Source organism: Acomys minous (genome assembly GCF_964271855.1).
Source record: "Acomys minous genome assembly, chromosome: 14".
NCBI lineage: Eukaryota > Metazoa > Chordata > Mammalia > Rodentia > Muridae > Acomys > Acomys minous.
This window is the reverse complement of record NC_140496.1, coordinates 105,919,275-106,029,459: the sequence shown is the minus strand read 5'-3', so window position 1 is coordinate 106,029,459 and position 110,185 is coordinate 105,919,275. Positions and strand designations below refer to the sequence as shown.

The window sequence follows — 110,185 nt, the reverse complement described above, 5'->3', positions numbered from 1 at the left end:
TGCCTTAAAATTAAACAAAGAAGCAATGCTTTAAAAGATAAAAACAAAAGATCAAACTAGGCTAGAGCCTCTTAGGGAAAAAAAGAAAAGGCCAGCCTGATGGTGCTCCTGGTGTTAGCTGAAGACAGCCTCCCATGTATAAGGCCAGAGTCCGTCCTGAGAGAGTGGCTGTTCCTCTTTTCTGGAATAAAAAGAGTAACCATTCAGCTTGTTTATTCCCCCCCTTCCTTCCTTTCTTTCTTTCTTTCTTTCTTTCTTTCTTTCTTTCTTCCTTTCTTTCTTCCTCTGTGTTCTTATTCAACTAGAAAGGTAGTTATTGTTTGCCGAAGGTTAACAATTTGCTCACAAAATGACAAAATGGAGCTGTCTTTTTTCAAGAAGCCAGGTTTTTTTATTCTGTGAAAGTCAGCTCCAAAGCGCAGTATCTGTCTCCTGGACTGATGCATCATTTGCGTCTATTCACCATGCTTCTGTTGATTTGTTGAGTTCAGTGACCATAAAAAGTATTTACAGGTGTTTCTTTGCTTTAAGATGTAGTGTTTCCTACTTAATGTCCAGCAGTAAGCCTAGAAACGAGTAATGCCAAAGTAAGATTAACTGAGTGGTTGTCAGCTGCTCCATGGCCTGCCATGACCAGAACTGTAAGTTATGTTTATAAGTCTTGTTGCTATTTTTAATATGAACATGGATTCAGAAATTAATTGGGCTGTAATTTTAAACTGGCTATAAGGATTAGGCTGATTTAAAAACCTGTAAAAATTTTAACTAGGAAGTATGCCTATAAGAAGTGAACGTTTATATAACCTGTGGTAAGTGGAAATATGAAATACTTTTCTCTTAATGATTCCAGCGTGTTTCTGTCTCCTTAACTGACCTCAGCAGTCTCTTCAGTGTAAAGACTGCTCTCCTTAGCTGTGTCAAAGTAAAACCGCAGGAGCCGACCACAGCCCTGGCCCGACAGGCACCGGAACACACACGTCTCAGTTCCCACCAAGTGAAGAAGTGATAGTATCTTAGTGATGTCGTGTTTTGTATGACATGAGGTCACAGATGCCTCTGCGGCCTGCCCTTTGACACGAGCCACATATGGAGGCAGAGCGAGAACAGATGACTCTCGGAGCACTGAAATCAGATGTAAACGCACCAACACCTTTATGTGCTGACCTGAAAATAAAGACAGCACTGTGATGGGTAAAGTCTAGAACCTGTGTTTTGGTTAAAATATCTCAGTGAATGAGGCCATCAGACAGAATGAGCAGATGAAGTGGATATGCATGCGCCCGTCCTTCATCAGCAGTGGCTTACCTCCCGGTGCTTGAGGATGACCCGGGACTCAGCGCACTGAGCTACTCACCCAGCTCCAGTTGTTTTTAAGGGGGGTGGTGGTGGTGGTGTGTGTGTTTAAGAGAGTCTGATGTGGCCCAGGCTGGTTTCCAACCCCGGATTCTATTGCCTCCGCCTCCCAAGTGCCAGGATCACAGGCACGCACTACCAGTCCCGGTTTATTTTTAACCTTGTGAAATATGTGGACTGACGCGTATTATTCAGTGATCAGGTCACATAGACACGCACTGAGTCTCCACTGTCAGAGATGCAGGGTAGAGGGATGGGTCCTAGATTGGCAAACAGGTCCAAGTTTCTGCTCTGGTGCCATTACCTGGCTTACCCTGTCATCTCTGTGTCCTCTAAGGCTCTCCACTCTTAACCACCTCACAGACCAGTTTCTCTGTGTATCCCGCCTGCCCTGGCACCTGCTCTGTGGACCAGCTGGCCTTGAACTCAGAGACTCACTCTCTCTGCCTCCCGGGTGCTGGGACTAAAGAGTGGGCCCATGTCACAGAAGCCACACCCCTCATGTCTGTCATGGCTACATCCATGGCAACGACCTTCGTGAGCACTTTTATCTGCGGTTGTCCCTGCTGTTTGCTCTGTGAGGCTGTGCCCTGCCTCCTTCATAAGCACCGTCTGGGTGCCATCCTCCCTGGGGCTCTGACACAGCGCAGGGAAGTTTTTCATCTCTTTAGTGTTTACCATTCATCTCTTCCCATTTGGCCCCATGTTTTTCTCTGCTACAGCTGTCTCTGATCTGCTGTAAGATTTTGGGTCCTCTTAGGCTCTTCGGCTTTTTGTACATCAAAACAACAAATACCTTACAGTAGCCTTCATTGTGTGGGCAAAGAAGAGCTGGGTACAGCAACAAAGAGCCCGCCTCCCTCACGGCACTTTGAATCCTTTACTTAAAAGCCATAGCAAAGTAACTGCCACATCCGGTATCACGCAGCACCCTGCCTCTGACCGGCACATTTATATATAGGAAGTTTCAGATCGTCGTCACTTGCTGTTGGAGGTGACGGCACAGCACCTGGACACAGCCATTTGGCCGTGTGCAGCAGTGGGGGTGCTGCTGGAGCCCTCAAGAGCCATGCAAAGGAGCAAGGCTCAGCACGTGGCAGGAGGCAAGTGATTGTCACAAGCCCCTGGCTTGGGTGACACTCAGCCTCCTGAGTGGCAGAGACTGCAGGCGCTTCCCACTGGCTGTTTAAGAAAGTGTCACACAGCTTAACAGCTTTAAACAGTGAACATTCTCACACGGCTTTGAGAGTTGGTGGCCCACAATAGCCACTAGGCTGCTGCTTCCTCGCAGTCTCTCCTGCGGCCTCAAGAAACTAAAGGCTTGCCTGGGCCTAACTGGTTTGCATGTCTTGCTCCCCGAAGGTTCTTGTGCTGGGAGCTTCTCTTGTGTGGCACTGTTGAGGTGATTGACAGAACGTTCAGATGCTGGAGCCTCATGGAGAGCAGTTGGGTTGTGTGGCTCTGCCCTCTGGACGGAGAAGTGCTGCCTGCAGGCATGGGCCATGAGAGCTCCTGTTTCTATAAACCATCCTGTGATACAGTGAGATCCTCACCGGCCTGTCAGTGCCATCCAAGCTCCCAGAATTAGGAGCCAAATAAGTTACCAAATAAGAAAGATGTTACCGCTGGGTGTGGTGGCACACGCCTTTAATCCCAGCACTCAGAAGGCAGAGGCAGGTGAATCACTGTGAGTTCGAGGCCAGCCTGGTCTACAAAGTGAGTCCAGGACAGCCAAGGCTACACAGAGAAACCCTGTCTCAAAAGGGGGGAAAAAAAGAAAGAAAAAAAGATGTTACCACATATCAAATGTCTGTGATAGCAACACAAACTAGTAAGAAGGCTCGGAGAGTTCCTGACTCGTCAGGCCTGTTGTCAGTAGGCCCCTGTCCATTGCTGGCTATAACTCCTTAGTGACCAGGCTCACAACACAGCTCCTTGGGAGTTTTAGAGCTTGGAAGTGGCAATGCTTGTGAGGAAGGCAGTGTTTGAGGCGGGGTGTACACATCCTCGTGTAGCACAGATGAGCCCGTGGTGCACATGTGCTCAGTGGTTGGAGGCCCTCAGGTGCTAGCCCTCACTTCCGCGTTGTTTGAGGCAGTCTCCTTACTCACAGGCTGGCCCACAGGTTCCAGCAATGTCGTCTTCCAGCAGGAGGGCACTGGGATAACAGACCCATGCCCTGCTGAGTTTGGCTTTTGTTGAGTTCTGGGGATTGGAAGTCAGGAGCTCAGGCTAACAGGCGAATGCTTGAGCATTGAGCATCTTCCCAGCCTTGGCAACGCCTAGACCTGGGATGCTGTTGCTTTTGCCGTACTGTGCTGGCTGTATGAACACCAAAATCCTAAGCTGAGCCTGAGAAGCAGCTTGTTTGGTAAAAGCACTTGCCACTCAAGTCTAACAAACTGAGAACCAATGATAAATAATCTTCCAAAATAAATTACACAAAAATAACATGGCAACTTTAGCTTAATTTTAGTTCAGTTTTATTTACTGAGACAAGGTCTCAATGTGTAGCCACGGCTGGCCTGGAATTCACTATATAGAGTTAGCTAATCTCACCCTCACAGAGATACATCTGCCTCTTCTCCCAGGTGTTGGGATTAATGTGGTATGTCACCACACCTGAACTACTTTCTTTTTTTTTTTTTTTTTTAAGATTTATTTATTGCCAGGCGTGGTGGCGCACGCCTTTAATCTCAGCACTTGGGAGTCAGAGGCAGGTGGATCGCTGTGAGTTCGAGGCCAGCCTTGTCTACAAAGAGAGTCCAGGACAGCCAAGGCTACACAGAGAGACCCGTCTCGCAAAACCAAAAAAAAAAAAAAAAAGATGTATTTATTATTATGTATACAGTATTTTGCCTGTATATATACCTGCACACCAGAAGAGGGCACCAGATCTCATTGTACATGGTTGTAATGAATCATCATGTGGCTACTGGGAATTGAACTCAGGACCTCTGGAAGAGCAACCAGTGCTTCCCTACCCACCCACCCCCACCCCAAAGACAGGGTCTCTCTGTGTAGCCTTGGCTGTCCTGGACTCGTGTTGTAGACCAGGCTGGCCTCGAATTCACCTGCCTCTGCCTCCCAAGTGGTGGGATTAAAGGCGTGCGCCACCACACCTGAGCCACTAATTTCAAGTGAGTAAATGTATATTCTTCGGCCAGTCTTTTGTTATGGCCATTGGTCCTCGCTATTCCAGGGAGCATTTGTTGCCTAAGCTACACTTTCCTTTCTGTCATCCGGAACTCATTATGTAGAGCAAGCTACAGATGTGTGACTGCCTCTGCCTCTCAGCTCACATGCTCCCTTATCCAGCATCCCTTGCTTGTCTGTTGTTTTTATTTTTGAAATTATATTTTAATTCTAACATTCTTCTTTCTCTATCCTCCCTACAACCCCTCCCATATGCCCCTCTCTACTCCTGCAAACGTGTGGCCTCTTTTTTCATCCAATTGTTATGGCATGCATGTATGTATTTGCATATTCCTATATATGTTCCTAAATATACGCTGTTGAGTATCTAACGTTGCTTGTGTGTGTTTTCAGGGTTCACTGTTCGGCACTAGATAACCAGTTGCATCCCTTACATTTAAAAGTGAACAATACAAAGAGCAGTGACTGGAGCTGCTCACTAGGTTTGTGTTTGTGCCCAGCAATTTACATTTGTGTTTTTTAGGCTTGATGGTTAGGTTTTAGAAGCTGTTAGCTTTACTAGTTCATTTCAAACCTTTAACTTTGTTTCTGTATTAATTGTGATGTTTGTCTAATCTGAAAGGAGGCTGGAGGTATAGATCAGTGGTGGAGCACTTACCCAGTACTCTTAGGCTCCCAGGTTTGAAATCCAGTGCCACAAAATACAACTAATACAGATTGAGAACAGAGCCAATAGACTCATGATCAATACAACAGGAATTCATATACATATTTGCAAATCTTGAGTTTCTAGTAGTCTCAGATTTAGATGTCAGAACTTAACACACCTTGATGTCTGCCAACTGTCGACTGCCAGAAGTATTGCCCACCAGGACATTTGTCCATTTTCTTAAGATTTACTTTATTTGCCGGGCGTGGTGGCGCACGCCTTTAATCCCAGCACTCGGGAGGCAGAGGCAGGCGGATCGCTGTGAGTTCGAGGCCAGCCTGGTCTACAAAGTGAGTCCAGGATGGCCAAGGCTACATAGAGAAATCCTGTCTTGAAAAAACAAAAAAAACAAAAAACAAAACAAAAAAAGATTTACTTTATTTATTATGTTTACAGTGTACACCTGCACAACAGAAGAGGGCACCAGATCTCATTATAGACGGCTGTGAGCCACCATGTGGTTGCTGGGAATTGAACTCAGGACCTCTGGAAGAGCAGCCAGTGCTCTTAACTTCTGAGCCATCTCTCCAGCCCCCATCTGTCCATTTTCTGAAAGCCAGAAACCTATCTTCATTTCTGGCAGGCAGTCTGTTCACAACAGCCTACCAGTTCTGGAACCATCCAGGCATTTCTCTTTCTCTCCGTCCACCAACCTGCATTACCGTTCAGCTTGGCTCTGCAGACCCCTCTTCAGCTGTCTCCTGCCTCCTCCCCCACGCACCTGTCTATTTACAACACTTGAGCCAACACAAATGTGCTGCAAACAGGTCATAGCATGCCACCACGCTGCTGGAGACCCACTGGTGGCCACCTATCTTAGAAGCATCTGGATGTGTGCCCTGCCCACCTCGGCTCCCGCTGACTCACCTTTCGTGTCCTGTGCCTCACCTACACAAGCCTCCCTGCTTTTCCCTTGTTAGATAGGATCCTTTCCCCCCCTCAGACAGCAGCTCTTCTCCAGAGAGTCACTTCTTAAATTCTTTGCATAGCTTGCTGCCTGCTGTGGAGAGGTGGCTCTCTTCATTCAGGTAAGCTGTGTGTGGGCGCTGGGTCCCCTGTGGTAGTAAGCAGTAGTAGATCTTTTAAGGCCTTTCAGGGAGGGACTGTTAGGGCTGAGGAGAGAGCTTGGTCAGAAAAGTGATTGCCTTACAATCGTGAGACCCCCAAGATGAACCCTCATTACCCCCACACATGAACATCAGGCATGGCAGTGCCCACTTGGAAACAGGAGGGTCCCTGGAACTTGCTGTCCAGCCGTCTAATTGGTGAATTTCAGACTAGATAGACTCAAAAAAGCAGATGGTCATGCCAAGCTGGGTGCCACACACCTGTAATCCCAGCACTGGGGAGGAAGAGGCAGGTGGATCTCTGTGAGTTCGAGGCCAGCCTAGTCTACAAAGTGAGTCCAGGACAGCCAAGGCTACACAGAAAAACTATGTCTTGAAAAACTAAAAAACTTTAAAAAAAAAAAAAAAAGATGCATGGTCTTCCTAAGCAAATAACAACTGATGTAGAGGAATTTTAGTCCAGCAACATGGCTGCTTTGGCAAGGGATCATGTCTAAAGGCCTAGGTGTGTGTGATCTGGCTGGAATATGCACCCTTAGTGCCTCAGGCAGGAATTTCACACACACCTTCAATCCCAAACAATGACATCTAATTGAGGGGCAGACAAAGTGATCAATCAGAGAAAAGATTTGACAGAGAACAGACAGGAAAGAGAAGGTACTTAGAATCAGTGGAGAGACAGTTGGGGGAGTTCATGGAGGCAGAACAGTAGAGCTTGGGAGGACAGGACAGTTGAGTGCAGTTCCACTGAATGCAATTAAGTTCAGTTCCTGGAGTTCAGAGGCAGATTTTCCAAGCACGGCAATTCAGTGAGAAGCCAAGAGAAGGCAGTTTGAATCAGTCAGCTTGGAGAGGAGTTTTCAGCCAGAACAGCTGAATTGATCCAGCCAGGCAGAATTCAGAAAGAGCTAGCTACAAAGGGTGAGCTTATTCAGCAGTAAATCTCAGAGAAAACATTGTAGGCCTAGGTTAGCAGACAGAGGCTGGAAGCTGAAGCCTTCAAGGTCGGGTTGTGCAGAAGATTAGATTGTTCAGAGACTAGACACTTCCAGGCCTAGGGATAGTTAGATAGAAATGCTCTGAGCTCAGCACAAGCCGTGTATTAGTAAAATTTGGGTATGGCTCTTATCCTCTCTTCTGAGGAAATAAAAATGATATTTACAACCTGAGGTGTTCTCTGACCTCCACATACACACACATACCAATACATACATGTATGCAGCAATACATACCAATACATATGCAAACAAAAAAGACTTGGGATCTAGAGAAGTCATTATCCGCACCCCCCCCCACACACACTCTGGTTCCCTGTCTCTCTGTGTGGTCTCTCCCACAGAATCTGTGCCAGTATACCACCTGACACAATGTCCATGTCAGACCCAAGCTGATTGAACCATCATGTTCTAGAATTGTGAGCGAGCCAGGCATGGTGGCAGCCACCTTTAATCTCAGCATTTGGGAGGCAGAGGCAGGTAGAATGATGTGAGTTCGAGGCCAGCCTGGTCTACAAAGTGACTCCAGGACAGCCAAGGCTACACAGAGAAACCCTGTCTCAGAAAAAACAAAACAAAACAAAACCACAACAATAAAATAGAATTAAGAGTGAAATAAACCACAAATACCTATGACGTTATGCAGCCTCAGATATTTTGTTAGAGTAACAGAAATATTAATACCCTCCCTCGTTTCCCTCAAAACTTCTCATATGAGCAGTAGCATCTGCAGTAGACATGGGGAGTGATGGGACGGGGCCTTCCCAGAGGACACAACATAACAGGAACACACAGCGACACAGCATCCAAATGGAGGGCCAACGGCTGAAAGTGCCTCATAGGGAGCTTGTGTGAGCCTGCTGAGAGGCCCATGGACTGACCAGGTGATGAGACTGAAGGGAGAAAGGGACAAGCTGGCTTCTCCAGACCACCTGTTGGGTTTCCCTTCCTCCTGACAGTGAGGCGTGAGATAGCAAACAGCTGTGTCCCAGAGCACAAGGCACCATCACTTGTGAGTCGTTCTGCCCAGTGGTGAAATCAGAAGTGGCTTATCTTTGTGCCTGGGTCGCCTACCTCGATGCCTCTGATTTTTCCTTTCCTTAGGGATTTCTGAGAGAAGGCCTACAGAAGGCCAGGCTCTCCTGAGACTCTCTGTAGGGAAGACTAGCTTTAGGACGCTGGTCTTGCCCTCACTCCTCAGTGCTGGGATGAGGCACCACACTGCCTAACTTGTTTCATCAATGCTAGGAGTTTTGTGTTTGTTTGTTTGCTTGCTTGCTTGCTTTGGTTTTGGTTTTGGTTCCAGCTGTCCTGGAACTAGCTCTGTAGAGTATGCTAGCCTCGACCTCACAGACGTCCTGCTGCCTCTGCCTCCCGAGTGCTGGGATTAAAGGCGTGCACCATGCCTGCCTCATTAATGCTGGTTTTTGGTGTGTGTGGAACTGGGGCGTGAGCCTGGGGCCTTGTTTATGTGACACGGACATGCTTACAGAGCTATATGCTCCCCAGTTCGGTTTGTTGTTTTTGATACAGTGAAGACCTGGGGGCCTTTCCTTATCCAAACAGGCCCCAGCTGGGCTTGCCTTTCACAGAGAAAAGTGGTCTGCCTGGCAGGCCTGTGCCTAACATTCACAACATGCTTTTGGATGGTGAGGAAGACCAGGGTTGGATTGCCTTCAGCTAAGGAAAGGTGAGCAGCCGGTAGAGCATAGAATCTTACCCAGCTACCCGAAGCGTCTTTTTTAGTTACCTCTCTTTAGAGTTAAAGAGGAGCAACAAACAGACGCAGTATTCTCAGTAGAAAAGGGGAAGCTGGCTAGAAGTCAGTGAGTTTTTATGGGCTACTAGGGCAGGTGAAGAATCCGAGGGAAGCGGGTCGGCAGGTTGCCAGGAGGGCAGTGTGTAGTGGCAGCCAGGGCCCCTCTGCTTTCTGGGTGACTCTCCACCCTTCTCCGAGAGCTGCGGCGGCGGTGGGGGTTGGGGACTGGCCTCCCGTCCTGGAACAGCTGCAGCGGGCGCTGGGCCCGTCTGGAATGCGGGAGCAGGCTGCGCACCAGGACTTTTATGGAAACTTGCTGCTGGCGCGCGGCGGCCAGAGGGCTCCGGGCGGCTGGAGCAGCGTGGGCAGCGCGCAGACCCGGACGCGCGGCGCGGAGCAGGAGGAGCGGCGGGGCGCCCCGGCGGCAGGCGGGTAGGAGGGCTGGGTTGGGCGGACGCGGCGGGGCTGCGGGCCCGCGGGGAGGACTGCTAGCCGCCCAGCTAGCCTCGTCTGCGGGTAGGTCCCTTGCCAAGCCCTGGTGCCTCTGCTTCACCCGCATCTGAACGGCTGAGTTTGGGGTAGAGTGTTTCCAGGGAGCCGAGTGTGTGTACACCCCTCCGCCGTGGACCCCCAGGGTCTGAGCAGGTGAGTTCACTGTGGCACCCAACACGTGCCCGCTGCGGACTCGGCCAGCAGCGGTTGCGATTTTAAAGAAATTGCTGATGAGTCCTGGTGGAGGCTGGGGAACAAGGGATTTAATAGCCTGCCGTTCCTGGTCTCCAAAAGTCGGAGCGAAGCCTTCGTATGAATAAATTGTGAGATGTTCAAATGCCGTCCCCCCCCCCAATACACACGTGCACATATACATGCCCGCACATATGTGTGTGAGTGAAAAATGATCAAGTTGAGAGATTACGTTATTACTTTGCGATATGCGTTTTATTTTTAAGGCTGCAATGTGGACAAGGAGTTGAGCGTAGATAATGTGGTAAAAATAGCATATGGCATGCCCTCGCAAAGTGACCTTTTCCCAAGGCAGAGAAAAGAAGCCCCACTAGGAAATCAGCTCTCTGACCAAAGCGACCTGAGCGGCATTCATCAGCCAAATTTTGTTAATGAGTTTATACAGCAACAGCCCATTGCGCGAGTCTCAGCAGAAGTATAATGAAACAAACTCAAGCTTTTAGACTATATTGGTCACACGATATTCAGGGAACTACATCAAATTTCCCCCAGTATCATTCTTTCATAGGTTGAACTGTGCTGGGGGAAAAAAAATCAAACTGCATGTGTCTGGTTTGTTTTTAAGGTGTTTGTATGGAGAAAATTTATAATTAACTGAAGGAAAGGTGTGGGGGGGGAGGGGTTTGGGGGTTGTAGTATAAACAGACTGTTTTTTTTTTTCTTTTCTGTAGTTAGTGCCACTGAGCTATTTCATATCCATCTATGTTGTCCACGCTAGCCTTGAACTCCTATATAGAGCAGGCAGGCAGGACTGTGAGCCTCCTGTCTGTCTGGTCCCCAGAGCAGTTGGAATCACAGGCCTTCACCCTCAGGCCCAGCTCGCAGCTCAGTATTCTGTCTCTTGCCTGATGCTGCTGAAGTATCATTTAAAGAGAAACACAGGACAGGTTTGCATTTTAACTGCAACAGTTGACTTGGAGAGCACAGTGCAAAAGCTGCAACAAAATTATTTTAAATCTCATTTTCCTTCTTGCAGCTTTTGATGCAATCCAGTTTTAATAGATTTCCAGTGATGCTAAGGAGCATTTTCTTCCTGCTTACCTTAAAATTAAATTTGTGCTATTTTAGACATTTTGACATGTAAGGCTGATCATTGTCAAAATGTATGTCATCTTGAGAAGACTATATTTAGCATCAGCCAGGGAATATATTATCTGGGTTTGAAAGGTACTTTGCCCTGAAATTTCACTTGAAGCTTTAGGCTGGGGCTTCATTTGTGAACAGCACAAAAACTGTGTGTGCCTTTGTAGAGAGTAACTGAAGATTTTGTTTGCTTGGAACCCAAGTGCCTGAAATGATAGGCTCCATTTGTAGGGAGAAAGCTCTATTATCTTCCAAAACCCTATACGAATAAAAAGCATTTAAAAACTATCACTTCCCAGGGTGTGGTGGCACACATCTTTAATCTCAGCACTCGGGAGGCAGAGGCAGGTGGATTGCTATGAGTTCAAGGCCAGCCTGGCCTACATAGGGAGTCCAGGACAGCCAGGGTTACACAGAGAAACTCTGTCTCGAAAAACCAAAATAATAAAATAAAAAACCTATCAGTTCTAGGTGCCTATGAGGATGAACAGAGTGGCTGGACTGGAACATGGCATACAAAGGCTCTTGGATGTCTTTCATTATATAGCCATATACAGAGCATCTTGATTTCCTTTATAATTTAGAGGAAAATGACTTGCCACACAGTAGACACATTTGAAGTTACTTTTTTAATTTAAATATTTACTGTAAAGTGTGGCTTATTCTATAGTATGGTATTTGTATGTGTGTGTGTTTTGACTCCATGTATGTGTGGGCACTCTGTGCATGCAGTACCCACACAGGCCAGGAGAGGGCATCAAAAGCCCTGAGCAAGTGCTCTTGACTGCTGAGCCATTGCTTCAGCCCTTTCAGTGTACATTTTGGTAATGATGGTGTCAGTATGGGCTGTACCTGGCTGCTACCTGGGACTGTGTGCTTTTTACAGTCTAGAATGGGTGGATTTAAACTGAGAAATCTCTTAACTATGCATCATAATTTGTATCATAAAACTGATACACGTTTGAAAACCATGAGGGAAGCTGAGTGTAGTGGCACAGGCCTTTTTTGATCCTAGCACACAGGTGGCCGAAGCAGGTGGATCTCTGTGAGTTTGAGGCCAGTGTATATAATAGACATTGCCTCAAGTTAACAAAAAATGGGAATGGGAGGAGAAAGTTAGCATTTGTGGGCTGACTGTCAGATGATTATGAATTGATAACTAAAATAAATGATTTTAACTGTGAAACTTAGAAGCATGGAGAATTTTTTAAAAAATGGTTTTTTGAGACAGGGTTTCTCTGTGTAGTCTTGGCTGTCTTGGACTCGCTTTGTAGACCAGGCTGGCCTCGAACTCACAGCAATCCACCTGCCTCTACCTCTGCCTCCTGAGTGTTAGGACTAAAGGCATGCGCCACCACACCCGGCTCTTTGGGGAGAGATTTTTGAAAAGGAAGCCTTTCCAGGACCTCCCATTCTTGTCCCATTTATTTTTAGGAGGGGTGAGTGTTGGCTGTTTTTGTTTTTTGCCTCTAGAGCTTGTCCATTGTCTCAGCTTTGTGGTCTTCACATAGTTATCTGAGAGAAGCACTCAGATTGGCCTGTAGGAATGTCTGGGGTAATTATCTTGATTAAGGATGCACGAGGGCCCAGCCCCTTGTAGGCAGCTTCATCCCTAGGCTGGTGGTCCAGGGCTCTAGAAGAAACCTAGGTGAGCATAAGCCCTCCTGTGATTCCTACCTAGACGGCCCACACCAGATGGGTAAGCCAAATTAACCCTTTCATTTCCAATTTGCTTGCAGTGAGAATGTTTTATCATAGTAACAGAATGAACCTAGAACCTCCAAGAAAAGTAATCACTATTCTACCTCCTGTCCCACTGGCTTCTTAGCCACCAATTCCAGTCCCCATCCGACTGTGCTCCTCAGTGAAGACTGTTTTCCATTTTAGATAGCGTGTGGAAGCCCAGACCTCTTGAGCAGTTACTCCTCTATTTCCTGAAATTCCTGCTTTCTGATTGTGGTTTGTTTTGGAGTATAAATCTACTCCACTTTATTTTCTGTTAAGTTAGGTGAGTGGTTGTCACTAGGCTCCTTTGGCAGTACTACCCACTTCTGATGTAGGCTGAGTGTGGACCTTGTAGTTGTCCTCTTACCTTTGCCATCTGCTTGCCTGCTCAGGTATGACATGAGCTTGTCCTGTGTTCTGAGGAACACAGCAGGTTGACTTACCAAGTCTCCAGTATGGTAAATACACTTTGAAAAGTATTATAACCATGAAAAGGCAGAATGTTATAAAGTTATTACAGAAGAATGCCAAAGTAGGCTGCAACTTAGCTTTTTTGGGTTTTTGAACATCTATTTCACAATATGTCCTAGTTTGCGTCATGTTGCTGTTAACTCAAGGGCCTGGAGTCTCCTGGAAAGAGTTTTAGTTCTTGGTCAGGATGGTCTGTGGATACGTCTGCTCCAGATTGTTTTAACTGACCTAGAAGGACCCAGGTTGAAGCTAGCGATACGCAGGAGAGTCGGAGATGCAGCAGTGAGCCGCGTTTCTTTAGGATTTCTACCTTCCTGCCCTGCTTGGGCTCTTGCTCTAATCTCTTTCCATGATGGTGAAGAAAATGTAAGCCAAGTACAGTCTCCTCCTGCTCACGTTGTTTTTGGTTAGTGTTGTATTGCAGCAAAAGGAGACCAGAGTGGTAAGACCTGGCTTCCGACTTTTGAGATGTGAAGTATGTGACAGGTTTTATAGTGTAGCTTTATTTTACTTTTTCTTTTAACAAATTAGTCTTGGCTGTATAGTCCTAACTGGCCTGTACTTGTGGTTCCTGCCTCAGGTTCTGAGTGCTGAGCTAGACATGCACCATCTCACCTGTTAGTAATTTTCATTAATTAAATATATGGTTATATTTAAGTTTTTTTTTTTTTTGAGACAGGGTAGCCTTGGCTGTCCTGGATTCGCTTTGTAGACCAGGCTGGCCTCGAACTCATAGTGATCCACCTGCCTTTGCCTCCCGAGTGCAGGGATTAAAGGCATGTGCCACCATGCCCGGCGGTTTCTCCTTTTAAATTTTAAGCCCTGTGTAGTCAATGCTAGCCTGGAGCTCATAGCAGTCTTCTGCCTCAGCTTGCCCAGTGCTGCAATTACAGACTTGCACTACCAATAGCTGACCAAGGGTACACTTTTTGTACAAGTGGTAAACATTTAGGCTTACATTTTATATTTATTTATTTAGGTTTTTGATACAGGGTTTCTCGGTGTAGCCTTGGCTGACCTGGACATGCCTTGTAAATTAGGCTGGCCTCAAACTCACAGATATCAACCTGCTTCTGTCTCCCAAGTGCTGGGATTACAGGGTGCACCACCACATCCAGCTACGCTTAAATTTTAAGCAGTTCAATACAATTTTGTTCTTTCTTTCAAAGAGTTAGGTTTTAACATTTATTTGAATATGCTTAATTTTGTGTGTGCATGTAAAACGTCCTTAAAATGTTGAGACAGGGCCGGAGAGATGGCTCAGTGGTTAAGAGCACTGTCTACTTTTCCAAAGGACCCAGGTTCAATTCCCAGCACCCACATGACAGCTTACAACTGTAACTCCAGTTCCAGGGGATCTGACACTCTCATACCAATGTACATAAAATAAATAACTTAAAAAGTTGAGAAAAAGCCATGCATGGTAGTAGACACTTGTGATCTTAACACTGGGAAGGTGAAGTTACAAGCTAGGCAGGCCTAATCTACAAAGTGAGGTCCAGGCCAGCCAGTGCTACAGCGAGATATGAGGGGTGGGGGTGAGGGGTGGCGAGAAGATTTGTCAGAGGCTGCCTGGGTCACATAGCAAAATCTTTTATCCATGCAATGAAAGGAGCAGGGGCCTAAGACAAAGAATTTGCTTGAATCCAGTGGAGGCTGCCACTGCCTGGACAGTTTTGCTCCCCTAGGTTATACAGAAGTACATCACCACGTGTGACGGACAGCTATGGTTTCAAATTCATTGTGTGCATTATCTGCTGTTCTGAAGTGCTTTGGCTGCATATCTAAAATGTGAAGGAAAGCAAAATAGGGAAAACCAAGAGGTAGCACACAGGTCTGATGACAAGAGTTACTATAGCTGGTGTAAGAGTAAAGCTAGGCGGAGGCTGGGGAGGTGGCGCCGAGGTTAAGAGCACACTGCTGCTGCCCCTCTATGGTGGCCAAAGACCTTGCAGCTTGCCTGTTCACACGCCAAACGTCACTTTAATACTGGAGTCAGAAAAGCTCGTGCTCCTAGATACAAACTCTTTTGGTATTCAGTTACTGGACATATAAATGAATTTAAGCCTGTAGTTTTTAGATCTGTCTAAATGTTGACTTTCTATAATGGGAAGTGACTTGATAGTTCTGTGACTGCCAAAAGGTGGCCTCAGAACCTGTACCGTACGGCTAAGAACACTACCCTTCTCCAACTAGGTGACCAGGGTAAGGTCATATTTTCTTTATGTGTTTCAATTAAAACATAGCATAGTAATTTGAGTGTAGAAGCAGATATAAGATGTTTTTCCCAGTCGGGCATGGCAGCACACGCCTTTAATTCTAGCACTCGGGAGGCAGAGGCAGGTGGATCACTGTGAGTTCGAGGACAGCCTGATCTACAAAGCAAGTTCAGGACAGCCAAGGTTACACAGAGAAACTCCAACTCGAAAAAAAACAAAACACAAAACAAAAGAATGTTTTTCTTATTAAGCCAAATATGGACTTTCAAACCTTATAAAACAATACCATGGTATCTTTATTTTGAAAAATAGTTATTTTCATGGTGCTTTATGGTGATAATGTTTGTGATTTTATTTAAGTGAACTAGTAAGTATATATTTGGTCATCGTATCTGTAGATAAATTTATATAAATAAAATTTATCTAGCACCTTCAAAAATGGGCCTGTACTGAGCCCTGAATCGCAGAACTTCACTTTTGACATCTATATTATTAATGCATTTCCTGATACGAAAAAAAGAGCCTGTGGCTGGAGAGATGGCTCCACACATAAAGATGTCCACTGCCATGGCTGGTGATCTGAGTCCCATCCCTGAGGTGCACTTGGGAGGAGAGAACCGACTGCTGATGCATGTGCTATGGCACAGGCATGCCCATACTCATACACAAACAATAAACCCTTTTTAATGAGAGCTTCGTATTTTTATAGTTGGTATACCTTGTCTAGACTTTTGAATCCTATGAGAGCAGATAGTTAATCCTGTTCGTCACTGTACAACAGCGCCATGAGACACCCTAACAGACCATAGAAAGATACTCAGCACACATCTCTGAATTTACATTTACTAGGTTTTTAAAGATTTGTATTATTTCATGTGTGTATGTTTTGCCTATACATGTATGCCTGTGCACCACCTGCACGCCTGTTGTCTGCAGAAATCAGGACAGGGTATTGAATTCTCTAGAACTGGAGTTAAAAGATGCTCCGAAGGCAGCCATGTGGGTGCTGGGAACTGAATCCAGGTCCTCTGCAGGTCAAACAGTCCACTTAACTGCTGGACAATTTCTCCAGCGCCCATGTTTATCGACTTTATATACTTTTTAAAAAATCATTATTAGTCGCAGTGGGGCATGCTCTACCATGTGTGTGGAGGCCAGAAGATGACTTTCTGGTGTTAGTTCTCTTTCCCCTAGGCACTATGCTGCCAGTGTCCGCAGGGACAGCCCTGCAGGGACAGAGAGGAAGGGGCTGCTGTAGAACCTTCACAAGAACAGGAGGAAGAGATTCACTCTTGAGACTCAGATCAAAAGAGCCCTTGCTGGGTGTTATTGTGGAGCTTTTAAAGTCTACCTTTACCAAGAATATATACTTAAAGTTCTTACTCTGATAATTCATAGTAGTTAAACATTTCACAGAAACTACATTAGAACAGTTGTCCTATAGCAGTGAAGGTACCTGTTTCATTGAATCTTGGCACCTAGTGAAAAGGATCTGGTAACCTGAAAATAGTTGCCAAGATTCTGGAGTAGACTGTTAAAATGGATACTGTCAATTGTATAGGACATACTTGAGTAGTGTGGATTTCTGGCAAGCACAGTTGTGTTTAACTAGGGAGAAGTTTCCCTGCAAAAGCAAACAAAATTCTTCCTGGTGGACTTAACTGTTGGCTGGCGATGTAAAGAAGCACAGAGTGAAAGATGGTAAAATAAGTCAGAGTATCATAATTACCTCACTATTGAGAAGTGACTACTGTACCTAAAGCTGTGATATTTAGAATTTGCAAACAGGTCTCCAAAAGTCTGACTTAAAATACTGTACAGGCAGTTTATAGTGAGAAAAGAAGCTGAGAGCTACAGGGATTACCAGGCAGTAAAGCATTTGCTGCACACTGTGAAGGCCTGAGTTTGGATCCCTATCACCCGCAAACCTGCAGCCCCAGCACTGGGGAAGGAGAAGCGCCCGGGTGCTGGAGTTGAAAGAGAGACTCTGTCACTATCTCTGAACACAGACACGCATGCATGTGAGTACACACGTGCTTACATGTGCCCCCTAACTCCCACAGAGACTAGAAATTGAATCAAAAACAGGGATCTTTGAGACTGGTAAGTTTTTGCATGAATGTTGTAAGGCTTTCTCTGATGAAATGTATTTCAATTACAGTTAGGAGGCAGCTCCAGAAAGCAACTGATGCCCTGTAACCTTGGCAGGGAGCATAAAGTGCAGAGTGCAGGACTAGGCACCTAACGGAATATGCTGCCTTCCACTTCTGTCAGGTAGCTGTGCCGAAGCCTTATGAAACTGTTCAGATAGAAAGTAGACTACCTGAAGACCTGGCTTCAAGGTATTTATTAAGAACAAGGCATAAGCCGGGTGTGGTGGCGTGCGCCTTTAATCCCAGCACTCAAGAGGCAGAGGCAGTTGGATTGCTGAGAGTTCGAGGACAACCTGGTCTACAGTGACTCCAGGACAGCCAGGGCTACACAGAGAGACCCTGTCTTGAAAACAAAACAAAACAAGAACAAGACGTATGGTCAGTGCCTGTCTACTCAGGGTTTCATTCCTCAGCATCTCGCAGAAAGCCTGGGATGGCAGATGCTTAACAAGTGCCGTGTAATGAGGGGAAGCCTTTGCTTCTGGACTATGACCGAATGGTGATTATCGTATGATGGGGATGGTGGCCATGCCTATAATCCCAACATTTAGGAGGCAGACTTGGAGATCCAAAGTTTCAGGCCAGCCTTAGTTACATAGTGAGACCTTGTTTCAAGTGCAAAACAAAACCCAACTCTTCCTCAAAACAGCAAAGACTACAGACATCTATAAGATATATGCACACGGAAAGTGAGCACACGGAAAACATGCTGTGCTATCAGAGAAACGCAACTGAAGATGAGATAGCATTCAGCACCACAGTAGCCACAACTCAGAATGCTGGCACCAAGTGAGGGGGAGGGGAGAACAACCTAAATTCTCCTTCATTGCTGCTGGCAGTGCAACAATTTGCACCACTTTGAGAGTCAGTTTGCTGTTTGACTATGACAAACACATTGTTTTTGTTTTGGTTTTTTTGAAGACAGGGTTTCTCTGTGTAGCCCTGCTGTCCTGGAATTCACTCTGTAGATCCGGCTGGCTCTAACTCAGAGATCCTCCTGCCTCTGCCTCCCATGTGCACTAATAAAAAGCACAAGCTATTACCACCCAGCTACTAAACACATTCTCACTATGTCATGACTCAGTATTTATCCTGAGGGATTTAAAGTTTTGTCCACTTAACAACCTTCATGTGGATGTTTAATACTGGTTTATTTACAACTGCCCAAGCAGGTGTTACCAAAATATTTTTCATTGGGTGAATGGATAAATATACAGTAGGATAAATATTCAGTAGGATGTGCACCACTCCCATCAGCTTGAAAGGGACAATTTTAAAGGCTATATTCATGAGCAAAGTGTGTTCGTATTTAAGAGTCATATTACAGGAAATAAAAAGGATGACTTTAAACGAAGTGTGGGAGCTGGGTGTGGTGGCACAAGCCTTTTATCCCCGCACTTGGGAGGCAGTGGCAGGAGGATCGTTTTGAGTTCGAGGCCAGCCTGGTCTACAAGTGAGTCCAGGGCAGCCAAGACTACACAGAGAAACCCTGTCTTGAAAAATCAAAAAACTAAAAAATTAGAAAATAAAAATAAAATAAAATAAAATAAAATAAAGGAAGTGTGGAAGCTACGTCAATCTGTCTGGTGCTTATAGAATAATCTACTGAATAAGAACACAGCACATACTTTTCAAGTGCCTCTGAGGGCTCATCAAGCTCCTCTGGGCTATACACTTTCTTGGACTTTCTAAACCATGCACCTTGTATTTTCTGTACCATGAATCCTAAAGGAAGTGAAGATTATCACATTTATTTGGACTTCTGAAAGAAGGCACATAATTTAAACTATGTATCTATATAAATATATTAAAAATTTTAATATAAAGTATATTTCTATATAAGTATACAAATTGTATGTTTATCTTATGTTGATAAAACATATCAAAGGGAAGGTCATTAAAATTCTTATACAATATTAACTCATTTGCTTACTATGTTGCCCTGGCTCTGTTCTGATCTCGCTTTGTAGACCAGGCTGGCCTCCAGCTCACAGCAATCTGCCTGCCTCTGCCTCCCAGTGCTGAGAATAGAGGTGTACATCACCACGCCCAGCTGGCCTGGAGCTTCCCATGTGGACCAGTCTGGCCTCAAATCCAAAGAGATAATCTTTGTCTCTGTTTTCCAACTGATAGAATTAAAGGTGTGCGCTGCCACACCCGGCAATATTATTATTATCTTACAGGTACAAAAATATACAAAACTTCAGCCCCAAATCACACAGAGCAAACATGAATGACGTTTCACAAAAGGCAGAGGTAAGTCTCAAAAGCTGTTTGTGTAGGTCTTGGCTGCGGTGGGGTGGGGGGACTTGGAAAGGGAGGAAGAGAGGAGCAATACATGGTTGACTAGAGGGTTGTGGGAAGGGTAATAGTTAAGTGCTTGTAATTGGTAATATCAGGATGAACAAAGAGAGAAGGTTCAGTTCTTGCAGTTTGGGCCAGTAACTTAGTCTGGGTTCTGGGAAGCTCTGCAGCAGTGAAGTGATAGGGGATAGCACCTTAGGTTGAATTTTACGTACACCAGCCTTAGAAATGATTCCTTCAATGTTTGTGTTTATGAGGCTTGGGCCTGTGGAGGTGATGGTTCATTTTTAGGACTCTCAGCATCTTCCAGCAACTGCAGTAAAAATCCTCTTAACATCCCCCACCCCTTTCTGCTTCTTGGCTGTAGTTACTGAGAAGTGAAAATCTCTGAAGCTGACACTCAAAGTGACAACTAAGAAACATGGCAGGGCCAGTGACATGTAGTAGATAACCATAGGAGAGAGATCTGCCACAGATCAGCAAGCAACTTGCCCTTGTCTTTAGGAGAAAGAATTTGGCATTCTGACACTCATTTACAGAAACTTCTTAAGGAAACAAACTTCTAAAAAAGATGAGAAGAATATGCATTTCTAGTTTTAGAATAGGGAAACCATTGCTTCAGTCTCTTATCAGATTTTCTTTTTTCCTTTTAGAGCCTAGTCTAGGCAGTTGGTGTAGTGACCCTGCATATTTTGATGGGGCTTTAAGAAGTAACACAGGGGCAGTGTAGCACAATACATGACTCACTTCTTGAGGTATTAAACTGACCTTCAGCTTTGCCTGCATTATCTAATATAACAGTGATAATGCTATTTATAATGCAAGCTTTATCTCAAAAACCTAACCATAGGCCTTGTTTTCAAATTCATATACTTCACTGAGATTGACCTTATTAATTTGTAAGGAAGTGATGTTAATTTGAGTCTTTAATAATAGGGTGGGAAAATAAAGTAGAGATTGTTTTTTATTAGAGTTCAGTATTTAAATTTTATGTTTTACCTGCCTTCGGCCTCAGTAGAAGGCTACTACTAATTGGGGTTTCATTTCTGAAGAATTTTAGTTTAATAACATTTCTGCAACTTCAACTTAAAAGTTTTAGAGAATATCTAATCAGGCAGTAAAGGTCCAAATATTTATATTGGTGTTTATAAGTATTTTAATAAATCTTATCTTTGCCTAATTTCTTCTTTTTAAACTTTCTTTTCTTTCCTTCTAATAAAGATTCTGCTTTCTTCATCTAAACCTGTCCCCAAATCCTATGTGCCAAAACTTGGCAAGGGTGATGTAAAGGATAAGTTTGAAGCCATGCAGAGGGCCAGGGAAGAAAGAAACCAAAGGCGGTCTAGAGACGAAAAGCAAAGAAGAAAAGAGCAATATATTAGAGAGAGAGAATGGAACAGGAGAAAGCAGGAGGTCATTTTATTTTATTTTATTGTGAAAATGTTTTCTTCATTTTAATGCATTAGTCATACTAACATTTCAGATACACTATAACTAAAGTAGCTTCCTGTATATGTGTAACCTAATTTAAGCTACATGCATACATTAGTGTTTCCTTATCTGCAGTTTTACTCTCCACGGGTTTCATTGACTGCACTCAATCATGGTCCGAAATATGAATTTCAGAAGTAAACAAAAGCTTTAAATAAACTTCATTGCAATATATTTTTATAATTATCCTTTTATAATTACTTGTTCTTAGTTTCCTACTGTGCCTAATGTATAAGTTAAACTTTATCAGAACTGGAAAACTTATGAAATATATTTTCCTTTTATAAACATAATTTTCATACAAGAAAGAACAGCATGCACAGGGCTCAGAATTATCCATGGCTATATCCTAGCAGGTTCTTGTGCAGTGGGGATGGTGAGGTGGTGGTGGCAGAGCTGCTCTAATATAATCCAGTCTAATTTGGGGACAGATGTTCACATTAACTTATTTCACCCCTAGATTAAAGAAATGCTTGCTTCTGATGATGAGGAAGAGATCTCTCCTAGAGTAGAAAAGGCTTATGTCCCAAAGCTAACAGGTAAGAACCTTGAGGGACAAATATAAATGAGATTGCAAGAAAAAGGAAATGTGGCCAAGTACCCATTTGTGTGTGTGTGTGTGTGTATTCTTAGGTACGGTTAAAGGTAAATTTGATGAAATGGAGAAACACAGACAGGAAGAACAAAGGAAGAGAACAGAAGAGGAAAGAAAACGCAGAATTGAGCAGGACCTGTTAGAAAAGAGGAAAATACAGCGTGAATTAGCTAAAAGAGCCGAGCAGGTAGGTGCTAAACGCTACACTGGTGTTTCTGTAACAGAACAAATGAGAACTATTTAATACAATATAAACTTATTAATAGCGACTAGCCTAAAAGCATTATCTTAAGGAAATATATTCAGTATCTCATGCTCAGTAGTATGGACAGAATGTGCCTATTTTGGGAATGATGAATGGCTTTTGCAATATGAGATCTTACCAATTGTTTCTACATTCCTTAACCTGACTGTACTTCTAACTTTTCTTGGTATCTTTGAGAATTTTATAAAGCTAATGACATTTTCATACATAAACTACTCATAATCACAAAGCACAATTATGGCTTTTTAATATTCATTAGTACCAGGTCAGGTAGTGGCATACTCCTTTAACCCCAGCAGAGGTAGGTGGATCTCTGTGAGTTCTAGGCTAGCCTGTCTACAGAGCGAGTTCTAGGATAGCCAACAATGTTACACAGAGAAGCCCTGTACTGAAAAAAAAGTTTATGTGTTTGCATGCATATGCATATGTACACCATCTGCATCAGTGCTCGCACAGGTCAGAAGAGGGCATTAAGTCCCCTGGACTTGGAGTTATAGACAGTTCTGAGTCATCATAGGAACCAAACCCAGGCCCTGTGCAAGAGCAGAGGTGCTCTTAACCACTGAGCCACTTCTCCAGTCTCTTAAAGCAATATTTTAAGTGCCTTAAATCAATATGCTATGTTCCTTCCGTCTTCTACTACTTTTCTAAAGAGAAAACTGATAATGAAAATAAAGCATATCCCATACCTGCATGCCCAAGAAACCCATTAACTTCAGTTTTGCAAATCTGTTCTGTGACAAAAATAGCTACTTGTTTGATGGCAAACAATGGTGTATGCCAGATTACCTGTTAAGAAGAAAGAGAATTTCAGACACTTTGGTCTGTACGTCTATCTGAAGGATGCCATCAGTGTTGACCCTTCCAGTCATTACAGATGACCACTCACAGCCAGGTGTGGTGGCCCGTGCCTGGAATCCCAGCACTTGGGAGACAGACACAGGTAGAACTCTGTGTTTGAGGCCAGCCTGGTCTACAAAACATATCCAAGACAGCCAAGGCTACACAGAGAAACTCTGTCTCAAAAAACCAGAAGAAAAAACAAAAACAAAAACAAAAAGAAAAAAAAAAACCAACAACAAAACAACCCAAGGTTTCGGGATGGGGAGATGGCTCAGAGGTTAAGAGCACTGACTGCTCTTCTAGAGGTCCTGAGTTCAATTCCCATGGTGGCTTACAACCATCTATAAAGTGATCTGATGCCCTCTTCTGGTGTGCAGATGTACATTCAGGCAGGACACTGTATACATAATAATAAATACATCTTAAAAATATGTAAAGTCTAATTTTAAAATATAAGTACATTTTCCATTTAAACTTAATGACTTAATGCAGTGCAATGTAACGTTTCTTTACAGTTTATTTGTACAAACGAGTAAGCAAGAGGAGTTCCTGAGCCCAGAATGGTTAATGTGATCACTGAGATAATTACCACTTCTAAGATTGCAGGATCTTATAAAGACTTAAAAAGGAAAATATCTTGTGCGTTAGATATTAGAATAAAAAATAAAATCTGTGGGGAAATCCTGTGAGTATATTATGTGGTTAGCCCTGAAGATATCCTGATAGACAAAATTACGTCCTTCCAGTTAGAGACACCAATGGTACTGGTTGTAGATGGGATCTTGAAAAGAGGCAAGGAAAGAAATCTGGGGAAGAAACAAATTTGCTTTATATAAAGAAAAAAGTAAAAAAAAAAAAAGGTTGAGAAACAGTTCTTTTTTTTTTTTTTAAAGATTTATTTATTTCATTTATTGCATATGAGTGCTTTATCTGCAGAAGAGGGTATCAGATTGCATTATAGATGGTTGTGAGCCACCATGTGGTTGCTGGGAATTGAACTCAGGACCTCTGGAAGAGCAGGCGGCGCTCTTAACCACTGAGCCATCTCCCAAGCCCCAAGAGAAACAGTTCTTAACAGTAACCTGTGACAATCAACACTAACTGAATTCTGAACATCAGTTCTCCACTATACTGGTAGCATAGCTCCCCTGAAATAAACTAATCATTTTTCATGTTTGTTGAAAAAATGCACAATTACTCTGTTGCTTTGTAATGGTTTAAAGTGAAGAAAAATAAAAGAAAGCAATGGCAACAGAAATATAAGCAGGCAACAGAAATATAAGCAAGCAAAATACAAAAAATAAAAGCCATAAAAGTCTTCTGGAAGTAACCTGGAAGAGTTTTAGGAAATAGAAACCAACCTAGTCAACTGTATCTCTTTCCTGTATTCTCAGTGTCTGGCTTCTTACAGCTTCTGGATCTTTTTATTGAAAAACTAATTTGATTGTTCATTAAAAACAATTTTATTAGAGAGCCATTCAAATTTTACTCAGTGTGATACAGCATTGGAAAAAAACCTTGACCATTTATATAGGAAGTCAGTATAAGAATTCTGTAACTAAAACAAACTATCCTAAAAAAATTAACCTTAATAGTATAAAATTACTCTGATAAAAAGTATCCATTATTAGCTGGGCATGGTGGCGCATGCCTTTAATCCCAGCACTTGGGAGGCAGAGGTGGGTGGATCTCTCTGAGTTCAAGGCCAGCCTGGTCTACAGAGCGAGTTCCAGGACAGTCAAGGCCACACAGAGAAACCCTGTCTCAAAAAACCAAAACCAAACCAAAACAAAACAAAAAACCCGAGACAAAGTATTTTAAACGTCATTGTCTTATTTTTGAGACATGGTCTCACCCTGCAGCCCCGTGAGGCCTGGGACCTGACACACAGGGAGGCTGACTTCAGACTCAACAGAGGTCATCCTGGCTACACTTCTACATCACAATACTTCTTACTTGTCCTTTGCTTATGCTTCCTTTTCTTGGAAATGGAGACACTGTGTTGTTAAAAATCACCTATTTTCTCTCAGCAGCTTGCTAAAAGTATCAGCCTGCTCATCAAGCTAACCCAATGTTTCTTCATCTTCAGAGAAATGAGCTTCAACTTGAAATGATGACCTTTCCCTAATTCAACGAGAAAGTGTTATAAGTACCAGAATTATCCATCCTACTAATCTAGCAGATATTTCTCCCATACTTTATTATTGTATCAGTGACATTTTGCCAGATATCTTTGATAAGAAATGACATCATAACCATTTGATTGCTTGTGATGGATTTTCCTTCTGCTTTCTCAGGGGCAGAGGATGGAGGGGCATTTTTGTGTATTTCAGTTTAAATTGCTGCTAAATTAATTGTTCCTTGTAAATTCACAGTCGAAATCTGAAATTTACCAGAAGCCACTGATAAATTCCTTTTCAGTTGTATGTTTAAAACCACCAAGCAGAAATTCAATCTAATGTAACGATATGAAATTCTCATTCAATAGATTGAGGACATAAACAATTCGGGAACAGAATCCGCATCAGAGGTAACAGACGTTTCCTTTAATGAAGCATTCACTGAAAATTACCTGATTCACAAAGAAAAACATGCAGAGGCTTTTATTCCACTATTGATGATAAATATAATATATTAAGAATGTTTTTAAAAGGCAAGAGTATACTTGACACTTTTGAACACTGTAGTGTTTAAAGAAAAGTATGCTTCTGCCTACATAGCTGGGTCATGAACACAGTCTGTGAGTCTGTTAGGGACACTCCAAGACCATGTATTTCCTGAACTCACATCTGACATTTTTAAAGGCAGTTTCCTTTTCATTATTTGTCTTCTGTTCTCAGAGTCCCTAAGAGCTTGCGTTCTGGTTTTCACACACTGTGTAGAGGGGTGTGTATTACCATCAAAGAAGGTCCAATAACCATAAAAGCATAGCCCATTTAATTAGCAAAGTTAAAAATCCAGCCAGCCAATTTGATGGTGTGCCTAAAATGCTAAAAATTGGAAAAATTTTAATCTAGGGGGATGTATTATAGTTTATCATCTTTATTTTTGAAAAAAGTAAAAGGTGACGATAAATTTGTAGTAAAAACCAATGTTAAGAGAATGCATTTTAGCCAGGTGTAGTGGTGCAGGGTTTTATTTCCAGCATTTGGGAGGCAGAGGCAGAGGCAGAGGCAGAGACAGAGGCAGGTGGATCTTTGTGAGCTCGAGGCCGGTCTGGTCTACGTAGCAAGTTCTAGGACAGCCAGAACTACATAGAGAGACCCTGTCTCAAAACAAAACAAAAAAAACAAACTCTAAGAATTTGTTTTCAACCTTAATAGATAAATGCTTTTACAGCTTTATCTATATTATGAATGTTAGTACATCACTTGGGTACTGAATAACTTGGACAGAGAAGCAAATTATGCTTAAGTTATCCACCATCAAATTGAAATATGCTCATATACATATTACCTTTGTACGATAATAGGCTGTCTAGAGTCAGGCAATGTTATTTAATCAGGTATATTAATTCTATTTTCCAAAACATAGAATGCTTCTTGAAACTGCCATCAATGGGTCTCAGTAAAATTCATTAATAATGCAGTGAGTTCAGAGAAAGATGTGTTTAATAGTAACTAGTTTAAAAATAAGGTTTTTTTTTTGTCCTTCATAGCCTTGACAGCAATGTAATTCACCACTTATGGAGGTGAAGTGCCCTACCACCTACATTTTCATTAAGAATATAGATGCTAATTATCTATCTTAAAAATAGGAAGGAGATGACTCACTACTTATAACAGTGGTACCTGCCAAATCATTCAAGATATCTGGAAAAATAAAGAATCCCGAGGACCCGGACAAAGAACAAAGGAATGAAGAGCTTAATCATGAAGGAGATGAAACAGGATACGAAGAGTGCCGATCTCTCAAAGAAGCCAAGTGTCTTTCATTTGTCATGGTAATTTTTACAGGAAAAATCTAAAGTTTAGTTAACATCAACTGCCCCCTGGGTAACAAGTTTGTTTTCACAGGATGATGAAACAGAGGCCAAAAAAGGATCACATTTTCCTGGAAAACTGAAATCAACGTTTGAAGAACTGGAGCGACAAAGACAAGCAACTCGCAAGAAGCAAGCCGAGGAGGAAGCTCGACGGCGCCTAGAGGAAGAGAGGCGTGCCTTTGAGGAAGCCAGGAGGCGCACGGCAAGTACACGGGGGGGGGGGGGGGGGGGGGGGGGGGGGGGGCCAGCCTTGCCCAACCGCCCCCCCTCAGCTCTGCGGGAGGCTTACTGCAAACTCAAAGCCAGTCTCTCTAAATGAGGATGCCTCACTTCATTGTTTTATCTTTCACAGTACTGAGTGGACCCAGAGCCTAGTGTACACTAAACATGTACTCTACCACTGACACTATTCAAGTCCCAAAGGCATGTTTTGAAACTGTATATATATTCGTATACTATATATACATATAACTAATCTGTCCATTCTTTGAGTTTGGGGTATGTTGTTCAATATGCTTTAAATTTTTAATATTGTATATTAATATAAACAGACTACTCAATGTGTCTGTTTTCTCTTCGTAAGTTAAGCTGTATATTTATAATGATATGGTTGTAGGGCATTTTAAAGTCAAATTACAAATTTCACTTGAGGAGCACATGTCTACAATTCCAGCTGCTTAGGAGGGTGAGGAAGAGCACACATTCAAGGCCTGGACTACAGAGTCAGTCAGAGTTAAAGGCCAGCCTGGGCAGCACTCACATGCTCGGTGATGGAACACTTACCTAGCATGCACAAACCTGAGGTTTAATCCCTACTAATATAAAAGAAAAAAGGAAGCACAGATTCCAGTCTCATTTTGAGGATTTACAATCGAGCAGTTATAATTTTTAAAGTTATCACCAACCTTCTTGACCAACTTTCATTAATGAAGATATGAAGATTAGGACTCAACATTTGAATTTTCTAGACATTTGTTTAAAATGTTAATTACTTTTGGCACACGCCTTTAATCCCAGGCATTTAAGAGGCAGAGGCAGGCAAGCAGGTCTCTGTGAATTCTATGCTAGCCTGGTCTGTATAGTAAGACTGTCTCAGCACTTGAGAGGCAGAGGCAGGTGGATTGCTGTTGAGTTTGAGATCAGCCTGGTCTACAAAGTAAGTTTACGACAGCCAAGAATACACAGAAAAACCCTGTCTCGAAAACAAAGGCTTGGCATAGCGGAGCACGCCTTTAATCCAAGCGCTAGGGAAGCAGAGGCAGGCAGATAGATCTGAGTTCAAAGCCAGCCTGGTCTATAGAATGAGTTTAGGACAGCCAGGGCTACACAGAGAAACACTGTCTTATAAAACAAAAACGTTATTTGCTTTTAAATAATATCTGTATACTTTAATATAACTAAGCAACCTAATAAAATATTAAGCGGTTTCAATTAGTATTTAGATGAGCAAATAAATTGTGAAATTAAATTTATAAATACCAGATGACAGTCTTTTATCTGATTAGTATAAGGAAAAAACCCACCTACTTCATAGGAAAAACCTTAAAAAATTTTGAGTCAGGCTGTTGCTATAGCTCTGGCTATTCTGGAACTATGTAAACTAGGCTGGCCTTGAACTCAAGAGATCTTCCCTGTCTCTGCCTCCCAAGTGCTGGGATTAAAGGCACAGACCACCACACCTGGCAAAAAAAATTGTCACACTTTTTATTGAGTCTATTTATTTGGTTTTTCGAGACAGGGTTTCTCTGTAACCCTGGCTGCCCTAGAACTCAAATTGATCCACCTGCCTCTACCTCCTGAGTGTTGGCATTAAAGGTGTGTGCCACCATGCCCAGCTGTGTGAGTCTGTTTTTATTTGTAACTTCTGCATATTTGATTATATTATCATATAGGACATTAAAAAGAATGAGGATTTGGCCAGGCATGGTGGCCTTTAATTCCAGCTCTTGGGAGGCAGAGGCAGTTGGATCTCAGTGAGTTCAAGACCAGCCAGATCTAAACAGTGAGTTCTAGGACAGCCAGGACTATTTTAGGGAGACCCTGTCTTAGAAAGTAATAAATAATTAAAAAACTGTACTGGGAGCTTCTACAGTTGCTAACTCTGCCCTTCTACTGATCTATCCCTGTGCTAGTGATTCTGAATCTTTAGTAATGAATAGTCTCTTTATTAGGTAAATGAAGAGGATGAAAGCCAAGATACAGAAACAGTTAAAGAGTACCGCCCTGGAAAACTCAAACTCAGTTTTGAGGAAATAGAAAGGCAAAGGAGACAAGATGAAAAAAGAAAAGCAGAGGAGGAGGCCAGAAGGAGAATAGAGGAGGAGAAGGCGGCATTTGCTGAAGCGCGGAGAAGCATGGTAAGACGGAATGATTAGCCTGAGAAGCACTCACTTCTGGTTATGAGCGCCATACCTGGCAGAAAAGGTTGGAAACTATCATTCTTGTCTGGAAAGGTGACCAGATCTGAGTATCAAGAACAAGGAAAGAGAGGGGCTGGAGAGACGGCTCAGAGGTTAAGAGCACTGGCTGCTCTTCCAGAGGTTTTGAATTCAATTCCCAGCAACCACATGGTGGCTCATAACCATCTATAATGTGATCTGATGCCCTCTTCTGGCCTGCAGGTGCACATGCAGACAGAGCACTGTATACATAGTAAATATTTAAAAAAAGAAAAAGAATATCCTCCTAGTTTCCTTCCATCCCTTTCTCTGCTGTCCTTTTTCTCCTTCATTCCTGCCATTTTAATCCCATCTATATTAGATGACTAAAGTCTTTTAATTGTAATTATTTAACTTCAAAATACCCATCATTCTTTCAACTTTCCATGCCATGTTTGTTTGTAGAATGGCGATCTGATCACCCAATTTGAAGCAATTTGACATATACAACACTGCATCCTTTTTATACTTTTAAATTTTCCTTTTTTACATTTTAACTGGCTTCTGATAAATACAATAGTATCTGTGCCTGCCTGGGTAATCTTTCAACACGTATAGCCAAGTGTCTGGTTTAATCATTTGCCCATACACTCAGATATGAAACTCAGGAACCTGAACCATATGCCTTCAGTTTCATTCATGCCTAGCTAGCTATAAACTCCATTTGCTTAACCCCCTGACTCACTCTGGCTTCTCCACACTGTAATCCGTATCACTGCTGCTATTCCTTGCCTGAGATGAAGTCCTGATTGGCGTACTTTCTGGCCTGAGTCCAGGAGAAATCCTTTCATTCTGTGTCCATGACTGCAACTCAGTTCTGATCAAAGATAGAAGTGGTTATTTCCAGGAGCCAGAAAAACAAAATTAAATTGTTTTTTCATGGTAAAATATATCTGACATCAACAGCTTACAAACAAAGTTTGTAAAAATTTTGAGATTGCTTGTATTCAGGACACGATAGTATAATAAAACTGTTATTGGGGACTGGGAAGATCACTCAGCAGGGTAAAGACACCACTAAGCCCGATGACTGATTTCAATCCTGGAAAACAGCATGGTAAGAAGAGAACTGACTCCTGAAAATTTTCTCCTGACCCCGCATTGTCCCCCTCCCCACCCGCACTAAACCAGACAGATAAACATTAGAAATTAAACCTTCTGCGCATTCCCAAGCTCCATTTAACCCTTTGAGAACTGTTAAGAAAGTTGTCAGCAGGAGGCTCAGAGAGGTAAGTAGCTTGCCCAAGGTCACAATCAAACTTATTCATATCCATTTACAAAATTATAAAAAGCAGTGTTATTCACATTTCTAATTTCTTAGAGCATATAAATAGGTCTCACTATACCACTTGCCTATAAATAATGTACAGCATTATTTGTAATCTTGGACATTGGAAATACTCTGAAGCTTGCCTTCTGGTTTTGGTACCTGGTATTTCTGTTGACTTTGGAAATTACTTTTCAATCAGTTCTTCACGTGTAAACCAAGGGTATTAATCCTATGCTATTTTATAAGGCTACAGAGTTAGCTAAATTTATGTATCTATAACCTGGCCTGGTAGTTCTAAAAGTATATCAACTATTCTTTCTTTCCTTCTTTGTTTTTCTTTAAGACAGGGTTTCTCTGTGTAGCCTTGGCTATCCTGGAGCTCACTTTGTAGACCAGGCTGGCCTTGAACTCAGTGAGATCCACCAGCCTCTGCCTTCCAAGTGTTAGATTACAGGCATGCACCACCATGCCATCCTTGAACTATTATTTCTTTAAAACATCTTGGCAACAAAACTTCTGGACAACACAATTATGGCCATTTTTTTCCCCTGATAAAAGACGATGATCCAGATGTAACTGATTAGGACTACACTTTAACCGAAATGTTCTACTTTTGTGACCAGAATTGGAGATTCACTTCAATCCAATAAAAATGTCAGTATTTTTAAAGAACATCAATTTCTAATTCAAGTGATTCATTGTGTACATAAAACGAGTATTTTTTTTTGTCCAAGAGAATAGATGTAGATGGTTACCATCTTCCATACCACAGATAACCTTACATTTCTTATAATGCCCCCTTATTCAGTGATTTGAGTTGTGAACGTTTATTACCTCTGAATTTTTAGATCAACACTTTTATTCAAGAAATCTGTAAATATTACCTTTTTAGTATGCACAATTGTGGGAAAAATTGAAATGTTTATTTTAAACAGGTATTAGATGATGATAGTTCCCCAGAGATGTACAAAACAGTCTCTCAAGAAACTCTAATGCCTGGAAAACTGGAAATTAATTTTGAAGAGCTATTAAAACAAAAAATGGAAGAAGAAAGACGACGAACAGAGGAAGAACGAAGGCATAAACTAGAAATGGAGAAACAGGAATTTGAGCAACTGAGACAAGAAATGGGAAAGGTAAGGTGTACTAATATCCACTTAAGAGATACACTGGGTATCTTGCTTCATGTGTTACTAAGTACATGAGGATATCAGACCTACTTTTATGACATGTATACTTAGTATAGGCTACCATAGGTGTGTGTGTCTGAGCTGGTAAGAGTGTAGCTCGGAATGTTGCCAGACACAAAACTGAAAACTCACTTTAAGGTCCTTTTAGTGATTTGCTGTCACTAAATTGTTTCTTTTGTGTGAGCCTTGAAGGTAATGGTGTCTTGACACAATGACAAAATAATGACAGTAAAGCTACTCTTCCAAAGGACTGAGATTCAATCCCCAGCACACACATGGTGGCTCACAACCATCTATTAATTCCAATTCTAGGGGATCTGATACCCTAGTTTGACCTATATAGGCCATGCATGTAGCATACACATATCACGCAGGCTAACCATTTATACATGTAAAACTATAAAATCTGTATTTTAAAAAAAAGTAGCCAATATTGTATTTAATTGTGGGTCCAAAGCACAACAGTTTTGAGGGTATCAATACAAGGCTTCCTTTATATGAAAGGTTTAAGTTCTTAATAAGGACATTTTTTTAAATACTTAAGATTTATTTTGTATATGGATGTCTTGCCTGTATGTATGTCTGGCATCATGAACAAGCAGTGTCAGTGGAGGCCAGAAGCTGAACCCAAATACTCTGAAAGATTAGCCAGTGGTCTTAACTATGAAGGCATCTCTCCAAGGCCAGAAGTAAAACTCTTCACAGTACATACAGGATTCCATCTGTCCTGTGGCTTCCAGGCACATACTTGGTTATTTTTTAACATCCACTGTAATTTGCTGATACTCAATATACAGAAATCTTAAACTTTTGAAGGAAGAAGAAGAAATTGAAACTTTTGGATTGAGTAGAGAATATGAAGAATTAATCAAATTAAGAAGAAGTGGCTCTATTCAAGCTAAAAATCTAAAAAGCAAGTTTGAAAAAATTGGACAGTTGTCTGAAAAAGAAATACAGAAAAAGATAGAAGAAGAGCGAGCAAAAAGGAGAGCAATTGACCTTGAAATTAAAGAACGAGAAGCAGAAAACTTCCATGAGGTACACTACTGTTCTATTTGTTATAACACTAAACTTAAAAATAAATCTTAGCATTTACAGTTTGTTATTGGTATATATGCAATAATCTAGAAACTAAATAGCAAAAGGCCAGGGAGGTGGGAATGGATAGGGTGTAGAATGGCGGGGAAAAAATGCAATGACAGCCAATAAAACCTAGAAATAAGCAAATTAGGGTAAGCGACAGGCCAGTTGTCCTAGGGACACAAGAGTGAGCAGGGGTGTGTCTGAAAGCCACCAATTGTGCTATACAGTATCTACTGCCATTATATTACAGTGGCCATAGTGCACCTGGGAGGTCTGGAGGGCTAAGGGATTTCAGCATCAAGTTAACAGGTATGGCTCTTTATCACTGACGATGACCACCACCACCATCACCACAGAAACCAGCTATTAACTGGAGAACACTAGTATTTACTGGTCATGTGATGGGTTAAATCTCAATTTTAAAAAATAAGTTAATTTCATGTACATTGATTATTTTGCCTGCATCTGCCTGTCTGGGGGAGACAGATCCTGTAGAATTGGAGTTAGTTGTGAGCTACCTTGTGGGGCTGGTGATTGAATCTGGGTCCTCCTCTGGAAGAGCAGCTAGCGCTCTTAACTCCTGAGCTATCTCTCCAGCCCTCAAAACTGAATTTTTAAACATCAGAGAAAGTAAAGTTCAACCTGCGTAATGACTGGAGAAAGGCAGGAAGAGCTCAAGGATAGTCTGGCTCCAGGAGACCATGTCTTAATGCCCTAATCTATCAAGCAAACAGCTCAGCCAGTATGTAGTTGCTCTTTTGTTAAAGGTAAGCATGTAAAATCTGTAAGAATAAAACAGGCATGTTTGATGTATGAGAGCGATCAGGATGTCAGCTGTTTCCAGTGAATGATGTAAGTCCCTTCTATCCACGTTGGGTCAAATATCATTCAGAACTTAGAAAAACAAAACAAAAACCTTTGGGGGTAGTTGCTGAAGAGATGGCTCAGTGGTTCAAAGTACTGTCTGCTCTTCCAGAGGTCCTGATTTCAATTCCGAGTAACCACATGGTGTGGCTCATAACCATCTATAATGAGATCTGGTGGTGTGCACGTTACATGCAGGCAGAACATTGTACATAATAAATCTTTAAAAACAAAACAAAAAATTTTAGGTAGTTTTACAACTTCCAAGGCTAGACTTCCCCTCCTGGAGGCAGAGGCAGATTTATGTATGATCTTTTATTTTTGGCTTTTCAAGACAGGGTTTCTGTGTAATAGCCCTGGCTGTCCTCAAATCTACAACAATTTACCTGCCTCTGCCTTCCAAGTGCTGGGACCAAAGGCACAAGCCACCACGCCCCAGATAATGCTAGCCTGGTATACAGTGAGATCTTGTCTTGGGTGGGGGCTAAGAATCAAGTGTATTCATAATTATTAAGACTCTAGATTTCAAGGTCCAGTTAGCCTGTGTAATAGGCTTCTGACCAGAGACTCCACTGCCCAGTTGGGGGTGGTGGTGGTGTACTACTTTAATTCCAGCCCTTCAGGGGCAAAGGCAGGTGATCTGAGCTTAGGGCCAGCCTGGGCCAGAGTTCTAGGACAGTTAAAGAGAATCCAATATCCACTCATGCAATACTTTATATCGCCTATTTATGCAGACATGCTAAAAGTCACATGTGAGGCCTCATGCATGCTAGACACTCTACCAATAAAGCCATGCTCTCAGCCTAACCTGAAATTTTTCTTTTTTTTTCAAGACAGGGTTTCTCTGTGTAGCCTTGGCTGACCTGGACTAACTTTGTAAACCAGGCCGGCCTTGAACTCACAGCGATCCGCCTGCCCCTGCCTCCTGAGTGCTGGGATTAAAGACGTGCCACCACGCCCGGCTCTAACCTGATTTCTTAATGCTCTACTGTGTCCCAAGAGTCACTGTCTTCTTTAGTATGCTGTTAGCAATATTATCAGCCCCCATGACACTCATTCCATTTTCAACATGACTTTACTTTCCAGAGCAGCCCAAAGGTTCTAGAAAAGACAACATCAATGTTTTAAATGTTTCTGTTAGGTCAGGAGCAATTCTTTTATTAGTCAAGCCCTGTTCTTCCTTTTGCTTTTCAATTTGGGCTTTCTGTGTAGCCCTGGCTGTCCTCAAACTCACAGATCTGTCTGCCTTTGTCTCCCAGGTGCTGGGACTAAAGGTATGCACCAACACCCAGCTAAACCTCTCACTTTCTAAATGCCGTTTTGAGGAAGATATGGGAAGTAATGAATTTGCACAAGGTTTTGTGCTACTATATATCCTAATAGGATTCAGTTAGAACAATAGTTGATGTACTGGCTTAAGTGCTCTCTCACATATTTGGAAAGATTTGTGGTATTGGGAGCAAACCACCATCAAAAGTACTAGGTCTCACAGCACAGGTTGGACTTGACTGCTCTCACTTCCACTTCTGGGGTGCTGGGATGACGTTAAGGTCCCTGTGCACACTAGGCAGACACACTACTAGCAAAGCTACATCTCTAGTCATAGAACGTGTTTTTCTATAACAATAAATCACAGCATTATTGGCAGGTCATCATTTGAAGGTAAATAAACAAAACACACACACACACTCTGCACCCATCAGGTAGGTACCTAATTATTTCATGTTCTGGATCTTCCTAAATATAACTGAGTAATCAAAGCATGTAAATGCCCATAAGCCAAGATTTTCTATAAAGGTAATTAATCTACAGCTTGTTTCACACATACACACAAACACACATCAAATCCCCCACAGTACTATGCAAACATAAATGGTGAGCTTTTTTCAGAGACTAACAGTTTATGGCCGTGGATGTAGTTCCGTTGGCAGTTATGTACCTAGTTTGGCTTTCTTGCAGGACACGGGTTCTCTTCCAGGCACCCACACAGCTCACAACCATCTGTAACTCCAGTTCCAAGAATGATACGCTTTCTCTAGCTTCCATCGACACTGCATACACAGGCTGCAGGCACAACAGTCCCACATACTTTGTTAATTCCACTATATCAAAGATTTAGTAATTTATCACTTAATTGGTCTCTTCCTAGACCCATATAGCTTTCAATAGTTTCAAAGTTCACCCTTGAAGACATTAACACACCATAGATAGTTCCCATATTCCAGATGCCTCTCCACTGCCTTATGTATCATTCCCTGTCACCTGACCATTATTTGCATGACTTCATTTCTAAAGTCTCCAGACGCAGCAGAATAGACAAACCTGAAGTATTTCTTAGCCATACTACTTAAGGAATGTTTCCTGGGCATGGTGGTGCATGGCACTTGGGAGGCAGGTGCAGGTGGATAAGTGAGCTTGAGGCCCACCTGGTCTATAAAGCCAGGGCTGTTATATGGAGAAACTGTGTGTCAAGAAACCAAATTTGTTTTTAAAGTTGTCACTATATGAAGGTGTGCATAAAAATGTCCAAGAACTTAAAAAAAAAAAAAAAAACCCCAATTTGCACTATTAAATGAAGTACTGAGTGAGTTGGGCACGGCAGGCTAGGAGTCTGTAAGACACCTTATCTCACTTTCCTGAATATCACAAAGCAAACCAACCACGTTAAATATTTTGTGCCTGTAAATTACTGAATTATTAACATATAAATTTTTGGCAAGCAACATTTCTTTCTTTCTTTTTTTTTTTTTTTTAAAGGAAGATGATGTTGATGTAAAGCCTGCAAAAAAAAGTGAATCTCCCTTTACTCACAAAGTGAACATGAAAGCCAGATTTGAACAAATGGCTAAAGCAAGAGAAGAAGAAGAACAAAGGAGAATTGAAGAGCAAAAGTTACTACGGATGCAGTTTGAACAGAAAGAAATCGACGCGGCATTACAGAAGGTATGCACCTACATAAACGGAGGTGGTGCTCTAAACAAGTTTGAGTTAAGCAATTAAGAAAGGTGTCGGGCTGGAGAGATGGCTCAGTGGTTAAGAGCACTGTCTGCTCTTCCAGAGGTTCTGAGTTCAATTCCCAGCAACCACATGGTGGCTCACAACCATCTGTATATGTAATACATGTTAAAAAAAAAAAAAGTTGTGTCACACAGAGTCACAGCTCTCAAGCCACTGGAATGGTTTAAATAATGGTATAGTAAGCATGCTCCCTCCTATGCACTAACCAACGAAACCCAGAGTATCATATACACTAGCCAAGTGTTCTAACAATCAGCTATATCCCTAACTTTATCTTTTATTAAAATGACAACTTGATAATGCACTTATCTTAATATAGAAAAGAGAAGACGAGGAGGAAGATGATGGCAGCATTGTTAATGGATCCACTACTGAAGATGAAGAGCAAACCAGATCAGGAGCGCCATGGTTCAAAAAGCCTCTAAGAAACACCTCAGTTGTAGACAGTGAGCCAGTCAGATTTACTGTTAAAGTAACAGGGGAGCCCAAGCCAGAAATTACATGGTGGTTTGAAGGAGAAATGCTGCAGGACGGAGAAGACTATCAATACATTGAAAGAGGCGAAACGTATTGCCTCTATTTACCAGAAACGTTCCCAGAAGATGGAGGAGAGTATATGTGTAAAGCAGTCAACAACAGAGGCTCTGCCGCAAGCACCTGTATTCTTACCATTGAAAGTAAGAATTAATTGGTGTTAGTCCTTTGTTTTATTAGGAAATAAGTAGGACAAAATATCATTCTTCCTTCTTCTCTTTTTTTAGTGGACGACTACTAGGCTTCCTTCTTTCCTTGGAACTCTCTCTACAACTCTGGAGGGGCCAAAAAGGAGACCAGAAGTGCCACTATATTATCTTAATACATTTCCCCAAATCTTCAAAATAGGAGCTCATCTAAAGAATGCCTTTCCTAATGCACATCAGGTTCATTACCATGCTGTACAAAGTCAACATGTAGTTAACAGGGAAGGGAAATGTTACTCATTCTGTTAGAACCTCAAACAAAAGCTTTGTATTCTTCATATTTATAGCTATTATGCTTAAAGTATACACTGTTTGCATGAATACAGAAATGAAAATAAAATTGGAACGGATCAGTTTTTCTCTGTAGTACATAATTGTAGAGTCCAACTCTTCCTCAAGTGGACATACTAACAAAAGGAGAAGGATTCTTTTCACGAGAAAGGAGGAACATGGAGAAGAAAAACACAAGTAGGATTTGAGAAACTACCTCTAAATTTGGCAGAAACCAATGCCTATGCAGTTTTCCAGTGTACTGAATAGTTGTGTATTTTTCAAATGTGCAGAATGACCACACTTAAACTTAAGTATGACCTGACCTGCTGAACAAATTGTTTAATTTTAATATGAACAAACTTGTTCAAGTATTTTCTTTAACATAGTTGAAGGTTTCAGGGCCTAAGAGGATTAGATTTAGAAAAAAATTTTTTTAAATCTAAAATTCTAGCTTTAAAAATAAGTCTGTAAATGACAAGTGTAGTATTGTCTCAGCACTTGGGAAGACAGAGGCAGTTAGGTGGATCTCTGAGTTCCAGGACAATCAGAACTACATAGCGAGGCCCTGTCTCATAACAACAAAAATCTGTAAATAATGAGCTATTATGTTCTAATAGTGGGTAGTAATTTGTGAAACCATAAGAAGGTTACTTGTGCATGAAAAGAAAAGTCCACTTCCTTACTTACATATCTACCCTTTTTAAAATTTAAAGAACTTATCATTAGAATTAAAAAGGCAAAACCACCAGTACTTTTCTCACAGTAAATCTTTAATGACAGGAGTAAAGAGGAAATGTTTTACTCAGTATACATATCAAAGACACAAAAGACAAAAGCACTCTCTTATAATAATAATCACTGTACATTTATTTTTTTAAGGAAACCGTAAGGAATACAAAATTACAACAAGCACGTGCCCTTTTACATACAATGTCATTAAAGAAAAACTCTAAACCAGTTTGTAAAGTATTCAATTTACCTCAAGTCCAAGCTGCATCTCCCTAAGACACTTCCCATCACAGTAGCCATTTTAAGCCAATCTTCTTTTAACACACGGGTAGTTTCTGTAGAGAACACTTTTCTCAGGACGAAAATGCATCGAGCATGCATAAGAAAATATATATATATTTGCAAATACATTGAGTTTCTTTAGGGTAATCACCGAAGAAAATAAAAACCATGGGATTTGCTCTTTAAAAGCACTTATTTAGAAATTCCTCAGTTAAAGTTATATTAAAAGTTGGTTGGCTGACTGACAGTCAATAACCAAACAAAGAGGGTTATTTTCAGTCAAATTATTTCTAAGTATTATGAAAATGCATTTTAAAGCCAGGCAGAATTCGCAGAACTAAAAATGAGATCATCTCCAGTGATCATCAGTTATTTCTACATCAATATTCTAGACTACATGTAACTATATTCAGGAAGAACTGTTTGTAATGGCAAAGTAGTCAAGTGAACAAAAACTTCGCTTGAGACCACTAACTACTCCTATCTAAACTCACTTTAATGAATTAACTACCAATATATTTAAGAATATACTTTACAACTAGTATCAAATTACTGGCTTTAATATTAAAAATTACTTATTACTAAAAAACAAAACAAAAAAAACCCCCAGAAGTATACGCATTTCTGAAACAAACATCAAAGCAAAGAATTCTACGTATCACTAAACTAACATGTATGTCATTTTAAAAATCTGTAAACTTTTCATTAAATGAGTTTACTTTCAATCGAAACCATTCAATTTTCTACCACCCTTAAAATCTGCTGCATTCAAATCAACTGGCTCACCTTTTCTGTTTTTCATTTACTTAAAGATTGGTACTATTTAAAATGCTTACAGTACCAGTGAAGGTAATGAAGTGAAAGCTCTCACAAGACAGTCCTCAGCATTTATAAGCATTCATCCAGATTTCCAAACACTAACTACAACCAATCAACACCTGACAGACTCTAAAGATGATTCACACTGACCTGACCCATCTCTCTCTCTCCCCCCCCACAACCCCCCTCCCCCCCTCTCTCCTTCTCTCTCTCTCTCTCTCTCACACACACACTGCTGCAATAACCATATAACTTAAACTTAACAGTTTATGGAACATTTAAGTGAATAGCACTTTAAAATGAAAAGTGATCAAGAGCAGGTACATTATACCCTATACCATATTATGTATGGGAATACATTTCATATTTCTCAATTATGATTTGCCAATTTTACCTTCTACATTGAGCCCTTCTATGGTCCATGCTCATCGGCTCACCAATGGCATACACTCAAAGGATTCCTCTTTATGGGTAACTATCTCAGGACCTGATTTTATGAGCTATGATTTGGTGCTTGCAGCATCTTCAGCACTGTGTGTGAAAATGAAGGCAGTATTTTTGAATATTTTTCTTTGTTGTAAGATAAGCAGGAGTTTTTAATAGGATCAGCACATTTTAGAAAATGAATAAAAACAAAACTGATAATGGTGCTGCTTTAAGACAATCATTTAACTCAAAATATGTACTAGTTAAAAACATCATTCCTAAAAACACAATCATTTTAAACTGGCAAAAAGTAAATGCAGCGTAAGTTATTAAAATATTATAAATCAGAAACTATTGGTTATGCAGATTATGAATTGTTATTTGTTATACAGTTAACATTTCACTGATGCACATGCCTTTTCTCAAAACTTACTGCCAGTATTCCTTACTCTTCCTTGTCAGCAAATACAAGTCATGAAAACAGAACTGTCTACGAAACTGACTCCAAACGTTCGTTCCTACTGAACTACTATACTTTAAAGCAATAATAATAAAGGAGGAAAAAGAACAAAATCAAAAAGCCCATAAGGTATGGAGGGCAAAGAAAATGTCCTATCATTTATACAAACAAGCTGTGAAGGCTGTTGAAATTTCTGACAAAATGATTCCTATATCTTAACTATTTAATTGTTTTTACTGCAACATTTCTATAACTTGGAGTGGGTGGGTAAATACAAAAAGATTTGGATGTTTTTTCAGTTATAGCAGCAATCTACTTGTTTTATTTTAGTGAAAAAAATTAAAATAAAAACCATTACCCAAAATTGCAAACTGTTGTTTGAACAACTTAACAGACTTTCCACTAGACTGGTAGCATGAATAACAAAATAACATTTGGGGAAGCAGTAGCAGATTGCTTTTGAGTACACAACCACAAAAATCTCACAGGGACAACATTAATGTACTGAAATATATATATATATATATGTCCTTAGGTTGTGCTTACCTGTTGCTTTTTGCAGCAGAACCTAAGGTGGAAGGTCTGGGAAGGCACTGTGAAGTATAAATAATTGCACTGTTTGCAATTAATAAAGATTTTAAACTTTAAACGAATCAAAATCAACAGCCTCCAATTTGTGAATTATGATACTGAATCCAACTATTTCCTTCAGTTTAGTTACTAAATGCACCACTTTCCTAGGTCATCTATGCAACATCATGCAAATACTGGAATTGTTCATGTCAATACCCTACACTTAGGATCTTAACACATAACTCCTGAACTATTAAACTTCAAGCTAGAACTATGTATCTAGATCTAAATAATAGTAAGGGAAGTCACTCTAAGTTACATAAACAAGCAAAAACATTTCAAAACACCCACAATGAGCTGTACTGTTTTTCTGCCCTATAATTGCAACATTTGCCCTCATACAAATGGTGCTCCCCATGGATGATAGAACTGACATATTTATGAAAAGGTGTTAAGTGCTACATTGCTTATAATTTGCAAACTGAACACCACCTCTGCCTTACACATTTAAATTTTTTCATATCACTATAAAAGTTATGCATATTTTACACTGAAAAACAGCATTTTAGGAGCACCAATAGTACTATTCAACTTTGTTAATGATCAATTTTCTTTAGCTATTAGCTAAAGCATATCAAAAATACTTACCCATTAAGCTCACTTTAAAAAAAAATACAGAACTATGTATATTATTCTATGTTAAGAGGCAGTTATCATTTCCAATGATATCAGCACTGTATTCCAACATAATATTCACACAAAATATACCAATTGCATTATGTGGAACATCGACAAAAAGATACTGTTGCAGTTCATCAATTTGTCATTCTGATGTACTTACAGTGCAATGCTCCTTGAAGGAACACAATCAAGGATGATACACAGCACAGTCCTCCTCACCCCTACAGAGCTAGTTCTATACTGGCTGGATCAAACCTGCACTTCAACAGACAATGGCAAGACAGACTGTATTTGCATGTAGTCTAATATTAATATGCAAAGAGCCAACAAATATGCAGAGTAAAACAATGGTTTTTCAACAAAATATCAGAACTTCAGCATGAATGTTAAAGAGTAATAAAATGATTCAAGTACACAAAAATTAATTTGATTCAATGGCTGGACTTGTGCATTTACAAGACAAAGCTTATCTATACTGCAAAAAGGAAAAGAAAAACAAAAAACAAAAAAAGGTTTGAACGGTTTCATACCCCAAATGTTTCAATGGCAGATGCAATGTAGCTATACTTTCACATTCTATTACTTTTCTATCCTAAATTTAGAAAGAAACACACTATTATATATATATACACATTGAAAGAGTTGTTTTACATGAAAAAACAAAAAGCTTCTTATAAACTACTCAAACCACTGCCTGAAAACTGTTCAAAATTAGTTATGCTGAAACAGTCTTGGAAATAAGAACAGGAAGGTTAACTGTTGTAGCAGCAGTACAGGTCTGAAAACAGTGCTCATGTATAAAAGGAAATTTCACTGTTAATGCAATGGAAGTATACTAAAGATCATTGTATACACATGCAGATTTTAATCAAACAGACGGGAAAAAAAAAATGAAGATATCAGGATTACTTGTGCTGAAATAGCCAAATACAACAGAAAAGATCCTCCAATCTATCACTATACTGCAAGGGGGAAAAAACATGCCAGTATTTAAAAACTCAGTAATTCATGGGGAAAGCTTATATATTTGTGTATATGTATCTTAATTTATCAATGCTAAGAAATTCTGAATCCTTTACCCACATATCCAACTTACCGACACAGGAGGTTTCATATCATTTATTGTAAAGCACAAAACAGGCATTTTAAAAGTGAAAGTATACATTGAAAAAGTACATTTATATCACAAAGCATCGACCACATAATAGTTGCAAATACATTTGCTGGAATGTGTACATCTACACTAAAGACTAAAAACAAACCAATTTTCATTTCTACACAGAAATATTAACCTCCTATCAGTAGTGATAGATATTTTGTACATTTTCAAAATAAAAAAAAAAGAGGGGGGGAAACACTACTTTAAACCAAAACCAAAATTAAGATCTTCATCAAGTCGTCTGCATCCATATATTTAACAAAGGTTTTTTTCCCCCACACAATGAAGCAAATACTGTATTGTCCACTTCTTATTATTGGGCCTGTGCAGAAGAGATACATAAGAGATACACAAAAAGTTAAAGAAAATCCTTTAAATGGAGCTAATTCAGGAGTGAATCCTTTAAGAAAGAAAAACTGGTTAATATAAATGATGGTGGCTTCTTGCATGATTTGCAAATCCCTGGGGGAAGAAAATTTATTTTTTAAAATCAAAGGCATTATAAAAATAGCACTCAGATGCCAGAAAGCATTATTAGAAAAACCAAATCCCCAAGCACACTAAAGCATCTCATTCTCATGTAATTATACTTTATCAAGTAAAAAGTAAAACATATTCCCATACAAACATGCAGAAAACAGTTGGAGTAGAAACAAAAACAAAGTAGCAAGTGTATTATACCTGAGGTGCTGGAGGATGCTGCGGCATTCCCTGGGGGCTTGTCTGGGCATAGTATGCTGCTTGCTGTCTATAATACTCAGCCCAGGCTGCACTATAATCTGGCTGACCACCTGGTGGAGCCCCAGTAGGAGCAGGAACTGCTTGACCTTCAGGAAAACAAAGGGACTTTATTGCCACAACTATAATTAAAATTCTCATAGAATCTCTTCTCTAGTAAGGACAATACCTTGCTTCTTGTAATATTCCTCCCAAGCCTTTGAATAATATTGTGTTTGCCCTTGTTGATCTAAAAACCCCTGCTAGATTTAATACAAAATTGTATCCACTCTAAGTATAGTTTGTAATGACAGGCATAGAGGGTCAATAGTTCCTCTGTTTATCTTGACACAGGGTTTCACTTAGCACTGGCAGGCTCAGAACTGTAATCCTCTTGCCAACTTCTCAAGTGCTGAGAAAATGTGTGTCTCACTGCCCCTTCAGTTACTTTTATCTTTAATATGCTTGAGAGAGAGAGAGAGAGAATAAAAAAGTGCAGTATACACACAAAGAAACAGAAAATATGCTTTTCTTTTCATCTCAATCACAAATTTTAGTCTTTTAGTTCAGCACACTACTAATAAAGACAAAATAACCCAAACACACATAGCTTTAAATAAAGGGGAAGATTCAGACATAATCTTTGACGAGGAAGGAAGGAAGGAAGGAGAGGAAACTATGTTCTGCTCCTTTTCTTAAACTCAGAAAAGGTCTCACTACCCAGCTTGGCTACCTGCCTCTGCCTCCTGAGCGCTGGCTCACTGTTCTTTCATCCATTTGGCTCATGTTACACTACTAGTCTTAAAATTCTCCCTCTCATGCACACCCTCCCCATACACACACTCATGTGAGCGCGATACCTAAGGCATGCATTGCTCATATCAGAGTACAGCTCCGCTAAAATCACCTGGCAGTTGACATAAGGATCAATCAATTAGCTCTAATGAGTGTTTTGCTTTGTTTCTGGGCAGAGTGACAAATCTTAGAATCTTAGAAACAAATCTTAGAATACTGAACAGATTTTGTAAACAAGTTAACTGCAAAAGACAATTTCTTGACTGGGACATTACAAGTTAAGAACAGAGGGTATTATTCAATACATCTGAGACAAAATGATCTGCAACTTACTTTGTAATGGCCCAAGCATAAGATAAAGAACATTTGGCTCAACACACTGGCCAACCTTGTGGCTGATGTACTATTTTTCTAACTTTTTGAAGGTTTTAAAATTTCCAAAGTGAAAAAACAAGCAAAGAAATGGGGCACATACAGCACATGTTGTATGTGACTATAGACACCAAGCTCTATAAGACACCTTTATATTATAGATTCAGAAAACTGCTTAGAGTAAAGGCCAGCTGTGTGAATAAAGCATTAAGCCTTAAAATGTATTGGCGGGGGAGGGGATGATACTTCTTTGGGTAGTGCAAAAACATTTCCAATATTATAAAAACTCTCATATTTCATAAATAACGTTCAAGTTTAACATAAGGACCCTAATAAAGCAGTATGACTTGGGCTAGAGAGATGGTTCAGAGGTTGAGAGCCTAGCTGCTCTTCCAAAGGTCCTGAAATCAATTTTCAGCAACCACATGGTAGCTCACAACCATCTATGATGAGATCTGGTGCTCTCTTCTGGCGTATAATGAGATACGTGCAGGCAGAACACTGTGTACAAATAAATAAAACTTTAAAAAAAAGAGATATGGCTCAAAGTAAGTTTTAGTATTTAGAAGATTCTCAAATACCAAAAATAGGGCTGTCCTGAACTTGCATTGTAGACCAGGCCGGCCTCAAACGCAGCAATCCTCCTGCCTCTGCCTCCCTCATGCTGGGATTAAAGGCGCACGCCACTATGCCTGGCTCAAAACCAGGATTCTTTTTGTTTGTTTTTTTCAAGACAGGGTCTTTCTGGGTAGCCTTGCCTGTCCTGGACTTGCTTTGTAGACCAGGTTGGCCTCGAATTCACAGCCACCCACCTGCCTCTGCCTCCCAAGTGCTGGTACTAAAGGTGTGCCACCACACCTTGCAAAAAAAAAAAAAACAAAAAAAAAAAAACAAAAAAAAAAAAAACAGGATTCTTAAACCATACACCATCCATTATAAACTGTACATGTGACAGCAAACCTGGTTATGCACAATGATTTAAGATACAGAAACAATCAGACAGGTAAAGCAGTCTTCAGTTTCAAAGTCTCTAAGAAAAATCCAAATTCCCAAACTTAAAAGTTGCCAATATTTGATATTCTAGAATGTCTAAAACAGTGGTTTTTAACCTGTGGGTTGTGACCCCTTTGGGAAGTGGCTGAACACCCTTTCATGAGGGTCACATATCAGAGATCCTGTACATCAGACATTTACATTAGGATTTTTTTTGTTTGTTTCTTTCAAGACAGGGTCTCTCTGTGTAGCCTTGGCTGTCCTGGACTCACTTTGTAGACCAGGCTGGCCTCGAACTCACAGAGATCTGCCTGGCTCTGCCTCCCAAGTCCTGGGATTAATGATTATGATTCTTAACAGCAGAAAACTTAGTTATGTAGTAGCAATGAAAATGATTTTATGGTTGGGGTCACCATAGCACGAGGAACTGTATTAAGGGGTCACAGCGTTAGAAAGTTCTGATGTTAAATGTGGCTTCATTGAGCTGGAAGCAGATCAACAATTCTGACTTACTGAGGACTTAGTTCCTACAGGTTGCACCTGTTCCCTTCTCTTTTCATCATATACGCCCGTGTTCCACTCCCTTAGTCCTGTATGTCTGTCACTAGTCCACACTGTAGCAGAGTACTGCCTAGCTTGTATATATATAGCTCAATATAAAGCATCAACACTTCTGTACCACAAGAGCCATCCTTACTGAACAGATCACCATGCTCAGTTATCTCTGGATAGACCTGTATTTGTTCCACAGCTGCTTCCCTAGGGTTCTAGGTATTAGATGACTTCAGAGTACCACATCACAACTCAACAGTATAAGGGCTTTCGAAACACACGGCTGTGCTCTATATGGCAAATATGGTCCACACACCATGTACATGTGTGTAGAAGTAAAAAGTGTGTGAAGTTGCCTTCGTCAACTTTAGGTCTTCAGTCTCTGTACCCACTGAGCCCCTCGCTGCTCTATAATGGCTCTTAAAAACACTGCCCAGGTTGGCTCCACTTATTTTCTTCCTAACAGGAATCACCACGGCTTTTACCCAGATGTTTAATTCTTTCCTGATCACATAAGTTTGTTATTCTACCTCCAGCCTCCACCATTCCCCACTCAGCTCTTCCTCGTGTCTACTAACAGTGGTTTGTTGGTGGTGGTGGATTTTGAAATTCGGGTTCCAAGTCTGTGTGGGTAAACAGGGCATGGCGGCACAGCCTGTAACGTCAGCCCTTGGGAAATGCAGTTAAGAAAGAAGTACAGGAGTCCAATATCACCCTCAGCTACACAATGGCTTCAACTGCAGCCTGAGTTATGAAGACTATCTCAAAAACCCAACCACCCATCAGCAAAACCCCAAAACTCTTCATTCACAAAAACACCAAAAAGGAAAACAAACTATCCAAAAAACAAAACACCCCCCCAATAGCTCTACTTGCTTAGTTTGTGAAGAGGTTATGTGCGGACAAGGACTACAGCCAAGGAACCAGGAAATCTGCCCAGACCACTTGGGAAAGTCAGTAAGAAAAATGACTTTGGAGATGAAAATTCACACATCCACACCAGGGACTAAACCTAGAGTCCATGTATGGCAGCCAAGCACATTGTCTCCTAATTTTCTTCTTCCCTCTTCCACTTAACACTCACTCTTACCTGTCTACCTCCTCAGTCCCTAGACTGAACCATTTTACTTTAAGGTCGCTTATTTGTAATTATCCTAACAAAAAAACTTTGAGGCAAATACTTTCAGAAGAAATTGCACTAGTTAAATATTTATGAAAAGAACTTTACAGGGAAAAAAATAATTTGGGTAACTATCATACAATTAAAAATAGTTATCACCCCTGTTTCCTTTTCAGTGCATGAGAATATTTAATATTAAACCAATGCATTTCCTGTCACTGGGGGTTAATTTCCTGCTTATTTTGCAGATGTTATCACACATAATTACTTTGTTTGGTACTCTAAAATTTAATTTTATATTCCATTTAGATCACTACACAAAAGTACAGTAATAATCAAAGCCATATATTATTTCCTAGTAATGCAATTTCTAATTTTAATTATTAACTTGACAATTATATTCCCTTGACATATAGGCACAATTTTAAGAATTTCTTGAAATGCCCTTAATATGACTTGAACTCCAATGAGTCTTAGAATGTCACTTTTTAAAATATTCTTTTCATTTGTTTACACAGGGTTTCTCTATATAACATTCCTGACTGTTCGAGAACTCGCTTTTTATACCAGGCTGGCCTTAAACTCTTAGGAGATCTGTCTGCCTCTGCCTTTTGAGTGCTAGGATTAAAGGCATGTACCACCACTGCCCAGCTTGCTTAATATTTTTCGCTTTAACAGTATAAAAACATATAGATTAGTTATCTGAAGTATTAAGAACAGAACAAATGTTTGGCTACCAAAATCTAACTTTCTAATGTATATTTACTAAATACTTAGGTTTAATTAATAAAATATAATGTATACTTAAAATATACAGCATACCCATTTTCTTGTAGTACTCTTCCCAAGCCTTTGTATAATCAACCTGACCAGCTGGAGCCGGAGCCTGCTGATCCCCTTTTTAAAAAACAACACAATAAAAATAATACGTAAGTTTTTGAAGGCAACATTTGCACTTTTCCTTCTGCACCATTATCATGGGATTAGCACTATCTAAGCAGACCTGAATACCACAGTGTACTTAATGTTGGGATACACAACAGTGGGTACCAAAGGAGTGGACAGAGAAACCTTTAAATGGGCTATTAAGTAAATGCACATAAAAGAAATATAGAACATGGGGTTTCTGACCATTTCTAGGTACAAAACCAGTTTTAAAAAGCTAAGAATAGCACTGAAGCACTAGATGGAATTAAATTAAAAAAAACCAAAACAGATATGCAGCCATGTGATTTTTAGTAGGTATGTGTGGAATGCATTTTATAAAGATAAAAGCTTTAGATTGTTTTATTTTGTGTATGAAGTGTTTTGTTCACATGCCCATCTGTGCTTGGCAGGTGTCTGGTGCCCACAAAGGTCAGACAGAAGAGGACATTGGGTCCCCTAGAACCAAATATAGTGTGAGCCATGTGGGTGCTGAGAACTGAACCTGGGTCTTTAGCAGGAACAAGTGCTACCAACTGCCAGGTCCAAAACATACTTTTTAGTTCTGGAAACCCTACTCTGGAAAGGATTATGACCAGTGACATTTACATAGCAATGAGTACACTTTAGTTTCTATCCTTGAAAATAAACCTGATGATTAGAGATGTTCAGATGACAAAGTATCCTACTGTGTTAGGTACTAAGGAAGCACCTGAAGAATGTCAGAAGGGCACCAGAGCCACCTTGAAGAAAATCCCAACCACGGAAAATCTAGGACAATATAATGGAAGGATTAAAAAAAGGAAAGCTATTCTTTGCAGTAAATTAACAGCTAACAGTTACTGTAATAGTACTTTACTAAGGTAGGGTTTATTATTACAGAATAAGTCAGAATTTTAATGAATAGGCTAGTGACATTATTCCAGTAACATGTACCAGAAAATACTAGGTAATTCCTTACAGCAAGTGGTGCAACCATACTACAAAAAAACCTGCAGGTAGCAGTATGACCATTCTAATGACCAGGGTTAGTAACTTCAGGGTACCTAGGCTGACATCTGTCTAACACCTGAGTTATGCTCTTCTTAACGACATAAAAGACTGAGAAACTGCTCTAGCTTGATGAGGCTTACAAGACCTAATGAAAGCCCTGGAACAACTGGCGCATCAAAGTAAGGGCTGTGTATAGGAATGTTCTATCAGTGGTGAGTAAGTGACCTAAAGTCCACAATGGTCATGTCTTTTGGAGTGAGTACAAAAGTATGCATTAAAGGTAACATGACTTCATGACTCCAAGTATAGTTTTCAGTAGTTCTTTTCCTAAGCAATAATAACACATACATATCAGGGCACTGGAGTAAATGGGGACAAAAGATTAACAGTATACCTTGGTATCTGGGTATCACTCTTCTGACTGTTTCTATTTCAAAATGACTTAGTTTGTTTACCCAAAGTCACAATTTAATCTTCAAAATCTAACCTAGTGATACCGTGTTTACATGTCACGCACAGGCCCTGGGAACAATTCCCCGGACTGAAAGTAAAATAAAGAAAAATTTGCTATGACATAGTAATGTTCTTCATATATAAATCCAAACACAAGCTCTGGCTATAAAGTAGAAAATAAAATCTTCAATTACCGTAGTTACCTTGTCCATTAGTTTGGGTTGTAGCTGGTGCACCTGCAGGAGCTGCAGGCGGGGGCTGGGCCTGCTGTTGGTAATAGTGAGCATAATAAGCAGCCCAAGCCGCTGAGTTTGGATCTGTTCCTGCCTTAGCTAGAATTAAAGAAAAAGAAAAACTTCAAGGTTTATACGTAAATTACAAAACCAACCTTTACCTTTCTGAGGATCCCTGACAATCAGATCAATAAATAACAACAACAAATGGAACCTTTGAAAATTTTCTAGTATTATCACTAAGCTTTTAGTTAAAAAAACTTCAGCTTCCGGTATGAAGTAATTTCCTAGATTACAGAACTAGTGAATGGTGGAACTGTAATATGACTATATGATTTTTTTTGGCTTCAAACCCTATGGACTGTCTCAGGCTAATCCCGTGTCGTTGCTTCTTCCCCTAAAAAGTTTAGCTGCAAAGTGCAACAACTCTATGTAGAAGACAGCTATGAGCTAACGTTCACCTTAAAATCATCTATCACTTTAAATTTTATTTCCAATTATGTGTATGTGTGTGTCTATAGAAATGTGAGTTACAGAAGAGGCCAGGAGGTGTTGGGTCTCTTGTGAAAGGAGTTAAAAGTAGTTGTGAGTACTTGGAACTGAATTTTCTTCCTCTGAAAGAGCTTTAAGTTCTTGGCTGGGTGGTGGTGGCGCGCGCACGCCTTTAATCCTCGCACTCGAGGAGGCAGAGGCAGGTGAATCCCTGTGAGTTTGAGGCCAGCCTGGTCTACAATGCGAGTCCAGGACAGCCAAGGCTACAGAAGTTCTAACTATTGAGCCATCTCTCTGGTACCCTTTCTTTTATTTTGAGACAGGGTTTCTCTCTGAACCTAGAGCTCACTGATTTGGTTAAAAGAGCTGGCCAATGAAACTTCAGGGACCTTCTTTGACACTGAGGTGACTAACAGGTATGTTTCTTTGCACCCAGCTTTTACAAGGTGGGAGGGATTAAACTCAGGTCTGCATGCTTGTCCCCAGCTCTGTGGTTTATCCCCTCTATCAACCCCATTTCTCTCTTTTTAGCATCTCCCAACACTCAAGTCCTAGTCAGAAGCTGTTGCTCTTTTCACAAGTCACCATGACTGCATTAAGTTCATCTTCTTAACCAAAAAAACTATGTGGGGATTTTCACTTGTAATTATCATGTACTGAGAACTTACTATTCTTCAACGCAGTATCAATTCACTTATTCATTTAAGGTAAGAAAACAGGGTTACAAAGGTAAACTCAATCTCACACAAACAACTAGTTATAGGACTGTAATCTATGTGATTCGGAAGCCTAACTGTTGACATCTATATAAGCCTTAATCTTCTCATAGTATTTCTTGAAAACACAGACAGTAAAATATTATGTACTTCAAAGCAAAGCCTAAGTGATGAGCCTGAGTCATTCACTTGTTGATAACCCTGAGCTCAGCCAATCTTTCGTTAGATGTCAAAGGCAGTGCAGGAAGGAAGCCATACTTACTGACCAGACCTTACACTGGTAACACCAATGCTGATCAAAATGTGAAAACACTGCATGAACTAAGCTACTCATATAAAACCTTTCACTTAACCTGCTAAACTTGATATATTTAATCATGTCACAGCATTTAGCTTATTAAAATGAAGGAAAAGATTCACTTTAAAAAGTCTTACAAAGAAAATTGCATCTGATGCTTCTTACACACCCTCCATGCCTGTTGCTGTTTGTCCTAGCAACGGACTCTTCTGCTAATGGACATAACCTCAACTTTCATTCTCAGATGCAACTTGTTTCTTTTGTCTCTCGGTTTGTTTGGTGGTTTGTGTGTGTGTGTGTGTGTGTGTGTGTGTGTGTGTGTGTGTGTGTGTGTGTGTTTTTAAAAGACAGGGCTGTCCTTGAACATACTGTATAGATCCTATAAATCAGGATATCCTCAAACTCAGAGATCTGCGTACTGAGCTGGGACTAAGGGTATTTGCCACCACCACTCAGCTCAAGTTGCTTGTAAAATGAATAGAAGTTTATTTACTGACTGAGTAAAATTCCTATGATCTGAACATAACATTAGGCCACATTAAAAAAATACCAAAACATTTAACAAATCCAGCAAAGCAGTTATAGTATACACCATACAGAAACGTACGACTCACATTGTGCTTTTAAACTTCTCTACTGAACCCTAAACTATAGAGGCTGCAAAGGGGAAGGCAAAGGGGGGAGGGGACAATAACATCAAACAAACCAACAAACAAAAATCCAATTATTTCTTTCTAAGTAAACTGTTTTGATCATGATGAAGGGGAAATAAAACCAATATGGGAAAATGTAATGAGAACATTATGCTACAAAAATATCCAGATTAGAAAAGCCAAAATGTATGTACTTTAGAGTTTTGGTATGCAACAGGGACCTAATTTTTACTAATAGTTTAACATATCTTAATATTTTAAATTATTATCAACAAGATAATTTATATCCTATTATTTAAGAACTAAGCAGTGTAACATGTTTTATGAATAAATATGGACTATTATGTATAAAGTCACAACACCGTATTAGACAATAAAAGACTATCAGTCTTACATTGCCGTAGAATTGCCAACACTCAAACAGATGACATGCAAACATACAATCAACAGATAATTTAAGATGTTAACAAGAAGCAGCAAACAATACAAACAACGTATTAACATCTTTTACCTGGGTCAGGAGGAGCCTGTTGCTGCCAGTGTGGATATGCATTTCCCCATCCCTGGGGAGCATATGGGGCTGGGGGACCACTGGAAAAAACAAATACCATTTACCAAAAGCCAGTTTTATTTATGTGTAGGTTTTGCCTATGCATGTATTGCATGTATGTATACGTGACCATATGTATGCCTGGTATTGTTGTCAAATACCCTGGAACCAGTTATGGGGGTTGTAAACCACCATATGGTGATGGGAACTGAACCCAGGCCCCTCTGCAACAGTAACACGTGCTTTTAACTGCTGAGTCATTTCTATAGTCCCCAAACCTAGGATTTTTAGGAAAAGTCCTAAACAAATGACATTTAGTACTTACTGAGGAGCTGGTCCAGGTGGTCCTGGATTGTAAGGTGCAGGGTTATATGGTCCCATTGGAGTTCCAGGCCCTGGAGGCCCAGGAGGCCCATGAGGACCTGGAACCCCATGTGGCCCATGGGGTACAGGTGGCCCTAAAGGATTTACTGGGCCCTGCAAAACAAAAAACAAAACAAAACAAAAAAGAAAGAAGACAAAAACCAAATAACAAAAGAACACACAAACCCATACAACACATACTCAAACAGTGTAATGGCTGAGCAACTCAAAGGCTGACAACTCTTTCATGTCTACTCTTAAGTAACAAATTTAAATTTACCTTCCTCTCCTTATGTTGCGAAAAATAAAATCTCAGATTATGACATGGGAAATCCATTAAAATCATCAGCGCTAGCCAACTCCCTTTAGCTTTTACTCTTCAGTGTTTATCATTCCTTATATGTTCTTTTACTTTGCAAATGTCAGACAATTGTTCTGATACTATATTCCTCAAATTGCACATGTCTAGGAACAATTAACATATTATTCTCAACCTAACAACTGTTATGTCCTAGGAATCCCATTTAGATAATTTAAACTATCTATTGTTAAGTTTACAAATAGTATGAATATATCCTTGACAGTTGATAACATATCAGAGTATTTTACACATCTTTATCACAACACTTTTTACCACTATTCTCTCTTATTTGGATAGGGTTTCACTGTAGCTTTTGCTGGCCCTGAACTCACTATGTAGACCAGGTTTGCCCCTGACTCCCAATCTGGCTTCATTTCCTTTTAGATAGGCCACCCTGCTAAACGTGCAAGGACCAATACATAAAAATGTTCTCAAACATTTTTTCTACAGTTAATAACTAGCATTAACATTCTGAACAAAATGCTTACAATTTTTAAAAAGTTATTTTATTGTAATCTTTTCCCCCCAGAGCTGAGTCCTGAATTCAGCACTTGCTAGCTAAGTACTCCAACATTCTGGCTACACCCTGAACAAGAGAGCTTAAGACCCCCTGGAGTCAGTCGCCAGCACTCTGGGAACTCACTTTGGGTCTTCTAAAAGAGAAGTGCTCTGAACTACTGAGCCATCTCTACAGATCCCTCCCCCAGGTGTTTGTTTTGTGTATGGATACGCACACGCTACAACTGCAGATCTGGAGGCTACTTTTGGTCGTCTCCTGTCACCGTAAGGACTCCAGGCCACACTCAAATCATCAGTTCTGGTTGCAAGCCAGTTTCCTTACACATTTAGGCAATGCAGCAAGCCAACAAAATGCCGAAACTATACTTGGTCATCAATTTTCTCGTTATCAAACAGACTAAGCTTTCAGGACCTCTCAAATCCCATTTATTCATTTATCCTTGCTTACTAAGCCAAACTTTTAACATATAGTTTTTCAATGATACAACAAGAAGCCCATATTTAGGTCTAGTAGGTTAAGAAAAAGCAAAGGTAGCTGGGAATGCTGGTGCACACTGTTAGTCCCAGCACTGAGAGAAAAGGGCAGGCAGATGCCTCTGAATTCAAAGCCAGCCTAGTATATATAATGAGACATTGTCTCAAAAACAAAACCACAACAAAAAAGAAAACCCAAAATGTGTTTATTCTCACCTACTAGCTTTGGTATTAACTTTTGGCACTGCTTAACTTGCAGTTTGTGAACAATTACTATTGCGCACACTATTAAAACTCATGTAATTTCTTAAGCTTCTGTGAAAATTTTCTAACACACTATAACAATCACTGCCTACTCCTAAGTCCCCCACTTTATGTCCTATTTAAATAACTTACAAAACCCAACTTGTGCACTCAGAAACAGGATTACAATTTAAAAGCCTTCTCTTATTTGTTTTCCATTGTAAAATTAATTTTCCCTTGTAAAAAAGTCAAAGCCAGGCAGTGGTGACACATACATTTATCATTTAATCCAAGTAATCCAGGAGGCAGAGATGAGCAGACCAGTTCCAGGCGAACATCAAGCTCATTAATTTAGCTACACAGAGAAAGACTGTTCTGAAGAAAAAACTAAGCCTCTATTTGTTGTACCACCAGAAAACTTTCCAAAATTGAGCATGTACCAAAATCACTTAGAATATCTTTGGTTTTAGGTTTTGCTTTGTTTGATATAGGATTTCTCTGTGTAGCCCTGGCTGTCCACCTGCCTCTGCTGGGATTAAAGGCATGTGCCACCACTGCCAGGTGCACTATCTTTGTAAAACAGACACTAAGGCTGAGCAGTGGTGGCTGATGCACTTTAATCCCAGCACTCACATTGGACTATTTACTTTCACTTCATTTCTGTGTATGGTGCATGTAAATTTAGTATGTTGCCTCCATGTGACTTGTAATGTGTCTCTCACTGATTAGTCCTCTATGGTCCAAGTGAACACCAAGCTTATTAATTTGGCTGGGTTAGGTGACCAGGAAGCTCCAGAGTTAAGACCATCAAACTAATCTACATTCCAGACCTGATGATTGGTACTCAGTCAAAAACCAGAAAATCTGAAGTTACTTCAGCGGAATGGGAGATATACACCTCAACTCACTCTTCTGACTGACCAGGGATGGGTAGCTTTGACGCTAATGAATACTGCATCCTGTAAGTAGCTGATGTCATCTCTTAGCTTAACCTTGTTCCTTCTACTTCTGGACACCGCTCCTATGTTGCTGCATATATACACCTGCAATTTCGTATTAGAAACTATACGTTTTCCCACGGTGTATCTGAACTACATTATACGACAAGTTTAGAGTCCTTACCCCGATCTTCTCCTCTATGAGTTGCCGAGCGTAGTCTATTTGCTGTGGAGTGCCCCGAATTGTAAATAACTTCATATTGGGGTCTGCGTTAGGTGGAGGGTTTCTCTGAAGTTCTATTCTTGCTCCAGACTGCTGGCTTATGCTTTTAATGGTTTCACCTCCTAAAATCACAAGACACTAAGTTCTCTAAGGCTCACAGAATGGAAGAAATACTATTTCCCCCCCTTTGGGTTTTCGAGACAGGGTCTCTCTGTGTAGCCTTGGCTGTCCTGGACTCACTTTGTAGACCAGGCTGGCCTCGAACTCACAGCGATCCACCTGCCTCTGCCTCCCCGGGTGCTGGGATTAAAGACGTGGGCCACCACGCCCAGGTCAGAAATCCTATTTTTTGAGACAAAGTTTCTCTGTTTAATAGCCTGTCCTCCAACTCTGAGGTCCACGCGCCTCCGCCTCCAGAGTACTGAGATGAAAGGTGTGCTCTGTCTTGCCCAGCAGAAACTCATACAAAATATATCCGTCTATTTAAATACACACTACACCCTAACGTGGGTCAGAACAGAAGAAATTTCAATAAACAGGTTTTTTAAGTAATAAAAATTAACTTAAATAAAAATTTGAATTAGGATCAAGTTTTGTTGCTTTAAATGATGAATTCTTGGTCTCCTTTCCCCAGTAACCGTCATAACAGAAACCTCATTTTTAACACACATTAAGACTGCTCATGTTCTAGTTGCTACAACACCCCTTCCTACTAAAATGCATCCAGAAATAAAAAATAAATGGGTACGGAGTTTACAGAAAGTGTTGAGAAAAATCAGTTTTGTCTAACAAAGAATTTGAAATACGTTGCCTTTTCCAATTATCAATCCAGTTTTCCCAGTTGGCACAATGAAATTAAATTCTTGCAGTCCACCAGGTGGTCCCATATTCCAGTTGCCTTGACCTCTGCCTCGCCCTCGCCCACCAGGCCCAGGTCCACCAGGGTTACCAGCCTAAGAAAGGAGAAAGGAAAACAAAACAAACAAACAAAAAACCAAACTCTGTAATAAAACTATTAGGGTTATTTCCCCATAACTTTCATATTTTTAGTGAAATTAAGAGACGACTTAAATGATAACAAAAACATTCAAGTAATAACTTCCGCCTTTAAAATACAGTGGGAGACAAGAGAGATGGCTCAGGGGGTGAAGGGACTTTGCACCAAAGCCCAGTGATCTGAATTTGATTCCTTGGACCCATAAATTGGAGAACAAACTTCAGAAATCTTCCTTTAGCCTCCACAGGCACAAATGCCAAGGCACATACACCCATAGAAATAAAATTTCAGAACCACTGGGGCAAATAAGGTAGAGCGCTTATGTAATTCTTCTACCCTAAGATGTTTACCTTAAAGCAACATTTGAAAATGTTTAGTCATTTTAACAGTTCAACAGATTCTGATATAACAGAGGGCCATTTTTCATTCAGACACAGTAAAAACGTTTTCAATGAAAGCAAACCAAAAATATTAATTTCCTATCAGACCTGAACACTTCGTAGAAGGTCTGTGATAATTTCTGCAGCATGTTGACATCTGTCTGGAGGTCCTGTTATCTGTGCTATGCGATCAGGTGTTGTTCCATCATCTACAAAGACACAATACAGTGAATTGCGACAAACCAATTATGCGTGTCAAGACTAACAGCTTTCAATTCTTAGGCTGAATTCTTAGGCTTACCTGGCTTAAACTGAATTCGAACACCAGCATCATTTTGTATTTTTTTTATCATTTCTCCATTTCTTCCTATTACAATGCCAACAGCAAATCTTGGAATTGGGACCTTAAGCAAGTAAAAGTATATTTAAATAGACATTCCTCAAAAACTCTTCATAAAATCATAAAGTAAATATAGTAAATAATCATGTTAAAGATTAAGATAAAAATACCTCAAGTAAGAAAGGGACATAACGTTAAGACATGTCCATCTAACCTAAAATAGGAAAACCACTACTCACTCCCAGATTAGCACACAGCCATTGCTGGTTCAGCACTCTTACTTACATCTATACCTTCATTTCCTCCTATTCTGGAGCCATACTCATTCCGCACTTCTCTGAAGCCACCTTGATCACGAATTAACTCTAATACCATTTCCTTGGCTTGCTAAAATAAAAAGTTACCCAATTCAGAGAAAAATTTCTCAAAATATTTTAATACTTAAGTCTACCCACCCAGCTTTATATATAAACGTCAAAGTGAGGCTTACCTGAACTTTGTATGGGTCACCCGTAATCCTAAGAGGTTTATCAGCACCAGTGTTTTGAGGCCCATCTTGAATCATAACCATTTTAACACCAGCCCGTTCCTATTAAAATTATGAAAATAATATGTTAATAATAATAATTTTAAAAAGTGGCTTCAAAAGACAGTTTTACTTATTTTTTTTTTAACAATATGCTAGTACCTGAAGCTGTTTAATAGTTTCTCCGCCCTTTCCAATGACTAGCCCTGCCTTGCTGGCCGGGATCATGATCTCCTGGACTGCATTCCCAGGTCCATCGCCGTGATGAAAGCCAGGGGCTGGTCTTCCCTTTTCAACAATCTGGTCCAGTAATCTTTTTGCTGATCTGTTAACAAATTAAAAATATGTAGCGTAATCAACCGTACGCAAAAATACAACCTAACATAGTCAAACAGTTTTATCTTCGTCATGTATCAATTATATCATATAGCAGTCGAATTTGGAAGCACTTCCATGCTGTGAAGCAGGAGAAAAAAAAGCCAAGCCTTTTTTAAAATATGAAAAATGGCAAGAATGAATGAAATGTCTCTAAACCAAATAAATATAGTAATTTAAAAATATTCCATCTACTGTGTCAAACGCTGCTGACTGGATAGTGTTATTAATCGCCTGTGACCTTCAAAAGAGAAATGCCAATAGTTTTTACAATCAAAGCTTGACTGGTATTGAGTTCAAAAGAAAACAGAACACAAGCAGCTGTAGGAAGTGCAGACCTTTTCTTCTAAGGTACTGTGTTAGGCGAAACCTATAAAACTTCCCAACTTGTGTATGTTAGCATATTTATTTAACAGTGTACATACTCTTAGAAATTATCAACAAAATACTGAAAACAAAATAAAGTTTAGTCATAGGAATGTCGTATTGTAGGAAGATGAACTGGGCAGATGAACATGGAAGATGTCTGGGCAGATGAACACAAAGAAGGTGCTATATTTCAGCATAAGATGAGATAAGTTCTCACAGCTTCTATGTGGTTGTACTGTCTTAAATCCATGTGCCAAATAAAATACTTTCTAAGACCCTTCCTTGGTTATAGTGTTTTAAGTAACTCAAGACAGTGAGAGTGGTGCTGGGCAGTGGTAGTGGTAGTAGCAGAGGCAGGCAGATCTGAGTTCGAGGCCGGCCTGGCCTACTGCTTGAGTTCCACGACACAATCAGGGCTACACAATGAAACCCCATCCCATAAAAGAAAAAAAGAGACTCAGCCATTTTAAAGATGATATACTATCAAAACCTTAGAGGAGAGTGGAAGAGAACAAACAGAAAAAGAGAAAAGCGAGAATATAGAAATCTTCATGACTATTTTGGTTATGCATTTTAAGTAACAATCAATGTATCTGTATGCAAGCCAATTCAGGTTTTATAATTTTCTGTTTGTCCATACACTCATGTAGGTGTATAGGCCAACTTTTGAAAGAGACAGGGTCTCTCAATGGCTTTGAAACCATCAAATAGTGTAGGCTGGCTGGCTGGCTACCACATCCCAAAATGCCTATTGCCTGTTTCCAACTTCTGAATGATGAGATTACAGACGACTACTACCATGCCAATTTTTTTTTTTTTAAAGTTTTGATTCTTAGGATCAAACTCAGATCTTCCCGTTTGGAAGGCAAATACCTGAATGCCTTAGTTCTTGGTTTTAGCAATTTTCATGTCTTAGGTGCAAATGAACTCTATTCAAGAAAGGCACAATATATTAACTTTAAAGTGAAAATGTCAAGGCAACCACCAGCAGAAGACAATAGTTCAGGAATAATGAAAACAAGTTTAGTCTTCACATTGTTACTATAAATAAACAACATTTTCAAACTTACTGGACAGATTCAGGTGTCCCAGTTAGCATACAAGACCTTTCAGGAAGGCCACCACTATCTACAATTAAATAAAAAGAAAAGTTTAGGTAAAAAATAGATTAAAAGTAGTATCAGATCTTTAGAAATTTAAAAACTCAAGTTTTCTAGCCACTGTCAAGACTCCAAGGGCTGGACAAATGGGAGGGGGAAAAAATAGCAAGAAATTCACACAGAAAAATAAAAGGATGTTACCAGGAGCTATCTGTATTTTGCATCCAGATTCCTGCTGTATGCGTGAGATCTGTTCACCTCCTCTGCCAATTACTAGGTAAGGGGGAAGAAGAGGATAAGTTATTATTTACCCTAAAATTTTAAAAGTATGGTTTGTGTTTTAAAAACAAAATTTAATGTTACTTACTAAATCCAACCATTCCATCTGGAACTTTGTATTCTTCTGTCATTACAGATCTGCTAAAAAATAACAGAAACATTTTCTTCAAGATAAAATAATGTGCAATTATACACAAAAGTTAATCTAATAAATCCAATTTTAATGTCTCCTAAAAATTCAACCTCAGGTTCTTAAATGAGGCAGCATGCATGAGCAAGATGGTAAACTAAACATCTGTGAAAGAGGTCAGAGTGTTTGAGGGAATGTCATTTAACATTTTACCCTATTTCTTGTAAAATGTATCAATGAGAAAAAATGTCTTTTCCCAAATTACCAACTTTTTACTTAAAATAGTACCATTTCCTCAATAGATAAATCATAATACAAAATGGTATGTGGACATTTTCACTATAAATTAACTTGGTTGCCTGTACATCAACTAAGACTTACAATGTAGTTTTTCAAAAGTTTTGACTATACCTTTGCTGCTGATGCATTGGAGGTAACTGTGCTCCAAAAGCTGTAAGAAATTTAAACAAAAACTCTTAAGTGCATGTCTACTTATTTAACTCAAGCATACCAAGTATTCCAAACTCTTTCTGACACATACATTGGAGGAAAAAACCAAAAACCAATTCAGACTACTAGCATACAAGACACATTTCTTTCAAGGGGCACATGCAGATTAAAAATTGGAGTAGTGCTCTCTTCTTACTCTTCTTGTCTGTCTCTCTGGGCTTCCCCTCCCCCTTTTCTTTTTACCCCTGGTCATTTAATAAACTTCATATAACCTAAAAAAACAAACAAAACCCCCCAAAACCGAACAGGAGTAGTTAACAATTATATACACAATTCAGCAATCAATGTTTATATACACATGGCCACAATTAAAAGAGAACCACTATTTTAAAGAGAAAGGTATACATCTAAAAGGAAGTTCTGACTAGACATTCTTAATATCCTTCCTGCTGGGTGTAACAAGGCACATCCTTAATCAAGCACAGGAGGAGACAAAAGCAGGTGGATCTCTGTGAGGTCAAAGTCAGTCACGACTACATAGTTGAGACCTTGGCTCAAAACAAAATTCCCCAAACCAAAATCCTACACCCACCTAAAAGCAGGAATAAAAGACTGCTCTTAATTGCAGAGACCCAGGGTTCAGTTCTCAGCACCCACAGTGACTTGCAACTACAAGAAGGTCTACCCTCAGCAATTCCCATGCCACCTTCTGATCTCTGCGGGCACCTGATGAACACAAGCGGTGCACATAAACTCACACAGATGTCACACACATCTACACACAAATAATTTTAAAAGTAGCCAAAAAAAAAAAAAAAAACCCCGTTAGCTTAAAATACTTACAGTCATTTTGTGGGGCAACTTTCTTAGCATCTGGTTGATCTGCAAAATTAAGTGTCTTTTATATTTTTGTCAATTAAAAACCAAGCTCCCTCCGCCAAGCAAGAATATCACTATTTATTAAAATACCTGATACCACTTGAACAAAAATTGCCACGATTCAACCTAGACTCAAAAATCTAAAAAACAAAACCAAAAACAGCTCCACAAAACCTACATTCTCTTGTGTTTAAACAGAGCACAGACACTTTAGTTTAGAACAATATAACAAAGTATTTGATGTCAATGCTGGAGAATACCATATGTTAACGGTATGCTAATGATGCTTCTTCCACTGCATGAACTGACAGGGAGAACATATAAAAACCTGACATGTCAAAAGATGAGTGTTCTGACAGTCACCATAAAGCAATATACCAAAAAGGAAAGCTCACATTACAAGACAGTTTCTACCTAAACTGTTGTATTTTTCCCAAATGAAACATTTCATTACCAAAAACAAAATCTCAAAGCAACCACATGATTGCCATCTTCAGATGAACAGAAGCATCCAACACTGTAGAACAGACAGCCTAAAGCTCAATTCATAATTATTCTCCCAATTCCAAGGCTTTGTGCTGTAAAAATTCAGGCACATAAACCAAGAGACAGTTGTGTCCTTTTAAGAATCCACTGGTTTATTTCACGTTTATATACTAAACACAGGTAATAAATAAAAATTCCTGCCTTTAAAAGGAGAGGGCATTCCCTCCCAGTGTGTTGTACTGCTCGGATTTGTCCAAGAGTCATCTACACATGAAATAAAAAGAATACATTACACACAACATCTGAAGCATCATTAGCTCATTTTTCTTGCATATTAAAAAGCTCACTTGCAAATATAAATGTACTTAAGGTAAAGGAAACTATGTCTTCCCAAAAAGGGCTATAAATACATTTCTGTATGTTCAGTCAGAATTCTTTAAAGGTCAAAAAGACAGCATCAAAATGCACACATTCATGACCACTGAAACAAAAACACACATGTACACGTGCAGGAGTGTCAATGTATTTTTAAAAACAGAAAGCACTATAAATCCGTGTCTTAATCCATGTTTAAAGTTAAATATAAAAAACAAAGCACTAAGATAATATAAAAGTGGGAAACCTGCAACAAACATACCATAACCTTTAAAGTAAATTAATGAAAGAGTATACCAAAGACTGGTCCATAATTGAGAAAACTCAGTGTTTCCTAAACAATTTATAACTTTGTTTTTAACATTAGCAAGAAGTCTGTGCAACTCAAACTAAACATAATCCTAAAATGGAAAAAAAAAAACTGTTTTCTATTATATTAATACTTTCTGATAGAGTCAAACTATACCTACCATTTCTAGGTCTGTCTTTTTCCCTTTTCTTCTGAGGAATATATATAGTAGTAGTATTTACTGAGATTAATAATATATAGTATATTTAAATAAATGATTTCAATAGACAAGACCAAAAAACTCAACAAATGAATACTGTGAAAGATAGTTATTATTTCTGGTTATAACTTACCTCCATCTTCTAAGGGTCTCTTTTGTCCCCCATAACCATAGTCATTTGAATTCAATGATGTACCAGCATCACCCCCAATTTTTGCTGCAATCTTAAAAAACAAAAACAAAAATCAGAAAGGATTTAACACTGTGTACTACTCAGCACTAAATTTCCTACAACAAAAGATACACTATCCTTAGCCAGGAGGCAGTGGTGTACACCTTTAATCCTAGCACTTGGGAGGCAGAGGCAGGCAGATCATCCCAGGACAGCCAAGGATACAAAGAGAAACTCTGTCTTGAAAAACCAAAACAAAGATAAACTATCCTTAAAAAAAAAAAAAAAAAATCAAGATTCACTTATTACAAAAAATTTAAGCTACCTTTAATACTTTAGAGAGCTACCAAATAAGAATGGTCTGGGCAACAACCAACAAACAAATAGAAAAATCAACAAAGTAATCAACAGGGCATCTCTCGGAGAAATACAACAAACTTTGAGAAAAATCTATATAATTTGTTACACTCCATCCTTCAAAGGATACATATAGGCTGCATGACAATTTTGAGATGCTAACATTATGCTGTTCAATAAGATAGTTAGCAGTCAAATCACCGGTGATTACTTGAAATATGGCTACTCAAAATTAACAGGCACCGGACACAAGAACAGGAGTAAAGCATTTCAAAGAAACTATTCAACACACACCAACACATAATGGGATATGCTGAGGCAAAGCACATAGTTTGTTCTGCCAGGAGGTGAACACCTTTAATCCCAGCAATCAGGAGGCAGAGGCAGGTGGATCTCTTCAGTTTGGTCTACAAAGCGATTTCCAGGGCAGCCAGGGCTGCATAGAGAAACACTGTCTCAAAAAGAACAAAACAAAGAAACAACACATGCAGTAATCTACAAAGCTCTAGTCTTAGCTAAAAAAGTCATTTTATATGAATTAAAAGCTGCATTTAACCTAAAAGCATGGCACAATAAACACCAGCTTTGTATTAAAAGTTGGGTGCAACGAATGGAAATCTACTGTATGTACGTTGGTATGAAAGAAAAGAAACTAATTACTTAAAAGGGCCAAACTTTTTAGTTTTTATACTCATTATCAAAAATTTGCCACAGCCCCAAGAGTTCTTTCCATCAACTTAAGTATGTCTCAAATGATCATGTTAAAAGTCAAAACCAAACTTCTGGTGACTGGAATTTCTGTAAAATTGATGTAGAACTAACTTTATTGTCTCAGTTTATTCTAACCAGAAAATTGAGGGAAGCTAAGGGTATATTCAAGGTCTCGGGGCCTTAAATCCACTATGGATCTCTGTTAAGTCAGTATGTGTCAGATCTCACACATCAACGATACCTCCCAGGGTTATTAGACTTTTCTCTTGATCTACAAATGAAAGTTCTCCATCACAGCCACCCCCCACAAAGTCTATAAAAAGGAATACAATGTAATTCCCCTGAGCCTACAAGTGGTGATCCAATTCCTAGCCAGCCAGCCATCATTTCCCCAATTAAAAGCCCATTTCATCTGTGGGTATCTAACTTTTCCTGAAAGTCTTCCTAACCACACCTGGAAACCAATCTTTTCCACTCTTTGACCTAAAAACGTAGCATTTATAAACGGTACCTTAGGAATTTAAGTGCTCTGTCTGGCACTGAAAGACATTGATGTTAAAAGGGAAGTAGTTAAGTACCAGAGAAGATGGCATCACCGAACTAATGGCTTAGATTGTGACTGCCTTGTACAGTTAGCTTTTTTACACACACCTGAACTCGGAGGAACATCCATGTGGCTCACTGAACCCCATTCCATGAATAAATAAAACTAGGTAATAATTATCACAATACATAATAATACTATATAATACATAAATATATAGTTATACATATGACATATAATTATTATTTTGGCATTTCGAGACAGGGTTTCTATGTGTAGCGCAGGCTGTCCTTGAACTCAGACATCTGCCTGTCTGACTCCCCAGTTGGGATTAAAGGCCTGTGCCACCATCCCCGGCCTAAATAAATAAATATATCCAGTATCTATGTACTAGATAGTCAAACAGGGTAGCTGAATAAAAGACTAGTAAAGCTCCCAGCACATGGCTTGCTAACACGGCAGATTTGCTAAACCTTGATTGCTTCAGTAATCTTTCAGCCCTGGGGGGGGGGGGAAGGAATCGAGATAAATTCTTAATATAGCCAAAACTGACTTCGATAACCATTCGTTCAACACTAGTATAAAATATCTAACAACTACAAAAGAGTGCCGTAAAGATTTATTTTAGCTTACGCACCAATTCCGTTAACACACTTTACAGAGACAAGGTCTCTCTTTGTCGTCACGGCTGGCCTCAAACTCAAAGAGATCTGCCTGCCTCTGCCTCTTGACCTCTGAGACTACAGTCCAGCACCACCCCCCGGGCAAGGCAACACGGCACATTTTTAAGCTACAAAGAAACCAAAGGCTACCTGAAGACATTAAAGCTCCGATCAAGAAAAATTCAAATAGAAGCAATTTTATTTTTTTCCAACCCTTCCATCTGCGAAAGCGGTGCCTTTCAGGGTAACAACAGTTAAGTCCCTCCGTAACACAAAGAGGTTGTAGGTTTCGACTAGGGAGAGGCAGATTCAAACGGCAAGATCGGGCAGAATGGGCCTGAGGCCATTTTGTGATGAGGAAAGGATTGGTGGAGCGGCACACAAATCCCGCCCCGGTCTGCCTTGTAAACGGGAAGGTGAATGTTACTTTAATTACAGCGAGGGTTGTTAGCTCGGCCGAGCGGGAAGCAGTGGAGACCGCTAAGACGACCCCTTCCCGGCCCCAGCCGTGGCCCAGAGCTCCCAGAACCTTCCATACTACTGTGCGAGGCGACAAGCACTTTGTGGAACGGAAACAGACTGGAGGGCAACGGGGCTAAGCGTCCTCGGCGGAGAGGCCGTGGCGCGGAAGTGGAAGTCCCGTGGCCGCGATTGGGGAGAGCGCGTGGGAAGCGGGACTGGGGGGGGGGGACGACACACGGGCTGGGGCTCCCCCGGGACAAGACGCCATCCGTCTCCTCGGGCCGCAGCCCGCAAGGCGAGCACGGGCGGCCGGGCCCACCCGGGCGGCCGGCGGCTCTCGGGAAGCGGCCGCGCGGTCCACGCTTACCTGCCGGGCTCTCTGCAGGGCATCTTTGAAAGCATCGTTAACCCCGCCGCCGCCGCCGCCGCCAGCTGAGCCGGACGAGGGCGGAGGCACTGTGGAGTAGTCGGCCATGCCCACGCTACAGCAGCCGCCGCCGGTCCCTCGCGGAAGTCCCCCTCTCAGCTAACTGCTAAGAAAGAAAGAAGATGGCGGCTGTCGAGGCTCTATCACATTCTTGCGCGACCATCGTGCCGTAAAGGGGCGGAGCCTAGCCGGCGGAAATCCCGCGACGTTTCAGAGAGCTAACGTGCGGCTGGGGGTGGTGGGGGAGAGGGATTGGGCCGGGCAACGAACATCGCGAGAGTCGACTAAGCGTCTGCGAGAGTAGGGTCTGTCTTGGCGCCGCCTCCTCCTCCTCCTCCTCCTCCCCGCGCCCCTGCGGGCTATTGTTCCCGTGGCGGGTGTCGCCGACCATGAGCTCCTGGCTTGTGGGGAAACTGGAAGGCAGAGGCCGTCCTCCCGTGTTTCCGTAGTGAGGGGCATGACGCCGCCGGGCGTGGACGTCCACGCCACAGTGTCGCGCGGGGGCCCGAGGGCTGCGCGGGGCGTCCGCGGCGACGCTGCGGAACCGTCGGCCGCCCCTCCCGGCGGGAGCTCAGCATGCTTGGCGGTGTGACTTGCGCACTGTCCGGTCACTCAGACCGCGGGGCCCTTAGTTCTCGAGCTGATTGCCTACCGGGTGTATATGTAAAAATAATGTGGGTGAGCGGACGGTGAAAATATGGCCGCCCTTTGTCCTTTAAAAACGTGAGTGTTGTTAAATTCAGTATTAGACACCTAGTGTTGTGCGTCTTTGGCCAGTCTTACTGTGTCCTTTACAGTGAGCATTGTGTTCTTGACCCAAATTGGCTTGACTTCGTTTTCCCCATCCCCCTGCTGGTAAGCAGATGAATGTAATCTGAGTTTTCATTTCTGGACTAGGTGATTTGGGGAGGCAGTTTCTAATATTTGGGGTATGTACCAATAACCACATTTCTTTAGACCGGTCCTGAGCATACCTTAGGCAATCCTACCTAATGCTAGTAATTACTAGGATGGATGGGGGTTCTTGAGCCCTGTTTATATTTAAGTGTGCCATAATGACACCATCGCCTCCAATTTAGCTAAGAAAGAATTAGGTAAAAAGGACTTTCTAACATACGGCATTACTCCCTCCCCCATCAGTCTAAGAAGCATTTTCCTTATTACCAGTCATAGAATGATAGAAATAGATGCTTCTGTCTTTCTGATAATCGGTAACTAAGGTGCCCACTAGTTCAAGACCCATTATAGATGCGCTAAGAGGTCACGTGCTTGCAGATACAAACACACTGTGATTTTCTTTAAACCGGCCCGTGCTTGGCCATTTTGTAGTTTAGCTCATCCGTTTTTCATGTTCATAGTTATCTCAGGATGTTCGTAGATTTGGAAAAACCCTAAAGGTATTGGGCTACAGATTTAATCAGCAGTTTGTAAGAACACTGTGGAAGCAGTTGCTAAAAGAGATTTCAGTCGAATTTTGAGAAACTTTGCCCAGCAAATAGCACTTATTCATCAGTAATTGATTTTTTTATTTTATTAGTTAGATTTGTATACCAATTAGATGTTCTGATTAGGATAATTCAGAGTAGTATTTACTCCCCTTTAACTTATTCCACATACACAATCGTTAAGCTTTCATTCCTAATTTTTTACAGCATTATATATACTGGAAACATGGGTATTCTAGACTGGAATACATTGGAATTATTGTAGACTAGGGTTTCTCAACCTCAATACTATTGAGATTTTGGACTGAAAAATTATTTGCTGTATACCTTGTATGTCCCAATATTTAGCAGCATCTTGTCCCCTACTTGTGCTCAAGGCCAGTCAGATCCCTTTCAAGCACCACCAATTGTGATCACTGAAAATCTCTTCAGATATGGGAAAGCTAAGTTGCTGCTCATTGAGAACCAATAGTTTCCTTAATTCCTGCCTGTCCCTGCCTTCTTTCTGGTCATCGGGAAGACCTTATTGGTCATATTGCCAGCGTATGCTCTAAGGTTCAATACCTGTTACCCTTGTGGCTTCCAGCCCTGGCCCAAGTTACCCATCACTGTAACGCAGACTAAAAGACAACACTTTAGTTTTGCTTCTTCTGCTTATGCTTCACTTAAATAAATAAATAAATAAATAAATAAATTAGGAAAGTGTGGGGCTGGAGAGATGGCTCAACAGTTCAGAGCACTAGGTGCTCTTTCGGGGGCCAGGCTTTAGTTCCTGCTTCTCACATGGCAGCTCACAACATCTATAAATTTCGTTCCAGGGAAACCAATATCCTCTTCCAACCCCAGTGGGCACCAAACATGCACATGGTACAAACACATACAAACAAAACTCTTGAACATGTAAAATAAAATAATCTTTCAAAAATTAAAATTTGTACAGAGATGTGTAATATAAGGACTCAGAAGTAACGACCCAGTGGGGGGGCATCCTCCAAGCACTGTATGTACTCTTAGCTACCTTTTGTAGCCCAAGCGTCTCTTCCGGGCTGCAGTGCAAGCTTGGAAACATATTTTCCCAGTTACACTTTAACCCCTCTTCCCTAGAAAATCTTCATGTACTTAGGTCTCCATACTTTTCTTCCTCTTACTGCACTCCAGCTATTTCTCCACTTTGCTAGCCAAGATTCCCCTGCCTCAGACTGTATTCTTGCTCTTTTCTTTGTCTGGACGTTTTTAGCCCTTGGCATGCGTGATTTGAATGCCTCATTCAGGCCTCACTATGATGACTCCCAGGCCATTCTGCAACCACTAACTTATTGCCGTGCTCTGTAGTATATATCTGTGTCCTGTGTTTATTATTTCCCTTAAATTTGCATATAAATTGGAAAGCGATGACTTTGTCTCCATTGTTATGAGTTCCTAGCACTGTGTTGACAGTCTAGTTATTTGTTGAGTAAATAAATGTTGAAAAACCCAAACTACATTTTAGTTCATTTTTTGATCTTGGGCGATGGGTGTCTCAGGTCTCTCATGTACATAATCATCATGACCCGCCTTGCCGCCCTCAGAAGAGGCGCTTCTGAGCTCTGCAGGGATCACACAGTACTGTGGCCTGGGAGTCAGCACTACCAAATATGTTCCTCTACCTGGTCTTCTCATGATCAGGAGCAATCATGGGTTATAGTACACTTTAAATGTTCAAATGGTCTTTGTTAAACTCAGGAGCCTTATAGATGGCTCATCATCAGGTAAGCGTTCTTGCTGCATTAGTCGGAGGACTTGAATTCAGATCCTCAAAACCCTCTAAGCTTGGGCATAGTCACTTCCCAGGCCCCTAACACTGTATCTGGGGGCGGCAGAGACAGGCTCATTAGGGCTCCCCGGCTCCCCAGTCCAGCTCTAGGTTGAGTGCCTGTCTCAAGGGACTGAGGCAGAGTGGTAGAGCACAGCACCTGATGTCTTGGCCTCCGCATTTACATACATGTGCAGAATTAAGTTTTAAAAGTTACCATGACTTTGGAACAAGGCAGAGAACAGTTTAATCAGTGTCGGAGACTGGAGGCGTTCATACAGAGAAGATAATTTGGGGTTTTTCTGTGTGGTTGTTTGAGACACAACCTCACTATGTTAGCTCTGGCTAGCTTAGAACTCAATATGTAGACCAGGCTAGCCTGAACTCAAGGGAATTCATCCTATGAAAGCTGTTTTCCTTGCCCCTTTAGCTCTGAACCACTGAGCCATTTTTGAGGTGAAGATGCTTAGAACTTTTTTCCCACCTATGTTGTAAATCTAAACCAGGACCTTCTGCTCAAGCACATAGTCTTATCACTCAGCTATATCCTGATAAGGTGTCAAAGTTTATAGTCTGTCAGAACTCTCACCAGCTTTGTGATTCAAACTAGAATAGTATTTCTTTTATTTCTTATTGCTAATACATTGGATATTTTCCAAATATTAATAAAATATATCTTTTTGATATTTTCAAACATTCTGATAACATTTGCTCAGTGTTACACAGATTTATTCAACATCTAGTATTTGAGCATTTTGGTTTTTTTTAATGTGCGCTGGTGTTTTGCATGCATGTCTGTGTGTGTGAGGGAGTCAGATCCCCTGGAACTGGAGTTACAATTGAGGGCTGCAGTGTGGGTAGTGGGAACTGAACCTGGGTCCCTGGGAAGAGCAGCCAGTGCTTTTACCCACTGATCCATCTTTCTATCCTTGAACGTTTGCTTCTTAAAGATGAGTTCTAGCTGTATTGCTAAGGAGGCAGAATATAAACAAATCTTTTATTTTTTTATCTGAACTTTCTAAGAAAATATCTTTTTTAAGTGCCATAAAGTTGAGTCCTAAAAAGAGCAGTTATACAGTTTGAGATTTTTGAAATTTGTAAGAGACCATATGTTTTTAAAAAAAGACTTTTCCAGAGGTTCCTGCCTTAATATTTAGATAACTATGGATTCACATATTCTATGTGTAGAACTCAAATCGTCTCGTTTTGTAATTAGGACCTCAACTTTTACTTTATAGCATTTTCTCCTGGAGCTAGATTCTTAGAAAACTGAATGTCTTTACCAGAGAAATCCTTAAGTAAAGATGGGTGGATATGAGATTAAGACTCACTTGGGAACTGGTTTGGTTTTCTATACAGGATTTCTTCGTGTAGCCTTGGCTGTGCTTGACTCGCCTTATAGACCGGGCTGGCCTCTGCCTCCCAAGAGCTGGGATTAAAGGCATGCACCACCAAACCCAGAGACATTTCCATTTCTATTTAGAGCTATGATAATTCTAGAATTTGTCCTCTGATCTTCTATGCTTTTTAAAATTGGTTTTATTAATTGATGGTTTCATTTCATTTTGAGAATGTATTTAAAGAGACGTGTACTTCAGAGGAAAATGGAATTAATGTTTTTACATAAAGCATCTGAAGTTGCTGTCTTCCTGTGATTTCTCATGGCCATTTCTTATGCCATTTTGTCTAGTTGTAGCAAGTGAGGATATAACTACTTCTCCTTCAGAGTCAAATGGTAGTATTTTATTTTATTAGTTTCAAGACAGGATCTTGTGTGACCCAGGTTGACCTTGAAGTTGACATTGACATGATGATTGACACCTGGTGCGGATGCAGGAATTCTATTTGTTTAGTCCCCTAAAAGAGCTGGGCATCGTGCTGGCGGTGGGCATGCCCAGTACACGGTAACAGTGCCCCCTTTTTGAAGTTACTTTTAGTCTAGAAATGTCAGTGAAATCATGAGTCACTTTGTCCACTCTCTATTTCCTTTCATCCAGGTATTTCCATCAGTCTAGTAGTAAAAGTCTGTAACTCGTGAGGCAGTGGATTGAAAGATTGGGATGGGAAAAGCCTAATGATCAGATAGATAGGTCATTCATCCAGCAAACACTTGACTCCTAGTGTGAATACCATCATGAGCGCTCATTGTTGTCATCTTTAACCCTAGTAAAGAGCTCAGCCCTGGACACGTCACTGAGCTGGCCCCAAACACTACACGCTAAAGCTCTGGCTCTTTTTTGTTTCTGATAGTATTCTCAACAGAGTATGAGCTTCTTAGGGCACTGTCTCTATAACAGTCAGTAGGGGCTTAGTAACAGAACTAGAACACACACACACACACACACATTGAACTTGACTTTCCCTTCAAATGTCATACTCGTACATTCTCTTTGATTAGTAATAGTTGTGCACACCTTCGTTCAGCCTAGAAACCAGCATCCCATAGCCTTCCTAACCTGCACATTTACCTGGTTGAAAAAGTATGCAGAATCTAAAGTTTCTCCTTTGTCTCTATATAATAAACATCTTACTTTAGGTTCTGCAGTTAATCATTTCTGTTCATTCAACAAAAGTTAATCAGTGTGTTAAGTCTGGTAGAGAAAGGCAGGAGGGGGGAAAGGGAGGGAGGGAGAGGGAGGGAGGGAGGGAGGTCCCTCTGGGACATTACAGCCTAGTGAAAAGGACACGCATTTGTGTAGGGTAATAAGTGAGAGCTGAGAGCTGGTGACATGTGTGGATGAGGAGCCTCAGCTCAGTCAGGTCCACAGCAGCACAACGCTCGGGCTGGGGCTCAAAGCAGAAGTTAAGCTCCGTGGAGAGTTTCTGGAGTAAAGGATGACACGTTTGTTTTATATATAACAAATAGGTCAAAGGCATACCGTTTGGTGCAGGGATTTCCACCACTGCTGTTGCTCAGAAACTTTTTTCCCTGATAATAGTTCATTGGTAGGGGCACATCATTAGACAGTTAACCTTCATTTCTTGCCAATTCTATATTTATGAATTTGCCTACTTAACAAAATTTATATTTATCACCAGATGAATTTTCAAGATGAGTGGGGTCATTGAAGATGCACACATGCAGAGTAGCAATGTGAATCTTATGCACCAGCTTCAAGCTGAACAGTAAGGCTTTGCATTCTTTTAAAATTTTCATTTACCTAATTTGTGTGTGTGAGTGCACATGCCAGAGGTAAAAATGTGCACTCTCTGTCTGAGGTAGGATCTCTTACAGAACCTGCAGCTTGCTGTTGCAGCTTCCCTGGCTCTCTCTGCTCCCACAGCACCGGATGAAGGTGCACACAGCCTGGCCGCTTTTGTCTGAGTGCTAGGCTCTGCGCTCAGAGCCTCACACTTGCACAGCACTTGAACCATTGCTCCGGCCTCGGGTCTTTTGTAGTCTCATTTTAGCTCTTTACTATAAGTCCTTTTAAGAGTTTATTTAGTATGACCTTTTTTTTTGCACTTTTGTTGATTTTTTTAAAAAGCAGTTTCATCATTGAATGAATCCCAAGCACAATGCTGAAATGCTTCTATCTCTAAGTATTAGCGGCTCTGATGTACCTGATGGAGAAAATGTGTGCTATGTAAGTTCATCAGGCGTGACTTACACTGCTTTTGGCTATGAGTTAATGTCAGTAAGTTAACAACATAAATAGCAGTCTTTCAGTAGGAATGCCTAGAAAAGAGAGGTTATGTGCTGAGGTGCTTGATGAAAATCTGACCAGACACTCGCAGCTCCCTGTATTTCCCTTAGGAGCAATGACTCAGAGTGTGGTAACTCAGCATCTGCCACAGCTGGAGAAATGAAATCTGGTTTTGGGGAAATGGCCAGTTAGTTATAGTCAGGATTCATGACTTAGGTGAAAATGATCAACTGACCAAAACTGTTTGATTGTGAAGCAGCCTTTCTCAGCCATTCACAGCACATACACTACCTTTTAAGAATAACTCAGCTTACCCCCAAGAATTCCTGTATTTATTGTATGTGCCCCCCCCCCCCCCCCCCCCCCGCCTCCAAGCAGGCATGGCCAGGTTGAGAGTCAGACTACAGATTTTATTTATACCATTAGCCAAGCAAAAGATGCTGACTTTTACTTTTTGAGGGTTTATAATATAAAATATATTTTAAAGGAATTGTGCAAAAAGCAGGCTTTTTTGGTTTTGTTTAAGTGCCTTTTAAAAATCCCTTCATGAGGAGTAACTTGTCGTGCAAGTCGTGAGAGTCAGCAAACATTTGCCATCACTGTCCAGTCATTGTTGGCCATCTGGTCCTGGCTGTAACTGCTCATTTCTACCACTCTCTGGTGGAAGGAATGGTAGGCAGTAGGTGCCTTATGTATTTACAGTGGAAACCTTTCATGGACCATGACTGCCTTCTATACTGTTTATCCTTCATGACGCAGACAATGACCTAATCCAGGGAGGTTAACAAAGACTACATGTTTAATTTTTTATTATGTTTGCTTGCACACTTTTGTGTGTGTCTTCGTGTGCATGTGCGTGTGCGTGTGCGTGTGCGTGTGTGTGTGTGTGTGTATGCCATGGCGTGAATATTGAAGGTCAGAGAACAGTTTTGTGGGAGTACTTTTTCTTCCTTCATCATGTGAGATCTGGAGATAGTTTGATAGCCAGCAGCTTTACCTATTAAACCAATCTTGTTGGCCCAATAAAGGCTATATTTTAAAAACATTTTCACCATTTATATTTCAATTATTTTTGATATCTTAATTTTTAAAATATGTGCCCTCTAAGCAAAAACAGTAGTTTGAGCTCATTGTATTTAGAATTAAGCAGCCAATAATCCAGTTTTATAGTGTTGGTGAGTACTATAGGATAGGTCTGCTCTTTTTGTTTGTTTGTTTTTGTTTTTGTTTTTTTCAAGACAGGGTTTCTCTGTGTAGCCTTGGCTGTCCTGACTTGCTCTGTAGCCCAGGCTGGCCTTGAACTCACAGAGCTCCTGCCTCTGCCTCCTGAGTGCTGGCACTGCAGATGCACCTCCACACCTGGCTGGTTTGCTCATTTTGATGAATATCATACTATTTGTTTTTGGTAGCTGTCAATAAATCTTTGAATTGTGGTTAAGTCTCCTTAGTAGCATCAGTTTGACTATGCCTGCATGGATTTAATGTGATTTGTAGTAAAATTTGGTTCAGATTTAAATTAAATCATTTCATAGCTGTGAATACTTAGCGAGCTAAACATCTTTCAGGACGGTCACTGTGCTGCACTATTGGCCAAGAGCTTAGTGTTCCTATGGCGTAGCCCCTCTCCTTACCTGCCTCTCCTTTTGTGATAAGTGTTTATTTCCTTGTACTATGCACTACTTGTCTTAGGAGGTACAACCCCCACCCAGACCCATTATTTTTGAGACAGGTTTCTCTGTATATCCCAGGCTGGCCTCGTACTCACAGAGATCTGCCTACCTCTGCCTCCTAAGTGTTAAGATTAAAGATGTGCTCCAACCAGTTAATGCCTTTTCTGCTTGTTCATGAGGAAAAGAAACTCTAGAAATGAAGAAAGTAAAACCACACCAGTTTGTTTCCTAGTGTTAATTTACTTTGAACATCTGCAAGTATTTCTTGCCAGAGCATGTGTATTACCTTAGTTTTGGCTTGGGTTTTTGTTTGTTTGTTTTGTTTTATTTAGTTTGTAATTTTGTCTCCCCTGACTCCACCTTTCCCCAAACTGACTGAACCCACGGCCAAGTACTCTACCACTGAGCTAAATCTTTGACCCAGGAGCATGTGTAAATACAGCAATTACCAGTACTGTAAATACTGGGTTTTAAAAAAAAGATTTGTTATTATTGTTATTATTATTTATTATGTACACCTGAAGGCCAGAAAAGGGCATCAGATCAGATGGTTGTGAGCCACTATATGGTTACTGGGAATTGAACTCAGGACCTCTGGAAGAACAGTCAGTGCTCTTAACCTCTGAGCCATCTCTCCAGCCCCTGAAAATAGATTGTTTATAGTCACCTAAGAGATTTTTCCAGATATGTATCTGAGGTGATGTGCGTGTGTGATACACCTAAGTTCAGCTGAAACCTGGTCATCGGGACTCACTAGGCCTGCACTGTCTGTTGCCACATGTTGATGGCAGCTGTCAGAAGAGATGCTGTGAAGTGTGGGTACACACTGATTTTAAAGGTTTAGTGTCCCCAAAGGCATGTAAAGTGTTTTGTTGATAATTTGTATGCTGATTACATGTCACAGTGATTTTTTGTTGTTTTTTAAGACAGGGTGTCTCTGTGTAGCCTTGACTGTCCTGGACTTTGTAGACCAGGTTGCCTTGAACTCACCTGCCTCTGCCTCCCCTAGTGCTGGGATTACAGGCATGTGCCACCTCGCCTTGCTCACAGTGATCTTTTAACATACAGCATTATAAGCACATATCAATACATTTAAAATAATCTAGAAATCCCAGTTTCTTCTGGCCACCTAAGTTGGTGTTGAAAATAAACATATACATATATGTATATATACATACATATATATGTATATAGCTTCAAAAATGATATAAAGTAATATAAAAATTTTTAAAGGACAATGAATATCTTCATCTATCACTCTCAACCTTATTTTAAAATATTTTATTAATTTATTCATTTAACATCTCAATGGTTATCCCATCCCTTGTATCCTCCATTCCTCCCTCCCTCCCGCTTTCCCCCTACTCCCCTCCCCTATGTCTGTGACTGAGGGGGCCTCCTCCCCCTGTATATGCTCATAGGGTATCAGGTCTCTTCTTGGTAGCCTGCTATCCTTCCTCTGAGTGCCACCAGGTCTCCCCATCCAGGGACGTGGTCAAATATGGTCACACACCAGAGTTTGTGTGAAAGTCAGACCCCACTCTCCACTCAACTGTGGAGAATGTCCTGTCCATTGGTTAGATCTGGGTAGGGGTTTGAAGTTTACTGCACGTATTGTCCTTGGCTGGTGCCATAGTTTGAGCAGGACCCCTGGGCCCAGCTCTGCCCATCATAATGTTGTACTTGTAGGTTTCTAAGACCCTCTGGATCCTTCTATTTCCTCATTCTCCCATGCTTCTCTCACCTAAAGTCCCAATAGGAAGTCCTCCCCTCTGGCCCACTTTCCTGGTAAGTGAATGCCCCTTGGGCTAGTATGCAGATATAAGTGAGTATATACCATTTGAGTCTTTCTGCTTCTGGGTGAAATCACTCATTATGATCATTTCTACTTCAATCCATTTGTCCACAAATCAGAAATTCCTTGTTTTTAATAGCTGAGTAGTATTCCCTAGTGTAAATGTACCACAGTTTCTTTATCCATTCTTCTAAAGAGGGACACTTAGGCTGTTTCCATGTTCTGGCTATTATGATTAAGGCTGCTTAGAACATAGTTGAGCATATGTCCTTGTTGTGTGGTGGAACATTTTCTGGGTATATTCCAAGGAGTGGAATAGCTGGGTCTTGAGGAAGCCCTATTCCCATTTTTCTGAGGAAGCGCCAGATAGATTTCCAAAGTGTCAACCTTATTTTTTTAAGACAAAGTCTTTCGCTGAACCTGGAGCTGTTTGTTTGTTTGTTTGTTTTCTCCAAAGACAGATTTAATAATAAGCTGTATGTATGTGGTCAGGTTATTCCTGCACCAGCTGGGGAGCAGAACAGACAGAATGAAACCCCACGGTCAGACTTGGTGAAAGTGATGTCAAAATTCTTGGCACTGATTAGTGTAGGCTCAGGTGCTGCTTAAACACTCAACCGTAGGATAGAATGGCGGCCAGGCTCGCCTCTTTTTCATCTTCCTCCTCCTCTCTTTCCCTCTTCTCTTTGTTCTTTTTAGGTTGGTTTTGTGTGTGTGTGTGTGTGTGTGTGTGTGTGTGTGTGTGTGTGTGTGAGAGACATTCTCATGTAGCCCAGGTTAGACTCAAACTCGGTGTGTATCTGAGATTGGCCTTGAACTCCTGATGGGGAGCTAGCTGCTTTTTAGGCAGACTGACCAGCAATCAATTGCCCAGAATCTGCTCTCTCTGGGGCCCCTCCCACATTCCTCAGCACTTACAGGTATCTACCATTTGGCTTTTATGAGGGTGCTGGGGATTGCTCAGTGCTTTCCCAATAGGATTCCTCCCCAGCCCCAGGAACACTATTTATAAAGTAGATCACAAGTTGCTAGAAAAGTATACTAGCTCCCTTTCTGTTTTGAAGTTCCTAGTAAACTTTTGGTGACTTCCTTTAACAGAGTAATAGAAGGGCTAATTGTTACTTGAAAACATTTAAATATTACAGTATGAATAAATTAGTTCTGTACTCCCCAAAAGAAAAATAATTAATTATATTCCTATTCAAGAAAGTTTTTGAAGCACAAAATATTTCTGGATAGTATTCCCTAATAACTCTAGTAAATTCTGTTTGTGTCTCTACATAGCTTGGCTGTCCTAGAACTCACTATGTAGACCATGCTGGCCTCAGACTCACAGAGTGCTGACATTAAAGCTGTGTGCCACTATACCTGAACTACTTTAGAAGTTTTTAATATGCTGCTTAATGCAGTTCTATTTATACCATATTTTTGTTGTCTTTTGTTTTTTGAGACAGTTTTTTTCTGTGTAACAACCTGGGCTGTTCTGGAACTCACTTTATAGAGCAAGCTGGCCTCTAGACTCACCTGCCTCCCAAGTATGGGGATTAAAGCATGCCCTGCTTAATTTTTGTTTTATGCAAATTAGTGCTTTGCCTGAATGTTGTATGCACACTATATGTGTGCAGTACCCACAGAGGTCAGAAGAGGGCGCTGGATCCCCTGGACCTGGAGTTACAGAGCTCCTCTACAAGAGCAGCAAGCGCCCTTAACCACTGAGCAATCTCTCTAGACCCTCATATCAAATTGTGTGCTCTTTCATATTGCAGTTGTCTCATAACCAACATAATAACAGTACTTTTAACAGTTTCATGTGCATGAATATTTTGCCTGCATGCATGTATACACACCACATGCATGTGAGCCCCTGGAACTGGAGATGCATAGTTATGAGCCACCATGTGGGCTTTGGACACCAAACTTGGGTCCTCTGAAAAAGCAAGTACTCTTAACTGCTGAGCCAATTTCTCCAGCCCAACTGAGTAGTGCTTTCGTGATTAATTTCACTTGCTTTGTACCAGACTTTATTGAACTTAAGTCAATTGTAGATGTAAAAAGCAAGCTTTTACATTCGCGGGGTCCAGGGACCCCGAGGTGGGACAGCAGCACCTGTGATGAAGAGGGTCCAAAGGTGTTTGCTCTAGGCCGACCTGGCCTAGGAGCTGGTTGCTTCTAGTGTTTGTCTCTGTGCTTTCCCTGGTAAGCTTCCAGGCTATTTGGGGCCACTGAACTTTCTTAACTCTTTTTTTTTTTTAATTAAAAATTTCACATATACATCTATATTATCACACCTACCTAAAACAAGCTGCATACAGCAAAAGAACCACAGAACATTCAGGAATTACATTCATGTTACACTCATAGTGTTTTGGCTATTTGTATCTGGCAACCTTGAGGAAAACATTTTCCTATCTCAGTGAGTCTAAAATTCTGAATGTAACTCAGTATCTATCATGTCTCATCTCTATCAACTTAAAACATCTATCTAGACCTAAAGGCATCTCAATCCCCAAACAACTAGGATCAATTATGACACTCAACTATTTGGTCTTCAACCCCATGAGAGACTTGAGAAGGAGTAAAATTAATTACTTGGGGTCCTGGAGAGATGGCTCAGAGGTTAAGAGCACTGACAGTTCTTCTAAAAGTTCTGAGTTCAATTTCCAGCAACTGCATGGTGGCTCATAACTATCTATACTGAGATCTGGTGCCCTCTTCTGGCATGTAGGCACTATTTACATAATTAATTAATTACCTGAGTAAACAGGAAGTACAGGTTAGCAGCTTCCTAATTTAATAAGAGGAAAAAATGACAGAGACAGTTTGTTGCCTGAACAGTCAGTGAATCAATCTCTCTCTCTGTCTCTCTCTCTGTCTCTCTCTCTCTCTCTCTCTCTCTCTCTCTCTCTCTCTCTCTCTCTCTCTCTCTCGTTTTTTGAGACAGGGTTTCTCTGTGTAACCTTGGCTGTCCTGCACTTGTTTTGTAGACCAGGCTGGCCTTGAACTCACAGAGATCTTCCTGCCTTTGCCACCATGTCTGGTGTGTGTGTGTACTTTTCTAAGTAAGAGTATACAAATGGCATGGCTGTCTTCTGGATTTCCCTCAATAACATGTTTAATCTTCCTAGTGTTACCCATATTTAAATACAGTGCATGGCAGCCCTATAAAGTTGATACTGACAGATAAGGAAGTGAAACGCAGAGTTTAGATCCCAGGCTGCACAGTGGGTGACTGGTTTACCAGAATTCTAACCCAGAAAGGCTTGACTCCAGAATGTGCTTTTAACAACTACTGTAAACCATGGTTTAAATGGTCCTTACTTAGTTCCGCCATGGTTTTCTTCCTTTTGTCTTTCCTTTTCCTTCCTTCTGTCCCCTGGGGATTAAACCCGGAGTCTTATGCATAGCTGACAAGTATTTTACCATACACTGAGAGGTAAACTTTCTCTTTTAAAAAATTTCCTTCTTTCTTCCTTTCTTCCTTCCTTCACTCCCTCCCTCTCTCCCTTCCCTCCTCCTCTTGCTCCTTTTTAAAATAAGCTATAACTTTGCCGTGTAGTCCAGGATGGCTTGTAGCTCACTCTATGCCCCAGGCATAGCATTAAACATCAACAGTAACTGTGCTGCCCCAGCCTGCCAAGTTCTAGAACTACAGTACACTGCTATACCTGACTGCCTTGGAAGATGTAGTGACCATTGGACATACGTAGATTTGAGCTTAGATATTCAGCTATCAGAATGAGTAGGAACACAGGATAAAAGAGGCTAAAATTGCTTATCCTGGGGTAGAAAGTGTAGGGGACTGGAGGTCATGATTTTCTGAACATGACCTGTTTAAAAACTAAGTATTGGTAGAAAAAGGTTTTAACAAGTGCATCAGTAAAATATTAATATGTTCTCAAGTGTTTGAGATTATCTTAGCTGATTGATTAATTAATTAGAGCCAGTGTCTTCTCTACAGCCCAGGCTGGCCTAAAATTTGCCATTCCCCTACTTCAGCCTTCTTAGTGACCTAATTTTAAAATTAATTTTTTTCTGAGTAGTCCTAGAAGTCAGCTCATGTCTCTGCTCTCCCAATAGACTGAGGATGGTTTGTGACTTAAGACAGGGTTTCCCTACATAGCCCAGGCTGGCTATGAACTCACTGTGTAGCTTAGGGCTGACCTTCAGCTGCCTCACTCTCTCTTGAGGGCTGGAAATTGTGGCATTAGCCATCCCAACAGCTAAGGTTTGCATTGTTATATAGGAATAAAAACAAAATTTAAAAAAAATGGAATCAGTTGAGTGACGTGTTATACTTCTAGGTGTCTGGAGTTTCAGTGCTGTCTTCTGTACAGATAAGTGTTATATAGTTATTAAAGCCTAATATCCCATGTAAGAAAGTTTGATTAAAGTGCCAAGAACAAAATAAATAACCTTAAATTTTTTAATTCATTCTGGCCCATGTGTCATTAAAATTAAGTGACATTTCATTTCTACATAGTATTATGCACGAAAGCGTTATTGCTGTTAATGTTGATAAGATAATCACATTTAAGCTTTTTTATATACTTGGAAAAATAAACTCATGGTCCTTGAGGCCTGGAACTACAGGCGTGAAACATTAGGCCTACCTACTTTTAATAAAAAAGAAGATAACTCTAGCTTCATGGTATCTTGCCAGTTAAATGCCAAGTCCTAATTTAATACTTGGACAAGAATACATTAGCCTTTAATTTTAAGGAGAAAATGAGTCAGTTACTAATTGCAGTTTCTCTTCATATCCTCTCCAGTATTTACAAACACGCCTGTATCAGCAAGCAGATGTTTATAATTGAGTGTGATGGTGTGTTCATTTTCAAAATAGCAATCTCATGGTGACTTTGGTGCTGACTTCTCCCAGGTTCTTTGGGTTTGAAAAAGAAGGATACTGATGATTGTTGATAACATGAGACCGGCTCCCTAAGCTGTGTGGCTGGAGGAGCACGGAAGAGGTGCCCAGCAGCAAGATGCTGTGGGGGGAGTTTGAGAGCCAGGAAGTCACAGGCTCCAAGTCTGCTCAATGAAGCCTTCAGAAGTGCCTCGCCATCAAAGTGTTGGCAAGCAGGGGGCCGGCCACATTGCTCTGAGTTGAGTACAGTCTTTTGGACATCGTCTTAGTAATCTATCTTTTCACTAACATGTCAAAATGGTGACTGGAGTACAGTGGTGGAAGGCTTGTCTAGTAGCTATGGCCAAGGCCTTGAGTTTCAGTACTCGCCTAGAAATGGAAACAGTTCTTAAGAAAACATTTTTAAAAAGGTTGAAAAACCATAAAGAGATAAAAGATGAGTTATTTACATTCAAAATATTTCTCATATGTCCAAGATACCTTTTATAAGAAAGCATAAAATGGTATGTAAATGTAAAAGTGATTTAAACTTTGTTAACAAAAAAATCATTACAGCAAATAGCAACAATTGTTTTTTAAAGGGATTAAAAGGAAATATACTAATATTTCTGATATACTAATAGTATCATGAATACTAAAAAGATAGGGAGAATTTCCCCCATGCTTTAAAAAAAAATCTTTGTCACTAAGTACATATTTAAAATTGGGAGAAATGTGTTTTTAAAGTAGTTGTTATCTCTTTTTAATAGTCTATCCAGATTTTAAATTGGGCCAGGGTGAGATCCACACTGAAGTGAGCATGCTGAAATCTGAGCCGTCGCAAGTCCCCGTCCCCTGCAGTATGAAATGAATGCTGGCCATGCCCTTTTACAAATAATGGATTACTACATATCACCCCCAAAAGCCCGCTTAAACTCACTCCTAAGTCATCTGTTTATGTTCAAATACTGCTCTTCAATTTTACAAGAGCCTTTTTAACATGTGAAATTTTATATAGTGACTCTCTCACCTTTCAGACTGATAGACCACAGGAATTTTGTTTTGTTTGTTTGTTTGTTTGCTTGAGTTTTCAAGACAGGGTTTCTCTGTGTAGCCTTGGCTAGAGCACAGGACTTTTGGAAACAACCCAAATTATTTGAAGATTTTAAATGTAAACACCATATTTTAGTTCTGAACGTTTTACAGCTGCGTAACTTGAAAATGAGATTAGAGTGCCTACAGTGGGTTCAGAGCTTTTCTGTGTAATGACTTTAACACGAGATGCCTAATGGCTATAATTATTTCTGTTGCTTTTTTTTACCTCTAATGGAGTAAATGTGTGTGGTTATGCGTTCCGTGCTGAAATGTTGGTCTGCTAAGTCCACAGGACAGGTAAAATGGTAGCGCCAGAGACAAGGAGAGGGAATGGTTAATGGTGGAGGAGGAGAGACACAGCCCAGCGCTTTGCCTAGAGGCCGCCGGGAAAGTGACGTCCTGTAGCATTTGCTGTTCTAGAAAGTACAGAGACACGTAGTGAAATGGGAGGGTCTAGAGGGAGGCCGCCTCTGGCGCTGCGTATATTTATCTGGAAGTGAACTGCTGGGGAAGGAATTAGAGACGCTGCCTGCTGCCGCGGGACACAGCTGAGCAATTGCTGATTTGCTTTAACTTGTAAGATACCCAGCTTGCTTTATTTTCTCAGAATCATTGTGTTGCTAAGCCTGGGGACGCTGTTTTCTTTTACAAAGGGAAATCTAAGTTCATTTCAAGGCATTCGGAATGGGGAAAGACTATTATTGCATTTTGGGAATTGAAAAAGGAGCTACAGATGAAGATATTAAAAAAGCTTACCGAAAACAAGCCCTCAAATTTCATCCGGACAAGAACAAATCTCCTCAAGCAGAGGAAAAATTTAAAGAGGTCGCAGAGGCGTATGAAGTACTGAGTGACCCTAAAAAGAGAGAGATATATGACCAGTTTGGGGAAGAAGGTAAGCTGCACACTTCCGTTCCTTTGGCTCGGAATCTAATCTTTTTTTTTTTTTTAATCCTCTCAGCTTTCTGGTTATCATTAAATTAGATCATCAGACATACCTTAAATCAAAAGAAAAATAACATTAAAAACATGGTCTAATCCTTGATTATTTGAACGAGCTATGAATGAATGTTCATGTTTGTCTTTTGGTTTTTTTTTTTAAGAATATTGTATTATACATATTCGACTGTTAGACTTATGGTTTTAGCATTTTATATTTTAAAAGAAACCTTAAATTCCCATGCCCGTGAATGAATTGTTTAAAAGTCTTATGCAACCTGTTTTGTTTTTTTTAATAGATTTTTTTTTTCTGCTAGAATTCACAGAATCTTCAGTCATTTAACATCTTAAGATTGGCAGTTCAAAATCTGGGTCATACATATAAAACATACAGAAGGTTTTTTTGTTTTTTGTTTTTGTTTTTGTTTTTTTTTCTTTTTAGAGCGACGCTAGTTGAGACTGAACACGACAGAGCCGTGTGTCGTAGAAGCAGAAGGCACAGGCTTTTAGCTTCTAGTTGTTTTTGGCAATCTGCCTAGAGAGGAAAGAATTTCCCTGATGTCATAAAATACCAGAACAAGTTTTTAGCTTAATTATAAACAGTAATATTGTGCCAGAAAGAATAAGATCTCAGGTTTTTGTTTTTGCATTTTTTTTTAACCTAAAATGGCCACCTAGTTGAAGTAATGACTGATTTTCTTTTAGTTAACTGTTCCTTTTGGAAGTGTACTGTTTAGGTGAAGAGGAAAGCGTGACAGCTTGCCCTTTCCCTTGGCCATACTTTTTTTTTTTTTCTTGCCTTTTGAGAGCAGGACTTGGTGAGCTCAGTGCCCGGGAGCCCTTGGAGAATCCCCTTTTATGAATCTGAATCGGGACACGAGCTTGTCCAGTGTCTCCTGAAATGTGGCCATAAAGTAGGACTTTTAAATTCTCAGCAGCAGCAGCAACAACAATGTGTTAATTCATGTGAGTTCTGGGGTTTTCAAATTATAAAGCTGGGACTAAGGTACTTTTTCATTACTTTCCCCAAATGTCTTCTAAGCCACTGTGGCTATGGAATCCATTTGTTTATAGCATCTAAACACCAAATTTCCTTGATTAGAAACAAATCGTCCAAACAGAGCCAAGCAATGACCATTAACTTTGCGTTAAGCTAACTTGGCAGCTCAGAGCAGGGGTGGGAGCCAGGTCACTCCTGCTTTAGTTTCTGCTCAGAGTCCCAAGAATTAAAAGTTTATGCTGCTGCTGCTGCCTTTGCTTGTGGTGCACATCTACAGCATCAGGTATTTATAAAGTGAGGGACCGAAAAGGGCAAGACGTGCGCAGTTGAGCTGCTGCATTCCACATGGTCACACTGTTGAGGCTGCCATGGTGTGCTCTCTCAGGAGTGCGCAGGCTTTTGAGACACTGCCTGCGCTCTGGCCACTCTTGCGAAGGTGGGGTGCTCTGTAAGTTCCCACAGAAGCCACTTGTATAAAGGTAGGTGATTTGGCTCCATCTTATGGACTGTAGGATGTGGCTTATTAAACACGTTTGACTTCAGAGTTTTCAGTCACCTAATGGTACTCTTAATTCTTAGTCTCCTCTTGGCACTGCTTTTCCTGAGTAATTCTGCTCCCTACGTTACTTTGATTTTTTTTTCCTTACTGATCACTACCAGTGACTTGAATTTTCAAAAACTAAATCATGATCATCCGTATGTCCTGGGTCTTCCCTGTTCTAGATGTTCTTAGCCCAGATAAGTGCTTTAAGCAGAAAAGGAGTGTGAGGCAGGATTGCTTTCTTAAAGCATTGAAATATATTATTCAGAAATATTCTGTGGTTATTAGCTATTGGAAAATACGGATGAATGAAAACTGTTAAGCTTTTAGAATTCTTCCTTCACAGAAAATGTCCAGGTTTTTTTGTTTGTTTGATGGGTTGTTTTCTTTTAACCCTTTGGTGGATAGAACATAGTTATAGCTCAGTGTCACTCTTGCTAAGCATGCAGGAACCCCTGTTCTCAATCCTCAGTATCTGCCCCCCCAAGTGTCCTGTAAGTACTCTGTGTGGCGTTCTGAGAATTTTAAAATTGGCAGAAAATATTCTGTATTTCTCATTGTGCTTATAGTCCTGGTCCATAGGCCTCTCCAGGAGTAACAAAACACTAGGTTCTGGCTGTGGAAACACTACTTTACTAGCTGGGTCACCACCCTCCCACTGGTACTCTTGGAGCTAGAGAGAGAAATAGGAGCTATCAGCTGAGAAGCGCATGAGATGATTCTAAATGTCTGTATTTAGGAATCAGGAGAACCATTAATACTGCTTGCTCACGGTGCAGAATTCTTTTAACATCTGAAATTTAACATGCTTTGTTTTTTTTTTAAAAATTGAATAAAATAACTATTTTAAAGTTACTATATTATCTAGTAGTTTTATTCCTTGGAATCTATAAAAGGGAAAAACAAAATAAGAGAAAGCATTTGCTCATACAGAGATATGTGGCTGATTGTTCACAGCAGCTCCATGAAGGCCCCTGCATCAATACCATCCAAAAGTCACATGGTCTAGCCACCCATGTAACAAACAAGAAGTGTGTTCCATTGGGGTATATTTTAGCAATTAAAATGACCCATTTAATGAAATATGTCACAACTGAGTGAGCCTTGAAAAATATGCTGAATGAAAGAGCCCAGATATAAAAGACAGTTGTATTATGTAGTTCAGTTTGTGAAATGTCTAGGAAAGACAGACAATGTTATAGAGACAGCTGAGCTGGCTTGCCCAGGGCTGGAGCAGGACTAGGAGTGTGCTGTCAAGAAGCAGAGAACTCTTGAGAATGGTGGAAACATTCCACAGATGGATTGTGGTGACCGCAAATGTATTACGGCTGAGCTGTGTACAAGTTAGTTTTGTTCGTTAATAATGTTATCTACATATCAAACATTAGTTTTTCACATACTGAGACATTTCAGAATAACCATGGAACTACAGAAAGGCTTGGTTAAATAGAGGAACAGAGGTTTGTACTAAACTCGTTTTCTCTATTGAGTCGGTAAAGGTGCTTGTGGACTCATCCCTGTGGGAGCAGCAAACTGACCCCTGCTAGTTGTCCTCTGACCTCTACATGCCTCCTATGGCGTACACGTGCCACAGACAGGCCAACTGACCATGCGTAAAGGCAGTTTTAAAATATAACAGATAAAATAAAACATTTCCTCCAAGCATACCTTTAGAGGGTTCTGGTTTTCTAACACATTTTTCTTTCTTCCTTGTAGATTATTGCTTACTCAGTAATTTTTATCAGATGCTGAAAGTAGTTTGATGTGTTCAAACTTAAGTATTTAGAATATTAGCCTTTATCTAGTTACTATTCTCTTTAATACATTTATTCTGCTGCACCTTTTTATTTTCTATGTCTTAAAGATACATAAATTACTAGGGTTCTTGTGAGTTCAACTGTTTAAAGGTCTTTGTTCTAATGCTCTGAAGTCTTGCTACAAATAAAAAAATTTTATACACCAAGCCTCCTTAAAGAAGAGCTAGTGAGTCCTTCACATTTTTCTTTACAATTCCAATTCTTTTCCAGTGTTTCTTCTTTTCTTTCTTTTTTTTTTCCCCCCTTTCTTTTTTGGTCAGAGTAACCAGTAGAAGTCATTGCTATTGGTAGTATCCTGCCAGTGTAGTTTATGCATATTAAACTGGTTAGTTGACTTAAAGGCTGGGCAGATATGGGATCTGCTGTCCATCCCCGGCTAGACAGTGTCTAGAAACCACTTCATAGAGCAGAGAGAACCCAGCTGGGCATTGAGAGTTTTGTTGGGAGTTGTAGGTACAGGGTTAGGGTGAACTGGCTGGCTGATGGTGTGCTTGTTAGAATGCAAGTGTTCAGCAGTGCAGGAGACAGCAAGCAGTTCATGCCATAATATAGTGGCATGTGGTACGATGTTCTCATTATTAAAGTAGCTTCATTCTTTATCTGACCTACATAGTTGACCGTTTGATGTCTAGGAAAATCTCAAGGCTGCATTTTGTTAGCTCTGATGAGTAAGTCACTTCAGGCTGTGTGTAAATTTTCTCACAGACTGTAATACTGTCTGAATTACCATTTTTGGGAGCAAAGGAAGAGGTTTTAGGGAAAAGCCAAACCTATGATGTAATACTGAACATGCTATTCTTTCTTTTCTGTTATGTGTCTACAGCAGTTAGAGTTTTGCCTTTTAAAGGGCTAAGAATAGACAAACTCATTCACGCAGCTCAATTAACTGGTAAACTCTATTATTCCTTATGAAATCTGTGAGAAGAGAGTCACAGTCACTGAAATAATTCAAGTGCTCATTCAGTTTCCTTGTTATGACTTTGAGTTCTGGACTTATTATATCATATAAGAAAGTCTGCTGTTAACTTTTCACATTTGGACTTACAGCCACACTAGCAAAAGTTATAAAGACTGGAGAGCTGCATATCAACTGAGCTTCTCCTCCTCACACTTGTCATTCTGTTTATACAAAACTACTATTCTCTCCCTACCATCCTCTGCCTGCCCCACCCCCTGCTGTGGTGTGTGTGTGTGTGTGTGTGTGTGTGTGTGTGTGTGTGTGTGTGTGTGTGTGTGTGAGAGGGGGGGGGGAGGAGAGAGAGAAAGAGAGGGAGGGGGGAGGGGAGAGATATTAGGCCTTTCTTGGTCTTTCAGATTTCTATTCATGGATGAAGGTAAAAATTTAGATATTAGTTGAGACTGTTGGATGGCATAGCACACACACACACACACACACATACACACACACACACACATACACATACACACACACACACACACATACACACACACACACATACATACACACACACATACACACACACATACACACACACACACATACACACACACACACATACACACACAAACACATACACACACACACATACACACATACACACACACACACACACATACACACACACACACATACACACACACACACACGTCTCCTTGGCATTTACAGTGATTGAATCTCATGTGCTATTTTGCTTTTGCTTTGTCTTCTTTAGGCTGATCCTCAGCATAGGAGGACTTTAAGAATTAGCTGATGGAGCTGGAGAGATGGCTCAGAGGTTAAGGCACTGACCACTTTTTCAAAGGTCCTGGGTTCAATTCCCAGCAACCACATGGTGGCTCACGACCATCTGTAATGAGATCTGGTGCCTTCTTGTGACAGGCAGATGCACATGTGGGCAGAATACTGTATAAATAATAAAGAAAAATTTAAAAAGAATTAACTGATTTTCTTCATTCAATAGACTGGAGAACCTGTCATTTTGAACCCATATGCATAAGCAATGCAAAAGTAGTAACATCTACTCCTTGCCCTCAAAGTACTCAGTTTGGGATATAAGAATCCCAGTTTCAACTAGAGTTTTCCGTAGTCCTATAATCTTCATTTTCCTTCTTACTTTCTTGATTAAGGGTCCCTCTAAGGCACCTCCAGAAGCTTTGCCTATAATGGTAGAGACTTTGCCAGGCTTGGCCTCATAAAACATCACTATATTGTTTTGTGGGTTTTAGTTGAACCTTTCATTGGTATGTGGTTTTTTAAAAAAAGGCTATTTTAAATATATATAATCTTGTCAGTCACATATCACTCTGCAGAACTTTGAGCAAAAGGTGTTATTACTGCTGTCTGAAGTGGGTTGTCAGACAGAAATAACTAGTCCTTGTTGCATGTTAAGAACCCAGCGATTCTTGATTTCAGTCCTAATTTTCTTTTCTTTTCTTTTCTTTTTTTTTTCAGTCCTGATTTTCAATGCTTTGAGTCAGGATGTGACAAGATAGACCTACGAAGCATTGTTATCTAAGATGATAATAATCTCGTGTCTACACAAACATTTTTCACACACTTCTCTTTACTAGAATTTTTTTCCTTGCTGCTGTAAAAAGAGTTCTATTTTAGTTCTTAAACAGTAAAAGACATCGGCCTGGAGAGGTGGCTGAGCAGTTAGGAGCATTTGCTGCGCTCTCTGACTGGAGGGCACGTTCCCGCACCATATCAGAAGGCTCCCCACTGTTCTATAACTAACTCCTGCCGATGTGATGCTTCCGGCCTTTATGGGCACCTGCACCCCTGTGCACAGAACCCTATGCAGACCCACATATGGGAGTTATGCCTCCCATAACTCAAATAATAAAAACCTTTAAGAGAACAAAAGGCTTGAAATAAAGCTACTTAATATGAATGATATTATTATTGGTTATATGTGTTATGACGGTACTTAGGATTTGGATTTTTTGTTGATTACTTAAGTCTTTTCAATCAGTATCTTTAAAACTCTCAAATTTATAATACTTGAGTATGCTAGGACAGTGCTTTTAAGGTAAGGAAGTCTCAATTTACTTTTATTTCTCATATTTATTCTGAAACAAAGATTTGAGAAGGAATTATTAAAGCAAAGAATTTGGAAGAATGATTTGAAAGCTGAACCTTTAACTTGGGCTGGAGCTTCAGAGGCTGTGCACCTGTTGTGTTTAATTAGGGTGATGCTTCAGGCCATGGGTGGTACCATTTATCCGCAGTAGCTTGTGAATGGCCAACTGTGTAGAGTTCCAGCCTTCCTCCTAACGGTGCTTATGTCTTCCCTCAGGCTTGAAAGGAGGAGCAGGAGGGACCGATGGGCAAGGAGGGACCTTCAGGTACACCTTCCATGGAGATCCTCATGCCACATTTGCAGCCTTCTTTGGAGGCTCCAACCCCTTTGAAATTTTCTTCGGAAGACGGATGGGTGGAGGTCGAGATTCTGAAGAAATGGAGATAGATGGAGATCCCTTTAGTGCCTTTGGGTTCAGCATGAATGGATATCCAAGGGACCGGAATTCCGTGGGACCCTCCCGTCTCAAACAAGACCCTCCCATAATTCATGAACTTAGAGTGTCGCTTGAAGAAGTGTATAGTGGCTGCACCAAACGGATGAAGATTTCTCGAAAAAGATTAAACCCCGATGGGAGGAGTTACAGATCTGAGGACAAAATTCTCACCATTGAGATTAAGAAAGGGTGGAAAGAAGGTACCAAGATTACCTTTCCGAGGGAAGGCGACGAAACACCAAACAGCATCCCAGCAGACATTGTTTTTATTATTAAAGACAAAGAGCACCTCAAATTTAAAAGAGATGGATCGAATATAGTTTATACAGCTAAAATTAGTTTACGGGAGGTAAGTTAGTAAGACCAAAGACATGTGTGCTGCTGGCTCATCTTAGGGAGCTGTCTGGGCAGGAGCTGGCTTTTCTCCAGCACTCAGCATATTTTGTTCCTCCTAACAACTCTCTAGAAACTGCTACCATTACATCTCTCTTATGAATGATGACATAGTTTCTGAATTTAATTGCTGATATTAACCATTTAAATGCAAGCTTGGTTAGATGATCTGTGACTGGTGTTGAGTTAGCTCGACTCGCATTTCAGCTTGTGCTGTGTGAGGTCTGCAGTGGTAATCCCACCTCTTTAGTCCACTTAGACGGTTTGCTCTGTAGTGCCTGGCTTGGAGTACAGTGTGTATAACAGGCATATCATTATACACAGTGCATGAATCTGCCACTTTAATATAGTCCTTGAGTCCTTATTTGCACTACTTCTCAAATTTAGTTGTTACCTATGAAACGGGGTCATGTCCCTGCTTAAGTTCATAAATGCCTCAATATATCCCTGCCTCACATTCCAGACTCCCTTAAAAGGCAGAAATATAGCTTCCACCCTCAAATATATTTTCTTTTCCCTGCATTTGCCTTTATGTTCTTGTTCTGTTTCTCTGTGTGTCAGAGCTACACTGTGTGAGCCCTCTCAGCCCTCACTGTGTTTTGCCCCGGTGCCTCCCACTAGTGCAGTCCTCGCTTAGTTTAGGCACTTCATAGACACGGTTGTCATGTCCCTGCTGTCCCCTTCTTGCTCATGCTCTCCGCCATTGTAATTGCTGGTTTGTGCATATGTTTCTGAGTCCCTTGTACACTTGTGAAGGTGGTCCTGCCTTGTGGCCCTGTACAGTCCCACAGGGGCTGTATGGCATCTGGGAGGTACTCCACGGTCTTCCAGAGAAGTAGGCCTTGCTCCGGTTTTGTTCAGTTCAGGTCTAAAGGTCCCCTTTTCTCCTGTTAGTTTTCTGCACCTTGAATGTTGTCACCCTCCTAAGGCAGGGTGGGAAATGTCCGTCCTTCCCTTCCCTCTCCTTTCTGTATCTGGGAGCATCTCTGCTTATGCTTCTCCTGAACAGATTTTCCAGAATAGGGGAAGATTTTATAGCTGTCATAATCCTTTGGAAGCTACCATTTTACCTTCATGGTGTTACCCTTTATTGCCTAGAATGATCTTATATTGTTCAGCTTGGAACTTTATTAACTTCGTTTTATTTGGTGCACTTTAGGCATTGTGTGGCTGTTCAATTAATGTGCCAACGATGGATGGAAGAAACATACCTATGTCGATCAGTGATATTGTGAAACCTGGGATGAGAAGAAGAATTATTGGCTATGGGCTGCCGTTCCCAAAAAACCCTGACCAACGTGGTGACCTACTGGTAGAATTTGATGTGTCCTTCCCAGATGTCATATCTGCATCATCCAAAGAGATCCTTAGGAAGCATCTTCCTGCCTCATAGAATGAGAAGAACCTTGTTACCCATATTTTGATAAGACACTAAAAATATAAAAGTACTGGCAGTTGACTAACAGATGTGAAATCTGTATAAAGATGTGTAAACTCTTCTGAGGGCTCATTAAATTGCATGAATAGACACGGGTCAAATAGGCAGAGGATCTTTACAGTAGAGATGAAGAGAAAAGTCACTCACTGTATTGTATTTCACTTCTCCCAAATCAGACATTATCAGTATTTCATTTATAAGTAAAAGTTGGTCTTGTGGTCAATCTAGTAAAGTACTAGATTGTCCAAGTGCTGTACTGTGTGTGTGACTTTAAATGGCTGGTGTGATTAAAGTTCTTAACTGTACACAAACACATGGGGGAGAGTAAACACCAAAGTCAGGTGCACATGCAGCCTAGGTCCCCTTCAGAACCACTGCTTTGGGCTGGTACCAGAATGTACTGATGCACACGCTTTGCCGTCGCGACTTCTCAACATGCTGTAACATCTCTTAGGGACATAGCTATGACATCCTGAAAGCAGACCTCTTCATGAAAAGAAAATGAATGACAGCTCATCTCCTGTGGAAATCCCAACAGCCTGAGTTACTGATATGTTAGAAACGGACCATTTTTAAATGGCCACCTGTAATCTTATGCAAGTTGACTATCTATCTTGAACTTAATAAGCTCATTTTGTGGTTCATTGGTTTAAGATATTTGTTTAATAACTTTTGTTTTTAGATACAAGACTGTTACTTGGCATTAATTTTCCATTTACAGTCTTCTATAACTTCCTCATAATATGGTATATGTATGTACCTTACATAATTTCCCTAAGAACAGTGAGCTACCACTATGGTGTTAAACCAAATTATGAACAGAATAGACACCACTGTTTATGGGCAATGTTGCTACCAGCTGTTATGCATATAAATATCTTACTTTTCATGTATATAGATTTGCTTTTATTAGGTGTTTTAATTTTTTAAATATATTTACATTTAAAAATTATTCTGCCTTCTGTTTTATGTCTATCAAAGGTGATGTTATAAAATTCTTTTGTAAAAGTTTTTAGAATGATTATATTTATACATAAATATATATGGTATCCTGGGCCCTATATATGGTATCCCTGTGAAGGGATATAGAAAGTCAATGTCAGTTAGAATAAGCATATACCTCATGGATTTATTGAATTAGAATCTCATAAGATTCGTACTAACCTCACTCCTTCCTTTTGGTGCTGGAGACTGAGAGTCCCCTGCCCATGGAATGCCTCTGACCATGGAACTGTACCCCTGCCCCTGACCGCCCTTCCAGTGCACGGTTGTATTAGTGTAGTCATTGAACTGTGCAGTCAACACCACTGTGTAATCCCATGGGAAGCCCCTCCCCTCTCAGCCCCGCTTTTTCACGATGGACTTTTCTGTCCTAGGTATATCATATGATGGAGTCAGTCCACATGTGGCTCTCTTATTAGATGCCACTCACTGAGCCTAGCACTGTTTTCAAGGTCCACTCTGGCTTCAGTACCACACCGTGTAGTTGGGTAGCTACCATTTGGTTTATCTCTCCATCGGCGTTTTGGGCATCTGGGTTATATCTACTTAGTGGCTTATATGAATAATGATTCTGTGAACATCTGTGAGCAAATTGTGTGTGTGGGCAGAACTGACTATGTTCTCTGGGGTTCATACTTGATAGTGGAGTTGTTGGAAATTAGCTGCATATATTAGTTGTAAATAGAAAACTTTTAAAATGCCAGAGAGTTGAAACAATCACAATATCTCTATAAACTTCATGGAAATTCTCTTACAAATATAAAGAAGCCGGGCGTGGTGGTGCACGCCTTTAATCCCAGCACTCGAGAGGCAGAGGCAGGTGGATCGCTATGAGTTCAAGGCCGGCCTGGCCTATAAAGCGGGTCCAGGACAGCCAAGGCTACACAGAGAAACCCTGTCTCAAAAAACAAAAACAAAACAAAACAACAACAAAAAACAAATATAAAGAACTAAAGTCTTGGAGTGATAGTTGTAGTTCATGTTTGAGACCCACACACAGTATTTAACTTTTTGGTTTTGGGAGTTTTTTGGAGGGGGGCCTCTGTGTGTGTGTGTGTGTGTGTGTGTGTGTGTGTGTGTGTGTGTGTGTGTATGTGTGTGTGTGTGTACTTTTATCTGTCTGGTTTGAGGTAGGGTCTTGCTAAGTAGCCCTGGCTGGTGTGGTGCTCCTGTGTGGCTCAGGCTGGCTATGGTTTATGACAGTCATCTTCCTTCTTTAGTGCTGCAGTGATAGACTTGCACCATTCACACCATACCTGCTTGGAACCAACGAGTATTACAACCTCACTGAGTAAATATTTTCTGAGGCAAAATAAAGGGTTTATAAACATGAATAATTTTTCAGTTGATAATTATTCTTTTATAAAAGATGTATTTATTTATTATTATTATACAATGTTCTGCATCCATGTACACCTGCACACTAGAAAAGGGCACCAGATCACATTATAGATGGTTATGAGCCACCATATGGTTCCTGGGAATTAAACTCAGGACCTTTGGAAGAGCAGACAGCGCTCCTAACCTCTGAGCCATCTCTCCAGCCTGTAGATAATTATTCTAACAGTAAAATAAGTGTAGGCAGCTGTTGAGGCTGGGACTGTGATTGAGTAGCAGCACTCAGGGAGGCAGAGGCAGGCTGGGATTAAAGGCGCGAAACACCATGCCTGGCTTTTTTTTTTTAAGATTTATTTATTTATTTATTAAATGTATATGAATGCTTTATCTGCATGTACACCTACATGCCAAAAGAAGGCATCAGATCACATTGTAGATGGTTGTGAGCCACCATATGGTTGTGGGGAATTGAATTCAGGACCTTTGGAAGAGCAGCCAGTGCTTGTAACCACTGAGCCATCTCTCCAGGGTGCCCCCCCAATATTTATTTGTTAATTGTTGAATTAATAGTAAAGTGTTAAATTTTTCTGATTTAAATTATGAGAGTACTTTTGATTTTTAAAATGTTCCTTTTAGGGACTGGAAACATGGTTGAGAGGTTTAGAGCACTTGCTTTTCTTGCAAGTGGACCTGGGTTCCCTTCCCAGCACTGACACGGTGGCTCACAACCATCTGTAACTCCGGTTCTGGGGAGACCCTCTTTGGTCTCTAAGTTCACCACCAGGCATGAATGTGGTGTGCCTACATGCATGCAGGCAAAAACACTTACACTAAAAAAAAAAAAGTTTTAAAATGTTTAATTTACTACTACTTGCATAGCTAAAATAGTTTTGCAGCATAACAGATCCAGGAAAGCTGCTTATTAAAGATGTTTGTCCTTTCCGCAAAAGAACATGATGCTTGTGTTAAAGAGAACTCTCACATCCAAGAAACCATGGCCTGTTGGTGCAGGGTTTTGTTTGGTAGCTCAGTAGTTTAGGAACAGTTTTCCTAGGATGTTTCTAAGTGAGAGTCACACTCTCCTATTGCAGCCACCTGCTTCTCCCCTCTACCCCCTCCCCTGTATGGTGCTTAGTACTTCATGGCCTTGAGAGAATCTGGCTTTGACATCCACGTGAGCCTGTCTTGGAAGCAAGGAGTTGAATAAACTTCTTTTTTGTAATGTTTCTGATGGATAAAATGAAATTAGTGTAAGCGATTGGACTCAGAAAATGGCCTTGATGCAACTACTCTTCTCATGTTTCAGGAAGGTTTCCTCAGTCCCATGGAATCAAGGCCAACATGATTCTCACTCGATAATATATAACATTATAGATATGTATATTTTATATATATATATAATATATATAATGGCTTTCTGTCTTCACAAACAACTGTGTGTGTGTGTGCACATGTGCAGGTGAAGATGTGTGTGTTTAAGCAAATGTCTTAACATGAAAGAGCCAAATATTAAGGTAGGGAAGAATAATTTATGCTGTTTGTAATGATGACAAATGTCTAATACTTAAAATATAGATTCATAGCCGGGCGTGGCGACACACACCTTTAATCAAAGCACTTGAGAGGCAGAGGCAGGCAGATCTCTCTGAGTTCAAGGCCAGCCTGGTCTACAAAGTGAGTCCAGGACAGCCAAAGCTACACAGAGAAACCCTGTCTTGAAAAACAAAACAAAAGACCCCACAAAATTTGCATTCTTATTTTATAATCTTTATATTTAAATTATTTATGCTTATAGGAATAATGAAGTTTTGTAAAATTGACACGAGGGACAAAACTAGAAAGTTACTTGGCCTGTGCTTCAAGTATCCTTTAACTTTTTTTGAAACCCTTTTCTTCCTTTTAATTTTTTAAATTAAATTTGTTCTTCCCTAATTTCATAATTGTATATAATGCTTTCTGACTGGTCTCACCCTGCCCTCGCTTACCTCCATCCTACCACTGTCCACGCTCTTCTTTACAGATCCTTTCCCCACCTTCATGTCATGTTGTATTTGTGAACTGCTAAATCTAACCATGGATTTGGAGCGATCTGTTGGAGCCTGATGTGTTTAACACTGACTCCCGCTCTCTCAGAATCTGCCAGGAGCCAATGGTTCTGCAGTTGTGTGCCCTCCCCCCCCCCCCCCCCCCCCCCGCCCCCGACACCCATGATTGACTGTGGACAGGGCCGGTCTTGGGCAGGCGCAGTTACAGGTGACCACAGCGGCTGTGAGTTCATGATTGCAATGGCTGTGTTGTGCCCAGAAGACAGCATTTTGTTCTCCTTCTCCATGCCGTGCCTCCCTTCTCTGAGGTTCCCTGAGCCATAAAGGGGATGGCATAATTGTCCTGTTTAGGACACAACTCCCAGCTGAGCAGCCGAACATCTGTGTTCACCGCAAAGATGAGGTGCAAGGCAATGGACTGTGGGTATCAGCACATGCTGAAAAGGTAGTTTGGCACTGTGAGTTCAGCTAAGCAGGCAGCAAGCCCTCTCCTAGGGCCTACGCCTCCCCTAGCCATTTGTTTTCACTAGGTTTACAGTGCCAGGCTCTGATTTTTTTTCTTTTTTCAATTTACTTTTCTGAGGCAGAGTCTTACTCTGTAGTCTGGGCTAGCTGTGAACTTATGGTCTGCCTGGTTGTGCCTCAGCATCCTACGTGCTGGGAGAACAAGTGTATGCCACCAGGCCACCATGCCAAGCCAAGATTGAGAAACGCATTGACTTATGTTATAGTTGCCCAGTTTTCAGTAACATGCTCTGCAGGTGTGTAGCCTAAGCAGTACGTTGGACTGTAGCACCTAGTAGATTTTCCACCTACATGCAGATAAATACACACCGCTGAGAGCACTACAAAATTGCCCAATAGGAGGAGTCTTAGAATGCGTCAGGCTGTCTTAGTTACCTTTTTATTGCTGTGATGAGATACTGTGGTGAAGGCAGCTTATAGAAGGAAGAGTTTATTTGGGGCTGACAGTTTCAGAGTGATAGAGTCCGTGGCCATCAGGCCAGGGAGCCTGGCAGCAGGCAGGCAGGCAGGCAGGCCCTGGACCAGTAGCTGAGTGCTCACATCTTGATCCACAAGCATGAGCCAGACAACTGCTAACTGGGAATGGCTGGTCTTTTGAAACCTCAAAGCCCACCCCCAGTGACACACCTCCTCCAACAAGGCCACACCTCGTAATCCTCCCTAAACAGGGGGCCAAGCACCCAAACATATGAGTCAGTAGGGACCATGCTCTCTCAAACCACCCCATAAGCCACACACACATGTATCCACAATGCACTGTTGCATTCTGAGGGGTTGGTTGGGTTTGTTTTTATAACTCTTTGCTAGTAAAAATACAGTTGGATACGATCATCTAGTTGCATGTTGGTATTGGTTTAAATGTTGAATTGCAGATACACAGGTTTTTTTCTCTACAAATGACAATGTGAAATTATCTGATGGCCCCCCACCCCCCACCCCCCAGTGCTGGGGATTAAACTCAGGATCTCACCCATCATAACTAAGCAAGTGACCTATACGTGAACTACATCCAATGCCCAAAGTGTCTGATGTTTAGCCCATGAAGATGATTATCTGTGAGTGATACTTGTGAACTTGCCCCTGAAGCATGAAGATAAACAAAGTAGCTGCAGGAAGTGCCTGAAACTGGTCAGATCCTCTGGGTCCCTCCCAGCCAGAGAAGGCAATAAAATCTGCAAGTTTTCCCCAGAGTTTGCAGAGCCACGGTTCAAAGCAGATTCTGAGACCAGAACGGCTGCCTGGAAGAAGCAGAAACCAGCTGAGCTGCCTGGAAGAGGTTTAGGCCAACTGAGGCACCTGGAGAGGACACTCATCCTGCTGAGCTGTCTGCACGCTGTGCAGCGTGCTCCAGGCTCCCAGCTCTGTGAGCCTTCGCCTGTGCTGGGGTGGGCTTTGGTGATGCCGCTGTCTGTGAGTCGTTTCTGTTCCTGTAAGTGACCCCAATAAAACTCACTGGTTCACCAAGTTGTATGTTGGTGGTGTTCATACTTTGATCCGTTGTGGGCTCCCTATCTGGGGTGAGTAGATGTGTTGCATTTCCCCGGGAAAAGTTTTGTCACACAACATAGGAATATAAAGATAATAATGGCATGTAGCACCATGCCTTTAATCCCAGGGCTTGGGAAACAGAGTCAGGCAGGATTTTCATATTCTTAAATTTGTTTTTAGTTTTTTCAACACAGTTTTTCTGTGTAACAAAGTCTTGGCTGTCCAGGACTTGCTTTGTAGTCTAGGCTGGTCTTGAACTCACAGGCATTTGACTGCCTCTACCTGCCGAGTGCTGGGATTAAAGGCATGAGCCACCACGCCTGGCCCATATTCCTAATGTTATGGTCATCATCAGTGACTTCTGAGGCAATGTAAGGAAAAACATGTCTCCTGAAGTTGCTGCCTTCACTGGCTGTCTGTATTAACTCTCACATGTGTTTATCTGTGCACGTGTGGGCATGCATGTACCATGGTGGCTTGAAGATGTCACTTCTCTCCCTCCACCCAGGTCACCAGGCGTGGCCACAAGTACCGTTACCCACTGAGTTATCTTGCTGGCCCACACTCAGTGGCTTTTATTTGTAAGCATTCATCAGAAGCTTAGTGTCTGTTTAGTATTTATGTGTTGAAATCCAGAGACCATTAGATAAGTGTCCTCTTTATCAATGCTATTTCAGTACAGTGTACTTCTGGGATCTAAATAAATGGGCTAAATGCATCTGTCTCTAAGGCAACAGTGGAGAAATAGTCTGATAACAGTTCTCAGAAAATTGTTTAAATTTGGAGCTAGGCATGAATGGTGTACGCCTGTTATCTAAGCACTCATGGGGCTGCTCCAGGAGGATTTTAGCTTGAGGCTAGCCTGGGCTACATAGTGAGACCCTGACTTCAGTAAGCAAGCAAACAATAAAAACCAAAGAACAGCAACAACAACAACAAAACACTAAAAATGCATTAGAAAAGCTGGGCATGGTGGCGCAGACCTGTAATCCCAGCACTTAGGGAAACAGAGGCAGGCAGATCTCTGGGAGTTCAAGGCCCGCCTGGTCTACAAAGAGAGTCCAGGACAGCCAAGGGTAATGAAAAAATACATTAGAAAATTAATTTATATTAAATGGGATATGTGTGTGTATGTTACCTGCCCCCAAGGGGATGGGAACACACTTTCAGAGAAACTGCTGTCCTTCACAGATTGGCAGCATGTGTTTGGCACTAGTATAGTTGGTGAGGTTGTTGCATGTTACACATAGTGAGCATCATAAAGAAGCATGCTGCTTTTTTCTCTTTCCATTTGGGGCAAGGGAGGAGAGTGTAGTTTCAATTTTTACATGCTACTTCCTATACAGACACTAGAAACCATTACAGTGTTATTAACAGTATCTGTCATTATTCATGACATCGTTCTTTGAAAGTAATTGAATTAAAATCCTATTTTTAGACCTCATTTGCTAGAATTTTTGTTCACTATCAACTTTATTTATTTATTTTTCAAGACAGGGTTTCTCTATGTAGCCCTGGCTGTCCTGGACTTGGATTGTAGACCAGGCTGGCCTTGAACTCACAGAGATCCAATTGCCTCTGCCTCCCAAGTGCTGGGATTAAAGGTGTGCACCACTATGCCTGACCTTAATTTCTTTTAAATTGTGTGAGAAAGAGAGAGAGAGAGAGACCTCCAGTGTGTGTGTGTGTGTGTGTGTGTGTGTGTGTGTGTGTGCTGGCTGGCTACTTTTATGTCAACACAGGCTAGAGCCATTTGAGAGATGGGAGCCTCCACTGAGAAAGCGCCTCCAACTCCGTAAGATCAGGCTGCTGGCAGGCCTATAGAGCATTTATTTCAATTAGTGGTTTGTTGGAGTTTGGTCTGATGTATTTTGATGCTTGCTGTCTCTGCCACCCACCTGTACGTTGCCTAAGAGCCTAACCTATTTGACCAATAAAAGGCCATCACACCTGGGCAGAGCAAATGGATAGGCGTGGTTAAGGTTCCAGGGCTTGGGGAGAGAGAGAATCTTGGGAGGTGGGGAGACCGAAGGAGAAGAGAGAAGAAGAAGGTTGTGCCTTCATGGCTTAGGTGAAGTATAGGAACCAGGCCCGACTGGCTGCCTGCCTGTCTTGCTGTTTCGTGTCCTGTTTCTAGCAGCTTCCATGTCTGTGTTTATCTTGGTTAGCTAGTCGTGTTTACTGCTCTGAGAACATGCCCCTCCCTTCCTCGAGACTTGTCCTCCTGTGTGCAATCACCTCTTGAGGGATTTCACCTGGGAGGAGGATTCCTGTTTCGCTGCCTATAAGAAGGCTCTTTGGAACTCTGGGAGAAAGAAGAATAAACCGCTGCCGCGGCTGCTGCTCTCTTAACACGAAGGACCTGCTGTGTTAGTGTGTGTGTGTGTGTGTGTGTGTGTGTGTGTGTGTGTGTGTGTGTGTATGTATGTGTGCGCGCGCATGCATGAGTTAAATCCGCAGTCCCTCATTCTCAACTTGGTACCGTGGTGGCACGGGCGCCACAGAGAAGAAGCACATGGCCTCTGTGGATGGAGGATTCGGCCCAGATGAAGAACATTAGCAAGTATATGGGATTATGGATGGGAGGAAGCTTGATGGAAATTATTAGAAGCAGATGGCATGGGATTGGGACAGGTATTCCATACTTGCCCCACTATGGGAAGTAGTTTAGGGGATTAATATCTGCCCTGCCCCAGGTTAACTAAGGCTATTTTAAAATATAACAGGTGTCTGTGTCTTGACTGATTGCTAGCAGGTTAGAAAATACTGCCGTAATAATAATTATAGGCCTAATAATAAACATTATTAGGCCATATTGGTAATTTAACCACAACAGTGGTTGACGCAGGAGGGCCCAGTACGTTGTAGGTGGTGCCACACCTAGGCTGGTGGTCCTGGGTGCTATAAGAAAGCAGGCTGACCAAGCCAAGGAAAGCAAGCCAGTTAGCAGCACCCTCCATGTCCTCTGCATCAGTTCCTGCCTCCAGGTCCCTGCCCTGCTTCACTTCCTGTCCTGACTTCCTTCAGTGATGAGCAGTGACATGTGCTCTGCACATGAGCATTATGCTGAGCCAGCTCATTTCCCTAACCCAGGCCAGTTCCTACACAAAACAATTTCTTAATATTTGTTGGGTTAAATTTATAAACTATAAAAATAGTTTGGTAAATGATTTATGAGATTTGTTGATACATTTAAGAAAGATGTCTAGAGGGGCAGATAATGCAAAAATGTTTTTGAAACATTTTAAGTTAGAACAAATTGGGAGAAGGCTGTTATATATTAAAGAAACATTAAATATACTAAATATATCATGAAGTAAGACTGGTTCCTTTCCAATTAAGCTTATAATCTGAAATACTTATTTTAAGCAAATGTACTTTAGAACTGCATTTAATGAACAGATAATAACATGATATATAGTGTATTAAGTTACTGAAAGTTCCTATCCTCCTTTAAAATGATTGGATTCCAAGTGTTTTTAACATTCCTCATACAACTAATGTTTACCATTTAAGCCAATGTTTCTTAATCCAAAATCCTTGGAATGGAATGCTATTATTCACAACTTAAATATGCAGGTTCTGGTAATCCATTTTCAGGGCATAGGGGAATTTGGCCCAGTGGTGCATGCCTATAATCCCAGGACTTTGCGAGGTGGAGGCAGGGAAATCAAGGAGTTAAAAATGAACCTTGCCTAAAGAATGTTGAGGTTAGCCTGGGTTACACAAGACCCTGACTCAAGGTAAAGAAACAGGCAAAGGCCAACGTGCAGTGAGTTATGCCGAAAACATAGATGTGGAGCAGGACCTGAGCTTGATTCAGAAACTATTACATAATCTTGAAAAATGTTGCTCATTAGCTTATGTGCATCTACTTATCATGCAAATACATATGTATGTGTGTACACACATATATCTTGGTTTTTTGATACAGGGTTTCTCTGTGTAGCCTTGTCTGTCCTAGACTTGCTTTGTAGACCAGGCTGGCCTCAAACTCACAGGGATCCTCCTGCCTCTGCCTCCCGAGTGCTGGGATTATAATATTAGCTTCGAACTCCTGAGCCTCCTGTCTTCACTTCACTCCTGTGCTGGGATTACAGGTGTGCGCCATCTTGCCTAGCACTAATATTTCTTAATCATTTACTGAGTGCTTGGGGCTCTGTCGGCAGATTTAGAAATCCTCATACAATATCTCTAAGAAACTATTAGTTCCTGGTGCCTCACCTTTGACCATGTCCCCTGGACTGGGAGACCTGGTGGCAATCAGAGGAAGGACAGCAGGTTACCAAGAAGAGACTTGATACCCTATGAACATATATAGGGGGAGGTAATCCCCCTCAGGAACAGTCATAGGGGAGGGGAATAAGGGGAAAATGGGAGGGAGGGAAGAATGGGAGGATACAAGGGATGGGATAACCATTGAGATGTAACAAGAATAAATTAATAAAGGAGAAAAAAAAGAAACTATTAGTTCGGAGAGATGAAAAGAATTCACAAAAATTATATTTCATGGTTTATGCAATAGTGTGATGACTTGAGCAAGTTTCTGAATCTGTCATGTGGGGTTTTTGTTTTCGAGACAGGGTTTCTCTGTGTAGCTTTGGCTGTCCTGAAACTCTCTCTTAGACCAGGCTAGCCTCGAACTCACACCTATCCACCTGCCTCTGCCTTCCAAGTGTTGGGATTACAGGCATGCACAACCACGCCCACACTTCTTACTTGTTTCATTATATTTCTAAGAAAATGTGCGTTTGTGTGTGTGTGTGCATGCATGTGCACGTGTGTGCGCAGGTGTGTACATAGGTGCTCCAGAGGCCAGTGTGTGTGTGTGTGTGTGTGTGTGTATGTGTGTGTATGTATGTACATAGGTGCCTTCAGAGGCCAGAGGGTGGAGTTACAGTAAGTTGTGAGCTGACCAATGTGGACACTGGCATCCCATGCTTCGGAAGAGCAGCAGCACTCTTATGGCTGAGCCGTCTCTCTGTGCCTTGTTGTACAGTTGTGAGGAGGGTCTCCCTGTGTGCTCCAGGCTGGCTGAGGTTCTGCTGTCAGCCTCCTCTACACTGAGCTGCAGTGCGCTCGCCTGAAACCCATGCTCTCTGCTGGTCCCTTATGAGATTCCTCAGTGACAAACGATGGGATAGTGCTGAAATGAACAGCTGTGTGTCAGGTAGACACTAGTCTCTTATCCCTGATTTTTTTCCCTCTAAAAATACATTTTTTAAAAAGGGACTGGGTGGCTGGAGAGATGGCTTCCCAATTAAGAGCACTTGCTGATCTTACAGGGGAAGGTGCCTTTAGTTCCCAGCATCCAAATTAGGGCTCACAGCTATCTGTAAATCCAGATCTGGTGGTGTTAGCATCCACTATCCTATTCTGGCCTCTACAACACCCAGCACGCACACAGTACAAACACACGCAGGCAAGGGCGACATTAAAAAAAAAAACAAACCAGGAACTCACTATTTCAATGTGCTCCCTTGCCCTACTTTGGAGCAGTTGGCAAGGGTGGGGTTTCCCTCGGGAACTCATCTGGAGTTTGGGGGTTGCCTCTACACTGCAGAAGGCAGCATTCTCTCTCCTTGCTCTCCTGGCTAGATACAAGCTTAGCTCGGACACTGCCAAAGTTGCAGCAGAACCTGAGTCATGTTGTTTGAATCACTGAGGTTACAAGAATGTATTTTCAGGCCAAATTCCAATTTTAAGAGCTTACTGGACCGCCAGGTGGTGGCGGCAGCGGAGGCGGCGGCGCACACCTTTAACCCCAGCACTTAGCAAGCAGAAGCAGGCAGATCTCTGTGAGTTTGAGGACAGCCTGATCTACAAAGTGAGTTCCAGGACGTCTGGAACCACACAGAGAAACCCTGTCTCCAAAAACAAAACAACAAAACAAAACAAAAGCTTATTGTGTAAACTCACTGTTCCAAAAGTAGCTACTAAATATGGCGAAAGTATTTTCGGATAATTTCTACTAGTAAACACTTTCCAATGGAACGATGGGAGAGTCAGGATGGCGGTGTATGCCTGTAACCTCTGCGTTTGGGAGGAGGAGGAGGAGGAGGCGGAGGCGGAGGCGGAGGCGGAGGCGGAGGCTGTAGGATCAAGTTCAAGGCCAGCATGGGTTACGTACAAAGGCCCTGAAACCAACAACAAGAGTAAACAAAACAACCCACGAACAGAAAATAAAGTGAGAAATACTTGGGCTATGTTTGAGACCGTATCCACGTATCTTTATTTCAGGTTGAAACGTAGCACCTGGAGAGCACTGACCCTCCTCGCCTCGCTCCCAACAGCTCCCAGCGGCCGGCAGCCTCCTGCTCTTCCTCTAGTAAAGGGGAAAGCATGTTGGCCACATTTCATTTCAAAAACCTGGGAGCGGCTGCTATTTTTGAGAGACAGGGTCTCACTATGTAATTCTGGCTGGCCTGGAACTTGCTGTGTGTGTAGATCCGGGAGGCCTCCAACTTATAGCAATCCTCCTGCCTCTTATTCAAGTGCTGGGGTTATAGGTGTGCACTACTCTAACTGCCCCCAGATTTTATATTTGTAAAAATGTAATATGATTCCTAAAATTTCTACTTTATCATGGTATGTTCATCTTTAACTAAATTCTATTTTTTTTTTCTGTCATGGCTGTATCTTGTCCTCAAAATCACTATAATAAGGTGAGGTAAGAATGCAACTTGGTGCAGCTCATTTTAGTTACCTGGTATTGGTTCAAACTTCTAGAGTCTGACACTAGGTCATTTATTTTAGCCACATTTAAGCACAGCACAGTCTCGGAAAAGTTTTCTGATAACATGAGTACAACAAAGTTTTATGATATGTTTACATTGACATTCTTTACAAAGTACATCTGACTTCTTTCACAAAGATGGGCACTGTTGACTCAGAGATAACAGCCAAGACTTGAGGTCTAGGAAGAATGACTGAGGTCAACACCAGTGCCTGTGGGACTCAGGATCAGCCAGGCCCTAAGATGACAGAGGTTTCACTTAGGCTGGTCGAAAAGGTCAAGTAACATCTCTCACAAGGATGGGTTTTATGGCCTAGAAACAATGCTCAAGATTTATGTGGAAAGGGTCTGGAATAAACAAAGCACACACTCCCGGAGGATATGGGTGGAGCCTGGCCCTACAGATGGCAAGGGGTTACTAGGCTGTACATCCCTGTCCAGAAGTCCGGAAGGACAGGCAAACATCTCCCTCCCTTGAAGAGATAAAGCCACATGTTTGGCTTCTCCTGGCTTCTCCAGAGCCCCTCTGTGTGGACAGTGACTTCTGACCTTCTACCTTTTACCCTCTGAGCCATCATCTCCCTAGCTATTCAATGAAAATGCATATTTTACTTGATCTACTATTTGGGGATTGTATAAAGGAAACTGTTTGCTTGACTCTGAGGCATCAAAGGCTTGTGTACCAACTAGTTAGTATTTCTATTTTTAGTTTTGTGCCTGATCCTGAATGGCTGAAATGTGTGTCCCCTGAATATGTCTGCCTTGTCCTGTGTCTGTTATGGTAGGACACATTGTATTAAAGTAGCTTATCCTTTGGGCTGGTGAGATGGCTCAACGGTAAGAGCATTTGCCAGCAAGCCTGATGACTAGAAGTCCACCCACTGACCCCACAAGGAGAATCAACTCCTGCAAGTTTTCCTCTTACCTCCACATACATGCCCCAACACCTGCATGCACGCACACACACACACCCACACACCCACACCCACACACCTGCACACACATGCGCACATACACACACCTGCACACACACACCCACACACACACACACACACACACACACACACACCCCTGCACACACATGCGCACATACACACACCTGCACACACACACACACACACTTCTAAAAAGTAGCTTAGCATTCAGATTTGCTCTTGCCTCTGTAATATTGTCTTTACCCTAACCTTGGAGAAACAGAGTAAAGAGAACCCCACACGTGGGACTTCCTCCATGTCGTGGCTTCGATGACACAGGTGAAGACACAGAGCAAGCTCCCAGGAGACTCCCTGGCACCTGCTCATTATCGATTTGCTGACTTCATTCCTCACATCCCATCACTTTGTCCCCTTGCCTTCACCTGCCCCTTCTCTATTTCCAATCATCCCTGGGAAATTTTATGTGGTTTTTCAGCTGAGTTATTTCTTCTCATCTTTGGTAGCTCGTTGTTGCCATGCAACTATAAAACAAGCTATCTTTAGCACCAAGGAAAACTGCGTAGCATTTCACAAATCCTGTGTTTATTTTCGCCTAAGTGTTTGCTTTCTGGATCTATCCACCGTGGGGATGTGGGGCGGGGCGGGGACCGTGTGTGTTTATTCAAAACTAATGTTGTAATCAGAGGCTATACTTTCTGAGAAAAGTAAGTTGATAAATTTATCTTATGATTCATTTAATGATAAGACATGCTGTCTTATCAACAAGATAATATTGCTTTTGGCAGACATAAGATTATATTAATTTGAGAATTTTAATGACTCACTTATATTTGATTCTACAGTTGATACTTTAATATTGTTAGAAATGCCAAATGCTAGTGAAAGGAAGAAGCAAACTTAGGCAATCTGGGCTGTACTCTAATCCTAGATGTAAAAAGAAAACCTAAATCCTTTTTTTTTATTGTGCTGGGATCATGGCTCAATGATAGAGTGGTCATGCTCTCTGTCGCTGACACAGACCTACCCCAATACTTCCAGTTCTGCTTTGTTAGCTCATCTTAGGCCACACACCAAGGAGAAATCTAACGTACTCAATTATACCTGCTAAGATTTATCACACAACTAACACAATAAAAAATTAAACAGGGGCTGGGCTGTGGTGCAGCATGCCTTTAATCCCAGCACTTGGGAGGCAGAGGCAGGGGTGTCTCTGTGAGTTTGAGACCAGCCTGGTCTACAAAGCAAATCCAGGACAGCCAAGGCTACACAGAGAAACCTGTCTGGACCCTTCTACCCCCCACAACCAAATTAAACAGGATACCAAAAAGAAACATGAAGTGCTTCAGCCTATTGAGGACTAGTTAGCATCAAGAATTCAGTTTGCATGGGAAAAGTCAGGGTTTAGAGACCCAAAGACTCCACTAGGAAATGCTCAGAGCTGATGAGCACTTTCAGCAAAGTAGCAGGCTACAACGTGAACACACAAACCCCAGTAGCCTTCCTCTTTATCAGTGATGGAGTGGCTGAAAAAGAAATCAGGGAAAAGCTCCTATTTACAGTAGCTTAAGGATGAACACCCTTCCTCAGACAAAGTGAGAACAAACCAAGGAAGTGAAAGACATCTACAGTGAAGTGAAGCTCTATACACTGAGGATAGAAATCGAAGAGGACACCACAAGACGGAAAGACCTCCTGTGCTCATGGATTGACAGAATCACTATTGCGAGGGTGGCTCCAGGACTGAAAACAGCCTCTAGACTTGATGCGACCCTCATTAAAATATCAATAAGGTTCTTTATAGGATTTTTGTTATTGTTGTTGTTTATTGGAGACAGGATTTCTCTGTGTAGCTTTGGCTGTCCTGGACTCACTTTGTAGACCCGGCTGGCCTCAAACTCACAGAGATCTGCCTGCCTCTGCCTCCTAAGTGCTGGGATTAAAGGCGTGCACCTCCATGCCCAGCTCTTTACAGTATTTTAAAGCCCTATAATTTATATAGAAACAGAAAAGAGCCCAAGTAGCCAAAGCAATCCTTAGAAGAAAGAACAATATTGGAAATAACACAATACCTGATCTCAACTTATACTACAGAGTCATAGTAACCAAAACAGCACAAAGTAAATATCTAGACTAATGGAACAGAGCACCTGAAAACAAATCCACACAGCTAATGCCACTTAACTGATGGTGTGTGTGTGTGTGTGTGTGTGTGTGTGTGTGTGTGTGTGTGTTATCCATTTTGTGTATGCTAGGCAGACACTGTACCAATGGACCTACATCCCCACCCCCATACCAACACTTTGCCTTGCTACTTTTGGTTTTATTGGATATAACTCAGAATCCTATTTTGCTGAGTGTGGCAGCAAACTCTGCAGTTCTAACACTCCAGAGGCGGAGGCAGGAGGATTGTGAGTTCAAGGCAAAAAGGGAATAGAACACCCACATTTTTCTCCTTTAAGGCTTTGTAAGGTTTATATCTCGTGTTCCTAGATCCTCAAAACGCACCTGCCCTACGCATGTGATGACTTATCCCCACTTTTACTTATTCAGACTTCTCCGCCACTCTTCATACAATTCCGTGGCAACTTCTTTAGCTTTCACATGAAAGGAGTGCACCATTTATTTCCATGTTTCTTTGCTTATTACTTTTTTTTTCTGAGACACTTTCTCTCACCTGGTTTAGCCTCAAGCTTGAGATAAATCCTGCCCCAGGCTTCTAAGTGCCAGGCTTACCAGTGCTGTGACTATGCCTGCCTTTACTCTTTTCTCTTTAAGTCAAGACCAAACAATACTACGTGGTGCTTTATAAATCAGAGCCACAAAGGCAGATATAAACCCTGATATCACATGGCAGAAATTGGATTCAGTCATTCAGATGAACTGCAACATTCAATATGTTCACAATACTCATGTGTGTGTGTATGTTTGTGTGTGTGCATGTGCAGGTGTGCATGTATGTGTATGTTTGTGCATGTGTGCACATATGTGCACATGTGTGTGCATGCATGTGCACATCATGATGTCAGATGTCTTCCTCAATTGCTTTCCACCTTGTTTTTGTTTTTAAAATCGGGCTCTCTCACTGAACCAGAAGCTTACCAGTTTGTCTCAACTGGCTGCCAACATACCCAGGCACCCTCCATTTGATAGCACTGGGCTGACAGATGTATGCCACAAGTGCCCTGCTTTTACATGGGTGTTGCTGGGCTTGAACCTGGCTCTTCGTGCTTACACAGCGAACACTGCCGGCAGCCACCTCTTTAGTGCCCATGTTACTTTTTAAAGTGATACAAACACACAGTGACAACAACAAGAAATTAAAGTTATCCTAAGGGAACCACTGGCTCCCCTCTCCCCCACCCGGTCCCTCAGAGCATCTAACATTACCTGGAGAAACGTAGGTTTTCAGGACTTGGCTTACAGGAGAGGTGAAGGGAGATGAAACAACTTGCTTTGATGACTCAAGGATGTCTTGACTTGGACCGTAGTGTGTGTTGGGTCTGTTCACTTTAGTTGCGAATGAAGGGAGGAAGGAAGACGCAGTCAGCCTGGCCGTCGTCCTTAGAGCATTTCCTTCCTATTGGCTGAACTGCAGACCATGTAGGTTGGCTAACAGTACCTGTGGGATGAAGGGTAAGTGCTGTCATCTGGAGGAGAACACAAGGATGGGAGAGCATGGCTGAGTAAGCCTAGGGGACACCGGCTCACAGAAGTGGACGTGGGACAGCATCAAGAGGTCAGAGAGAAGGAAAAGACCAGCACAGACCACTGAGTGCTCCCTGTG

The 110,185-nt window shown here is 41.1% G+C and overlaps 3 protein-coding genes and 1 long non-coding RNA gene across 35 annotated transcripts; 2 read left to right on the top strand and 2 right to left on the bottom strand.

Annotated features, from left to right (window-relative positions):
- Positions 1–6,227: 6,227 nt before the first annotated feature.
- Positions 6,228–37,866, top strand: NEXN (nexilin F-actin binding protein; the record flags this gene model as incomplete). 8 transcript variants are annotated; one of them, XM_084757635.1, is made up of 14 exons in its annotated part: positions 6,228–6,246; positions 19,618–19,690; positions 20,960–21,151; positions 21,690–21,768; positions 21,863–22,011; positions 25,421–25,462; positions 26,690–26,875; positions 26,949–27,119; positions 29,089–29,274; positions 31,561–31,761; positions 32,632–32,853; positions 36,520–36,705; positions 37,100–37,457; positions 37,542–37,866. In XM_084757635.1, the coding sequence occupies 13 exons, from the start codon at positions 19,664–19,666 to the stop codon at positions 37,553–37,555; spliced, it is 2,013 nt and encodes a 670-aa protein (XP_084613761.1). In that variant the 3' UTR covers positions 37,556–37,866. The 8 variants fall into 8 exon arrangements, with proteins under 8 accessions (XP_084613761.1, XP_084613758.1, XP_084613756.1 ...); XM_084757632.1 differs by lacking the exon at positions 6,228–6,246 and adding an exon at positions 8,858–8,970; XM_084757630.1 differs by lacking the exon at positions 6,228–6,246 and adding an exon at positions 9,314–9,471.
- Positions 37,867–38,636: 770 nt separating this feature from the next.
- On the bottom strand, positions 38,637–66,620 carry FUBP1 (far upstream element binding protein 1). 22 transcript variants are annotated; one of them, XR_014774665.1, is made up of 23 exons: positions 66,375–66,620; positions 63,233–63,323; positions 62,417–62,479; positions 61,694–61,732; positions 60,812–60,851; positions 60,359–60,411; positions 60,193–60,264; positions 59,962–60,019; positions 58,310–58,472; positions 58,112–58,210; positions 57,907–58,008; positions 57,583–57,685; positions 57,390–57,490; positions 56,716–56,857; positions 55,866–56,026; positions 53,109–53,260; positions 52,745–52,824; positions 50,036–50,173; positions 48,294–48,368; positions 43,604–43,749; positions 41,924–42,355; positions 41,056–41,102; positions 38,637–40,154 (listed from the first exon to the last, which is right to left on the bottom strand). XR_014774665.1 is itself a non-coding variant. In XM_084757648.1 (23 exons), the coding sequence occupies exons 1-22, from the start codon at positions 66,480–66,482 to the stop codon at positions 41,078–41,080; spliced, it is 2,073 nt and encodes a 690-aa protein (XP_084613774.1). In that variant the 5' UTR covers positions 66,483–66,620; the 3' UTR covers positions 38,637–40,154; positions 41,056–41,077. The 22 variants fall into 22 exon arrangements, 13 of the variants coding, with proteins under 13 accessions (XP_084613774.1, XP_084613773.1, XP_084613775.1 ...); XR_014774666.1 differs by lacking the exon at positions 41,924–42,355 and having other exon boundaries at positions 38,637–38,857; positions 40,018–40,154; XR_014774667.1 differs by having other exon boundaries at positions 50,045–50,173.
- LOC311583780 lies at positions 54,029–55,859 on the bottom strand. The gene is made up of 2 exons (XR_014774674.1): positions 55,377–55,859; positions 54,029–55,272 (listed from the first exon to the last, which is right to left on the bottom strand). It is a non-coding gene; the product is annotated as an uncharacterized lncRNA (long non-coding RNA).
- A 161-nt stretch (positions 66,621–66,781) lies between the features above and the next one.
- On the top strand, positions 66,782–93,284 carry DNAJB4 (DnaJ heat shock protein family (Hsp40) member B4). Of its 4 annotated transcripts, XM_084757653.1 has the most exons (5): positions 66,782–67,157; positions 72,711–72,797; positions 83,378–83,619; positions 90,282–90,850; positions 92,054–93,284. In XM_084757653.1, the coding sequence occupies exons 3-5, from the start codon at positions 83,409–83,411 to the stop codon at positions 92,285–92,287; spliced, it is 1,014 nt and encodes a 337-aa protein (XP_084613779.1). In that variant the 5' UTR covers positions 66,782–67,157; positions 72,711–72,797; positions 83,378–83,408; the 3' UTR covers positions 92,288–93,284. The 4 variants fall into 4 exon arrangements, with proteins under 4 accessions (XP_084613779.1, XP_084613778.1, XP_084613780.1 ...); XM_084757652.1 differs by lacking the exon at positions 72,711–72,797; XM_084757654.1 differs by lacking the exons at positions 72,711–72,797; positions 83,378–83,619.
- Positions 93,285–110,185: the final 16,901 nt, after the last annotated feature.

Coding starts and splice junctions, on each gene's coding strand:
- FUBP1 (XM_084757647.1), bottom strand. CDS start 66,482: ATGGCCGACTACTCCACAGTGCCTCCGCCCTCGTCCGGCTCAGCTGGC. Junction 57,686..57,906: donor GAGGAAATGAAGGTATAGAT/GTAAGTAAGAGT, acceptor TACTTGCTTAAG/GTCCCAATTCCAAGATTTGC. Junction 57,491..57,582: donor TCGAATTCAGTTTAAGCCAG/GTAAGCCTAAGA, acceptor GTGTCTTTGTAG/ATGATGGAACAACACCTGAT.
- DNAJB4 (XM_084757652.1), top strand. CDS start 83,409: ATGGGGAAAGACTATTATTGCATTTTGGGAATTGAAAAAGGAGCTACA. Junction 83,620..90,281: donor TGACCAGTTTGGGGAAGAAG/GTAAGCTGCACA, acceptor GTCTTCCCTCAG/GCTTGAAAGGAGGAGCAGGA. Junction 90,851..92,053: donor CTAAAATTAGTTTACGGGAG/GTAAGTTAGTAA, acceptor GGTGCACTTTAG/GCATTGTGTGGCTGTTCAAT.